Source organism: Homalodisca vitripennis, chromosome 1 (assembly GCF_021130785.1).
Source record: "Homalodisca vitripennis isolate AUS2020 chromosome 1, UT_GWSS_2.1, whole genome shotgun sequence".
NCBI classification, from domain to species: domain Eukaryota; kingdom Metazoa; phylum Arthropoda; class Insecta; order Hemiptera; family Cicadellidae; genus Homalodisca; species Homalodisca vitripennis.
Window position 1 is genome coordinate 56,603,203 of NC_060207.1, and position 110,515 is coordinate 56,713,717.

General features: G+C 34.4%; 1 protein-coding gene across 3 annotated transcripts; it reads left to right on the forward strand.

Annotated features, from left to right (window-relative positions):
- Nucleotides 1-541: 541 nt before the first annotated feature.
- Nucleotides 542-59,422, forward strand: LOC124361987 (LIM homeobox transcription factor 1-alpha). Of its 3 annotated transcripts, none has more exons than XM_046816119.1 (9): nucleotides 557-599; nucleotides 5,667-5,723; nucleotides 7,569-7,676; nucleotides 13,907-14,107; nucleotides 39,155-39,372; nucleotides 41,712-41,917; nucleotides 49,984-50,107; nucleotides 53,685-53,885; nucleotides 57,922-59,422. In XM_046816119.1, exons 4-9 carry the CDS (start codon nucleotides 13,911-13,913, stop codon nucleotides 58,098-58,100), a joined length of 1,125 nt encoding a protein of 374 aa, XP_046672075.1. In that variant the 5' UTR covers nucleotides 557-599; nucleotides 5,667-5,723; nucleotides 7,569-7,676; nucleotides 13,907-13,910; the 3' UTR covers nucleotides 58,101-59,422. The 3 variants fall into 3 exon arrangements, with proteins under 3 accessions (XP_046672065.1, XP_046672075.1, XP_046672083.1); XM_046816127.1 differs by having other exon boundaries at nucleotides 41,715-41,917; XM_046816109.1 differs by lacking the exon at nucleotides 5,667-5,723 and having other exon boundaries at nucleotides 542-599.
- Nucleotides 59,423-110,515: the final 51,093 nt, after the last annotated feature.

The following is a 110,515-nucleotide window of genomic DNA, read 5'->3' on the forward strand; positions in this document are numbered from 1 at the left end:
GAGAGCCTCTTGAGACGACATTAAAATTGAATATTCGTATTGGGTTAGCAAAATTTAAGACTACACAGATTAAACTAGTAATAATCATACTTATTCTATCCATACCGTGATGTTTACGTTTTTTTTTCTTGTGTGTTTTTGGATTATGAGCAAGATATGTAAATAACGTCAGTAATGATAAATGTCATGTGACTTACGTCTTGACTATATCCTGTGGCTATCATCGAATTACAGTCAACAAACACAAAAACCTGAATTGAAGAGGTGAAACCCATAATTTACAATTTGATAACTTTTAATCCTACCCCTTTTCGAAGTTCTGCGTGGATGAGATAACGGGAAGGAAAGTTATTGAGCAATGCATTAGTTATCTTTCGTCTCGGTTATCTCGAAGAATGTGAAGGGGATAGTGAACAACTGGCGGCGGGTGTTACGTCGGTTATCGGACTATTAGAGGTATTATTTCTTAGAAGGTGGATTATCTCTGAGCCCTCGGGCGATAAAAGCGTCGGTAGCAGTTCGAGCACTGATAATAGATTACAGCTGCCACAGTGTGCTCGGGATCTCACGATATGGCGGACTCTACTTTTCAATATCAGGTAAAATAATTGTCAATATTTTTAAAGTTTCACCTCTCCCTTGTTACTTTAACGAATTATCTAGAGTTTTAAATAAAAACGAAATCGGAAGAAATGAGATACACACTCTATAGTTTCATATGAACTTATTAAACTTCGTCATACAGGTTTTCACTACTGCAAAGTTCGATAATAGAAGGATACAAATTTTCAAATAATAACTTTTATAATTTCACTTTGTAAACGAGGTTACATGATGCCTGGTGTTGCAAACTGATTTACAGTATTTAAATGTCATCAAATTTAATAATAAAATGCTTTCAAAATTGTTATTAAGGATTTTCTGGAAAACTTTAAACAAAATCTCCTCAATCGTAATCAAGCCATAAAATAAGTTTATTATACAAATAAGCACTTTATTTGTAATCGTTACAAAAGTAATTTTTTGTGGAGAGTTAATATTACCCGTATAATACTTATGTAGGTTTAAAAAGTTAAAAAGTAATGTAGGCTATATTTAGACCTACTCGTACATAATTGAAGTCTAGACCATTGAAACTTAGAACCTTATAATTTAATTTTGCAAAAATAGTGGGATTATAGAATATTTTCGATCATAAACTTTTTAATTATTGTTTAGATAAATTACACCACTGATTGAAGGGTTGTTGAACAAGAATTCAAATGAATTGCATCATTGGGAAAGGTACCATGTGACTGACTAGATGGTAGTTGCAAGGTTAAGGCTGTCACAGAATTGCCATGTGGTTAAGAGATATGCGCTGTCATAGACAACAACCGTGATTAAGATAAGTCCTCTCTACAAGAATACAAGTACCGTCTGCCTATTGAGATAACAGTTGCGAAAAATACTACAGTGACGTTAGAATAATATTTTAGGATGGTAAATATTAATCGGAAAAAGATATTTTAACATTTCTGTCTTGAATTGTGAAAAATATACATGATAAATATTGTTCAATTTCGGTTGCTATTTGCTTCGTAACTATTTGGTTTTCGGTTTGAAGTGCCATGTTTCACATCATAATCAAAAGTGTAAAACAAAAAATTATATTTAAAATTTCAATCAGCACTTGCATACCATTTAAAACATTTTATTTTACGACAATGCATGGTAGTACGCATATAGACCTACCAATTCAGTGTACAAAATGTTAATAATAAAATTCAAAAATAATATATTAATTTAAAAATACACCTGCTTTAAAACGGGATGAAACATTTGAAAAGTTGAAATATGTAAGTTGGAAAATGCACTATACGATTGTAAGCTATTATAATGGTTTGATAATTATAAAATAATATAGTTTTGTAGTGCATCAACCACACCTATAAACGATGTTAGAAAAATAATTGTGTGACAAAACTGACATACATTTCACTTCATAAAGTACTCTGAATATAAAAATATCTTCCGAAGCAATTATTATATTTTAGCTTCTTTTACGTTAGTTTTTCTACCCCAAATTTGTTTTACTTACTTTTAAAATGAATATTTTATTAAAACTAATGACATGGACATGGAGAAACAATGAATAAATATGGATGAGAATTTTAGTATTATTTAAAAAGACTGTTTGCCAACCTCCAATATTAATATTGACAATAAAAACATTAAACAGATGAAACGATATTGGATCTATTATTATAGTTGTATTTCTGAATATTATATTTAATACACTACTCTTACCTAGGGACTACAGAGCTCTTCCCTTGGGATTACCTTTTATTAGAACAAAAATAATTCCTGCCTTGTCCATACGGACAAGGCAGGAATTATTTTTGTATTATTATTATTATTGTATTATTTTTGTATTATTATTATTATTTTGTATTTTTTATTATTATTTCAGTATTGAAATGTCGGAAATCACTAAAAGTAGGTTTGTACATGACGTATCACGCGACGTCTTCAATTAAACATGAGTAAAATACAACAATGTAACAATGTAAGTTAAAAATAAAATAATTGTTAAAATACTATACACAAGTTCAAAAAACATTATAGGTTTAAAATAAAAAATGTGTAGCCTACGTTTAACATGAACTCAACTACTATTAAACCTGAATACAACCTTTACTTGAATATAATCTAAATTAAAACTGCAGAACTTTTATATATTTTATTGACATAATTTTCATTTCTGTATTTGACTTGCCTTAAAATATTTATTTTATAGCTGTTTTTGTAATCTTAGTTTTAGTTTGTGTGTTGTAATGCATGTTATTGTTATTTAGTTGATAAGTAGTTATTAGGCATACACCATTTGACACAAGTTAATCTGAAAAACAGTTTATGTACTAAGAAACGCTTAAGAAATAAAGGCATTTTATTTATTTAATCCTGATAACGTTTGTTTTGTTTTCACGCGTAAACTACTAAACACTCTTACAGTTCCAAGGATGGATGTAAGCTTATTCTTATTTCGAAAATCTCTCTGGGCTACGCATCTCTGGTCTTTATAGTAGCGACAAACCCCACCTTGGATTCTAAAGTTCAATAATATAAATTGAATGAGCCTGTCAACATGTAATCAACTGTTATGTATAAACATCGTTTATTATTTTCAATTTGTTTACATTTATAGCGAGTACATTCCAATATAACTAATTTCTAATAATAGTGGGAATAACTATTATTTTTTAAAGACGTTGTAAATTTGCAACAAGGCAAACTTAACATTGGCGTCGGGAATATAATTTTATTCCACTCGAACCAGCAGTGGTTATTCACGTGCAACGCTTACTATATTGCGTGCAATGGACCGGGTAACTGCTAGCGGTGCAGATAAAAGAAACAGTGTCGTCTAACTTTTATTACTCATTTAATGACTATTATGAAACCTATCTAGATTGTCTTCTCAGAGATGTGTATGTATGTAAAATTTTCTTGATCGGGAGAGAGGTAAAATCGAAACAAAAAGATACTAAGACCGGAGTTAGTTAAAATTACCATAAATATACACTTTTAACATATTTTCTTGTTCGTTGGAAGAAGCTAAACTAAACATTGGCGTCTAAAATATAATTTTTCTAATTTCTAATTCAATTGACGCGTACCATAATTGCTCAGAGAGGTGCAAAAACGAAATTGCATGCAAAATCGCGGGAAATAAAATAAAATTTACAACAAAAATAAAGCGCAAATAAATCAGGAATAAGTGTTAGACAATAGTTGAATTAAATCGCAAATTATTGATAAAATTAAATATTTAAAAATATTATAGCATAGTTTGTTTTGTATTATGCACTTTCTAATAAAAAGGGGAAAAAAATCTTCTTTATTTTATTTACGAGAAACACTCTCGACTCTTTTACATCATACGAGTAATATGTAAAATGTAATATGTAAAAGTAATATGTAAAACATCATACGAGTCATACCTATGTAAACGATGGCTATTTTGTCAAAGCATGTGCAAGAACATACATTATTAATTCAAAATATTTTATATTTGCCGGATTATTTGTTCACCGAATTTGAAAGCAGAAGGCACGGCCATGATTTTATATTGCCCGAGTGGAAACAGAACCCTTATTGTTAGTTTTGGTTATGAAAGATGTCGATTACACTATTTAAATAATAAAGTACAATTTTAAATAATAAAGTACAATTTTAAATAATACAACTAATTTTAATTAGGACCAATTTCGTACATCATAGTTAGACATTACGTTTTTGAAAAAGGATGTCAAAATAAATATCAATGTAAGGTTGATCACGCTTGTCGCTTATCACAATTGGCTATTTATTGTCGCTTATCAGTAATCTTCTGCTAACCACCTCCACTCGCGTATCTGGCACGTGGGCAGAGTCACGCGCTATGCCGACACTGGTTGCTTCTGTATCCACAAGTATTAGTCTGGCTAATATAAGTATAACTTGTGCAGTCGGTTGGCTCAACTTTAAACATTTCATAGTGTCAGGTCTTATAGCTCACATTTACTATCAGCTGATTAAGACAAAAACGAGTTTTCAAGATCAGTTTCAAGACCAGCCCGGAGGGAATTTCGAAATATAAATATAACAAGGGACCCTAAGAACTTCCATGTACAATTTCAATCAGTGCAGTAATTTTACCTCTTTGAGTAACACACAAACACACAGAGATTCACTATTAGATGTGTATGTAATAGTATGGATTACCAATTCATTTTATGAAACAAAAGCTGAATAACTCAGTTTCAGTATTATACGACATATGAGTAAATACATTTTACACTAACTCAAGTTAATTAAAAAGAAAATATACCGCCAACAATTTTCCGCTATTTATTTATATGGTTTTAAGTGTGGGATGGATTTTATTTAGTAATTTCAACAGAACAGGATAACAGTGCTGTCGAGTAAAATACTAAGAGACCCTATAGGCAATTATTTCTAAGTTGCTTAATGATGTGTATATTGAAGAACACATATTGTAATTACAGTATCAATACATAAAAATTGAACCCTAAATTTTTTTGTAATATTGTAAATTTCATGCAAGTAATAGGGCTACTACTATTGGTTAATTAAAAATGATAATATAAACAAATATAGAAAACATTTTCCACTGAATACATCTGGACCAAAAGTAGTTGTAAATCATTTTTAATTTTACATATTTTATTCCTCCTTTACTTCTTATTATTATCTTCTTTGTATTATTGAATTAAATGAATGAATTGCGGTGAAAGGAAAACAAAAGGATGTGATACTTTCACACTAGTTCTGCGACTTTTTATTTTCATTTCACATAAGGATCTAAAAGTCTCAATTTATAGGAAATAAAATATTTTACTCACCTCACAGTTGTATTCTCATTTAACAGACGCAGTTTTAAATATTAGTTCTGTAAGTATGAGTACATCGTTGCTTGGTATTAGATTAGTTTGTAATTTTATTGTTAAAATCCTGTGATGTTATAGATATTTTATAGTAATATACGTAGCGATAATTTTTATTTTTAATTATTAATACGATTTATTCCATTATAACATTTTTGATGCTTAATTATATTTATATCATGTGTTTTTAATATTATTTTCGCAATTTTTATTTTATTTATTTTTATTTTAATACAGGTTGCAGTTTTAAACAGCTATTCAATCAAAATCAATGGTGAAGTAGGCCTGTTCGAGGTAAGTTAATAAAACGACACGAAAAAACTCCAAATTGGGTTTTGTTATAAATTTCAACCCATTGTTTATTTTTCATATCAATTTATAATTCTGAATTACAATTTTAATGTATATTATGTTCACAGTGTAAAATTATTTTTGCCCTTGAGTCAATAAATTGTTACGCATTATTGTTTGTAAATATTTGACCTTTTATTGTTATTATTACATTATTTATCATATTTAAAACCAAGGAAAAGCATTTCAAAATGTTCATTACAGGCCTACATCCCACATCTTTTCAGAGCATTGTAAAAGTTTCCGATTTATAGATGTTGAGCCAACCCAAAATCAGTTTTGTTTATTGAAATGTAACAATTTCTTTCTATAAATAAATTCGCCTGCAAAATGTTACCTGAGATTACGAGCTTACATTACGTAACAGAAACCACTGTGCAGCAAAGCCAATAATATTTATTAACACTGTAACTTTAGATCACGTACGTAATAATGTCATCATAGATTTAGATATCTCGAAGATATGTACACAAAATTTATTGTTAGTCATGTATTGTAACGGTTAATTTATAAAGAAATCGTGCACGCTAATAATAAAATATGTAGTATAACTAATGTAATTTTTCAATGTTCACATCAACGTTATTAACAATTAGGCAAAACTGATACATTTTTTGTATAGAGACTATTTATTATAATTGTGTGTAAATATATAATAAGTACAGGATCTATTTGTTCGTGCATTACTAGGTCATGTTGACATTCCAAAAAAGTAATTTCCAGAGCACACATTGTAAGTAATTTGGGCCTTGGGAGACTAAACTCAGAATTAAATTATTTATTAGCTTAATTAATAAAAGTAAAAAGGTAATTTAAAATTCTGTACAGAAATTCACGTTTGAGAATCATAGAATACTGAATCTAAGGAACAACATATTTTGTACAATATGACATATGTATTATCCCATATAATATACAAATATTGCTCAGTAATAAAACAAAAACTAAAGCATAAGTGAGTCGAAGAAAATGATACATAGAAATAAAAAATCAAAGAACCCAAAAACTTAAAATTATGGAAGGTGTTTTATTTTTATTCTTTTTTATGTAAAGACACAGTGGAGAAATGCCTAAGTAACTACGGTACGATTCAAATATGTGGGTCAGGGCAATTTAAATGTTAGAAATTCAAGTATACAAAAATGCCCACATATCCATAAGCTATGTAGCTGTATGTGTGCTTCATCTTTTGAGGACTTATATACTTGCAGATACCACAACATAACGTAGTTCTACAATAAAAACTTCAAAATTTGTAGTAATCCAATCAGTACAAAATGTTTATATTCATACAACATTATTTAAAGATGAGAAATAGAATGTATTTCAGCAAGTTGGATATTTCATTCATATACACATTTATTTGAAATAATAGGAGAAGACAAATTTTAATTCAAATTGTGAAAATTGGAAATTAGTGAATTCGACTCTAAAATTCGTCAGAAACGAAACGGGCGTACGACGAAATTCCAACAGCAAGTGACAAACGAACGAAATATGTTGCTTTTGTATTTGCTAACAAGTGAAGCTTTTTCTTATTTTCCTTTTGATTTAGACTTCATGGACTATGAACTAAAACTCCTTGAAAAGGCACCACAACGTTGTAATTAAATACGTGATTGGGCCGATAGCATACTGTACACAATTAGGAATATCTAGTAAAAAGGAAAGAAATATTGAAATTTGGAATGCTACAAAACATGTTTTTCACTAGAAGCTATTTTGAACTCACCAAAATAATGAACATGATTGTAGTACCAATGAGACCAACAGCAACTATGTTGACAGGGTGACACACTCCTCGGCCCCATCAGTCAGTTGGACTTCAACAAGCCAGTTGTCTGCCAAGTGTGACTTTGTATCTATGGTATACAGGACGTTCTTCCATAACATCTGGTGAGTCAGCTTTCTTCAGGTGCTTATGTATACGATTTATATATTGCCAGGAAGAGAAATGGACACAGACTTTTGATGTGTTATTTACCCAACTGGGAGGAATGTTTAAATTCATCCGATCGTCACACGTGAGATGATTAGTTCACCTTGATTTTATATTACCAGCAACAGAATGGACACAAACAAGAAAGGAATTGCGCCAGTACCCATAATACTGACTAACACCACACTCGGGATGTTTAGTTCATCAAAAGCTTAAACTTGGGATGTTCAATTCTCTCAGCTACCACACTTAATATGTTTAATTTGCCCAATTATCACACTCGGGATGTTCCATTCAGTAACGCCGGATCGTTCGGTGTACTACCTGACCCCACTAACCTCTCAAAGCTATAATCTTCTTTATCCTAGAGGCATTTAATAAACAGTTTTGGAGAATCCTACTTGTGGTTCTCTTAACTATTTAGATATTATATTTAAACTTGAAATATGAGTGGATTAGACAGCTTCATTTCACGTCGAGTGAACTTGACGAAGTGACTAGTGTCAACATTGTAGTCATAGAACTAACCAGCTCGGTAACTGATTATCATGATAGTCGGCTACCATTTCTGGGGGATTTAAAACCCAACTAATCTATATATATATATATATATATATATATATATATATATATATATATATGTATATATATATATATATATATATAGATATATATATATATATATATATATATAATCTATATATATATATATAAATGAATGTTTGTGTGTTTGTCCTTTATGGAATCGTGAACTATTTGACCGATCATTATGAAAATTTGTATGTATATGTATTTTTCGATGGAGAAGGTTTATATTCTATGCCCATTGGTGTAATTCGCCACCAGGCAGTGCTACAAAACATAAAAGTTTTCAAAGCGCCTGCAAGTTATGAACTGCAATCATGACACAGTTACGTATAATAAGTAGCCAAAAACTATTTGAAGGCGCTAAGATGGTGTATATTTGTCCAAATAATAATAATTCCAAATAAATTATTGATTGAACTTAAAACTTGAATAGAAGACCACTTTATAGTAAAGTACATGCAAGGATACAAATATAAAAACATACACTATTGACAGATTTTCATGATCGTGGCAACAAGGGCAAATGAAATCTACATCGGTGTTGTATACATAATTCGCTTGAACCAGAAGTTCTCAACCACGGGCAAAGCTTACGATAAGCGTGCGAAGCCGCGGGAAACAGCTAGTGAATGATAAACAATTCTACTCACATATAACAAGTAGTCGTCTTTTGTTATATCAGGCTTCCCTCGAGAGTACCGAGTACTTGGTCTTATCCCCAGTTCAGCTAACATTGGATACAGGTTCCCCACCATGTCGCTTACACGATCGTGACATAATTCGTATGTGTGATTTTGATTATTTTTTTTATTTCATAGTTGCATCCTTTTAAAGATCCTAAATAGAAAATAAATTTGTCTGATCTCTTTATAGGAATTTTTGGCCAGTTCTGTAACCAGGGTCAAATTAAAAACTGCTGAAGGTTTTACGGTTTGACTATGAATGAATTCTAAATGAAATGTTACTTTTAATCGGGATTGGACACGTAACGTACATATTTTTCCTTTGTGACATGTTAGAACAACTACACAAGTGCATCAAGAGCGTGGCTACAAATTCACCCACCTAACTCTTGAATGGTTGAGTATTATCAAATATCGTTTGGTATCCTCCTCAGGATGATTATTATTATGATTATATATTATATATTGAAGATTAATTTTTTAAGTTATTTATAGATGTTAAAATTACATCCTGCTCTCCATTAACGAAAATGAGGGCAACTTCTAAATGAAACGACCCGTCGGGTGCACAAAACTAACGACACCATAAAAGTCAATTTTTAACCAATCTGTCCAAAATTGGTAACAAATATGAAATCAGGCACTATGTTGGATTGAGTCAACTTAGAGACCTCTAACTTTATCTCCGTAATTTTTCTTTTATTAAGACCTTGGAAATGAGGTGTGAAGTGAGGTGGCACACGGTGAGGCGATGAGATTTAATATTCCAAATATTTTATGTATTTCTTACAAACCCATTATTTAATAGAGTAACAATTTTTAAGTGAAGATAAAAAGGCATAATTTTAAAGATGTTGATGGAAGAATTTGAAAGTTATCGGACTTGATCTAACATAGCTTTAGACAGAATGGTCAGATATTGGATTCCTTGATGTCGTTGGTATCGTCTCTTTGTAAGTCATCAATGTAGTTAGACACGTTTAATAGTGTATTATATATTACGGTTATAAAAATGCTCTATTTGAATAGGGTCTTAAAAGACAGCATTAGATTGAGGGTTTTAAGAGTTTCTTGAGATGATGTACTCCATTGTCCCACCCTCCCCAAGAACCCCCCCAGCGGATCTTCAGGACAGATCGACAGCTGAATCCCGGGATCCAAGTGTCGATGCCCTGGATCCCGGCATCGACACCTTTTCCGGCTGAGCCCCCCCATCCGTCAGATCCCCCCGGAGATTCACCAGAAGCCCGGCTGGAGATTGGCTGTATTCTCTCCATGTGTATGAGTGTATTTGGAGATAGAATCACATTTAGGAGCTGAAATCACAAGCTTAATTGGCATTATTGGTTTAAGTATTTCGCTATTATAATTGTCATTTTACATCGATGAAATTTGTAACATAGTTGAGAATTGAATGAATCATTTATTGTGCGTAGGAAGGGCTAGCTAGAGCGTGCAGCACCTGCTGTAGCCGTGACACTGCGCCTGCTGTAGTCGTGACTCTATACACCCAAACCCTTCCTCGGCGACTTTAATGCGATTTGTTAGCGTTTACAATAACCCGCTTATACCGCACTCATTAACTTGCCATTAAACTTTGTAGTCATTATACGGAATTAAATTTGGAATAGAAATCAAAAGCTTAGAGCGCCCCTGCAAGGGTGTACTCCCTACTAATCCTGACCCTGCTTGGCTAGGCCAGACCCGCCCGTTGTATTTGCATACATCCCCCGCCACACCCCACCCCCACCCCTTCTTGTGTCATTCATATCTCGGTTAACAAGTCAATAACGCCAGGAGTCGGGATGGAGGAACTTCGACTTGACAAGGAAATTGTACACGTTTTAATAATAATACGAAGATCGTACTTCCACTCTTTCACAGGTGTACGCCTATTCCGTCTCAACACCTCAGAGAGGGTATATTTAATCCTCGCATGAGAAGCTCATTTGGCTCATGCGAAAATATCTTGCTTCTCGGTTTTCGGCTTAAACCTATATTTACAAAAGTTTTCACGACATTCTCAAACTTACCTAAACAGATGTAAACTGTTTTCGTCCCATTAATGTACATGAAAGTATGTATTTCTTGTTTTAGATTAAAAGTGGCAAGGTATTCCGAATGGAAGTAGTAAATAAAGCCAAAATGGATTTGTATTTATGATTGTGAATATGGATTATGACAAATTGGAGACATGTTTAATGCTCAGCATGTGTGTGTGCTTTCTTACAATGAAACAACACTAAGTGCATGACAAATTTCATTTAGTTTCGTAATGCAATGTATTACATGTTTTTGGGGAAAAGGGGAGGGGAGTTGCAGATGAATATAGAAGAGTGCGGAGTAACCTCTAAGTGTGTATTTTTATGAAAATATAATGTAAAACAGAGTTTATTTGAAACTTTAAATGTTCATTACATTATGATTTTTATTTTTTTAGTAGCAAGGAGTATTCTTGGGAGGTCTGGGGAGCCTGTATGTCCTTTTTCTGGAAATGTCATACTTAGTAGTAGCTCAATTTTGAGTTTTCAGTTTTTATTGCTTTATTAATTATTTCGACTGCTTATAACCTCTTTTATAATCAACAAACAAAATAAACATCAACCTTTATTTTGTTTTGAAGAATGTTTTGTCAAAAAGATTTTGTCTCGGAATATGTATTTATAGATTTGTATACTAATCGCAATTTTATTACCATGGAACTACTAATTACTCATTTTTTCTTTTATAAAACTCATTAGTTAACCGTTTTCCTTACAGGATTTGTGATATTTAAAAACATGTAAGTCCACTTTGTAACAAATTCAACGAAGCATACGCCTAAGCATATTATTGCGTTTTAATATTGATGTAATACTGTAATGTGTCAATTCTACAACCCTTTATGTAATTATACGAGGGGTTTTCCCTCCAAACCATTTATGCGTCTGTACCTTAACATTCGATTTTAATTACGCAAAATGTGCAATATACTTTTGATTCTTATATTTTGTTGTATTGACTTTTATTGGTCATTAAAAAGGCATGAACTATGTTTATGCCTTTGATGTGGGGAAAATAAAATTGGAACGATCATTAAATACTGTACAGTAATTATTAAAAATTCAATAAATGCATAGGTCACGTGAACACAGATGTTAACATCAAACGAACATTTAACAGAGTTTACAGTGTGCTGAATTGATAAAAAGAGCCGGTAATTATTTACAACTTCCATTTTATTAATAATGAACTGATAAAGTGTCCAATAAAAGACAAAATTTCTGTATTTGGTTAAAACAGTATTGGTAAAACGTTAAAACGGTCTAATGAACACATATTGGTAATAATACTAACAGTAAAATGATGACTATGCGTGGAATTTTTCTAATTACACGAACATTTTTATTTATAGTTTTGTGTAAAAAAATGTACAAATTTAACACATACAAAATAAGTTTAAATTTAATTTAATATAATATAGCTTGTGAGTAAAATGGTCTCTTATTCTAATAAATTTACTAATTACTTTTGTTAAAAGTCATTCAACATTATACTTGCTTATCTCCAGTAATAAAACGTTTTCAACAAATTTCTGCATTTACAAAATATTCTAAATCCCTTACTTCTGACATATTAGTACGTATGTATGTGTTTTAAATTGATGGTTTCAAATTTCGTAAGCCAAAATACTTTTTTGAGGATGAATAGGATCTCTGACACGTGTTTGTAATTGATTGCAATTATTAATATTAGTACTCCTCATACAAGAGTAGAGGTAATCAAAATTATAAGATAATTTAAATTTTGTCAATCTGGAAACTGAACATTGTGGGTGATAAATCCACACGACATCGTAATATGTGAATTTAGGTAGTTTTAAAACGTTCATCACCAAAACTTGTATCCCCTCACAGTCATCACCTCAACTTGTATACCCTCATATTCATCACCAAAACTTGTACTTGCTCATAGTAATCACCACAACTTGTATCCCCTCATAGTCATCATCAAAACTTGTATTCCCTCATAGTAATCACCATAACTTGTATTCCCTCATAGTCATCACCACAACTCGTATCCCCTCATAATTGTGGTGATGCAACTACGAGGGGGTACAAGGTGTGCTGATGTAACTATGAGGGGATGCAAGTTGTGGTTATGAACGTCCATCTATCGTAACATATCCTCATTTTGCGCTTAGGAGTCAGGATGACGAGATGATATGGTTAAATATTTATATTTTCGAATACAGCAAACGTGATTAGTTCCTGAGTATAAAACTGAGGTAAATGTTTATTTAATACAAATAAAGCCCATTATATGCATATACAATGTACACGTGTTAGGTATTGCTTCGTTGGTTTATTACTTCTCATCAATGGCTTTATAAAAGAATACGTCAACCTACTTTTGTTAACTTAATTACTTTATTTTACTACAATACAAGTTGGTATTCTTTCAACGTACTTCCCTTAGAAAATACTTCCTGTTCTTGTACCTTATAGTTAACCTTGTACCCGTTTGTTTATTATGTCATTTCGCGAGAGATTCTGAATTGCATCATAATTTGTCCCTAAATAAGTGTTCGGTTTCGTTCTTTAACTCAACATAGGTGCTAAAATGAAGATAGATACTGATCGCTCGAAAATCACCTCAGGTTTCTGTGATAAATTGAACTGTTGTATTAATAAATAGTTTTTATTACTGATTTAGATGTGAAAATAAGAAGATAACCATGTTCTCTTGTACCTCAACACTGAGTTTTTATATATAACTTGGCTACACAATTATTGTAGAGCTAGGGTGCATAACTAGGCTTCATAACCTCTCTATCCGTAGGGTAAAAGTACATCTATTGTGTTTTCGACAAAGTCTTTCGTGTAGATCGTAGAACACACTTATATCGTATATCATGTTCTAACATGTCCTGACAGAGCGATGACGTCAGACATAAAGCCAGTGACGGGGCCGGTTTGCGGAGTCTGCTGCTGCACCATCTGTGACCGCTACGTGATGCGAGTCATGGACAACCTGTACCACGAGCGCTGCCTCATCTGCTGCGTCTGCGGAGTTAGGTTGGCCCACACTTGCTTCACCAGGGACGCCAAGCTTTACTGCCGGCTCGACTACGACAGGTAACATAGCCTAATGCCTGTTATTGGGAACTCTGTTAATTTACGTTAAATTTTGAAAAGTGCTAAGATTGCCAAAATTGTTAATTTTGAACATATTGAGCAAGTGGTTCACAAACAATATCAAGTTAAAATAATTTAAATAAAGATTACAATAAATGATTAAAATAAGATTACATACTTACTTAAACCAGGCCACATTGCAGTAGAATTCAAAAATACAAACCCGTTTTTGGATCGTGGCAGAAAAGCTGAATTAAAAAACACTTTGAATGGATGTAAAACTGGAATATATTATTTTTTACACGATACATTAAAATTAATTACGTGACTGTTAAATTTTCCAGGAGTAATGTTTACAGATATTATGGTCAAGGGACTTAATCCCCACGCTATTCATTAATTTTTAATCTTTAAAATAGTTCATATGTGTTTTATTGTAATTTTTTAAGAGGCCGATCCTTTTTAAATCTATTTTGCCCGTCCTCATGAGCCATAGGCCTGCGCGATGACCTTATTAAACAGTATAAGAGGAAGGAGTCGATACAGAGAAGGATTTGAACCTGCGCTATCTCTCAGACCCAATGACCACGCGGCCATCGCCACTCCCAAATGTATATTCCCGTTTTCTTTCTTGGATCGTACAAAATTTGTGTATTATAAAACCATGGATTCATAATAGAGGTTATTACTCAGATACAAGTATTTAAACAAGTTGTTTGGTATTATTCGAAAGTGAGTAATTTATTTATGAGCACAGGTAACAAAAGCTACTATTGGCTTGTTATTAAATCGCTCACTGTAACGACGTGTAAGTGCAGCAGACACACGCACGTGTATTGCAGCCACAATGTGCACGGTGACAGTACGACAGGCTGTAACAGCACTTGTCCAATATGCGACCTGTTAATCGCGTACATGTCCGACACATTGTCAATTGCAATTAGTAATCTCACCAATATACACCCCACCCTGCCCTGCCCTCCACCCACTCGTCACAGCATCATGTACAGCTGCGCGACCACTCATTGTACGGTTCATAACAGTAATAAACTGACACAACTGACGTAACGAAAATCTTACTAACCAGTCCAACAGAGTAATGTCGTCACACATCTAGTTACTGTCGCACAATATAATGTCATTATTGTACTAACTTTGATTACAGATTTATGTATTCCACAATTTTCGTTGCTGTTATATTTTAAACTGGTTACTCCAAAATCAATAACGTTTTCCCCAGTGCTTAATTTCTAAAATTTTAGGTGTGGGAACTCTTAAAGCGGGAAGCTCAGACCGGTGGGTATGGAATACACCCCAGGAAGGAGGCGGGGGGCCCTCACCAGGAAAACTTTTGAAAATTATAACTGTAAACCTTTGTTTTTTAGGCCACCCAGACATAATAATACATTCATTTTTATAAAATACCAAGTGGTATTTTAATGCTGTTTATTTTCTTTAAGGTGCTTGATTAGGATGTAAGAAAAATAAAAACATTGAATTTAAATTATTGAGTTTACTCTCTACTCTACTCTACTCCATTAACACCTTGTTGCCTACTTTAAATTTCCCAGAAATATTTGGTTTTGATTTCATTGACCATTTTGTTTGAATCAATGAAGCTCGCCAATATTAATTTTTTAATGACATGGTAAAATAAAAACAAATTGAGCCTTATTCACAGTTTTATTTATACACATTACAGTAGTAAAATAATAATACATATTAATATGTAGATGGATGTTTGTTAATATAACAGCTTTTTTTTACAAGTTTGCATATTTTACAAAAAAATTGCATACCTTATGGGTACAAAACAATATTGATACAGTCAAAATAAACCAAACTTCTTGGAAAGGAAAAGGAAGCGTTTAATTACACACAAAAATAAATGACACACAGAGTGGAGTAACACGGTTTCATTTTTTAAAATTTAGTGTAGTTTTAAAAAGTTAAGGTTGATTATTTTATTTGCTTATTAGTTATTATAACAAATATGTACGGATTTGTAGTATAATATTGTAAGGGCAATGCCAAGACTGTTGGTAAACTTAGTTTTAGTTGTTTGTTTAATATTTTAAAGTGAAAACTACAAAAGAAACAAAACAACAATACACAAAAACTAACTGTAAGTACAAAAAAGAACTCAGAAACTTGAGTTCAGAACACAACTATAAGTTAGGCATAGGCTAGTTATTTTAATGAAAACTTAATGTTCTGAAAATTCTAAAAGATATTTAAAAAAACAGATTTAGGAAAAAAGTTCCCACAATGCAATGCTGTCTTCATGGTAAGTTTTCTGCCCTCGTTGTTTTGACTTGGTGTCAAGTGCAGAATGGGTGTCCCTTCGCCAGCCAGGTTTTGACGTGTCGCTCGGGATTGTATCTAGCCACAGGAGGTCCTAGGAGCCTGATCCGCAATAAATCGCAAACAGTGCTAATGTAGAGTGAAGATCTAAGAGGAGACATAAATTAGATTCATTGCAGAAAACCCACGTTCACATTCAGCACTAGACACTTGCAATACTATTTATGATGGAAATCAGTTTCTTAAACGACGGCGGTTTGCTCTAGAATAGTAGGTTTCTCTCTCCACTTAACATAGGCTTCAGTCCCTGCTTGAAGTGTCTGAAGTCTAATTATATCCTGAGAGCTGCTAATCTTAAATCTATCGCAGATTCGCTGGATCTCACATTCTCCGTAGGTGATGGATAAGTCTTTTGGCCAATTACATGGGGTGGATCACTTTGATGTCATTCATGATTTTTGGTGTAGTGTTCAGCCGCATTTGAAGATGATGATAGCAACCTTGAAGTCAAGTTGTAGCGAGGCTCCGATAGAACTGTTTTTTCTGGAATACTGGGTATCTTGGATCTTACACAAAGTTTAACATCTTGAAACATCAAATCGTCAATAGCAATTTTAGCTTCCACTGAACGTCTACCCATGTTTTCAACTCGGTTTTCAAAACACTTTGATTAACAGTGTTACATCACTGTGGGCTTGGATAAGGTTGAGGCTTGATTTTTGAAGCTTGTAAGGACAAATCCGATAACTCTTCTAGAGCATCGAACATCAATGCCAGGTTGTGTACAAAAGTTGTAGAAGATAATGTACTACAAAGCCCTTTGTAAGTTGAACGTTGCTTCGAGTCCCTTTGTTTGTCTTCAGATGCTTCAATGAAATGATTGTACAAAGCTTTTAAAATCTGTCCAAACTGCTTTCACCGCCATTAAGCTGGAGGCTACCCAACGAGTATCTAAAACACGGCCGATTTTCAACATTTGCTCCTCTAGTCCTTTAGCAAATTCTGCCAACTCCCTGCTGTTTTTCGGTGAACAACTAAACATGTTTCTAATTTTATCCATGAATATCTTAAAATGATTGATTCCAGCTACTTCTTCTATGGAATCGTGCACGGCAAGCTCTAAACGATGGTTCAAACAATGCCAAATGAACAAGTTGGGGAACGTTTCAGTAAGCTGTATAGCAAGGCCAGATTTCTTGCCTAGTAGCACTGAAGCACCATCACAAGTTAGAGCAATCATATGGTCTTTCATGAATTCAAAGCTTAGACCTAATGCTTGTAACTGATTTAAAAGTTCTTGTAATATACCAGCTGATGTTGTGCTATTTAGCTCAAAAAGTGTTAAGAACACTGTCATAGGGTTTTGCATTCCCTTTAGAACAGTTCTGATATAAACCACCAAAGCATTTTTGTTTGAAACTGAAGTGGCTTCATCCAAAAGCAGGGAAAATTTAGAGTCTGACTTGGTTTAGGCCATTTATCAAGTCTGATTTCATTTCATCAGAAATATGATGAATTATATTGGAGCAAGCAACATTTGAATGTAGGATTCGCCCCATATCTAAGCCATTCATTATTTGAAGATCAATTTCAGTTTCAAACTCAAAAAATGGCCTATTTAGTTTAGCTTGCTTATAAGCCGTGCGGAAAAATGCGCTCAGTTACAATCTGCTGCTCTTTATGCATAGAAAGCAACAGCTTTTTTCATTGTATCTTTCTTAGCTTCAATGAGTATTTTTTCAGCTAAAGAATGAGCTGGAGACCCACGGTGTAAAAATTATCTTTTTCCTAAGAGAGGATTACTGGTCTTTTTTTATTGTTTCCGTAAGCGGTAAACAGTTCCTAAAACCACTCTTCGCTAATCTTTAGGCCCATCGTTTTCTCTGCACCTAGAGTACTCACACTACGGCAAACGTTGCAACCTAGTTCTCTGTTCACAATTAACCATGGATTTTTTAGCTTTTTAAATTCAACAATTTGTTCTTCAGACCAAACAAAACTGGCTGTTCACCCCTATTAACAAAATCATTATTTTCATTACTAACCTTAGCTTCGTCTGCATCAGATCCCAAACCCACCAACCTGGATACTATTTTTGACCGACGAGGAAGTCGAAGGGGGAATGGTAATCGCAATTATCCTCATTGATCCCGATTGCGTCTTCTTTTTTATCTTGATCAACAATTGAAGTTGTAGTCAATGCTTCCGAACTGCAGTTCTCATTATTCGCATAACCTTTTTGTTTCTTAGGGTTAGGTTTAAAGAAATCAACAATTTTTCTGGTAGTCATAGTCAATTAGGAAACTATTTAGCTGCACCAGCACTAATAAGCATAAACACGAAACACAATCAACGACCTGCACCTCAAAAACGAACTTAAAGCGTGATGGGATGCGATGCAACTTGTAACTTAAACGCGAAACACACCAAGGTCAAGTCAACTAGTCAACACACTTGTGATCACTGGGGCGGTGGCGCGGTGAAGGAATGGAGGGGGAAAGGAAGGGGGTGGGGGTGGGTATTGCTTTGTTATTGAGAGGCGCAGCCGCGCATGCGCGAACTAGGATGACTCGCCCGTCACCTTCCTCCTGCCTGATTCCGTGCAAGACTCATCACAGCACAGCTCACAACTGCTTTGTACGGGCGCTTACTATCTGCTTACGAGTCACTCGCAAACAAAGCATAGCATAATATTGATCCTACCTACAATTTTTTTTAACTAAAACTTGTACTCGTAGTTTTAAAAGTGTTCCCTTGCGTTCCGGCACTCTTGGGAGGTAAGGGAACGCCGTTCCCTTGCGTTCCCACTGAAATTAACACTGGTTTTCCCTTGAACCTTTGCATCAAGTTTCAAGCCTCAAGAACCTGCCTATCAAGAGTTATTGTTCAGACAGACATTGACGGATTTTAAGAAGGACCTGCCGTATCCTTACTAATGAAATTAAGCTCCATGGAATGCAACTAGGGGTATCAGTTTGTCTAGTCTTTAACAAATAGACTTGTAGATTTTGATCTTACTCGTAGACGGAGTAGAGGCACTTCAGTAGGCTATTTGTATTTTGCACTGGAATTCGTTCCTTTCAACAGGACATATCTTATAAGCAGTAAACTGGAAACTGTTATAGTTGTCTTCATAAACTGTCTTAGTAATGCTAATTATTGTCTTCGAGATTCTGGCTCACTATTGTGATAAATTGCAAGAGTACCAGAGGTCTTCTCAGTCAGAATTTGAACGCCATTGTTATTTCAATTTCAGCTATTACCAAAATCTGCCAACTCTTCCATAAATCAAGGGGTCGATATTATTTCAAATCTTTCTCGTACGGTCATGTGTAAAAGGCCCGAAGTCTTCTACAGTGTTATTTTTTCTGTTCGCATCTTTACACGTGAGAGGGTTTTATGAAGAGGAAACTGTCGGTTCATTAAAGATGGACAATAATGAGTTAAGACCACTGGAGATGGAGATAAAAGACTATAAATAAAGATAAAAATATAATTACATTCCATCCCATAATTTTTCAAAAATAATTTCATTTAAATTAATCGAAAATATGTTCTAAGAATGGTTCGAGAGAAATTTTAATAATTTAGTTCAAAAAAATTTATATTAAGGAAAATTCAAGAAAATTTACAAATTTAGCACACAAGGGGTGAGGGTTATTACTGTAAAACATTTTGCTTATTGGGGATTTTGCTAGTAATAATAACAATAATAATAATACAAATTCTAAAAACCAAATTGAGTAATCGCTAAAAAGTAACTAAATTTCCAAAGAAAACTAGTAATCAATAATATAACGACAACAGGAAAAATAAACGTGGATTATTAAATAATTTGTAGAGAAACTCGGTTAAACTATGATATCTAGTAAACGATAGGGCAGACTTGAGTATTTTTATGTAATAAGGCATGCTCCCGTTTATACCAACTCAATATCTGATCAAGATGGCAGGTGTGCATCTGATATTGTTTTATTTGCATGTAATTGTGAATTCTCTCTTTAAGAGGAACTTTTACCTCTTATTCTGAAAAAATACACTTATGCAGTTACTTATTGTTTCATTTTCATCATATGATCTCAAAACCAATAGCGTTATTCGTCGGTCCTTTGTACCAAGTTTTAAGTCGAAATTTATGTTCCTATGACACTGAACTATGGGAGTGTAAACAATAAATTAGTTTTTTATGTTTATTGTAAAGAGTTTAAAATACAAATTGTCTTTTATAACAATTAAGACAAAGGATTAAAAAACATAGGGGAAGGTTTGCCTATATTTGACAACTTTTTACATTTTAAATGTTTTCTTCAACAAGTTGAGTGACACGTTATAACATTAATTTTATTTTAATAGTATAGTTGCTGCTTTGTATTGTTCATATTTTTAAATGTTATTATACGTACATTTATCTCTAAAAATGAGTCTTTGTTAAAGCTTGCTACTAGTACTATTTAGGAATCTAGATTCCTAAGTCGTACCACCGATTTCCTTAGTCTTACCTATGCAAAAATATAAGATGATTTGTGGTTTTAAGGGAATGAAAACAGAAACAGAAACATGAACATGAAATGTGTAAATTTGTATTATCACTTCAAGAGCATGGAAACATTAGAGTAATAAAAAAGAATTAAGTAACATAATTGCACATTTCACCATCAGTTCATATACAGCACGTTGAAATGAATACACCTTGCTAACTGTAAAATTCACAAGAAATATAGGTTACTATTTACTCTTCACACGCATTTATTTAGTGAAATCTTTCAATCCCGTACATGCTTCGTGTACTCATAAACGACAAATTAAACATGGAACCATGTCTTCTATGATAGATTCCTCACAAAGAATACAATGCCAGTCTGAAATATGAACATGACGACTTCAGCATCAGTAGAACATCCAGGCAAGTTCAGTATAGTATCAACAGATTGAACACGTTCCGGAGCTTTCATTGTCACTTTGGCAACATCGGTGGAGCTTCTGAGGGAGTTTAATTTTTTGCTTACTCTTTTAGGCATATTAGTAGCTTCCTTCGGCAACTAGTTTTACATTTTTCTTTCCTTTCCCCTTTTTCGAGCTTTCTTTTTTTCTTCTTTAGCATTAATTTTATCCATTTTAAGTGTAAGGTTTAGACTTTTCTTGCGCTACCTGCAGGTTTTTTTGCTGTTCGCAAATTGTTTTTTTTTATTTTTTTTTTTTTGTAGGGGCTGCTTGCTCGTTATTAACATGGCTTTTTGGCTTTGAAATGGGGAAATGTTGTCAATTCCAACTGCAACCAATGTCAGGCAACTCTGGCCAACTTATTTCATAGGCACTATTTTCTGTAGCGTATCTGTCCGCAATAGAGCGAGTGGAATTGTTTGGCGTGACGCCATGTGGAATTTCTTGGGACACAGGGGCTTCCTTTTGGTTAAATTTTTCGGCGGCAGCGAAATCATAGTCTTTGAATAGCCTACACAACAGTCATCTGGCCATATTCCGGAAACACGATACCCTCCAATTACATTTTCAAGTGTAACTGCTCGGCCATAAGCTCGGTCAAAAGGCCAGCCACATGAAACTGTGCGACTTACATTCCGGGGTTTGTAAGTAGCAATTTCTCTCTCAAGGGACTGAAGAACGATCTGTCCGGCGGCTGAATACGGTGTTTAGCGAATCCCGCAAAATAGATCATTATTATTTTATTTCCTCTAGCGACTTCTAAAGCCTGGAATATTTTAGAGTGAGTCGTGTGACCGTCGAAAACAAGGAAATATGTTTTTCAACTGTTGGTTTTATCATATAAATAATGTGTTTCAACCACTTGAAGAACAATTCTTTTGTCAATATAACCAGATTTAGAAATGTCTAAACTCCCTGGCTGAGCACCAATCTTTAGTTCATTTGTAATGAGAAGTCGTTTGAAAATTAGCATAGACGGGACGAAATTGCCAGAGGCACTTGTGCAGCAAACTATTGTCTTGTTAACGCCTCTTTCTACACTTGAAATGGATCGCACTTGACGTTAGCCTTTTTGGGCTAAGACCTTTTGGCATCTGGAGTATACCGTGCTTATACCAAACTCGTTAACATTGAAAATGGACCTGGCGTCAAAATGATTTTCATCAACAGTTTTTGAAGTAGGCCTATGTTAAAAAAGCTTTTTTACTTTTTAGGAGTCACTCCTGATTCTATATTGAAGTTGTGTGAGGAGATATATTTTTTCTGCAATCTGGAATGCCAATCTTTTAACATCATTTAGTACTTTCATTTGCAGTAACGTTCTTTCCCTCAAGGTGGCGTTTAAGATTCGGCTTTGAAATGTAATATTGACGACAAACTTCCTTTAAATCCATGTCACCGCTATGGTAGGCTTACAAGGCTCTTTCCAAAACATTTTGTCCCCATATTCCATACTTCCTTTTTACCATCTAAAAAACAACAACAATGCGTAAGCTTAGAAAAAACAACTTAAGTATGGTACTTGGGAGGAAATACCATAAGTCACTAAGGAAACCGCGCGTGGTACAATATAGGAAAATCGTACTTCTTCTTAGGTAAACCTCATTCCTAACCTACAAATAGAGCAATGGTCTAAACTTTTGTATGTTCACACACTTAGTTAATTGTGTTATCACAATATATTAATGAAATCTATATCTACATACCACCTTACATGGAGATATATCCTTAGCTACTGGTAGTCAAAACTATATGTAAAAGGCACAAATTATATAACTGTTACAAAAACTAAACTGAGTGTAACAGTTGACTGAAACCTCACGCGAGGCTAGGCACCATAGTAGTTCCTCCAGTCGTCGCTAGGAGCTCCACTGGCTAATGCTTCTTGTAAAAACTACGGTGGTACGATTCAGGCGGCGGTATAGTACATGCAACCTTCCCCTGCATAAACTAGTCTGTCATGGACTTTATGTTACGAGGTTCTAGAATAAAGCGGGCCGATCCGAAAGTCTTGTCTGTGTATGTGTATATCCGCGTATGTTAGTCTGAACTCATCTCGAGAACAGATCTGACGTACAGCGGAGAGATGTAGCTGGACTGTTGTAAGGCACAGCCGGAAGTTATGACTCTTCTATATTCTTCAGACCGGACGTAGATTAGAATGACGGAAAATTGACATTATTTCACCGAAGCAGGCTCCTTAGACCTATTTCTCGTATATACTCAACTGTAGCACATAAATATAATTATTCAAACCAGAAGTGTTCCTCCAGTTCGCATAACCACGCAAAGTACTTTACGGAAAGAATGAGAGTCTGCTGGTAGTGTCTCAGATACACCGATAGTGACTGAAATATTCAGTGCGGCCAAAAGGTCACATTAAATATCGCTATAACAGTGTCCGGATATGCAGTCGGACAATACGGCTGGAGTCACCGTGTCACAGGCTGCTACACGACATCAAAGTGAGGCTGAGCTCCCCTCGCAGAGCTGCTGATCCCCATTCTTCTATTTCCAATAAAATAAACCACGGCAGTAGGGAGGGTGCGACATATTGCGGGCCGGCACCTGTATCGCACGTGACAGTCTCGACCCTCGCTCGCTGCGGACGTTTTGTCTTACCCCACACCCCACTGCCCACCCCGGCCTACTCACTGCTAGCGTTATGCTAATATGTTGCTTGGCGACATTAATATCAATCAAACGGTCATTACAACCCTTGTAGCGGGGTGTTAAAACAGCGATAGACCTGCGGACTACCGCGCCGCTGCCGCCGCTGCGGGGATATATATACGTGTTGCGGTTAACCGTGGTGGTCGGTGGTTACAACAAGGAACTTCTCACAGATGATCTATGTACTGTTAGACCTGTGATGTCTGTCCTCTTGATGCACATCCGCGTGTGGGTATACTACTGCTAGAACAAGTAATGTTTTCAAATTGAGCGTTACACAAAACAATTATTTAGATGACACCAGCCTTCAGAACAAGTTCAGCAGTCTGTTTTATACACGACGTTGGTCCATCGGTGGTTACAACAAGGAACTTCTCACAGATGATCTATGTACTATTAGACCTGTGATGTTTGTCTTCTTGATGCACATCCGCGTGTGGGTATACTACTGCTAGAACAAGTAATGTTTTCAAATTGAGCGTTACACAAAACAATTATTTAGATGACACCAGCCTTCAGAACAAGTTCAGCAGTCTGTTTTATACACGACGTTGGTCCATCGGTGGTTACAACAAGGAACTTCTCACAGATGATCTATGTACTATTAGACCTGTGATGTTTGTCTTCTTGATGCACATCCGCGTGTGGGTATACTACTGCTAGAACAAGTAATGTTTTCAAATTGAGCGTTACACAAAACAATTATTTAGATGACACCAGCCTTCAGAACAAGTTCAGCAGTCTGTTTTATACACGACGTTGGTCCATCGGTGGTTACAACAAGGAACTTCTCACAGATGATCTATGTACTATTAGACCTGTGATGTTTGTCTTCTTGATGCACATCCGCGTGTGGGTATACTACTGCTAGAACAAGTAATGTTTTCAAATTGAGCGTTACACAAAACAATTATTTAGATGACACCAGCCTTCAGAACAAGTTCAGCAGTCTGTTTTATACACGACGTTGGTCCATCGCTGGAATCACGATATCAGCAAAGTACTAACGTAATCCACATTAACTTGGATTGGCAAGTGATTGTAGTTAAAATTGCAAACATATCAATTGGTGTGCACCTATTGGAAGTTGTGTGGAAAAGAACAATTCTAAACACTTGTAAGTTATTTAAAAAATCAAAGAAAATGTTGTCTTGTTTGGTCTATGTAATATTCAGTTAATCATACCAGCTAACTAAAATCTCATTTTCCTTCGTTTACATTTTGATAGTTAAATGTTTGTCTAGCATTCTGAGTAATAATAATAAGTTTGATTCGCAAACTGTAGTAATCAGATATGTTTAGAAACTCTACGAGATTATCAAATCAAATTCTTTGTTGATAGCGCGTTACTTTTCTAACATTAAAAACAAGTGGTTGTATTTGTTTCGTTATAGTTGCTCTAAGTAAAACTTGTTTTTTTATTTTTTTATGGCTAACCAATTATTAGATAATCTATTACAATATTTAGTAAATACACGTTTATCAAAAAATAATGTTGCAAAAACAAAGTGAACTCATTTGCAGACGAAGAGTTTATATCTTACCGTATCAATGTAAGCGCATTTCGAGAATAATAATTTAGACAAGCATCAAAATGGTAAACATTGGGTGTGGAATTGTATGGACGCTCGAGTGAGAGTTAATCGTGATATAACAATACGTCACGATTGAATTAGAAAAAAAATAGAAAATTAGCTTAAGATCAATGGTTTCAGGGAGTGGCATGTTTTAACGATGGATAAATGTAAAAATGTAAATTTACATTCAGCCAAATCCTACAGAGTGACATGCATCACAGTCGAACTCAGTGCTCCTCATATAGAAATGAAGCTTCACGCAAAATTTTAAGGTCAGTTCGATTTTAGATATCTAGTGGACAGAAAGTTACATAGACAGACAGACATTAATGATTTTTCCAGTCCCAAAATTATAGGGAATGTTTTCATAAGATATTACTTTTATTATTATGTGAATCTGATTTCAAGATGTCCCCAATTTAGTACGTACAATTTCATGTGGTATAAAATAAACAACTTCTGTTTTACATGTCTTCAAAAAAGGTACGGTATCTTAAAGATTTTGGCCACAAAAATTGAAATAACTAACCAATCGAAAGTCGGTCATACCTTCTTAAGTTGTTTTGTAATATAAAAATGCATATTATGGTTTAACTATAAAAGGTAGGAAGGGCTGTTGGAGGTTTTTAGTACAGTGATGCTAACTTAATTTAATTTGTAATCACATTTTTAAAGGTTTCGATGAATAAAAGTTTCCTAAAACTATATGGGTCGATCATTTTCTGTGATTTGGTAGTTCCCACTGAGTGGCGTGCACAATAATCGAACTCAGTGGGTACAGTTCGACAAAGATTTGTCAAGAGCTTGTATTGAATATATGCACTTGTTCACTAAACCCTACCAAACACTCTTGTATCTAATCGACTCCGTCTCCATCACGCCCATGCCGCATGAACAGTGGAGAGAGAGCCACTAATTACAATCGGTAATAACTTGATAACATAATACTCAGATTTTCGGGTATGGTAGCATCTAGTCACAAAAAATGGCAATTTTGAACCAAACATTAATTAAAGACTATCCAAGCTTAGGCGTCTCGCTGAGGTAACTTAAGTGTTAAGTGTAGCTCTAGGTCATGTTAATTGATGGTACTCACTTGCCACAGGTTATAAATAAGATTTGTAATTGATATTCTGAAACACGACATTAATATTATGTTACTACACGGTGTAGAAAAATAAATACTGTATTTCAAATTATAATTAATATATAGGCATTACCTTTGATTCCTATTCTAAATTCAATTTTTAGATTTACTGTAAAATGTTAACTCGGAAATCAAACCAGATTTGTAGAAACAGATAAATAATTTATTCTTACTCATTTCCGACATACTTGGTATTGGTGGTGCACGTCGATTTTCTATTGAAATAATGTTTATTTTAATATTAGAGAAATGTGTAGTCATTGTCCTTTATGTTATTTCTATTAACATGTTTATTATAGAACAACATAGTGGTTCTCGTGAAAAACTGAATGTACGATCTAATTCAAAACTAGTTTGCTATTGCTTGCAGTTTTAATTAGTAATCAATTCACGAGCGCGTTGTTGAACCGATTGGAACTATATGAGACGGTTTTGTCCCAAATGTTAGATTCGTTGGAATTAACTGATCCATATATTCTCAAAACCTTTACAATTTTTATTTGATGGTTTGTGGGGGAGGGAATTCGTCCCAAACCAATACAACCCTAAATACGATACTGCACCACCAGTGACACGTGAGTTGTAGTTGTGTTACTATGTTGAGGCATTGAGTGTTTCTTATCAAAAGTATTGATAGGATTACCGGATTATTGATGTAGTACCGGATTCCCCCGGAAATTACCAGATCTTTACCGTAAAAATCCCCCCTTTTTAATATTCACCATAAAAAAAGTTATATAACGCAAATTTTTGTGTAGAAATCTGCAAAGTGAAATAATGTGAGATCCTAAACAAAATGGTAATAAAACTTAAAAATCAATAAAAACCAAGATCGGACTGCAATGGTAGATTTAGAATTAAGAATCCAACACAAGATGTAAGAAAGGTAACGGCGTTTAACGCTATAACATTTTAATGTTTAATACACTCAAGTTTAGATGATCAGTGTAAACTGAGTGTAATGAAATCCAGTTCAGATATGTACTCGTACATTCAAGTGTGGAGATTGGATTTGATTGGTGTCAATTACTGCGAAATGTTAGAGATGTCGGTGGTCATGTACCTATCCATCTTCTCGAGAGAGACATCACACTCCCTAACATCGTTCGACAATTAACTACAAGAGATACGAGTTAACCAACCCAATACACCGGAGTTACTTGTGACGTCAGTTATGTCAAACGTTGAGGAGTGAGTGATAGTAATGTTCGACAGTTAACTACAAGAGATACGAGTTAACCAACCCAATACACCGGAGTTACTTGTGACGTCAGTTATGTCAAAAGTAAAGTAAAGTAAAGAATGTCTTATTTTACCAGGCGAAGTTAGGGCTAAGAAGCCCTCTCTAACACTTAAACGTTGAGGAGTGAGTGATAGTAATGTTCGACAGTTAACTACAAGAGATACGAGTTAACCAACCCAATACACCGGAGTTACTTGTGACGTCAGTTATGTCAAACGTTGAGGAGTGAGTGATAGTAATGTTCGACAGTTAACTACAAGAGATACGAGTTAACCAACCCAATACACCGGAGTTACTTGTGACGTCAGTTATGTCAAACGTTGAGGAGTGAGTGATAGTAATGTTCGACAGTTAACTACAAGAGATACGAGTTAACCAACCCAATACACCGGAGTTACTTGTGACGTCAGTTATGTCAAACGTTGAGGAGTGAGTGATAATAATGTTCGACAGTTAACTACAAGAGATACGAGTTAACCAACCCAATACACCGGAGTTACTTGTGACGTCAGTTATGTCAAACGTTGAGGAGTGAGTGATAGTAATGTTCGACAGTTAACTACAAGAGATACGAGTTAACCAACCCAATACACCGGAGTTACTTGTGACGTCAGTTATGTCAAACGTTGAGGAGTGAGTGATAGTAATGTTCGACAGTTAACTACAAGAGATACGAGTTAACCAACCCAATACACCGGAGTTACTTGTGACGTCAGTTATGTCAAACGTTGAGGAGTGAGTGATAATAATGTTCGACAGTTAACTACAAGAGATACGAGTTAACCAACCCAATACACCGGAGTTACTTGTGACGTCAGTTATGTCAAACGTTGAGGAGTGAGTGATAGTAATGTTCGACAGTTAACTACAAGAGATACGAGTTAACCAACCCAATACACCGGAGTTACTTGTGACGTCAGTTATGTCAAACGTTGAGGAGTGAGTGATAGTAATGTTCGACAGTTAACTACAAGAGATACGAGTTAACCAACCCAATACACCGGAGTTACTTGTGACGTCAGTTATGTCAAACGTTGAGGAGTGAGTGATAGTAATGTTCGACAGTTAACTACAAGAGATACGAGTTAACCAACCCAATACACCGGAGTTACTTGTGACGTCAGTTATGTCAAACGTTGAGGAGTGAGTGATAGTAATGTTCGACAGTTAACTACAAGAGATACGAGTTAACCAACCCAATACAACGGAGTTACTTGTGACGTCAGTTATGTCAAACGTTGAGGAGTGAGTGATAGTAATGTTCGACAATTAACTACAAGAGATACGAGTTAACCAACCCAATACACCGGAGTTACTTGTGACGTCAGTTATGTCAAACGTTGAGGAGTGAGTGATAGTAATGTGAGTGAACGAGGTCGTAGCCAGGGGGTCCGGACCACTCCCCAAACATTTTCAATTTTGTTCAATAATTTTTTTAGCAAACGATATTATTATTATTTAAATAGTTCAGCATTACTGACGTACTGATGAAAGATCATTCTAATCAATGAAACGAGTCAAGGACTGTTTAAGGAACAAATGGAGAATGAACGTTTTACTGCACTTTTCTTGACTTATATCTACTACGAGAAAACATCGGTCGTCCTCACCCCCTTCCCCCCTCCCATCACAAAATTGTCTCCTGGCTACGTGCCTGTGAGCTAATATGGTCTATTACATTGACTACATATGTGAGCTGTTCTATCATTAGTATTGAAACAGTTACATAAAGAATGCATCTATATTTAAAAACCGCAATTTGGAGATCAAGCCGTCGACACTTTATACTTTTCAACGACAGCATTACCCATTTTCATCACAAAATAAATAAAAGAAATCAGGCGAAAAATAGACTATATGCAGTTGCCTACTCCGAGTTTAATTTTGTAGGAAATGGGTGGGTGTAATTAAAACAGTATGTGCTTGCTAGTGTATAGTAGCCTGTGTGTTAATTAATATTATCATTATGAAATATTAACATATAAAAAAACATTTTCTGATATTTACTCATTATTATTCTGTTCCTCAAATTTCAAAATTTCGTTATGGCATTCATCCCTTGTCCCCTCCTCAGTGTGACACTGATATATTATGTTGCCCACTTTACTGAAACTTGTGAATGATTCTATCCTTCACCCACAATTCTTTGAGCTCGAGTGTTTAATAAAATCAATTTGCAAAATAAGCCTAATATTTTCAAAAGACTTTAAAACGTATAAATACAATATTGAAACGATATTATTCCATTATATACGTAATTTAACATTCTCGTTGTGATTACCATATTAAAATGGTAATAATTCTGATAGTGAATTTATTATTTCATGTGGGGAACAAAAAATCCTTGGGTTATATTTGAAAATCAATATTACTTGGCTCAAACTGTGGCTATATATTGATGGTATCCTACATATATATATATATATATATATATATATATATATAGGATATATATGATATATTATATAATTTCAATAAACATTGAATCACAAAAAGTACTTGCTCCACCGGGAGTCGAAACCGGATCTCTCACTTGCCGGGTGAATGTGCTACCATTACACCACAGAGCGCTTACTTTTTCCGATTCAATTATTTTGTATTTGGCCGTATCTGTCACATATGCGTTTAAATAAGCAAACTAACATATGATCGGAAGACCAAATACCTGTAAAACGATTTTTATTTACATTAAATTGTATATATGGCAATAGCCTTATTTAATTTAAATAAACATTGAATCACAAAAAGTACTTGCTCCGCCGGGAGTCGAACCCGGATCTCTCACTTGCCGGGTGAATGTGCTACCATTACACCACAGAGCGCAAATTGGTTTCATACACATATTTTAACTCGTGAAACCCGCTACGTACAATATTCTATCATAAGTATTCATAAGTACAACGTCAATAACAAGTGCCAAAACCACGGACTGCTGTAATCAATTCTAGTACCAAAATGTTTATTTTAAAATTAGATAAGTTAAAATTATGTTCACTCTTAACTGATACCAGATTATTAACAAGTTACTGGGAAATTATTGAATATTTATCTATAATGAATACAATATTGCTTTAACTAGTTAATTCCAATTTACATGAATATCCCTTCCGGTTCAGACGGAAGAAAGGTAGGTTTTACATGTGGCCGTTATCTCTAAATGTCAAACTGAAAATGCATTATTAGTTTAGATGTTTAATTTGCACAACACTGATGCGATAGTAACTCTCAACGTTGGCATGTTAATGTAACACTTTCAAACATTTAGAAACCCCATAATTTTGAACCTCACAATGAAATTTTTAATAAGGTTTTAAATTTCTTTGCAAAAACGTGAATTTGGTTTAGGCATAATAAATCCAAATGTATGTTTGTAAACGTATTCACTTATGATGATTCAAGTGTATACATTTATTAATTTTAACAGCAAACATTTTAAAACCTTAAGTTCTATCGAAAATAGGTCAGAATCCATGTTCCTTGAAGTTGCTTAACAATTTTAAGAAAGGTATATTAATCTGTATTTATGTTATGAAATACCCGAGATACAAATTTTGCCCAAATTGGAATGACTACCATCTTGAATCGTTTTATTAGTTATGACTGGAAACAAACTCAACCAACCAACTTCTCTGCACCAGGTTTAGTCTGAATCTACTAAGTGATACGGTAGTTATCGTGTTCAGCATTATTCCTGCAATATATACTACTTCAAACTTTGTACGCTGCTATCTGGAAATCTTACGAGATATCATACACACGTAAGATTATTGTAAATAACTTGAGAAATCTAACACATCTTTTTCACTGTAATGCATAATAACTTACATATTATCATTCTCTTATCCAAATTTTGAATGTCTGCCATCTTGAAAACCAAGATACCAAACAAAATGGACAAATAAAAATTGTTTATATTGTATATCAAACATGTATAGTTTTGGGCCTCTATTGAAAATTAGTTAAATTAAAATCTTTGCCCAAATACGAATTGCTGCCGTGATAAGACTTTTTATTGGTTATAACTAGTTAGTTAACAAACTCATCCAAGCTATGTGCGAGTACTGTCTTTGTACAAAGTGTATTACATATTTTTAAATTACGGCAGTTATCGTGTTCACAAGCCCGTGTTATATTGCATAATCCTATACATACGAGTACATAGATAAGTGTATATATATTCGAATTATGGTAGTTTTGGATTCTGGGAGTTATGATCGGAGAAAATACAAATAAATTTCGTCATGGGGCGACTGTAATAGGCAGATTTGTATTAATGATTGTATGGTCTGTTTGGACAAACTGAAATCTCGATTTGGCACGTAAGCAAATTAAAAACCTTTGTTCTTGGTGTGAGATCGCTAAACAAACTCTGTTTGAACAGGAAAAATATAACACAGTAACACACGATGTCGGTTTATCATTTATAAGGTAGTCAATTAAATCTTTGTTTTGTCACTAAACCGAACATTTCGTGTGTAAATACAAATTTGAAATAAATATATTAGATAGCAGCCGACAGTCGGGATCACTGTAGGGTTGTACAAGTCAGAGAGGGTAACTGCCCACTGCCCGCTGCCCGCTGCCCATTGCCCACCGCTCTCTGCCCGATACCCCGATCAATGCCCAGCGTCTCTGTTGACTCTGAGCCAATATCTCGACGGGGCGCCGAGCTCCAATATCCCCGCGCCCCCGGCAAGCTGTTTCGTCCCTTTTATTCCACCCCTGTTTCTTCCGTCCAGACTCACTCCCGCTGCACTTTCCTGTTTCTTTTAATTAAAGGCGACAGGCCAACACGCTGAATACAAATGTCTCACTTAGACCTTCCTCTGGACCGATTGAATCTGCGACATCCTTGGAATCCGATATTATTGGGAGATCATTTCAACGTTGAAACGCGTTTAAACACATTACCAGCTCCATTACCGCCTCGGAAATTTATTATTTAGAAATATAAAGTACGTTATTGATGAGTTTAGGTACATGTTAACTAAATAACATTAAATTCAGATGGAATAGTTTGTCAGTACCATCATTTAACAAAATATTCATATCAATTTTAAATAAATTTTAATTTAACGCCTCATTAGTTTTTGTAAAAGTACAATTCTTAACAAATAGTTCTAAAACGTGTAGAAGGTAAATTGCTCTGACAGTGCCAGCGAGTGATGTTTAATATATAGTGTTAATCGACACAAGGCTACACATACGAGATAGCTATGGTAGGAAATGTTGATTCCTTACGAATGTTGAGTACACTTCCATTTCACCTTCCGCATAGTGCAGTGTCTAACAAAATTATAATAATTTTGAGATAATATTATTTGAGACAATGAGATGAGACAGTGAGACAATTGTGTGGTCTAGGTGTATCTGATGCCTTTTATGGACATAACTCACGGGAATTCGCCTCCGTGGCTGAGGCAGGCGAATTTGTCTCATTGGCAATTTGTGATTGTTCCGTAAAATCTTTATTTCAATTTATTATAATCGTTATTAATTAATTAATTATTTTTTATTAAATCTTCGTGGACTGGTTGTTTTATCAATAATGTCATCTGTCCGAGGGCTTTAACATAAAGGTGATGCTGAAAGTATTCTTCAAGCAGTTATACGTAATCCCACTAGAAGTCAGTGGAGAATATCTTTGCAACTAAATAGTGTAAAAACTCATGTGTTACAAACTATACACTTACAAGGTTGTATCCATGTCGTGTACAAAAAGTACACATCAGGAGATAATGCTACTCGTCTTTATTGCTGTGAATGGATTAAAACGCATCTTAACATTGTTTTATGAATACGTTTTACTGACGAAGCTAACATTTACTCGTGGTGAATTTCCATCAGTGCTCAGATAAAAATCTTCACGCTACAATGGACAATAGTTTTCAGCACAGATTTTCTGTCAATTTGTAGTGTGGTATTGTAGATGAGGAATTAATTGGCTCTTTCATATTAGAGAACCGACTTGTACCAGAAACATACATGGAATTTTTACGTAATGAATTGTTTACTTCTCTGGAAAATACACCACTTTTAACACGAATGAATATGTATTTTCAACATGACGGCGCTCCTCCGCATTCGCGTACTGCTCATCGAGTTAGATAATTTTTAAATGAACACTTTGCAGGTAAACTGATGAATGTTGGAGGAGTAACTGGCCACCAAGGTCTCCAGACCTTATTCCACTGGACTATTGAATATGGGGTTTGATGAAAAACGTAGTTTACAAAGTTAATATACGAGATGACCTGATTACTCGAATTTGTATGCTGCTGCCGTCATAAAGAGAAAAAAGATGTTCTTGCAACAGTGACAGAAAATATTCGGAAGCGTGCTAAGAAGTGTAAAGACTGTAATGGCGGAATTTACGAACCTTATTTATAATCTAATGAAATTAGCTATGTTTTATTTAGAAGGGTATTATGATGGTAAATTAAATTTGTGTAAGCTTAATTTGTTTTAAAATTTATGATGATAAAACAGTATTGTTAATTTAGGGGAGTAATATAAAAATTAAATTAAATTTGAATTGATTAATTTGGTATTTGTTTGGTATTGACTTTACTTACATACATTTTCTCAGAATCAAATTCTCTACTACTTTTGTTTATGGATTTTATGCATTTGTTAGACATTTAATGAAATTATAGCGCCTCAAACATAATAAACGTGTTTTATTACGTTAAGTTTTGTTTTGAAGCAATTTATTTTACAAACTAAGGGACTTACAATTCTCGGACCTAGTTTGTAACATTTTTGAGGTCAAAATTCATATAAAACGATCAAAACTTTGTCTCCATTTCTGTTCTAATGGTTTCAGTCCGATTCCATTTGACTTTTATTCACTTTTCAAGAATCCAAGACAATTATTTTATTAGACGATGTGCTCTGATTGAGATAAAATTATTTCCACTCATTTTTAGTATTACTTTTTAGCATTAATACGTGCACTATCAATTCTACAAAATTATTAATATATGTCATTATGGTACTTGATTTGATATCGAGTAAATTCTGAACTTGTTCTATTCCTGAAGGGCTCAGACAAGGCTGACAGAGGATGTCAGTGACGTGCCCGCCACCATCAATAGTGCTGACATACTACGTCACTATCTGTGCGGTTCGCCGCCGACCGCTAGGCGAAGGCACGAGCCTGCCACCATCAATAGTGCTGACATACTACGTCACTATCTGTGCGGTTCGCCGCCGACCGCTAGGCGAAGACACGTGTCCGCCACCATCAATAGTGACACTAACATTCTACGTCACTATGTGTGCGGTTCGCCGCCGACCGCTAGGCGAAGGCACGAGCCCGCCACCATCAATAGTGCTGACATACTACGTCACTATGTGTGCGGTTCGCCGCCGACCGCTAGGCGAAGGCACGAGCCGCCACCATCAATAGTGCTGACATACTACGTCACTATGTGTGCGGTTCGCCGTCGACCGCTAGGCGAAGACACGTGTCCGCCACCCGACCTGGCCCACGCTTTATTACGGCTATAATTCAATCTATTCACTCCCTCATTATGCTCTTAAATGTGTGACACACGTTGTTTCTGTGGCCTTTATTAGTTTATTATGCGCCGGATCAAATGACCGCGTTCACAGAGTAAATAGCCGACTGACGCTGACGTCGTGTGGGGATGCTAATAAAGATTTTAACCGACTCAAAGGGGGCGAGCGCACCCCGTATCTTTATTGATTATAAGAATTTTATATTATAAAAATTATTTTTAAATGTTGTTTCTGGTTTCACGTCACCCACAATCTACAGTACTGTGTTTATTTTTTAATCTTATTCTGTGTGGGTAGTGTTGTTGTTTTTACCATCTACATCCTGTTCTAACCTATGTTAAAGTACCACATTTTTCAAACCCCAGACTCTTTGTCATGATCCTAGTCACGCAGACATTGGTTACCCTTTTGGGATTCGTAACTCACACTTTACGTGTAGAGAGATCGATTACCCATTTTGATCCGTAACTCCGTGATTATCTGACAGTTTTTTCAGATTATTCTACATGTTCTCTTCGGACTTGTTATTGCGAGGGTCTCATCGAAAAGAATAAACGAATACAGCGGAGTACCTCAGGATCCGACGGAACGTAACGAACGTCCTTATCTATCTGACTGTATTTTTTCACCGGATTTGTTGTAACTTTCCCTGTAAGTTTGTTGTCCTTTGACCTTTTTTCTCCAAAATTTTTAGAGTTCTTCCTTAGATTAAGATAAATCTATGTACCAAGTTTTAGGTCTCTAGGAACTTTTTATCAAGCATTATCGCAAAGACGGATATACTTGCAACTACACGAATTTGGGAAGGACCTACCGGGTCATTATAAAGGTGGAGTGTTGGTGCATAACAAGTTAGATGGTACTGATGAAACTGTGCTTCAGGATTAGGACAGGGTTATGTAGCACACGAGGTATCCTTAACTGAGGCCCCTCGTCGAAATCTTAGATTTTGCGGCATTTTAATTTTATAATATTAAATTTGAAACTAAGCTTGCTTATTAAGAGTTGACATAGTTGTAATGTTTTTAATATTTGGGTATTTTAAAACTTTTACAACTAAGTTACAGCTTTGATTTAAGTGGAATGTTATTGAGTATTCATTATAGTACAACTTTTCTTTCTGGGTTTCCCGTATAGGAATTACAAAGCTGTATTTATCGCCATAACGTAATCGCAACGACTTTAGACGGATATAATAGTTAATCGAATTCTCTGTTCAGAACATACCATTCAATATTAACCAACATAATCGGCTACGAAAACCATTACTTTACTGACCTTTACAGTTTTACAACCTTCCTACGCTTATACGTATGCAAACCACGTGTTTTTTGAACATGTATGGAACATCACTATTAACAATCAAAACCTGTTCAGTTTACCTAACTACACGCGCTTGCAATTATTTGTCTCTTCAAATAGTTCCAAACTCATCTGAAAGCATTCTGGCAATTTGATTCTGGGTTATTTCGAAATGGAAAAATGCTGGTTTATAATCTTTTTCATCCTGGTGAATACGACTTATACGTGCTGTCATCAGATGAAGAATTTCTCCTAAATGATGAATATAATGAATACAGTATATAAGAATTCCTTTTTATATTAATGAAAATACATTTTTATTTTGAGCGTATCACAGTTACAAACTGTACTACGGACAAGCTCTCGTCATGCTAACACTAACTTATCCTAATTATAGTCAAGACAAAAATGCAAATCGGTTTCCTCTTCAATACGTCTGGACGTTTTATTTCAAACTACTAATACACTAGCAGAGTATTAATTCTTCCGGGAGGTCATCGTGTCTTTTTGGAAAACTTCTTTCTTCTAGGAGATTTTAAGTCTTTCATCAATAGAACCACAAAAGTAATAATAATTCATAAGATTTTCTTTGTATCTAACATCATAGTTTGAAGACAGGTTTAGTATAGGTTACTTGCTCGAACATTCTCTGATTGCTTTTATTGTGATAAGAGGAGAAAGAGGCAGTACTATAGTCAAAATCGATACTTTTCCCCATAAGATGTAAAAATGATAGAGTTTTATTTTTACCTTTAATATTTTGACCTTTTGATCCCAACATCAACCGAGTTTGTCTTTGGTCCCAGTTGAACCTAGTAGTTTAATGTAGTTTTGTAGTTTAATGTACCAAGTTTCAAGTCTGTGGAGTCTTTCTTTTAAGAGTTATCATACTGCCAGACAGCAACCACGCAATTGTAAATAGGCTCCGTTAGGTCCTTAATAAAGCAGGTATAATTTACGTGTATACATTACTTAAACACTGCAAGTTTTGCACATATTGAATGTAGCTGTGTCAAAAACAAATAAGAAATAATTTTCTTAGCATCAGTTTTGATGGATCCACTGATCTGTATCTCAGATCATAGTTGACGAAAATGCATGCACCACCTTTTGATTCCGTGCTGTGTCAAAGTTGTAGCTATTCAACTCCTGTAGTTATAGATGTCAACCGTTGGGGTTCCCACTATCCCTTGTAACCCCTGATCTAGTTGACTAATCCTGACCATAAACCGGTAGGTGGATACAGCTTAGGTGGAGGAGTGGAGTGCAGTAGTCTGTTATCGGTGTTATCAGGGACACCTGTTGTTATCATGGCACGCCATTGTTGACACAGCTATTGACGCCGGAGTGGCGCACACATTAAACACCGATTTGCTGATAACACATGCACCCTACTGTTGCCTCACACGCTTGTAACTGCCTCCTCGATATCTGTTCCGGAAATCCTCTACACTATATCAACTGTCAGTCGATGGCACGCACAGTGAGTGGCGCATAGCCGCCGCTAGCGCTGGTGGCGGTCAACAATATAGACGTATTAATACGTCTGTTACACTACCAGCACTCTAAAAATGTTATGAATAACAAGAGATAAGACAGATCGGCCAACAAGTGTCAAATTACAGTCTTATTCTTACTTAGGAAAGACAACAATAGAATATTGACGTGACTGCTTTATGTTCACTCCCTGTGCAGTTGATTGCCTATATTAAAGTTTAGTTAAACTCCTATAATAGTAATATAATACAAGCTTCGCAATTTTTGATGTTAGATTTGCCTACAATTTGTGCTTACTATTCTGTTCTTAATTTTAATATTTTTGTTGACAATAATAATAATAATGAAATTACTTGGTAATAGTCTATATGTTTACTTAAATGAAAAAAATTAAATCCAGTTCATGCATTCAAAGTTTTCTATTTAATATAATAAACATTTCAGTGACACATCATGAACTATTTTAATGCCCCCCCCCCCTATGAATATGTTGAATGATTTTGTTTTGAGCTGTTGATCCACACCTACCACCTGTAACATAGAATTGACGGCAAAGGATTACAGGAAGATTGGTAATGTACCGTCTAGATGTGGAGTTTACGTATATACATAATCCTGATCAGAAACAAACCAGAAGTAGACGCTTCACTGGGTTTAGCATTCAGCTCGTTAGCGTTGGCCTTCACAAGGTTAGGCCAAGTAACATAATTCGCTATCGTTTCTATACATCCAGTAAACGGTAGTGTGTACTGACACGCTGTGAACAGTGTTCCAGGGAAACCTCCCTATCTCCGTATATCTATAACATTATGTTATTCGGATTACATATTTGTTCACAGGATCTATGTGAAGAAGTGCCTGGGATGCTCAGAACGTATAGGGCCGGACGAGCTGGTGATGCGCGCCCTGGACTCGGTGTTCCACCTGCGCTGCTTCGTGTGTGTGGTGTGCGGAGTGCGTCTTCAGAAAGGGGACCAGTTCGTCATCAAGCAAGGCCAGCTGTTTTGCCGCCCAGACTACGAAAAGGAGGTCGAGATGTTGCAGGGATACAGTCAAGGTATGTGCTCGGTTTGTTCAGATTTGCCTATCAAAATATAGCCTACATCGGTGGTAATAATGTTTATGTTGGAAGTCCAACTTATGAAGGTATACAAATAAATGGAATGGTGATAAGTTGGTTTGACTGCTTTTATTGGGGAGGAGAATGTGTCAACGCCATAAGAAGAAAATGATTATGCAAAAATTTAGCAAAGTTGGGAAAGCCCGAGATCGGAGAAAGAAGTGATGACGGAATACAATTGCTTTTACAGAGGAACGATACAATATGATCACGTTAGTGATCACAGAATAATGATACCGAAATTTAGAAATGTTGGGAAAGCCCGATACCGGAGAAGAAAGTGAAGACGGAACAAAGTTTGTTTTTACAGACGATACAATTTGATCATGATAGTAATTACAGAATAATTTAATTTAAATTTAGATAATGCTCTTTTAAAAGTCTTGTAGTTTAATGTAAACTTTATGAAATAATACTTTTTAACGTACTTAATGCTTCGGCAGCATGCAGAAATAAGTGAGTAAAGCGAGCTGATGTTGGTCCACAGAACGGGCTAAGGTTTGCCTTAGTTATTATTAACGTACTACTCTGTGTACACACGACTACATTAAATCTCATATTACAACACAAATACACAGGTACGATATTACTGTTTGTTATATGCATTTACTTAATCTAAAACGTTTGGATTTATTAGTTTATACGTCTAACTGTATCACTAAATTGGATTTGTGTTATATTTAACATGTAACTGTTATTTATTTGTTGAACGCAAATATAGACGACATTAAGATTCTGCACAGTATAGTTCATTTTGTAAAAGTATTTCATTAAAACAGGATTACCCTGTTGTTTTTATAATTGTTTCTTAAATCATTAAAAAAAACAAAGTTAAATATAACCTTTACGAGCGTTCACGTGATCTGAACTTGTGAACTTTATAATAGTTACTATTCTTATAGTATTTCTTTACTCATTTCTAAATATAAATTGTATTTTACTTAGTGTGAAATGTACTTAATAATATACCATCCATCTACAATAACTAAATTCATTGACTTTAATGTAAAATTAAACAGTATTACATGATTGAAAAAAAGCTTACTAATCAAAACCTTTTTAGTCTTAGCACCTTGACTCGCAAAAATTCTAATTAAATATAACAAAAACAGTTTAGAGATCAAGTTTACTCGTCATGTAGAAGACGCAACTTGTCAAAATGAGAAATTCTTTGAAGGAGTGTAACTCATATTAAGTAGGAAACGATTTAAATGTCTCGAGTATTTTAGGAAAGCCCATCACAAACAAAGTAAATTGTTACATTTTAAGTGATTTGCTATAGAATCTCATGGCAATAGCTTTAATGAGAAATTCAAAATGATACCACAACTCTCTTTTCCTAACTACCATCACGAGGCGTGCACATGCCAAAGAACATGTTTAAAGTGGATATTACGTGGATCACTGAATACCTCATTATAATACCTCATACCTAATCGTGTTACTTGCTTGTCAATATGGTCATGGGGTTAGAGCCAATTTTGTAATTATATAACAGCAAAATATGTGTTTCGTGAGATCGGTAGAGAAATTTCCATTATGAAGAAAGGAATTGATCACTAGTCTCGATAGTTTTGGTACGGATCAAAATGGAAAGGTAGATAAAGTTATACAGTAAATACAAATGATAATTTTTGTTAGCCTTTTCAGCTGTAGCCTATATACTCAATAAAACGCGATAAATATAAATTATATTATACCCACAATACAGGTATAATTAGGTAAAAAAAATAGTATGAAAATCATCGTTCTCGGGCTTTTCGCCGTTTGGTTTTAATTGTGTCGATCTAAAACGTATGACCTGTGAAAAAATATAATTTTGTATGTTTATTCCTTTTGAAACCCTTCCATTTCGAGTCCCTCCATAGCAACGAGTACTTTCTTAGAGAAATATCTCCATTAAATTCATGAAAATCTATGTTGTGTTCTGATACAGTACAAAAAAAATAAAAAAATACAATTTCCCGTATTACGGCTTTATACCCCATTACAAGTTAGCTAGTCCTTGTGGATACCAGCCTGGTCTATATTAATAGGGTAATGAATGCCTACTTTCTTCATTCACCACGTAGTCTACCATTCACTGAAATGCATGCAATGTTAAGAAGAGATCAATTTTATAGTCTCACAGAAATATATGAGGATCACATTGTAAATTCAGGTTTGCGTATATTTTAGTCTCAAGGATGAGTTGTTTCTCTGATGTAGTATATTAGTAAAGCAGGTAAAATAGTTACAGAGATCGTCAAGTACAGTACTCACCTGTATATCTGTAGTAGCGATGGGCGAGTATCCCTGCGACGAGCTGGTGGCCACGGCCCGCAGTCACGACGGCCGCAGGGGACCCAAGCGACCGCGCACCATCCTGACCACGCAGCAGAGGAGAGCCTTCAAGGCCAGCTTCGAGGTCAGCCCCAAGCCTTGCCGTAAGGTTCGTGAAGGACTCGCTAAGGACACCGGCCTCAGCGTCAGAATAGTGCAGGTAAGTCAGCATGATGCAAACGACATCCCCTGACAAGACTCTAGGTGATATGTCCACCGGCCACAGACCGACACTTATCTCCCGTAACAGGGAACACCGTACCAGCGTCGTCGGATGACCGCATCAACCGGTGTACGTTGTAGTTTATATGTAGATTGTTTGTAGGTTTATCATGGAAATCTAGAACAATGTCCAACATAACGTTTGAATTTGTTCTACTGTATCAACTAACAAGATAAAATTCGAAATGCTGTATGAGTCATAAACTGAAAAAGAACATTATACCAGACATGTTTATCGATTCCGAGTACCACATTTCGTGTAATGTATATGGAACTGGTTTTTATCAACAAATATTTATTTTACAATTATTTTAAACCCTTTGAGGAATTTAAAGCAGTACAGTGCATAAATTCATTTTATATAAAGTTACAGTTAAAGAGGTCTGAAACAATTCCTTATAAGTATTGACTTTTAATCAAAATCAAAAATAAATAAACACACATATGGCTAAGGGAGATTAGAAAATAGGAAGCACTATGTTCATTTTGGCATATATATATATGTGTGTGTGTGTGTGTGTGTGTGTGTGTGTGTGTGTGTGTGTGTGTGTGTGTGTGTGTGTGTGTGTGTGTGTGTGTGTGTGTGTGTGTGTGTGTGTGTGTGTGTGTGTGTGTGTGTGTGTGTGTGTGTGTGTGTGTGTGTGTGTGTGTGTGCGTGTGTGTGTGTGTGTGTGTGTGTGTGTGTGTGTGTGTGTGTGTGTGTGTGTGTGTGTGTGTGTGTGTGTGTGTGTGTGTGTGTGTGTGTGTGTGTGTGTGTGTGTGTGTGTGTGTGTGTGTGTGTGTGTGTGTGTGTGTGTGTGTGTGTGTGTGTGTGTGTGTGTAACACTATTACACATTTCTGCAGTGCGTTTTTTAATCTCTCCGTACTATAAGCGAGTACAGAGAAAACAATATGGAAACTATTAGCAGTCCACTGAACAGAATATTTCATTCAGTTTACTGCATTCCTATTTCAACGCTACGAATTCCGTTGAAATTTGTCGATTAGGTTCGTTCCTTGATTAAAACTGTGTGTTAATTCAAATTCAAAATTTAATTGATCTTTATAACTTTTTAGCCGTGAAATTTATTGGGATTACACTGCTTATAGGCTACAAACGGGAAAATAAAAATTGAAATTGAACTCTTTCTAAAAAAAGTTTTTATTTATACCTTTACATCACTGTCCTACCGACATAACATTTTCATGGACACCAATGGTGATCATGATACATATCGAATCCGGTCGTCAAGGACACGTCATCTCTGAGTAAGGGCTTGAACCCTTCTTCTTCACGCAGATCCAGATCCAAGGACCAATATTACACATTTTGGCCAGTTCACAAAGGACCTAGCAGACTTCAAGATGCTCTACCAAACCACCACAATCCGCCATCAGATGGCATATCCCCTACTGGTATGCAGGAAGCAAAAATTTGTTGAAACACCCGGGGAGCACTAACGCAGAGACTCTCCTGAAATTGTAACTTGTGAGGCTACCACGTAACGAGAGCCAATTTTCACTTTAAAGATAAAACCTAGTTTTCATAAAATCGATAGTAAATTTTCACATAAGAAAGAAATGGTTTAGGGGTCCCGAAAAAGAAAAACAGCAAAAAGGCTAAACATAAACAATGATAAGAATGTTGAAAGATCATATTTTTACCTTTACATCTATTTAATTTAACGGCCCTTTGTAGCTGTTGTCCTCGGGAGAAACAACCCTCGAGCTTTCGAAGATCTACTAGCAGTTGATCTTGCTAGAAATAGTTAGGCCTGTGAACTGTCATCTTGACTCAGTAGCCGGTGAGTCATACTATTGGGCACTAAATATGAATAAATTATGTTTCCCAATGCACTGGCTAATGATGCATTTTATCCAGGATCTTTCATCTTGGCGTGGTACATTTTTAGCAATCTATTTATTGATCATTCTTATTTCTTATTAACAATATAAAATTATCATAAACTACATTCAATTATATTTATTATTTAAGGAAGGTACTGAAAACTATTACTAACGTATTTATTAGGTATACTTAATATTCCTGTTGTTTTCGTTGTTACATTATCTTTGATAGACAATTTTTATCGTGCATAGTATACTTAGTTGTTTATTTTATAAATGCTCGTACTTACTATCTATCTCGTTATACTTTCATATCAATGTAATAAATTGGTATGTTAAGAGGAATTGAGGATTGGTTCACACATATTACGAAAGCAACGCTTATTAAAGGTGGGTTAGAATTTCAAAACGCCACACCGTCATACTTGGGTCCGAACTAAGACAAAAATATGTAAGTGTCACCCAACTTAGTCTGGCAGCAGAAAACACTTCAACAACTCTATTCGTATTGTGTTCTGAATGCGAATAGAGGACTTTTTATAAAAAGTAGTCATCTTGTCGTATACTTCTATTCCAGATATCGTCAGCATTTGACATAGGCAATAGAAGAAATGTCTAATCAAGAGTCCTAGTGAGAAATTGAAAACGCAGGACCGAACAAAAAACATGAGTGATTAGAAAACAATATGTGGTACTGTGAGCTCGTAGTGTGAATTTGTAGACCAAACTGATCTTATATATAAGCATGAATCCTATTCAGAACAGAAGAAGCAGGATCAACACAAATAAGAGTAATTAGAGGGTGAGATCATAGGATAAATAGATCATATTCACAATCTTCATGTCCTCATGTATCATCTTATCTAAAGAAAGATAATGCCAACAGTCACGCCTAGCAACCGTAAAGGGCAACAGAATATTGAAATTAAATCGTCTTTTGAATTAATTAAAATTACATATAGATTAAACAAATGAAATGAATAAATAAAAATATTTATTTTAAGAATAGTTAACAGTGTTGTATACGATTTTATTCCACCGTATAACAATTTAAAAAAATACCATACAAAAATAAAAAATCTTCTAATGAAAAAAAAACATCACCTACATTTATTAACATTTTCTAATTTTGAGTTTTCTTCGAGTGTAAAATAGCCAAGTTGTAACGTTTTATGAATAAGGCACCATAAAATATTAATATTGAAACACAGGTATACTGCTCCGTGTATATGAAAAGATATATAAAAGTAGCGAAATTACACCGAACTCTCATTTTCTTGTGGGGAACGATACACTATGTCTCGCAGCCCAAGATGTAGCGTACAGCATAAGACTGGAGCGCATTTTTATCTGACAGACTTTATTAAAGTTGCGGACCGCGCAAACCAAAGTTGGACTTAATGAGGTTTGCAGGGCGCCGCAAAGAAAATTAAATTCCCCTTTTCAGGAACAATTAGGCTTCTGCCTGCGACAAATGCGACTTCTCTTTGTTTTTCTCCGCGAGGCGCATTGTGGAGCCGCTAATTAGTATGCGGCTAATACGGGTCGCCTGTTAACACCGGCTGTTTTTTGCGCCTTACATTGTTAATTCTGGCCCTTTGCCGGGTTTCTTTATAATCCTCTGAAATCCAGCCGGAATATTAAGTCGTGTCCTTTCTCCCCGTCAGAAACAAATGTCCTGCATACAGCGTTTTATGTGTGTGAAGTACAGCTTGTATATATAACTGTCCTCGAAGACCTTCAATACCACACCGTCGCCAACTTAAAAACACAAAACTATGGTATATTTGATTTTAATACTGAAAAGTAATTATTTAAATAAAATAACAATTACCTTAATACAGAAATGTGATCTACAATCTGACATAAACAATAATTACAACATTATAACTGTAGGTAGGCTTTGTTTGTATCATCTAATTACAAACAAACATAAACTGCATATATTTAAATGTTGTACTATCTGATTTAAGGTACATATTTTTAAATGTATAGTAAGTCTTAAAAAAATGAACACGGGATGATTAAATTAACATAAAAACATGCCTTGATTTAAATTGCTCTTTCCCACATACCTGAAAAATAAAATCACTACTTTAATCTATTCTGGTTAGATAAGAATAATAAGTATAATAATGTTCCTAACAATTTTGGAAATGTACTTCTTCCTCCTATATATTTCAATTATTACAACAATGTTTAAAACATTTAGAAACAGTTATAAAAATCTAAAACCTTTTCTAATAGAACTTTGTTTTTTTCTTGTTAATCAACTTTATTTTCGACTTAGAAGTAAAATGTACCAAAATAAATATTATTGATTTGTGGAAGGTTAGAAGGATGTTTGGTTTATTTTTCAAAAACACTTAACACTACAAACTCACAAAAACAGAAACTTTGAAAATAAATATATGAACTTTGTTCCAAACATTCTTTGTATCCTAAATCACTGTTATTTCCTGTTCGTGAGTTCCAAAAAAATGCTACCGAAATAAAATTTTCTAAAACCCTCTCTCTGAAAATATCTTGTTTAAATTGTTGACCGGCAAATGCATCTAAAGGACCTCAAAAAACCCCGAGGATTCCAGTAGTGGATGGAGATAAGGTCCTTTTTCAGGAGTTGATTTCATGTCCTGCCTCGTCTGTTAAACATAACGCGTTATTTGTCAATAACAAACAAATATTCAGTTTGTTTTATCTTGCTTCTTGGTCAGGATCACTTTACTAATGAAGAAATAAAAGAATAAGGCCGAAAATATCTTAAAGAAGTATTCTAGAATTTTATCGCCACAAATTGTGCAGTTTCTCTGATTACTGTATTCATAATTACGTAGCTCTTACAATCGTAAAGAAATTTTAGAAATGTTTGTATAGTGCTAATAATAAAACTTCATACTTTGTACAAATTGTGCAGTTTCGCTGATTTCTGTATTCATAATTACGTAGCTCTTACAATCGTAAAGAAATTTTAGAAATGTTTGTATAGTACTAATAATAAAACTTCATTCTTTGTACAAATTGTGCAGTTTCGCTGATTTCTGTATTCATAATTACGTAGCTCTTACAATCGTAAAGAAATTTTAGAAATGTTTGTATAGTACTAATAATAAAACTTCATTCTTTGTACAAATTGTGCAGTTTCGCTGATTTCTGTATTCATAATTACGTAGCTCTTACAATCGTAAAGAAATTTGAGAAATGTTTGTATAGTACTAATAATAAAACTTGTGCAGTTTCGCTGATTTCTGTATTCATAATTACGTAGCTCTTACAATCGTAAAGAAATTTGAGAAATGTTTGTATAGTACTAATAATAAAACTTGTGCAGTTTCGCTGATTTCTGTATTCATAATTACGTAGCTCTTACAATCGTAAAGAAATTTTAGAAATGTTTGTATAGTACTAATAATAAAACTTCATACTTTGCACAAATTGTGCAGTTTCGCTGATTTCTGTATTCATAATTACGTAGCTCTTACAATCGTAAAAATTATTAGAGATGTTTGTATAGTACTAATAATACAACTTCACACATTATAGCGGGGTTTAATTATTTTCATTATATATCGGTTTTACACATCTTAAAAACATTTAAAAAATGTATTGATTTTTGTAGTTTTTATTTTAAGTAATACATTATTAACATAAGTTTTATACATAGCAATACGAGTAAACTGATTTTTATTAATGTACAATCAGCGTTACATCACTATGTACATTAATTAACGCATTTTACACTATAACAATTTATAACCGTAACGTAACCGTAACGTGTTACGTTGCAAAGGTTGTTGACATAAGTCTTTAGAAAATATCCATTTACATACACTATATCTTGTTGCACATTGGTCATGTAGATCATTCTAAACGTTATTTACGCCATTCTTGGGATAGCGTGCAAATGTATGTGTGTTTCAAACCCAATCTATTGTACGTCAACCGGTCAAACAGCCATACCGTGTCATCCTGACCAGACATGGAAATTATATGAAACTACTAACGAGTAATAGTTGCATTTATTCACACTTTTTCAATATTCATCTCAGCTCGCACTGGTTTTTATTTCAAATTTCACTATCATTTCTCGGTTCGTATTATACATTTCTCATAATAAAACATTTTAAATATCCGTTCATATGTTTTGTTTATTTGTGTCTCTGTTTATTTTCTCTACTGAGCTATGCATATAACATAGCTAAGCTATGAAATGGCCAGGTAAGCTCTCCACTGTGAGCCATGCAGGCGAGTGTATGCACCGTACACCGTACACCCGTAAATATGCGGGATCGATGGCATGGCGCCGAGCAGTAGCGGTAGCGGTAGCGGTAGCGGCACGCTGAGCCGGGGTTAGGTCAAAGGGCCGCATTGCTCGCCAGCCCTAGCCCTGCCCCGGGGTCAGTCAGCCCTTTGTCAGGTCGGCTGCCAACCATACCCGGTCTCGCATAATACAACGTCCTAGAGTAAGTTTACTAGTAATACCGTCTATGTAGTGTTTACCAGGGATGACAAGTCATGTGCAGCGGTGAATATTGATGAGCTGCAATTCCCTATTCATTTGTTACAAATAATATTTTTTAAGTATCTTGAACAATGTAGAATTTAACAAGAATTTATTAAAATAAAAATATTTAGAAACTTGACTTTTATGCATCCCCAAGCATGAAATAACTTATATAAATGTTTTGTACTATATGAAAAATTAAGTCTTGTTGCAATTTTGTATTTTTATCATTAAAATTTAGTTACAATCGTTGGCAAAATCACCCAGCAGTAGAAATAGAGCAGAGCCGAGAGGATAGTTTTTTTAAAGGTTTAGTCAAATCTGTCTCTCTTCGGAATGCAACGGCCTCCACGATCGGCCAACGGTCATGTAAGTTACTTCTCCCATACAGTGACAGTGCTGATGATGAAACAGAAGTGAAATGAAGAAACAGTGAAGAAGTGAAGAAGAGTGAAGAAACAGAAACAGAATCATAAATTCACCTACTGTCTCTCCAGAATATATGGGTAAAAAATAATAAAGGTAACAAACCGATTGCTTTACACAAAACATCTTGTTTTCGACGTAACCCTGCGCAAAGAGGCGATGTAGAAAACAACGAACTGTGTATGTGGGATATCTATACTGAGGAAGGTGACGACACTGGAGTAGGAATGTCGTGAGGAGGAATTTCGTCTGGTTAAAACTGTAGAAGAGTTGCGAGCTTCCTATGTTCCGAGAGTCCGGGTTGTCCGCAGATACTGTCTTTGCACATCCTTACTTTGTGTTGATTTTCGACGGAAACTATGAGTAGCTTGAAAGACATATGTTTTTATTTATATTCACGCACGATAATAAAGTAAAGAATAAAATGTTACTATTTGGTAATAGTGTTAATATTTGTTTACGCTTACGGCCATGCCTATATCTGGGATGAGTAAAGACTAAAGTAATGGTTATACTTATACTGGGAAGTAAATAAATTATCCTTTCTTTGTTTACCACAGTGTTTTATAATTTTATGATCCATATCATAATGTAAAATATATCACTTCTTTCATTATCAACCTTACGTGGAATATCCAATTTGTAAGCAAACAATAAAACACTTAACGAAATATTTATCTAGAAGTTATGTTAAAGAACTACGACTTTAAAATTTATTAAAATCCCAAACAAGCTTTTGGATGCCAAAAAGGAACTGCTAGGCAACACAGATACAGATTAAATTTGCCTACTCGCTGTAGTACGGCGCAGACGAACTGGTTCTGTGGCGAGATCCGACATGTACTTTTCCATTTTATTTGTAGCTATTTTTGAGAATAAATAGCAAACATCGATTACGTGATATCGCTTACAAGAATAAAAGAAAATATATAAACATTAATATTGTGTATATATATTTATATGCCTCCCTACAATACCCAAATTGTGCTAAACTATTTATAACAGTGAATACCGATACAGATATTGTAACTAGTCTTATAAATAATTTTGTACTGGATGGGCTATAAATGTTATCAAAACTGCTAAATTACAAATATACTATTACAAAAATGAACCTTTGACGGTCACACGTAAACATTTCTGTCAGGATTTATACATTTTCTAAAGGTGGTTTACTCCAGTAGTATGTCTAGAATATTTTGTTTTAGATCTACTTCTACATTAATGTCGACAATATTATCTTTCGCAGGTTTGGTTTCAAAATCAGCGGGCGAAGATGAAGAAGATCCAGAAGAAGCAGCGGTTGGACAACAAGAACAACAAAGACGGCGATGACAAAGTCGACAAGATGAAAATGAAGGAAGAAGATCATAGTAAGTATCACTTTGCTTACGGCATAGTCTATAGGTTACAGTGATTATCGCAACGTGACCAAATCAGGCAACGTCGAGCGTGGTTGATCCTTGGATGGGTAACCACTGAGTGATCCTGTCATTGTAAAGCAGTGAAACTTATTTCTACAAAATATGAATCATTTTTAGTCTCCAGACTTTCGGTTATTTCCTACACCACATCACCTAACAACGTACTGCATACTCAAAGATTTTAAGAGGAAAAAATTTAATTTGCTTGCATACGACAAACCCGGGTGAGAAACTTTGCCAACGACTGTTGACAACTTTCCTCTTTCACTTAGCAATTTCCCGTGGCTAGCTCCTCTTCACAGAATGATTTTCTTTGATTGATCCCTTCTCTCTTAATCAATTTTGAAGGGAGTACCCCCATCCTCGAGAATTTTAATATTTTGATACGAAAACTCAAATACGTACATATTTAAATTCAACAAAAACTTCATTAAACCCATTATGTTCTGTAAAACTTCTCCTAAACATATAAGTTTGTTTCCGACCTTTAACTCTGTTTGAAATATATAATTTCCAAACTGTTGTTATAAAACAATAAAACAATTATAGCCTACACTACACAAATTTTCAACTTGGTTAATATTGTTCGGACATACAAAATGCAATAACTAAGATTGAATTCCATAAAATTTGAATTCAATATGAAGGCCAGAATTATTGAATGTTCAGAATATCACAATTCACTTTAGCAATTTTCTGAACTCTTCAAGATCAATACAGTTTCGTCTACACTGCTTGATTATATACATATAGACATACCTCAGTACATTTCTTAAGGCTGGTCCCTTACATTATTTTAGTATATATTAATCTCAAAAACATGTATACTTCCTGTCTTCCTGTAGGGAGTAATATTAGCCTAGGCTAAGTGCTGAAACATTTTTTTACCTACACTGTAGTGATTCTTTATTAATATCATTGTATTTTTACAAAGTGATAAATTTGATTTGCGAGCCATAATTCTATATTTTGAAACTTTCAGAATCATGCACAGAATGCACACAATGTGTATTATATATATTTAAATTTTCATCGTAATTGGGTACAAATTTATAAATGTTCTAAAGTCCTACAGATTGTACATTTAATGTATAAACAGCCAGAAAATAAAAATTCTTTAAATCTTTATTAATATAAAGTTTAGTACGCAGTAGGGAGCAAAATATTTCAGTCGGCTCCCAGTTGTGACTGAAGGATAAGAAATGTTGTAATCAAAGTTTACATTTTAAGCAGACAGGTTTAAGTAGGAAAGTAGGATAGTTACAAATCGTTTCTGGATATTCTTATGTCCATGCCGAAGTAAGATATAGAGGGAAATCTATAATTGGTAAAAATTTCAAACTCATATAATTTATTAATAATGGATTATTCGTACAGACTTCGAAAGGTGTAAATATCATTATCATCATCATTATTATCGTCATGATTAACACAGCTGATTTCGGTTGACTTGATTTTAAAATACGCTAAACGTGATATTTAAAATAGCATGGTCACACAGTATACAATATCTTTTTACCATGTAATTTTATAAGTAGACTGCGAATGCAACATTTCATGTTATTTACAAATACACACAAGTTCACATTTATTCTACTTTAATGTTTTATTTAACAAAATACCCCACGTGAGCAATAAACAAATGTTTTTGTTGTTAAAAATCACCAGCGTACATTGGGAAAGGTGGCGTATATATTTCGGGTGATATATATTTAGCAGATACGCGGGCTGGGTCGGGGTGACATGTATGTACAAACTGGGCAGGGAGTGCTTGGGGGAGGGGGCGTTGCCATGGCAACCCTCCCCCAGCGGACTCCAGGAAACAAACAGCGTCGAGCTAAGGTCGCGGCGGAAAACTAAGAAAATGGCGTCTGCGGCCAAGTCGCCCTATTGACTAACCCTAACCTGGAGAATAATTCTCAGATGTCGGTGTATTGAGAGAAAACGAGCTATTAAAGCTCATTTTTTGAAAAAGAAACAAAGTAATTGTGATTGAAAAATCTCAGACGGTAGTTCTAAATTCAAGGCATCGAAGAGATCTTTAACATTTTAAAATGTTCAATATTAAATTGAAAATTGGATATTTATCATTACTTGTTGAAGATAGTTAACATATATAGATGAAAAAATGTTTGGAACTCTAATCTTGTAAAAACTACTCAACCATTTGAGTTAAAACAGTTTAAGAGCTAAAATAACGGGGTTTACTATAGCAGGATTCTAAGTACTACCTAACCACAGAGTTGTCACTGAAGATGTAAATTAAAAATGAATGTAATACTTTGTTTAAAATGTTTTGTTGGCGATGAATGAGTTGAAAGTGTAGCAGGAGTTCTGTATGAACTCTCTGCGCTCTGTTTTTGTAATATAAACGATGGCAAATGTTCAAATCATCGTTTGTTCATCTGATGAGACAATGAGAACCTCTCTTCACGTGATTGCACTATTTTTTATAGTCTGGGTGTCTCTGATGTCGAAACATACATGTCTCTAATGTAGGGAGTTCATTTTGAGCTTCTTCGTCGCCGTCTTTTTTGGATTTATTCAGACGAACATGACTCCAGATTCCAGAAGTCAAATCTGTGATAGCGTCAGATTTCAGATGTTGCACAAATAGGAACGTGAAATGAAGCTGAACTAAATATTAAAATTGGTCACCATTCGCGTTGGATAGATGTGTAAAATCTAAACTACTGTTATAACTCGTGAAATGTTCCTCAGTCATTCAGGCTATCTTAGACAGGCCCGCTATGAAAGACAGGATACGATCTTCGAATTTAGAGCTTAGTCTAATATCCTTCAAAAGCCGATCCCAGAATAATACGTATTGTATTAACTGTATAAACATGTACGCATTTCCTCACAGACGCTCAGGAAAACTCCTGGTTTCTCACTAAGGAAAACTTAACCATTGACCATAGGGCAACGCACTGAACGCATAAGCAACTACTGAGTTCTGAAAAGTTACTCAATATACATCATACAATTTTGCAAAAATTCACACACGTAATATATGTTCACTAAGTAATGGCTTTGCTCTCTAGTGTTATTGATCCGTTTAACTGTCTTTAACATATACATTCAATTATTACAGGATCCGTAAATGATTCCAAATTCGGGAATATCTAATATTGACCGTCGTTTTCTCAGGAACTGTTGAGAAGTTTAGGTAATATCTATGGCGCCTCGTTAAATAGCAGGAATATACGTTGAATATTTTAAAAGCTCGGTTAACAACTTGAATGTGTCAGGCGTGATATATTGTGGTGATAATATTGTCAGAGTGAGATATCATCGGTAGAAAATTATATATTATTATGTAATATTATTCTGTCATCATATTTAATTGTTTAAGTTCGTGTTTCATTAACAAAAGGAAGAAACTGGGATGAATTTATATTCCGTAATTAATCTATGTAATATACTTAAAGCTTATGGAAAATTAAAATTTAAGCTCTACGTTGGGAAATAAAAAAAAAATAAAAAAAAAACTCATATCTATGCGATAATACTGCATTTATTTCAGGTCCAATGGGAGGAATGACGTTCATGAACGACAGCTGCAGCGACACGGAGTTGGGAATGGGGGGTGGAGGAAGTGTAGGAGACAGTTATCATCAGAGAGACAGAGAGTGTCTTCTACCGATCAAACGAGAAATGGAACAAGAGGATGTAGCGTTCTACAAGAGCATGCTGGCTGGCCCTCCACGAGAATTTCTCACAGCTGGTAAGTATTTGTAGAGGATTTCGTGTAGGAAGCATGGAATATTTAACCGTTACAGAAACAGAGAATGAGTTCTATGTGTTCTACCAATGAATATAGAAGTGGAACCAGAGGATGTGGTATTCCTGAAGTGTATGCTCTGGTCCTCAAATTTTTCTCAGATGATAAGTATGTGTAGAGAGTTAAGTGAGGAACCATTTAAGTGACAGAGAATGTGTTCTACCCACGAAAAGAGAAATATAACAAGAGGAACAAATGGAATTCAGTGAACCATTAGAGAGGCAGAGAATGTCTCCTTCCGAATAATGAGGATTTGAGGAGGTTGGTGTCCTCAAACATTCCTATTAGATGGTAAGGATTGCTAATATTGAAGGTTTCATAAGTCAGAGAAAAAGAGCGTACATTTGTCCTTCCTGTGAAGTGGAGGCTTTTCTTCCAGGATGCTCTTTAATATTAAAGGATCCGGCTTATTCCTCCAATGCGATGTCAATTAATGTTTGTGATAGTGTTTTTATTCAAACTGAAGCTCATCAGAAATGAAGAGACGATTAGTTAATCAGTCGCTCATATCAGAACACGGTAGTCCCCACGGTGGTCTTGTAGCCTGATAAGAAGTAGGTGTTAACTCGAGTGGGATGATTACCCTGTCGCATATCGATAGATGTCGTGGCTGCAGGGGCAATGGACACGTCAGATAGCACAACACTTGAACTGCTTACTGTACACTTCCGCAACGCCAGCTCTCTATCAACTGCGGGCCGTCTGCACACCACCACTTGACACTTAAATCCGACGGCTTCTAATTAAGAAATTGCATTGAGAGATTGTACACTCGAGTGTGTCTCAAGAACTCCCACCTGATTCTTAATAAGAAGTCTAACACTACAAAATTATTTTAACTTTTGAAATTGATAATTGAGAATTTTGAGTGTAAGCGAGCTCGAGGTGTTATTTTATAATTTAGAATAACTTTAAATGTACATTACAGCCCTATAGGCAGAGATTCCTAACTCGGTGAGACAAAACAACTACTTAATACATTAACACGTTCGATGAGACATGACTCATGTACCGACTATAGAACAGTTGGTCTAGTCGAGAGGTGCGCCCACCACAGTCAATGTGTTTAACTAAACAGTCTCTTTAGAACTTTGTTGAATCCATCCTAGGAATACAATATTATCATAATTTAGAAACTGTAAATCCCATCCTAATCCTATCGAATCTAACCCTACCTTGTTGAATGAAGTTCCATCCCCTGTGATCCATCACTCATCCCTAGGTCAACAACTCTCTTCTAAAGGTATTTGCCGGGGCTTTCGGACAAGAAGACTAAACTTAGCTAGCTTATACCATTCATTGACTTGTGGTAAGTCAACTATATATCTCAATCTGCACTATGTAAAATTAATATATACAAACCAAATATATATATATATATATATATATATATATATATATATATATATATATATATATATATATATATATTTGGTTTGTATATATTAATTTGCCATTAGTAATATTTTATTATATTATAATATATATATATATATAATATATATATATATATATATATATATATATTTATATGTAACTAAATACGGTGCAACATACTGCAACTTCCTACATAATGTTCAAAATTACGGAACTAAGAATACCCAAAGTAAAACCGTGTATTGAATATTAAATGCTTTGAGGTTTCTTCTGTAACATTAGGATTTATCCTAAAATGATCCACATTAATTCATCGCACGAGACGAATAGTTAAGCCTGAGACAAGGACGAGTCGCAGTGCAAGTTTGGCTCCAGCGTACAATTAATTCGTCTCCTTAGTCTCCATTGATTCTTGTTCTCCGCTACTGTCCATGCTGAAAACATCTCCCCGCCATCTCCAGCAAAACGGATACACTCTGTATTCATCACGAATAGTACCTCTCACTAACATTATGGAGGGTTTTAGGATTTTTGTAAATAAAGAAATGTGTATTACACAAGCTGTTACTCTCTGTGAACGTGTACCATTGTTCGTAGTTTAAAAGAAGAATGTCAAACTGTTTTCAAGAAATAAAGAACATCAATATATTACATGTAAAGTCATACAAATATTAGGGGAAATGTTTTTAAGTTAAATAATTACGAAGGAGAATACCTTGGACCAACAATACGTTTAAATGTTTAACTTTAAACATATTTGATCGACGCTTACTTTTATGATTTTGTTAAACAACACGTAAGGCATGCACGGAGATCTGTTCCATTAATATGATTATAAGAGTGCAGTTTCATATTTATTATATCTGATAGTATCATATTATGATGAATTCAATCACGAATTTGGTTACCAATCTAAAGTTAAATATCAAATATATGTCCACATTAAACATAAACGTATTTCATTTATAACAAAAAATGTATTCGTCTAGAACTAGGGTGTATAAATGAATGTATTGTAATTATTGTCGATAAATGACGGATCACACCCTCGCCTACCCTCCAATGAATAAGAAGCAGTAACCCCGCGTCACGCGTCGCCGATTTCCATTTTAAAGTCGTTCGCCATTAACCGGCCTTTGCCGTAAAGCCGAGCTGTAAGACATCGCCCCAGTCGGTTTGCTCCCCTCCCCCTCCCAATAAGCTTACGACCGACGTTACTTCGCGATTTGATTCGTCCCCGACCCGGCGACACTGGCGATAAACCGGGGTTAACTTTTTACACGTACCGGGCAGTAACATAACAATCAACGGTCCGTGTCAGGATTGGAGGGGGGCGGTGATTTGTCCAAACTCTCGTTTAATCGACTTGTTTTTGAACTTCGATGTGCAGTTTCGATTCTCTCTAAAACTATACAGGAATTTATTTCAAAACCTTATTAGCACCCCTTGGAATAAGCACCCCGGGGGCTCTGACGTCACGCCTAGGTGGGTGCTTATTTAGCACATGGACACGGTGTAGATTCTGAATTAGCAACCCCACCCAGCGTATTTTATTGCCTATGTTTAAATAAATAGCAGATTTCTGGAAATTTTCCTTCGCTAATGTTATAAAAATTGAACAATATTGGATTGGCATTTTCGTCAACAATGAACCATTGTTTCGTCCACCTAGTAAGACAAAGAGGTGCACGATGTCATGAACTTAAACAACTTTCCATTCAGTGTCGAAATTTTGGAATTAGATGCACCATTCCGAAACGAACTAAATATTAACAAAAATTGTTCATTATCTATGTCCATTTTATCTCTATATATTTGCATTTAAATTTAAGATGTTTATTTATGTTTAATAACTTTACAAGGTTATTGAAAGAATTAATTCTCATTGTAAAGGTGAAAACAAACGAGTGAATTAGCACTATAATTTTTAGATGCACAGATATTTTCAATATTGTAAAATTAGGTAGATATGACAAAAGTCCTTCTGATGTTTGCTAAAAATATTAGAACTGTATAATTATTTACCTCATGTTCATAAACATAACTTGTAGGATATAAAGTTCTTTTGACACACTAGATTTACATGTAAAATGTCATACTGCCTAAAATATACTATATATATTCTAAATATTTTATACATTAGATCTCCTGGCTATAAACGTATAATACATCAATACTAAATAAGATGTAACTATTTGTAAAATCAAGTTAATCATCTTGTTATCAGTACATCTACATCAAATTTCACAGATAATTCTGTGATTAACTATTGATAATTTTATTTGTTTTTTTTTTTTTTGGGAAATGACAATTTGTTATTTTACAGATAGCCTTTATAATGTCACATTATGTTTGTTTTATTTATGTTATGTTTAATGATAACGGGCAATTTTCATTCTGATGACTCACCATGAAAGTGTTTACGATATCAAGCATTGTGAAATGGTTGATGCCTATTGGGAATTACCTTTACTGGTAGTTATTTTCACTTAGTCCATTAAGATCTTCTTCTTCCCAAGATTTCACTTCTTGTGTACAAGACATTTGAAGGGAGGCATAAAATAAAAGAAGTGTTTCAAGTAAAGTTTATGATGGTTTCCAGATGGGGCAATTCATCCGGGAAAGCTGGAGCCAGGGTTCCTGGGGTTCCCTGCGAGCCAGCCTCCGGACTCACTGGGGTTCCTAGGTCACCAGTCAAACCTGCCCATGAACCCCATCGACCGGCTCTACTCGATGCAGACTTCCTACTTCTGTGGCGAGGACTCCGGCATCGAGCAATGACAGGAGCTCCCATAACAGCGTGTCTGTCGGCCCATCCCTCTGCTGGCCTCCCAACTTCCATCCCTGCCCCACTCACTCTCGCCCTTTCACCAACTGAACAACGACTAGTGCAACACCCAGTACTGTAACTTAGTTCATCTCAGATAATCCGATTATGCAAATTCACATTTAATCATTTTACGCAAAGGACATACATATAATGATAATCAACATTTTGGACCATTACTTTAAAAATAGAATTTTCCATAAATGATTAACGAAGTGTAAAAGCAAGCTCCAGATTCTCATAGTTGGTGAATTTGAGTACATTCATATAATTCTTACAGATATACTAAGATTCTTATACATTGGTCGAAAATAATTTTCAACTAGCCCGTTATTACAATAACATTTTAAAGAACATATTTAAATTTTTGGAGGAGCTCTTTGTGAAACTCCTCCCCACTGAATCTATATTAATTTGAAATGTGGATAGTAAGGACGAGAGGCACGTCGCCCCTCGCCTATCATCTTTGTACTAAAATAAACATTGCTCCAATTATCAGTTCTTTTTAAAAAATCATACTTTCTTACTTGTTTGAGTGTGCATTTTGTTCGCTAAAGCAATCCAAATTTCATTGTCTTGCTTTGTCTCTTCAACAAATTTAAATTTGCTTGAGATACGCTTACTTCATTTCTTTTCGGAATCTAACTCCTCACGTGTCATACCTTCGGTGAGAGTGTGCTGCTAACTTCAGGATATCTTTCAAAGGTATAATTTGAGTTAGTGGCCAAGCGTGAAATATACAATTAAGGAATTTGTTTAACTTATTGTCCACTTTAAAATTTGAAACTCTTCTTAATATATTTTGGATTTATTAAACCTAGAGGATCTTTGACTATAATATGTATTTGAAACTTACACATATTGCGTAAAAACATTTAGAGGAAAATAACTTATCCATTGAGAAAAGTATTATTCGTTTAAAATTTGAGCTAAAAAATTGTTTTGAGTATTCCGTAAAAATACAGAGAAGCATGTAAAGAATTGCAAACAAATTAATACCAACTCTAAAACACATTCTGTTATATTATTCGAACACAATGAAATAATGCTGCAACGATACATTTAGTATTCTACGGGTTAGAGGCAAGTTAAAAATAGTAACCAAACAATATTTTTACGATGTAATACTGACTGTCCATGAATGGTGTGAGGTTGGCGAGTAAGGTCTGATAGCGAGTAAGTTATAGTGATATTTCTTCGTTGATGTTGACTTTTGTATATCAGTGTTAGAGTATAATGCCTAGCGTCTCTAGTCCATGTAAATAAAAGCTGTTTACAATCACCTGCGTGTTTGTATATGTGCAAGCTCCTCATATCTTATCAAATCCTTATCCAGTATCGAACCTTCCATATATCAACATAGGTGGTTTGTTTAGCAGTATCTAGCCTCAGTTTGGCTATTGTCAATATTTGTCCAGTGGGCTTTCCTCCAACTGTGTCTTTGTGCTTTACTTCACAACGGGTATACTCGTGCAATACTTGTATACTATAAAATACTAAACTGTGTACGTTAATTTAGTTGCTCAAGAACAATACAATATCAGCCACCTAAAGTCAATTTTCCCATTAATTAATATAATCACTATGTGTATTATGAATAAATACGAAACTTTTAAACCAACAAAAGTATTACTTTTACAAAAAAGATACTTTTGTCTAACAAAAAATAACAACACTTTTTAAGTACACAACTAATGCTTAAGACATAGGAAACAGCGTTCTACCCATAAATTCTTCTCTATTGTGTTTATTCCAGTTCCCTTGTCGTTTCTGTTTCTGTTCCTGACTGTACCTAAAAAAGGGAATATTTACAATAACATTTTTGTATAAGTTACGCACTATCACGTAATTTTAAATGGGACCTTGCGCGCAATTTACGGTAGTTTTATTTGATTATAACCCTTACACTATTAACATGCCCTTAGGTCTATTATTTCTAAAAACAAGTTGTATTTAAAATGGGATTATCTTAAAATAATAATAGTAATTTTTGCATCGTAGCTGTGAAAATATTAAATTACACAACGATATTTTTAATAACATTATTTAAAACGGTATATATCTAGAAATTTATTTATTTTATATACATGTACATATCAATCTTTTTATAAGGAAGGGCCGATCCCCTTTTTAAGCCTTATTATTCGCGTCCTCACCATGGACCTCTAGCCTGTGCGAGGATCTTATTATACAGAATAAGGTGGAGAATCGATACCACAGACAACTTGAGGTTGATACAGTACGAGGCCGGTGGTACTGAGTGCGAAGGAGAGACACAAACCAGCGCTATCTCTCTCTCGGATCTAACGTGAGAGTTTTAAACCTGCGACCATCGGCTCTTCCACGTTATTTCATAATTCCTGATGCGAAGTAATTTTTTTATGTATCCTGATCATTAAATTCTTTGTTTATACAAATAAGGTTCGTATATGTGTCGTTGCTGAAATGTGTATATCTAGTAGTCGTACCCAAGTATTTAACAACAACCACACACATAAGACGATAATCATATCACGTTGGACGGATTGTCGTGCGTGGGTAGAGCTGTAAAACACAACGTTAGAAACGCCAAGAAGCAAATAACGGTAATACAAGTTTCGTGGAAAAGTTTGTGCCTCTTTGTCGTAGAGTTTCCCTGTTGTAAATAAGACAGGAGAGGTCTTTGGGGTTAGGAAGGAAAGGAGGAGGGAGGATGGTTGACGGAAATGGAGTCAGTGTCAGACATAAGGGTGCTACACTTGTAGGTTATTGATATACGGTACAGCCGCGGTGAAGGAAGGGAGGGGGGAGGACGACATGTGAGAAGAGCGGAGCTGGGCTGTGTCGGTATATTGGAACAGCAGGGAACATCCAGGTGAGTTATGGGACATGTGTGCTCGGCAGCACACAACACTGAGCCACATATATCGCAGGACTTGCACACACTTTCCAGAGGTCACAATGAAAATTATATAGAAAAATAACAAAACTACTTCTCACTTTGATTGTTAAACTATTATTTATGTGTTTTTTTTATGTAATCGACCATATTATATTTGTAGTCTGTGGTATTTACTCTCCTCCTTCTCCTGATTAAAAGATGTATGGTAATATATCCGTGTAAGTTTGTGACAAGTTACAGTACAATATTTCTAAGTATAAATGGAATCTTGTACTTCAAAATCCATAACTAAATGAAATTTCATTACTTTATCTTAATTTTTGTTTTATTTCTTTTGACAATAGTTTTTTCTGTGACATTAAATAATTATTACATGAGATACAAAAATAAGGTACTAAAATGTATTACAAGATACATGTGCTTTCCGATCTTTGGACGCTTTATTGCCAATTTACTTGGTTCCGTTTGGGAATTATACCAGTGTTTATATACCAATGGTAGTTTCGTATACCTCCCTCAACACTACATTCATTGCCTCATCCCTCGCGATTTTCTTAGTTCTCAGAAAAGTAAACTTCGCATCTGGAAATTGCTTCGTGATTCCATTTAATATTGTCACGAGTTCGCTACTCTACCTTGTTTCCTCAATTGTAGTCCCCGAGGGATGGCCCGCTGATTCAAGTCAGTACAGTAGATCCCAGCAGGCTACCGTAGTGCTCGGTCCCACTGTTCGTACCCCTGCAGCTACTGTAAACACTCCGTACCACAATATCAGAAGAACCCGATTCCACTTACTTTAAATGCACATATTTACTATTTTAATTAAATTTAAATCTATAGTAATGTACGCATAGAATATACTGAATGAATTCGTCACTATAGATACTATTGTCATAGCTGTGAACTACCTCACGAGTATTTATAAGTTGAATACAATGCTGTAACCGCAAACTAAATACAATATACTCGTATTTCCACAATCTATTTGTTGAAATTCCAAACAATAAAAAGCTCAATAATGATATAATTCGTACATACTCATAATGTCTATCTTTCTTATTAAAAGCGTTATTATACTTTGTTTTATATCAAATTAATAACAAACAGAAGAATGTTAATTTATACAACCATTTTGCTCCTTCGTTATTCAAGAGTTATTTACGGTTAATACTTGTTTCGTAAGCTTTCGACTTGAATTTGTGTTGTGCTTAAATTTTGATTGAACTTGAACTACTTGAACTTCGATTGATCTAAACCTATGAACAGCAACTTTGTATAGCTTTACTTTAACATTCACAACTAAATGAAATATCTTAACATGTTGGTGGTCACACAATATATTTTTTGAGGTATAAAAAACGTTATAAATCGACAGAATTTCGTTTACTTGCGAACATTACATTAGGAGAGTTCATGTATATTTATACTCTGCAGGAAAATCCTTATATCAAAAACTAAATGGCATCTTATCACGCACACACAATATAAGTAAGTAAGTATGGAAAAAGTGCAAAGAATGGAATGGGAAGAATAGAAATTTAAGCCCATTTTGTGGGGTCAATCGTCCAACAGTTCCAAATTTATTGAGGTTAACTTTATTTACTTTGGGAATCTACTAAGTTATAAACGATATGCCTACAGAACAAAAACACACTTCAAGTAAATGGAGAATAGCAGTGGTTTTAGGCGTTTTATAGAGTTTATACGTGCAAAACTAAGTATAAGTATATTCAAAACATCAAGATCCATATACGTTATTGTTACTTTAGTAGCAATAAGGTGACAATGTCGTAAAACAATATCGTACTGAAAGCTATACAAGTAACATCCGTCAAGTAAAGGTCATCAAATAATGACGGAACAAATTGATAATTGTATTAATTTGTATGTAAACAAAATACAGCGTTAAAATGTCTACTTTTAGTTTAAATTAAAAACTTTGTAGTTACCAAATAGTCATCTTGCAGCCACAATAAGGAATATAATAATAATAATAAAATAAGTTTTGCAATAATAAAATATCGTGGTTAACAATTGAGGACACAATAGCAGTAAATCATCTAGTAATTACATCTTTGAAATGCAATTCTGGAGCTGTGAACGTGATTTCAGTTTTATTCAAAAACGTTAGCTAATGGTTGTGAAACAAAGATGATTTCTCCCCATATGTTTGGTGAATTACACAGGTTCATTTGACTCGCTCAATGAAATAGACCAGGGTTTAGACACGTAGCCTGGGGTCGCTATAGTGAGGGTAGTGAGAAGGAATAGTTGGGCAGGCCGACATACCGGGCGGGCCCGACAATCCTGCGACATTCCTCCCGACATTCCCCCGTGTCTCGCGGCACGATCCGCTGCCATAGCTATACCCCGTGCTCACTGCAGTAACACTATAGCAAGCAGTCGCCAGAGCGTGTTCATTCATGAGAGTGTCCTTGAAACTAAAACAGATTGGGGGGGGATATATGTAATCAGTGGCTAGCCTTACATTAACATTTATTTATCTCACTTATACAGTATATAGAGTATGCAGATATAGTGCCAACAGATTATAAGAGAAGGTTCCCACAAGTGCGAGAACCGAGTCCATCTTCACTCGTGTTTGCAATCACAATATGATTCATATACAGTATTCGGTTTAGAACAAAATTAAAGTATGGTTGAAGTAAGTAAGTAAGTAAATATGTTAAAGTAAGTAAACTAATAATAACTAATAATACTCCCCTTGGGTGCGTACTAACTAAATCGAAGCAGAATAAAAGGTCATCTTATTTTGCTACAACGATCTAAAACACAAAACTCACAATAACACACTTATACTAATAACTTATTTGTATATTGTAAGAGAAAATTTAAAATGAAATATTAACAACTGATACTCAAACGTTAATTTAGCATGGAACATGCAGTGTATAAAAAGTCTACATAAATAAATTATAAAATTAGTAACTGTTAAATTGATCTCTTTATTGACTGTATGTTCACAAATTACAAATGAAAAATATTCCAATCTTCTGAACCATAACCGAATAGTTGGACTTGGAAGTTAGGAGAGTAGTGATTCGAGGCTTTCAATTAAGATGGTGAAACAAGTTTTATAAATAGTATACCAATCAAATACGAAATGAAAATTCCCTGCATTTCATGTATTTAATTAAATAGTGCCAATGGTTGTAAAAATACTGAACCATTTTAAACCAGTATGGATAAATTCTAAAGTCCGTAACGTGTTTTGGTGAAATTACTTATGATATAATATGATGGAATCCTACGATATTTTAAGTAGGATGAGTCCTATGATTTATGAAATAGAAGTGTAAGTACATCAAGTACACATTTTTTAGTTCAATTAAATTTAATTATAAATATGTTGTAAATGACAAACTAAGTATAAATACATTCTTTCAATTTCAGCCCTGTGAATAAATGCGTAGCTGATGAACACAAAACACTACGTTTTGGTTAATTATATAAAACAGAGCAAGCTTTACTTCCTGAAATCCCTATTTATTAACTACAAGAGGGACTTTTGAAAACTGAATTAAAATAATGAAATAATACACTATTCAGTAAGTTAACAAATTATAAATTGTTTCTAGTAATTTTAAACTACAACAAAATAATATGAAAGAGCAAAATAAACGTGAACTTTCAATAAACATCCTATTCAGTTTTTTGCTTAAGCGAAATTACGAGTGGTTCTTATTTCAGGTTTTTCGCTTGTAGGAACACTTCTGTTTCCAATTAGTTATATTTTCGACGACAAATTTGAGTTTCCTATTTCGTCGCGATAAACAATATACAGAGTGTTCACAAAAGGGTGTCACAAACTTCTATTACTTATAGTACTCATCATTTCAAACAAAATATGTTATACAAACATAGGTCGAGAAATGTATTGTTTAGCCGCTAGCCACCATTTCGTATTTTTCAAAACAAACTTTTACGTATGAAATTCGTTAAGCTAGAGAAACCAAATTTAGCATATATATTTGAATAGATAAAAAGAAAATAAAAAATAATAGTATTATTTTTTTGAATATTAATAAAATGGCGCCTGTTGAAAATCTTTAAAGTCAAATAACAAAAAGACTAGTATAGTTATACAAAATACATTACATACAAACTATTTAGTACTTTTTACAAAAAATATAACAGTATCTTTGGCAACAAATCCGTCAACGGGTAGGCGAGCAAGATTACTTTGTAGGTACGCTTAGACAAGCAGGGAGGTGCAAACGTTTCGTCTCTTGACAGGCAGGCATATGCTGTTTCAAGTTTGTTATAACAATTTAAAACGTACTAACGGGTAGGCGAGCAAGATTACTTTGTAGGTACGCTTAGACAAGCAGGGAGGTGCAAACGTTTCGTCTTTTGACAGGCAGGCATATGCTGTTTCAAGTTTGTTATAACAATTTAAAACGTACTAACGGGTAGGCGAGCAAGATTACTTTGTAGGTACGCTTAGACAAGCAGGGAGGTGCAAACGTTTCGTCTCTTGACAGGCAGGCATATGCTGTTTCAAGTTTGTTATAACAATTTAAAACGTACTAACGGGTAGGCGAGCAAGATTACTTTGTAGGTACGCTTAGACAAGCAGGGAGGTGCAAACGTTTCGTCTCTTGACAGGCAGGCATATGCTGTTTCAAGTTTGTTATAACAATTTAAAACGTACTAACGGGTAGGCGAGCAAGATTACTTTGTAGGTACGCTTAGACAAGCAGGGAGGTGCAAACGTTTCGTCTCTTGACAGGCAGGCATATGCTGTTTCAAGTTTGTTATAACAATTTAAAACGTACTAACGGGTAGGCGAGCAAGATTACTTTGTAGGTACGCTTAGACAAGCAGGGAGGTGCAAACGTTTCGTCTCTTGACAGGCAGGCATATGCTGTTTCAAGTTTGTTATAACAATTTAAAACGTACTAACGGGTAGGCGAGCAAGATTACTTTGTAGGTACGCTTAGACAAGCAGGGAGGTGCAAACGTTTCGTCTCTTGACAGGCAGGCATATGCTGTTTCAAGTTTGTTATAACAATTTAAAACGTACTAACGGGTAGGCGAGCAAGATTACTTTGTAGGTACGCTTAGACAAGCAGGGAGGTGCAAACGTTTCGTCTCTTGACAGGCAGGCATATGCTGTTTCAAGTTTGTTATAACAATTTAAAACGTACTAACGGGTAGGCGAGCAAGATTACTTTGTAGGTACGCTTAGACAAGCAGGGAGGTGCAAACGTTTCGTCTCTTGACAGGCAGGCATATGCTGTTTCAAGTTTGTTATAACAATTTAAAACGTACTAACGGGTAGGCGAGCAAGATTACTTTGTAGGTACGCTTAGACAAGCAGGGAGGTGCAAACGTTTCGTCTCTTGACAGGCAGGCATATGCTGTTTCAAGTTTGTTATAACAATTTAAAACGTACTAACGGGTAGGCGAGCAAGATTACTTTGTAGGTACGCTTAGACAAGCAGGGAGGTGCAAACGTTTCGTCTCTTGACAGGCAGGCATATGCTGTTTCAAGTTTGTTATAACAATTTAAAACGTACTAACGGGTAGGCGAGCAAGATTACTTTGTAGGTACGCTTAGACAAGCAGGGAGGTGCAAACGTTTCGTCTCTTGACAGGCAGGCATATGCTGTTTCAAGTTTGTTATAACAATTTAAAACGTACTAACTATTTTGAAATTTGAGCACAACCTCTTAAAAACACGTTTGCACAAGCCGGGAGCAACAATCAACTGATATCACTCAGCTGCGACTTCTTAGGAGCTCATTTGGAGCTGTATTAATACGTTTTAAACTATGACGACTCCAGGTGGATAATCCTCGCTTTTAATGTTTATTGGCACCGACACCAGAAGATGACTTATTAAAAGTCGAAACTATAGTAGTGTTATGACTACAGTTTGAACTGTTTGACGAAGGCACATTGTTATTGTTAGAATTAGATTGTATTCCATTTCGAGTATAAGGGGTAGAATTAAATTAGTTTTTAATTCTACCTTGGCTCAAATCCGGCTGAGTCATATACTTTAATATATCTACATTGGTGCTAAAAGTCTTCACTGTACATCAAACGGTTGTGTTGAAACCATTATCAAACCCATGCTGGTTGAGATTAGATTTCACTTCATTCAAATGATTCACTCTGTATGATACTTATTTTGTACAAGTGTAGTTAGAAGCTGACTTTGACCATTCAAATATGTGATGAACTAATAACACAAAGAACGACTTTTACTAACCTTAGACAGGTATACTTGTATAACCAAAAACCTTGTTCTTTGGATCTTCCACTCATCTTTGCCAGTTCACATCATTTTAAAACGGGCTTTTTAAATCAAAATAATGTAAATATACATGTAGGACACTCTCATGATATTGAAATCAAAGTCGTGATTTAAAGTTTACTAGAATACATATAAGTTGAACGTAGAAATTCTTCTACAAATGTAGCAATTAAAATGTAAATGAGTTATTTTACATTTTTTCATCTTTTTCTATATTTATCTATGTTTATGTTATCTAAATAACAAGACTTATTGATAGATCTCAAAACCTTTAGGCTTAAAATCACCGAAGTAGTTTCCTGCCGAAAAGAATGACTTTTGCTTAATGTATTGTTTTTATGTGCAGCGTCTCTGTTTTCATGTATACAGTAAATGTATGCTCACCACCATGTTAAGAATAAAAAACTATTCAATAAAATGTACTAAGTTAGGCGTAGAAATGTTTTTTTCTTCTGTAGTTAATAGTTAAGAAAATAAATTGTTTCTTTAATACCTGTCCCCTACACAATTGTCAATTACCAAATCAACTCAAATTATTCTAAAATATCATAATTACTTAACCATTTAATTTCAAACTTATAGCTTTTTCTTTTTGATCTCAGGCCTCCACTCTAAGTCTATTTAAAGAACCAAATGTAATTTTAGGAAATTCTTATCCAAATGTCATGAACCTTTGCACAGATACTCATATCTGACCTGAGGGTTCGTGCCTTACTCCTTAAAGTATTTACCAGCAACTTAGAAACTCATATTACTTTTCAGTGCTTTTTTAAGAAATGTTGTGTATTCCTATTTCAGAGCTCTGTTCTAATGAACAGAGCTCTGAAATACATACATTTAATAATGTACTCATTCACATTTATAATTGGTTCCAAAGACAAGAATATATTTCAATAAAATTAACTGTTATCTCAGGAATGTTTGTAATGTTGTGACAAAGGAATGGCCTCTTGTGACGTCATGCAGTGTGGAGCCGCAGGTAACAGCTAGTTAGGTTTATAATGATTGTCTCAATCAGCAATGATTTTCTTCCCACCCACCGTAGATGACAGCGTTTTATAAGGTAATGCGGGAATATTGCTTTAAACTTTAAAGATATGTTATACAGATACATGCTTATCTACATAGATAAGCATGTATCTGTATAATATGTATGTACAAGACAACTATAACTTTTAATTTAACAATATAAAATACACAGTAATAGTAAAAGAATAATTCAAAATTAAATAAATCCTACTTATATTACCACCAAGCAACCAGGTGTATAGACTGCAGGCGGCCGTACAGTCGGTCTGTATATATGGCTGGTTGACGACGCTGATTTAACATTTATTTACGTACCTGTCGGTTGGATTTGAGTGTATCAGGCTAAGAACATTATGATTTGTTGAAAATTGTTCTTTTTAACGCTTTCGATTCCCTCCTATTTCGACCTCCACCACAATTAGCACGACTGATGATCAATTTCCTTTTTTAGACAAAATATGAGCACTTGTCTCTCGGCTCCTGGGCTGTGGTGTGTGTGCATGATCTTGGAAGCATTGTTAGAGCAGATATGTTGTGCTTTAATCCTGATGAACCAATAGAAACAATGTTACTGCAGTATTTGTTGCTATGTACAGTTTATTTTGGTTTTATACAATTGTATCATTTCAAAGTAAATATTTTATTAACAATATGTAATGTTACAGATTTATATGATACCTTTTTACGCAAATAGAATTTTTAACCAAGAAACAGTATTTAAGGCTTGAACAAGATTAGGAAATACTCCCAGACTCCTGAAAAGTTGACCGTGATGGTGATGCGTCCATCATCTCTCGCGATAATACTTAGCACATACAAAATTTCTATACTAAAGGGTCTGATCAGGAAGGCCTGAAAGAGATAACAACTTGTTGTTATTACTTCCCTGAAAAAAATTAAAGCTTCCTAGAAAATATGAGAGGAACGGTTCTATTATCACAATGTAATACGATAAATAAACCATTTCCTCTCTTTAGAAGAATTTCAATCCTTTCAAAATGTACAGGTGTTATGATAAGAAATGTATATAAACGTTATTTAAGTCGAAAAGAAAAATAATTTTGCGGTTAAATTTGACTTTTCTCTTCACCGGAATGAGAAAAAGTTTTCTTTTCAAAAATGAATATTATATAAAGGTTCGTTTAATATACCACTGAAGACTAAACTCGCTATCTGACGGAACGGGAGACTGTTGATGTATGCAACCCCTCGCTGGAAAGAAACGCAGTAAAATGAAACCGAGCCTCGAGAGTGTAACAGGGGTATGATAACCCCAGGTTGCTGATAATGATACCTGAGCTGTAAGCCGTTTCTTATAGCGACATGAAGCACAGCCTGGGCCCGCATAACCTGGCCTGGCAGCGGCTTTACTGTCGACATCAAACCCGACATAACCTCGAGCTGCCGCGCCGCGGCGTTAAAACTACGTAAAAAGAACATATTCCCATACATAAACGTATTGCTTCTCCTGAATAATTGTTCATCAAAAAGTTTTTGTGAGAATGCAACGTTTTTAGAGGTTACATGGACCGCAGAGTTTTATAGAACAGTTTCTTCATTATGAACTTCTATAAAATACAAGTAAGTTTAGCCTAACCAAGATAAAAGCTTACTGTAGCCTAAACCTACACATATTTAGTACTATTTAATGAGTACCTTACAGGAACTAGGGAGAAGTCAGATGGATTATACTTATTGTCCATAATATAAATACATTTGTAAAATTTTTGTAAAGTTATAAAAACCGTTTGAAATTTAAGAAAGGGATGAAAGTATACCTAGGAAAGATTGAAAGATGTGAACAAAATACCAAGATTCTAAAACTATATATAACTAAAACATAACTAAAACTATAACTATATATATAACTATATAATAACTAAAACATTCTAAATTCATTCTAGTTTTAGAAAATCTATAGAATTTTATGTTTCACTTATTATTACATAAATAAAAATACTACATGAAAGCCATAACTTTTACTGTTTATACTTGCATTGTAGCATATAAAGTTATAGCATAGACACACCACTTCTTACCACAACATGCTCTTGAGCACTCATTGGCTGAGCGTTAACAAAACCTATCACTCGAGATGCTGTAAACATTTAATTTCTAACTCCCTACCTAACTGACTTAAATCTTACATGAAACTTCTTTTATACATATTATACGAGAATGAGTTCTATGATGGCGCATGTCAAACCATGAAATCATTCAGTACGCTGACACAATTTCTTTTTTTTCTGCCTAGGGATGCAAAAACTCCTTTCCTGTACGATTGTTTGTCTGTCTCTCTGTCCGCAAGAGAAAATAATGAGCTATAGATTTGAAATTTTGCAAGCAAGCAACCTCTGCAAAGCCTGTTACGCGACACGTGATGTGGCGTACTCCCGCCTTGTTATAACAGTACCAACAAAGATAAATCACTAAACACGATAGGCCTACATCTGTAACAAAATATCTTCGTAAACAAGACCAAGTGCTACCTTACATAGAACGAGTGAGCGAACGAACTGATCGTCACTGGTTTACGGCGACTCCCCTAATGTCACAAAATTAACATAAAGGATAAGTTAAACCTCACGTTTTTTACTTTTTCATTATATTTCCAGTGTATGTAAATAATATGTAATAGTGTAATAACAGCGAACGATGCAAATCGACGAATATTCCGTTATCACCGTTCAAGGCGAGTTGAATGACAATTTAAACCAGATATTAGACAAGCCTCCTGATGATTTCAACGCTATTTACAATTAGTAACCGGATATTATTATGAAATCCTGATTTGGGTGTCTTCAAACACAGTTCTTGTACATCGTACAGTTACATCGTAAGTAAAACTATTACAGTTCTAGTACTGTCTTGGTAGGTAAACCTCGCGCCGCGAGGTTGGTACGTGATAATCAACAATTACAATTTTGGACGGATAATGCTAAAATTTCTTTACAAAGTACTGCACGAAAGGCAGTTGGGAATTGTATTAAATTAAAAAGACTTCACCAAGTTAGAAAAAAGATAACAACATTATTATCCATATACATCAAAATCGCATTTATATTGTAACTTAGTGTAGTAGTTGCTGAAATAGCGGTTTTCAATTTACTGTTACACAAAAGTGAACAATTTTACAGATTATATTCACAGTTTATTTTTATTTTCTATAATGTTTTAGTTGTACAAAAACGAACATTTTTTTATTTAAATTGAAAGTATAAAATACACTACTTGTTTCAGTACAGTTTGACGAAAAATAAAAAAAGAAAGTCTGAACATTTCTTAATATATTACTTTCTTCAGAATCTTCGCTGTCAAGAATGACTTATTGTACCAAATGGAAAAACACATGGGGTTGGATATCTCTGAGATCGTGGTAATAAATACTCAATATTGCAAATTTTATTTATACGTTTAATTATGGAAAATAAAAACCTACAGGAACAACTTTTAGATGCTAAAAGTTTCTTTGGAATTCAGCCTATGTACTTAATCAAACTTTAAAATTGACTTCTCTTTACTTTAATGACGACTCACATACCGCGGCGTCTGCATCTTGGCGTGACACTGCGGTAGTCGCAAAAAGGAACATTGAATCAAAGTAGTTCTCAAAGAAGAATCACTCTGGGACTCAAGAACTCGCCGAAAACTAAATCTCGATGAGTTTCGCCATTTATCGAGACTAATTATAATTGCGACAACGCGGTCTCGTCAGAAGGACATCATCAACTCATTTATATGTATTTATCTGGATGTAAAGTGTATAATGGTAAGTTACTTTACTATTTACAAATTTACTTTATAATACATTCAAAATAGATGTCTTGCGTAAAAGGGTGAATTTATAATACGAAAAATGTAAATTTTACTTCCGGACAAGGCGCTCGGTGAGCTGTAGAACGGCTACAAAGTTCAAGAGATAGAAAATTACTACGCGAGTCAATTAGTTTATTATTCCGCCAAAAATTTAGTTCTAAGAACATTGGAGAAAGATAATACTAACCAATAACGAGTAACAGGGTTGTGTGTATGCACATACAATACAACTAATAACGGTACAGTATATTGGATACAATTTTTGTCATAAATGTGATTTCTGCACGTAGTCTAATGAAGTAAGTAAGGTTGATGTGGTACAAGGGTGTATTTTAGGAACTGCTGGAAACCCGTCGAGTTGGATGCCTTGCCGTGGAAAACGCATACCTCTGTCCCTTTTAGAAATAAGAATTACCGACACAAATTACACTTTTAAATCAGAGATTTATTAAACATCTTGTTATAAAAATAGCAGTAACGACGTAGTATTATGGCAATCAACTAGCGAGAGTGCTGTCAGTCGTGCTGATAACGTAGCTGTCGTTTATTGCATCAGCAGTTACCGGCCTCAGCAGGGCAGGAAGGCGTCACATAACTCCTCTCTTTACTGTTGCTGTTAGCTCTCCGGTGATATACGAGATGAGTTTAGTTCTTATTGCTTACTAGTAAACCCGGTCAGTACCTGCACCTCTGGGAGTTGCAACCCTCTAAACTCTTACAATCACTGCGGTTCTTAGAATATCTTTTCTGGAAGAGATTTTGTGGTTTCTCGGAACCACTGGTAGTCTCTTACCACGAGTAGTTACAGGAATATTGAAAGGTTAACGTGCCAATGGTAAAATTATGTAGTGAAAAGTATGAGAATTCTAAGAGACATAGTCGAAAACAAATTGAGCCGTAGTGTAGTTTTAATTTTGAAGCATCATAGTCTTATGAAGGTTGTAAGATTCCTCTGTCGCCAAATTGATTTATCTGACATTCATTTAATAATTGAAACACGTAGGAGGGTCAATGTCCTTTGGAAACCTGGTGGCTTTCCCACAAGAGCTACCTAAAAGATTGAATGTATATTTTGTTGATTTAATGGGCTTTGTGTTATAAGTTAAAACATACATAAATTTGCTTAAAAATACTTAATAAAATACAGTACATCCTATACATAAATACGAAGGTATATGTATAACTTCCACCTCTTGCTGAAACTACACTTTACGGGAAAATACATCTCAAATGAGCGTGATTTGAATAAGATTAAAAACGGTTAATATGGTTGGAAGAATAGAGGATTTTTTTTAATACGCGGTACCAAAATGGGTTGAAAAACAAGGTGAATTTTCAAAATTAGTCATACCTTTTTTATATTTTTTACTTCAAAAATAAGTAGTGAAATTTACTTGTGAGACTTCACTTGTAGGCTATAGCCGTACAAATATGTAATAAAACTTTTGATTGCAATTTCAGAGCAAGGTCTATTTTAAAAAATAAGCTCATTTTGAGTGAGTTATTGAGTCGGGTTGATCTAGTCTGCTTTTTTACCACTGTAAAAAACTATGGAACTATTCTTATTGGCATCTCTTTTGAATAATAGGTTTGACTAATGTATTTATCCAGTCCTAATGTTAAGAGAATGTTCTCCCCAAGATCGTAAAACCAACAAAAGCCTCGCTCCCTGTACCAAATGACAGCCACCCACCCCGAGAGGGACACTGTCTCTCCCCGTCACCTGCTACGGATCATCCTGTTATCCACCTGGTACTACAGCCGCTATTGTTTCTTCACTCCTCTCTATATAATCGGATCTCACGGCTCGACGACTCTTAAACAATACGTGTTGTGGTTCCCTTTGCTCCCTTCCCCCGTCCAGCCCGCTGCTGGAAAATTAGATTCCTCCGATACAAAGCCGAGTCGAGGCTCCACGGCCACCCGTCTCGGTCTTGCCGGCTCCTCCGTGGATTCCTCGTGTTTTGGGGTTGATTGCTCGATGTGCTTTGAACACTGAATGCGTGTGTTTGACAAAGGGATCATTCCTTTGTGCTCAGATTGAAATTGGGTTTAGATGATAATAATAGAGTAGTGAACTTTCTTGGTTTGATGAGATGCCCCAATATTGTGATTATGTTCAATTAATTGTGGTTTCTGCTGTGAGGTTAAAATGTTGTAGACCATACAGTACTATTTTGTTGTTTCATTTATAACAGTATGCTATATAATAAACTGACATATTCATAATCTAAATATTGAGACTAGTTGGGATGGAACCGGAACATTAAATAACTTAATTAAACGGATATATGTGATTTGTAGATTAACTAAACTTGTATCTTTTGACTAAACTTAAATCGAGGTTTTACTTTTCATTACTCAGTATCCATTTATTTTTGTTCGGAGTTCCAGCTGCCTTAATGTTCTCAATATTCCAATCTAAATAAGTCATGTTTCATACAAAAAATTTTATTTTTGAAATTAGTGGCCTTTGCTAGTCTTACTCCAAATTCTTTCTATAATCATATTGTTTGCAAAAAGATTCCCTAATCCTAACAATATTATAAATGTGATAGTACCTTTGTTTGTTTGTTTCAAACTGATGTACTAAAATTTTATTAGGGTACTTGGGATGAATATAGGCCAATTCTTAGTTCAAAACCTTCCGGGCTACACCCCACTGGTCTCTAAAACAGTAAAAAAAGACCATCAGTAAAGGGTTAGACCATCTTGGTCTCTAAAGTTGCGAAATACTAATTGAAAGAGCCTATTAAGTATAATAAACTATCCTGTGTAAAGATTGTATTATGACAGCTGAACATGTTTCTAATACTGGGACTTATTAGTTGAGATGGAACTGGAAAAGTAAGTAATTAAATAGATACATCTGATCTGAATATAAACAAATTTTGTATCTTTACTGCATTATGTCTACTTTATGGATGAAAATTGTCATAATGTATCATTGATGTTGATTTTAGTATTTAATTTTCAATAACAATATCTATATCCATACAATTTAAAAAACTGTACTGTTTTGAATCCGAACTCATTACAAAACCATTTATATATAATTGAATCATTATATATACATATATATGGTTTTGAATATACAGGGTGTAAATTAAGTCCTGATTCGCCTGGATATGTTCCAAACGGATTATATTCCCCCCTCTCCTTTTCAAATTGGGTAGAAGGGAGTAATTTTAAATTTTAAAGTTGCAAACCTCTATCTTGTGTCACTTCTACTATGTTGTGTCATTTTATAGGTAACTAGAAACACAATGACATTAATAAAACATATCTACGACGTTTGTATCAAAACTTATTGCCATTGTGTTTCTCTTGAATAGACCTTTAAAATAAGATGTCACAAGACAAGGGTTGCGATTTAAAGATTTAAAGTAACCCCATTCTACTCGCCTTTGGAAATGGGGAGAGGAGAATTTTTTAATGCTCCAAAAATCCACAAAAGTATTTGAATCATTGTGGTGAATGTTGTATATTGATATATCAATCTATTTGGAATATATCCAGGCGTATCAGGACTTAATTTACACCCTGTATATAATAATATACTCGTATATAAACTGCATACTAAAATGCATTCTTTAACTACTAGAATACTTAAAATCTTAAAAAATTAATGAGCTTCTTTAATTTCTTTCTATATCAAGTAAAACACCACCAACCAACGTTACTTTACAACGGCTGCAAGATGCCTTCTTAAAAAATACGAATAAATCAAATTTGAAGATTTGTGTTCAAAATTAATACCAAATGTTAAATCAAACCAAATTCCTATTTAAATATCCTGGCTTTTAAACAAGAGGTCGAAATTATCATTAAGAAATAAGTTGTTAGCATACAAGGTGATTTTGAAACCTGTTTGGACTTATGGTATACAGCTTTGGGGTACAGCTAGTAACTCCAACATCGAAATTCTCCAACGTTTTCAGTCTAAAGTCCTTCGGAACATCCTGGAAGCTCCGTGGTATATAACTAATCAATTAAGACACCAAAATTCCCACAGTAAAAGAGGAAATAACTCGCTACAGCAAGAAGTACCAAGACAAGCTGTATTCTCATCCGAACTACCTTGCGATGAACCTGTTGGATAATAGTGCGTCAGTTACACGTCTGAAGAGACACTCAATCCTGGATTTACCTCTTAGGTTCTAATTTCAAACTTTCTTGTTTATTTGTGTTAGCTCTATCGCTGGATAATTTATTATTTTATCTAATTTACTTATTGTTCTAAGAATGTCTGAACAGATTGTAAATAAAATTGTCAAAAAAAATTCCCATTGTTAACATTTTAGATTACATGTGTTTAGAAAGATTAAATATCAATAATTTTGAATATCTCGTGTTTTTAATTAACTCCTTTCTAACATTAAATATTGGTTATATTTATAATAAAATATTGAATACAGAGATTTATTCGCATACAATTACTATACCGGCTTGGAAATTTCAGTCAGTGACTGAAATAAAATAAATACACTATCACGAACATTGGAATATTTATAGTTACTGATATTGTAGTAGGTTGTTGAGAACACTGTTTGTACATGTTAATATGATAGTGGTGATAGTATGACAGGTAAATTTAAGTGCATGATGAGGGAATTTCTGCGAGAATTGTTGTATTTTCACTGATCATCACCCCCAGAGCTGAAATCACCATAATTTGGTGATACGATTTATATATTGTCGCTAGCTCCTACAAAATCAAATCACTCCAACAATCAGAAAATAAAATCATCTACTAATTTTAAATTTTATTGTAGATGTGTTCAGCCTTCTCGGTAGACTTGGCATATACATATACAAATTGGTCAGTGTATTGTTATAACTTACAACTTGCTTAAGTACTCACATCACAAAGATATGCTTTACATAACTTAACTATGGTTGTGTGTGTGTGTGTGTGTGTGTGTGTGTGTGTGTGTGTGTGTGTGTGTGTGTGTGTGTGTGTGTGTGTGTGTGTGTGTGTGTGTGTGTGTGTGTGTGTGTGTGTGTGTGTGTGTGTGTGTGTGTGTGTGTGTGTGTGTGTGTGTGTGTGTGTGTGTGTGTGTGTGTGTGTGTGTGTGTGTGTGTGTGTGTGTGTGTGTGTGTGTGTGTGTATTGTAAGTTATAAATTACTCTTCGGCCTTCACAGGACAAGCCTGCATATTTTCCAATATATTGTCTACATAGCATACGCGACTCCCAAAGGGAGTAACTAAAGAATTAAGCTGTTTCTGGTTGTAATGTAAATTACATTTTCGTCCATACGAAGAATCTGTTCAGGTACAATGTAGGCTACGCTATCTACGAACTCACACTAATGCCAATGATGATACAAAATAAACTGCAACGACTTTGACAGCTGTTATGAATGAAGAAGTTATACGTATGGTTAAAATTTTTAGAAAATAACTGTAATTACATTAATATTTATAAAAACAAAAAAATTCTAGAAACTGAAGAAAGTCGTAACAATTTGATGTTAAAGAAGAATTGAATATTTATTTCAATTATGCTCCAGACCATCAAAACATGGTACAAATCTGAAATAAAAATAAAATGAAACCAATTTATGAAAAAATAAAACGATAAACAAAAATCAAAATTACAAATGTTGTACTGAAATTGAACATACATGTAAGATGATTCATAGTTATTTTATATATATATATATATATATATATATATATATATATATATATATATTTGTTTATTTATTTTATAAGAAGTTATTTTGTATAGTGTGAAAAACCCACGTGTGTAAGACAAAACCATGTGTCGCGTAAAATATATTTGTCTTAATAGTTAAATTGATAGCTCTAAATTATGAACTTTAATGAACAGGTTTAACATCAATACCAAATGATATGTAGCAAATAAATCAACAGAGGATGTTTCCTGTTAAATACATGAACTTGACATTGCAAAAAATCGTTGGTATTTGTATCATTATACACATTTCTGTGTAATGATTACTCTTTGGTCTTTATGAAATAGAAGACAACGTCATTATCAACCAGTGCCTACAATGCTACTTTAAAAAAATACTAAGCAGGGGGTTCCTCTAAATATAGCTTTTGACAGACAGGATGCCATTTTTTCTTTTCGAACAAAACCTCATCAAACTCTGTCCAGAATATTTATATTGAAATCAAACTCTAAAAAAACATTCTGACAATATGATTGTTTTTGAATGCGGTAAAATGAAGAAAACTACTCATTTTGGTCTGGTGAAAAAAATCTTCTTATAAATAAAAATGAATCACCAAATACGTTGCTAAGCGCTAATCTCAAGAGCGGCTGGACCAGTTCGGCTAATTCGTAGGATTCCGAGACTGAAATAATTTATGCATTTTCTTGGTAAAAGATACAATGCAAACTCGGCCGTTTCATAGGAAATATAACTTAGACTATTTCAAACAACACTGCTCCTACACGCATAAATCCTAATTTAAGAGTCCATTACATTATAACAACAGAAATAATAAGTACCTGACGTACGACTACTTACGTTTAAAAAGATCATAGGACTCCATAATATTACGTCATAAATGGTTTCACTAAAAAATCTACGCATTTTAATTTTTTTAATTGCGTGTGAAGCAGTGGGTAATAAATAGGTAGTAGTGAATATTATACAATGTATGTGATAATTATTACCACAAATATTCCATTATTTCCATCCTAATATAACACCTAGTATAGGAAACGTACGATAACTTTTCGTTGATCTTGTAAAATCATTATGAGTAAAATTTGATAATTTGTGGATGCAACACACCGTAATGATTTACTACGGGTTATGACGTAAGCTCGCTCACCTGCGTAGTTGCTCACCTTGACAGTCGCATACAGTCCGGCCAGGTCTGATGATAGTGAATGATGACAGTTGAACGATGTCCTAGCTCCGGTAACGGTAACGGTAGGGTGAGGCCTGTAATGTTAACGCCGACGCGACGCTCGGGTCACACACTCGCTACACAAAGCCTCTGCACTAATGAATGTTTTCACGATTTATTCACAAAGGCCGGTGTTTGCACTGTACCCATCTTTAATTGCACCACACTACACGCTGCTGTATTGCCCGCTTTGATATCTTACACACGTGACGCCCTGTGGCGACCACGCGCTAAAATACATACCGCTTTTTGGCCACCAAACCGAAACCGACAGGTCTCCGGACACGGGACACGGTTTCATTAAGCGTCGAGTTCGGCCGCTTCTCGCTGTTTGGTTCATTACACGCTAACTGTTTGACGTCATCTGTTGACTGTCCATTACAGGAGTACAATCCATGTCAGTATGATACTGCTCAACCTGCTGCTCTTCAAAATCATGATTTATATCAAAGATGAAAAATTAATTCGATAATTCATGAAGAGCTTAGAAGACAAGATAACCTTTCCATGGAAACCACTGCCAAACACCCAAATCTGGGAGGGAAAGCACATGAACCCGAAGAATTTTTGATGTGGTTAGTCAAACAAAAATTGAGAAAAAGGTCTGTTCTCCTAGATGGCTGGGAAAATGATCGATTTGTGTAGGGAACATCGTCTTAAAAAATTTTAAATATAAAATGGACTATTATTTTTACTGTGGGAATGGCTTGCATATTAGTATATATTTTAAACATTTACATATGTATATACGTATATAGAACCACGGTTTGTGAAAACCGTTGGACAAGAAGGGAGTGGCCCAATTGGGAGCAACTAGTTGTTGGTGAAAACATTATTGTACGTGAGCCTTTAGTTTTAATTTTTTTGCATATGAAGTTAGGTATGATGAAACAGTTCGTGAAGGCGCTCGATCAAATAGCTCCTGCTTTGTGTATATATGCCAGAAGAGCCAGCACTTAATACTTAGAAACACAAAGCTGGAATTTTTTATGGTTTTTGGATAGACAACTAAGGACCGGCCTTCTTTTTGGGGGTTAACAGTCGATGAGTGAAATGGAAAAACGTGTGAGTCGTCATCATCTCGTTATGGAAGGTTTTCTGGAAAATGACAAAACTGAAAATTATGTACATTTTGTGCACAATGTGCTTAACAATTTCAACCACTTAGGATGTAATATGAGCCCTTTTAAGCTGTACCACCTACACAACCATTTGGACCGATTCCTGAAAACCTAGGCAATCGGTGAAGAACAGGGAGAAAGATTCCATCAAGATGTAGAAACGATGGAAGATCGGTACCAAGAAATAGGGGATTCCCTTATGATGGCAGACTATTGCTGGAACTTGCAAGATAAGAAGATAATGCCCAAACAAAGTTCAGTAAAGATCGGTGAAGAGAAGGAGCTTTCATAGTTTTATAGTATATAATAATAAATTTTAAGTACTTTCGTAATATTTTTTAAATTTTTTAGTGGACTAACAGTATTTTAGGGAGTAAATGACCCTGTATACATAAGCTAAAATAATGTGACAGACATAAATTGGAAAAGTTACTCTGTGTTCATTTTATCGCCATATCATTAAAGTTTACAATCTTATTAATCACAACCAAATCGTTAGATATCTTTAAAACAAAAGCTTTGTAGGTAACAACTAATGTCGGACTTGACCTCAGCACATTAAATTCACATAAAAACAGCTCTAAAATTGCTAAACGATGTGTTGGTCAGTGTAATAAATAACTATCCTCACGGAATCTTGGGATCACATTTAAAAACAGGTTGCCTTAAACATCCTGCGAGTAATGATGACCAACTATAAATTCGAGCGAACCCATGGGGAACATTTAGTACCCCTGATATATTTGAAAAAATTCTCCAATTAAGTCAATAATTTCAATTTGGAAGTTAAATTACCCTATTTTACTTTTTTACTTTCTTAATTGAAAAGTATTGCCAACATAGTTGATATAATTTAAGTCAATTAATCATTCTTTATATTCAAAATTGCAAATAGTTTTTGAAAAAAAATATCTATGCTAAAATCACGAATAATGTAAATTTAAGAAACCCAATGCTAATTGTTCAACTTTTGACAAACACATTTGCTCATAAATTAACTAAATTTAATTACAATCAAGTTTTAGTCGTAAAGTTGGAGTAAAGTTCATCACGAAAACAAAGAAGACAGACAACCCTACATCAGTACACAGTCTCGGCGTAGGTGGAGAGACAGGGATTTGGGTTTCAGATGACAATATTGCTCCTGGGACCTCGCCTGATATGTAGAGGCTTACAAATATACTTCAACCTGGATTTTGAGAAATCTTTATATTATTCAGATTTTCTGTTTTCCCACAGCACTCCTGTCAGCAAAGCAAGCGAGGAAATCTCTTAATATTTTTGTATTATGTTTCTCTGCCATATTTTTACGAAATGCAGTTTACCTTCGTCTATTTGAACATATCTAGACTAATCTAAAATGTATTGATACATTTGTTTATAGTGATCAATCTACTTTTAAAAATGGTTTATTACTGTGAATCAACTATAGCGTACATAACTAAGATAGTACTTAAAATATTATTATTGTAGTGAAGAAAATCAAATAAATATTTTTTTTTTTAGTTTTACTCGATACTTTAAAACATTCCAAAGGTATAAATACGTCCCCGGTAGTACTAATTATCTATACAGAGGCACATTTCGAGAGATTACTATTCAGTTCCTCATTGACGGAAGTGACGTAAGTATGGGAACTGAAAACGTGAGTGAGAGGAGAGATAGTTGATGTTAGAAAGTGTTTAACTTTCGGCCTCCTATCAGATAACTATTAACTCTACGTTACACTTTAAATTGAAAAGCAATTCTCATAACAAATCCACCCACGCAGATTACAGTAGAAGATTTTAACATCAGAATATGGGTGTTCACTTAGCCGTTTGAACATCTAAGTTTTAAACCCGCTGTTTCATATATGATTATTTTTTTTAAGGTGACGACAGTTCTACTCAGTAACGGATGTTGACCGAACAGTTGGAACAAAATAACCAAGGACGACTGTCTAAACAGTATTACCTCAACTGAGCATGCGCATTAGCTGCTTATTTCTCTGCGCATCTCCACACCAATGTCCTTACTCGCCGCACTGCCACTAACTTCTAACAGAAAGTGAAGTAAGTTTTGTAAAAGTATATATGTACAGATATAATAGTAATTAAACTTTAACAGGTAGTTGCATAAAATTACTATCCATTTGTGGAAAGGTCGGATCAATTATGTACTTGCAATAATTCCTACATATTAATAGACGGTTTAAACGTAAAGTTTTCGGTGACTAAAGAACCAATCCTCAAGAATTTATATGTAAAATTAAAGTAATAGTGTGTCGGTTTTTCATCAGGTTTTAGGGCTACACTCCACAGCCATCAAAAGGGTAAGTTAATAATAATTGTTATGGTCAATCAAATTCACCTTCGATTGTTTGCCAGTTTTTCACAGTCAGCTGTGAGACACTTCATTATATGTATTTATAGCCACAATTTAAATATACGGTATAATAATGTTTGAGAGTCTGTATTATAACAGATTAGAGATTGTGAGTACTACTGTATATTTTGAACTATACCCTCAAACGATTTGTCTCTTTTTCATAGGAAAGTTTAAGGAGAAACTGTGATTAACGATTTTGGAGTTCTTTGGTACTGTCCGAAAGCCACTATTTTTGGAAGAGGTTTTCTTACTGGGGACATAAACTTTACGACCGCTACCGTGATCTGAGCTTGAATATGGGTACTATCTCGAGGGATGTTTTTCTTTCTTCGTCAGAAGTACGGAATGGCGCCGAAGGAGCCACAAAGCCCGTACTTTTCGGACCTCACATTATTTCCCAGATCGTCTAACTTTTCCAACGTCTAATGTTGTCTAATGTTGAATTACGTAGGGTTACTATCCAACATTTATTGCAAATTAAAAGACTGTTATAAAACCCGTCTTAGTTGTCTTTTGACAGAAGTAGGCTTCTCATACCTGTGTATGTATTCAGTATATACTTCCTTGATCGAAGACACAAGGCAAAATGAACTATGGAGAAAGTACTAGGGCCGGATTAAAAATACAATGGCCATATATATATATATATATATATATATATATATATATATATATATATATATATATAAACGTTTTGATATATTATTATTCACTCGAACCAGAAATGCTCATACAAGTCCGAAGCCTACGAAATTGTATGCAGACCCGCGGGTAACTGCTAGTATATTATATTTATAAATTATATTAGGCCACATAATTTATTTATATTTCTCTTCCAAACCATACTGCTAAATTAGATGAGCGGTAACCAGATGGAAATGCCCAATCCAATATCGTAGAATCTTCCAACCCTTCAATGCCAATTAAAACCATCGCGGTTGAAAATTATTTAAAGTTGCATTTCTTATTCAATAATAACGTTCATTAAATGCAAATACTGCCCAAGCAATCCCGCCCCAGACCAGGAGGCTGCTCGGTATTTATACAGAAGGAATTTTTAATTGATGTAAATATTTCTCTAGAATGTATAAAATCTTTAATAACACAGAAGAGTCGAGTCGTTTATGAATATGCGAGTGGAGATTTATTAACCCGGCCAGCGATAATTATCTCGCGATGGCGTCGAAATTAAAATTCTAAAAAATATAAGAGGGAATGTTTTCATGCTTTCATTATCGCTTCGCAAAGTTAATGCTTCGTCTTGAGACCAGTGGGGTTGAAAATACGCTGTTACGAAGCTGTCGGGCGTTGCTTGCCCACTTATTTATTATTGTTGGAGGATTTTAATATAGTTTACAACTCTGTCACAAGTATAATATCATAACAGTTGAATACCTGTTACTCGGAACAGCCCAGCATTACCTACCAGCTTCTTTATCACGGTTGAAGAATTTAAGTTTGATATACAACTATATTACAGGTATACCAAAACAGTTGAATACGTGTAACTCAGAACAGCCTGATGTTGCTTGCCCACTTATTTACAACGATTGTAGGGTTTTTGATTGGTTTAAAATACTGTCACAGGTATACCAACATAACAGCTGAATACTTGTTACTCGGAGCAGCCCGGCGTTGACTTCCTTCAACACCCGACGTTATAAATCCTTCATTGTTATCGCATGCAGAGGTTGGAATTCCTTTCCATATAGTATTGAAGACTTTTTTGGCTTGGATGTAATAAAGAGCCATGTGGCCAACAAAAAATGCGCAAACAAAGAAATCGTGACTATTATGACTTACCCGATACTTTGTCATTGTTGAAGGATTTTTATTTTGTGTACAAATATGTCACAGGTATACAAACATTACAGTTAATTACTTGTAACTCGGAGTATTTCTTACCCACTTTTTTATTATGTGTAACAGATATTAATTTGGTTTACAACCCTTTCACAGATATATCATTATAATAGTTGAATACCTGATACTTCGTATATAAATTAATCTTTATGCTAAATTGCAAGTCTATAGGGCAGTTCATTTTCGAGATATCGTGCGGACAGACAGACAGAATAAAAAAATTCCAGTCCCACAAGTGATAGGCTTCACTAAATATCAGCCAATTATGGTTGGATGATTTTAGTTTAGTTTAAAACTCTGTCACAGGTTGTTGTGAAATCATAATATCAATCGAATATCGGAGGAGTCTCAGTCATTGATCACCCTCTTATTTATCATAGTTTGGGGTTTTATTTTGGTTTACAACTCGTTCCCAGGAGTGCAGTCACAGCAGTTGAATTCAAAAATCGTAAATTCAATACGAAACTCAGTAGCCTATATTAATCTGAACGAATATAAAGTAAATCAAACTATAACCCACATTTTATATATATTACAATATGTTTAATTTATTTCTAATATTATACCAGTCGTTTTAAAGGGGAGAAGATACACATTTGCAAATTTGTTATGGCGAACCCGTAACCGATCAAAAAGACGCAACCTTGCAGCTACAGTATGGTGAAGGACTTCATAAATTATTTCTACCACGAACTTGGTGAACAATTTCTCATAACCGAACAAGATATTAGAAAATTATTCATACGTATAACTATATAAATTATATTGAATTATTATACGGGTATTATATAATGTTCTGGTAAAGTCATACTGAACTCTTTGATAATCTTAATACTTGTTTGGGTTAAACATCCACTTCCGGTATAAGTGTGGTGGTAATTGATATCCGTTGGACAAATTGGCCTGCCTCAGCCACGAAGACTTCCACGAACTCTGTCCGTAAGTATTAGTTTTGCGTGTAATAATAGTTCATATGTCGAGAACATAAAATTTAATCTTAATAAATATTAAAGTAAACATTAAAAGTAATTAAGTTCATCCGTTTTTGTTGTTGATTATTAAAACAAGTAGATAAGATGCACGTGCCCAACTCCTCTGGTGAAGCAGTTGAAATTGTATTAATTATTGCTTGGATATTATAAATTTATTAGTTTGGGATTGTTTATAGGCGTCGTCAAGTTTCGTGGTGGCAACATCATCTCGTGGTTATCAGCTTTCGTGGTCATCATACTCCGTGGAACCAAGATTCGTGATCCAATTAAAATAACAGTATTTTTACGTGGAATATTATCAAAATGTATGCAAAGTTTAAAATGAGTGTATTGATTATGTGTTCTAAATAAAGCTATGCCATTGAAAACGTCAGTCACCAACATTCGTCTTTGACAGAATGTCAGCTATAAATTATTATCAACCCTGAAAAACTAAGGGTTCTGATAACAATCTAAAACTAAAATATATTTATTAGTGTACACCCCCTGTACTACGGGATAAAACAATGCTTATGCTGTAGAAAGGTTTCCTACCTAATATGTTATTTCTTTTTTAAATAATCCCACCCCCCCCACCACACACACACATTTATAAATTTATTTTGTCCAGCTTAAATATTTTACAGATCAAAATATGTAGTAGACCATGTATTATGTAATATCAACTTAGGATATGAGATGATTTTGAGAAGTCTGTGGGTTATGATTGAATGATTGATTAAGAATTGGAGAAAGTTCTTTGTGCAGACATGTGAGTGATAGCGATTGAATTATTGTGGGATATATACAACAGTTGACTGTCAACGTGATGTAGATGCTTTGAACTGCAAAAATATTATTAGAGAGCAGTTTGAACTTAAATCTCTTTACTAACTAATATTTTAATAACGTACTTTAATGTTTCATCTGCATATATGAATTTATGTTGTGTTGATCATAAGTAATACATATATCGTTAATAAAAAAAGTATAACTCTGTTAGTTAAATAAATTATTTTACTAATACAGAGGAGAGATGTAAATCAGGACCTATTCCTGGAATGTGCTGATCTAATAATGATAGTGCCCACGTGATCCAACTATTAATTCCTCATCTGGAATATCAGTTTTGACTTACTTTCAACTGTAAGTTATCATTTAATTTCTAGGCTCACACATTGCCTTGTCGGTATATTACGATTAACGAACCGATAGCGAGGGGGTGCGTTGTTGGTTATTATTTATGTAACAATCAGCCATATCTTATGTCCCACTTTTTTGTTTTGAATTTAACAAGAGTATTTTCGATTAAAATTCATGATTGCATATTTTCATTACAATTTGAATAATATTATACATCTGTATGAATGTATAAAAATGTCTTTTGTTAGATTAAAAAAAACTTGTCAGACATATGTTTATTTAATTTCATCGCTATGAGTTTTCATAACATTTTTTCCCTGTGATTTTTAGATAAATTTAGTAAGTAATAATAAAACGGCCGTCATTTTGAATCTTAAAAACTTATTAAAATTTGCCTACCTGATATTAACAACAATCATGAACGCTTTCGGTCTGCGGATTTCAGAAAATCGATCAGGAGGTATGTTTTATTTGGTGTGATATAATTAATTTAATTAGGCATACTAATTAGCCTTAATTTACAGCCTACAATGTTGCGTTCAATATACCAACGTAACAAAACACTTCGTTGGGTGTGTTTGGTTCCTGTGTAGTACCAGCGGTCTGGTAATCTATAATATACCTGTGTGTAGGAAGCGACAAAAAGTACTAATTTTCTTGTGTTCTCTTAATATTACGAGATCGTAGAAAGGTTTTCTTTACTTAAAGTAGATCAAGGAAATAAGGCTAACTGGGAGATCTAGATAAACATGTTTGCGCCAGTGCAATGTCGTGGAGGAAGCAGCGGGACTGCACATTTCAATCCCCCACCCTCCACTTCTACCCCCTACAACCACCCCCTCCCCTAGGCTGGGGGCTATTGACGTGCCGCTCCGAGTTTTAATAAAACTCTTGTCTGTTTGGGCCCTGATAGATGACTAGGCCTAAGTCAGATATTAAACCCGGCGCGCTCTGGGTAGAGGGGACAGGAAGGTCACCCTATCCTCTCCAACACTTTCCCCTTTAATTGTCTTTTCCTTTCTCTCTAGTTTACTGGGTAGATTCAATACTGTTAGAGAGTCCTGTAAACACAGAGTGCGGCTTCTTCGGAAAATTATAATCTTCATTTCTGGAGTATGAACACAAATTTCAAAATTGAGAATAAAAACCCTTCTCTTTTCTTGGAATGGAAAATTATAACGATCCTATTTTTGACCATGTTGATGACACTGATAAACCTAACACGTTAATTAGCTACATTTACTTTTATTATTTAAATTGTATATAGTGATAATTCAAAACTTCCCCAAAACGATATATATTATAGAAATCTGATAGTACTGTTTTTGTCACTAAACAAATGTTTATTCAGGTAAATATTTTCAGGTAAATTAATGAAAAAAATGGTTTATGGCGTAGAAAAGTTTTGCCCCTAACATACTCGTAACAGCCTACAATTATTTACAAGGTAAGAGTGCGCCTTGAGATGTCCTGCACCCAGACAGGCAATCAGGCAGGAAAAAACATTTAAAATTCCCAGGCAGACAGAAGACACAATCTGCCAGTCTACTGCGTGACTTCAGTGGTGCTCAGTGGAATCTCAAGGGTAGACATGCACCTTCAACGATGTCATTATTTTCAATGTAGAAATGAAGTTTGTTGCAAAATGTAAAATATACGTATGAAATAGTTCTTGAAATATTCTGTGGATATTAATTATGCTACGTAAATGTTCAGATAAAATTCCACAGCAGGGCATGTTAATTACAAAAAATGACGTTAACTAAGGAAAACTAACGTTAAATTGAAAGTTCTTCATTCAATTTCATAGGCTACATGTTGTAATATGTCACATGTTATAATCTGAAATGATTGTACTCGGTTTCTTCAAAAATTGATTTTAACGATGTAAAGATATTCGCTAATGCTCAGCTAATCTCCCATGGTGTAGCATGCGTAACCATCGAACTCAGTGTTGCTAAGATAAAACGAAGCTTCATGCAATCTTTCAAGTCTATAGGTTAGTTTGTTTTGAGATATCGAAAACTGACAGAAACGAAAAAGGAAATTTCTCCAGTCCCTTGAGTTATTTTACTAACACTCAGCCAGTTCGATTACGCGTTAGAATGATGACTCAGTTAGATTTTTGCGTAATTCTAAATTAACTGGTTTCATGGTAACGCAAGGTAGAAGTACGCCACACCACATGTCGCGTAACGGGCTCGCTAAGGCTACATGCAAAATCTCAAGCTCATTTCATGGCCCGCGGTCAGATACATCATATAGACAAAATACATCCAGCATGAGTAAAAAAGATATTGTGTCACCATACTGAGTTTTTCAATGAAAAATGTAAGGACTGCAAGTGATATTTATCAAAATACGCGTATCTTGCCACATTAAAATTTGTGTTCGCTGAGTTAGGTTTTATAGCAATGTTTAAATAATTAAAAGAATTGTTTTAATTTTCAACCGCTGGAACAAAATTTAAATATAATACTTTTGATATTCTAAATGGCTGTGGACACAAGGATGTGTTAATTCAGTGGCCACAAAAGTACCTGTGACAATGAGTGTCACTGTTACTTGCCTGTGTCACTGTTACACGTCAATACTGACAGCTGATACAGCGCCAATTACACGTCTGTCTGTATGTCCGTCCTATGTCACGTCACTTCGACCCAGCTACATGTAGGACTAGATGTAATTAATTTGGATCAGTCCTACAGCTTTGCTCACGTTTCTAAAGTATAAATTTACTATACAATCGCTTAATACCAAGTCAAGTCCTATGTTAAAATTAACAGAATTGTAATTAAATCTTTTTTATTAATCTGATATTTATGACATTTTTCAGTCCAATGTGCGAATGTTGGATAATTTATTAGAAGTACAATCATGTGTTATTCATAATTTGCCTTCAATATGGAACATTTTAGTTCAAGTTCGTTGTGTAGGCTGTGTAGTACTGGTAGAATTTCATAAATATATTTATTTCATTTAATGGTAGGATGATATATTACTTATCTTCGGATGGGATATCTTTGATTGCATGTAAAAAATACAAAAATTTCGCAATTAATAACAACATATTTTAACAACACCTGATAAGACAACGGAAACAAAATGACTTAAGTTAACAAATGTTCAATTTTTTATCACATGCCAGTATAACAAAACACCAAGGCGATACGATAAAATAGCAATGATGTGAACTTATAAATAACATGTTAGAGCTTATTTCAACTTCGATAACTCACGATTCCACTGATTCACCAAGGACAGTCACATCTTAGAGGGAAACTTTTTATATAAAGCATTTATTTAACAAATCTCTGAAAAATATAATTAATATATAAAAAATAGCACAATTTAACTATTTATATAAATTTAGTTTATTAAAATAAACTTTCCCCTATTATTTTAAGACTATATTATTTATGTCGATTTACTAAACCATTTATTTTTCTAGCTTCAAAGTTATCGCAGAGATAGAGAGAGGATAACTCTTTTGATCAGTGGAAGTGTGTCACTCTGATTATTCTATCTGGTCATCCGTTGTCCTACAAACAGATTTTACAACAGCGACAAAAAAGGCCCCAGCTGATATCGTAGTAGGTATCAAGCGTAACGCCGGCGGCAGTGCAGGTTGTCACGCGGCAGGCACGCGGTCGACAGCTAAGTGAATCCGATCTTAATATACCCCTGGGCCAATTTAAATATCGGCTAATCCATCGAACGCATCAATAGTCGAGCACAAAGGCGCGTCGTGTGCGGACCTACCGCGTCGTGACGCCGCCGCCGCTCAGCGCCGCGTGACGCGCTAATACCTCCATTGTTACTCTTATTAAACGCGCTCCCTCCTTGCTATATTGCCCGTTCAAGATCCCGCCTCCTAGGAGGCTTATTAAGGACCGATGTTTACCTCTCGCTGCAATACGCCTCTACCTGCAGACGTATTGTTGTATAAGCTGTGTATTGTTGCTGTATTGTCAAGCTTCGTCAGTGATGACGGCGAGAATCCGAGAAGCTTATTGGAAAACTTAAGCTTTTCTCTGTTGAACATTTTAAGGCGAAGAGTAACTTTTTAATCGCCAGTTATAAAATAATATTTTTGAGAGCTTAAGCATGCATGTGCCTTTCAACCGCAAGACTCGTACTGGGGAAGACACAATTCAGAAATCAACGAAGACCTATTTGGTTCGGTTTTATTCATTATATTTTCTTTATATTACTCTTTCTTCACTGTTTGGGTTTATGCAACACTTCCAAAATATTTGGAATCTAATACGTTATATTAGGGTGATAAAATTCTTTTTAGCAATTCTGTAGTAACTATCACAACATAAAACTGTACAACCTCTTGGTGATCTCTACAGACTCTAATTGACTCTTGGTATTTTATATGTATAACGTTCATAAAATATTGAATTAGCAAATCTGTTATTTATTCAATCACCAAGCTCTGATACTACTCGTAGTTGTAATATGGTTCTTACTTAGTGTTGTTTTATACACGGCAAGAGTTGTATGAAATCCAGAAACTGTAAATTACCCTGAACTTATTTAGATTTTAAAGTTCGAGGACAGCGACAAATTTATGAGCGGTGACGTTGAGAATTGGTGCAGGGTTTTCCACAATCATATTGACATGCCAGATTATTTTAATTAAAATTTAAAAATACTACCATAAATTATCGCCATATAACTGTTTATTTCACAGTTTTCTTTTAGAATTAAAGTGAACCTTTTTCGATGTGTTGGATGCTATTATATCAGATAAAGTTTCAAAATCCATATAGAGAACTCTTTAAGATTGCATAGTCTTAAAACAAATCTTTAGGTTGAGTAGACGTCCCTACTGATGTATCGAGGGTAATAAGGCTTCTGTTTACCTTATTTCTCAACTTTAGGCAATACTTAGACTATTAGCAATCGTCGTACAGTCGTCAAGTCGATAAGTAGAGTCAAGTCCATCAAATTGACATTAATCTTATACGTCTACTGTCGATACTGTCCAAATTGTTTGTAAAAAGTTTTCTCTGTCTCCAAACCTTTCAGTTCCTTATTAGTTTCAACAAGATAAATTTTGACGTGACAACGTCTTAAATTAGGTTGCGGCTCGGAGTCACTCATGAAAAAGTGTAACGCCCGGTAACGTTACGATGCCCGTCCAGTGGGTCCGCCGCACGGGATCCGCACGGGATAAAGCAGATAACCGTGGGTCCGCCGCACGGGATAAAGCAGATAACTATGTTTATTCGTGAAAATGTGGAGTGCTTAGATTCGTCATTTACAACAACTACAACAATAAAGGTAAATAATTGTACACTGATATTTCATTATCGTAAACTATGATTGATTGATTAATTGTTAGATTGACACAAAAGTTGAGAAACTGAGTTTATAGGTTATGTCATACTATTGACAAATGTTGATAGTGTTAAGTAAATTATTAGTTTAAATCACTCTGCAATTAATCGTAATTCAGTCGATTGAGAAGAAACAGCGCGTATTGCTAGTCAAACATTTAAAATAACAAATTATAACCTCTAACCTGTCATAACAGTGCGACCAAACAAACGAACTAAACCGACCAATCACCACGCGCGGAGTTAGAATTTAACTGTGTTTAGCAAGAATTTCAAATTCCAATTTTAGTAAATGTTTTATTCAACTTTACCATTTACAATAACAAATTTTAATTAATTTCAAATTATGTACAATGTTTTAGTAAACAAAATATATTTCTATAGTTAAAATTTGTGCAATTCTTATTTTCATTCAATTCCTTGTTCCTATTGTGCAATTTAATAATATTCATATCAATAAATATTCTACCGAGAAAAAGACGTTGTCACGTAAAATCTTCGCCCGTAAAACCGACTTTACAGGCAACCATAATTTTTTAATTCAGATTCAGAAACGATTCATCTACAACAGTTACACTTTTTTTAATTCTTACTAGAAATACTCTGTCTGAAAGGAATCTTATTTTTACTTCTTCCTATGAGAAAAATTATAATGATAAATCAGGACTTAACGTTACATACATAGCGATGTTAAGAAATCCTTATCGTGTTTTGAAACTAACAAGGGTGTATTGGAACACCCAATTTATTATTAAAAATGGTCTAAACATGTCTCTATGCGTTGTATGGTTGCAATTAATAAGGAATGTTCACAACTATGTAATACATATTATTCTTGAAAAAACACACCAACCAAGCTTTTTTAAGCAAATTACTACATTTCCATACTTAGACACCGAATTTTTAACGTAGAGTAATCAAAGCAACACTCAAATCTATTATGTCTTGTCCAAAAGCCAATGACCAATATTCATAGAAAGCTGGACAATTTATGAAATTACACTGATTATAACCAAAGCCGACTAAATCAAATCCCGCTTTTCAGTCAATTATCTATTAACCAATCAATGTGGTTATCATGGAAGCTTTTCAAGCCGAGGGATTGGCTGATAAGGGTTTCATCGGTCTCAGCATTCTACAGCTAAGGAGTAATGCCATCAAATCATATAGAATGTGATATTAGAAGGACAAATATAGTCTACTGCTCTAACATCACGTTTACAGAAGGAATTTCTTTCTCAACATTAAGCACAAATCTTACAGTTCAGATAATACATTGTGTACATATCCCTTAGAACCGTGTGTATTTCTATTGCCTCTACATACCTGCGTGAGAGGTAGCGAGAGAATATTACTTGCTGGATCTTCTCGGTCGGAGCCGAAAATACAATATTCTGAATCCTCTCTGCCACGCCTTAAGACAAAACACCCAGGAACTTCTCTATTTCACAAGAAACTTTATATGTTACCTCTAACTATCCCCTCCCTCTACAACATATTTGAAACCAGCTTTATGATGGAAATGGAAAACGTTCCTTACACTCACTGCAACAGCAGTTCCGAGCGCAAACCAACGGCCAGACCTACATTGCTAATATTGACAGGGCCTAACGCAACTCTAGCGAACTCTGTTGACTGGTCCTAATGACCACAGACGTCTACGGTTTGATCGTCTTGGACGCGAATATGCGAATAATGACAGCAAGAGATATATCTCCTTCAGAAAATGCTAAAATAATTCAAATTTATAAACAAACCATATTATTCTCTCTCCTGAATTGAGGATACTAAGAAAATACCGCAACGGTTTAATTAATGAAGACGGACAAGACAACACACTCAATATTTTAAACATATATGTCGTTAAAATGGTATTATAGATTAAAAATCACCAAATATTACTGCTTCTTTTAGGAATAATATAACTTAAATATAATTGTGAAAATTTAATAAATGTGTCGAGTTATAAAATAAAGTAACATTTACATGCAGCTTTCCCAGCAATTCCTTTGCATTGTATTGTATCTGACATCCTTGTATTTGAATGCGTAGTTTCAACGATTTCAGTAACACTGGAACTATTTTAGACAATGTGAAACTCGCAAAGTCGAGTTCTTAGCTTTCTTAGTGAAAGCATTTATGATGTAATACAATGGGTCATTCGACGATTTTATGTAATTCAAAAATTGCATTTAGTGTCTAGTGTAGAGGTTTGTAATTTCCACCCACGGCTTCACACACAATTTCGTAGGCTTTGGACGTGTTTGAGCACTTCTGACAAATCAATTCTGACAAGTGCTAGTGATAATACACTCAAAAGTGTATTCTCAATGCCAATGTTGAGTTTTTTTGTTGCCACGATCAAGAAAACCTCTTAATCTCTTAAAAAGTGTTTATTTATGGGCATTGTAATTTACCCCAGTCTTAATATTGTTCTTTCCATAGTTGGTTTGCCTTGGTTCCTGTTCAAGAAAATAGATATACCAACACGCTTATTAAAATGGGTTTTATAATAATCTTTAAATTTATAGTAAAGATAGATAGTAACTTTGTCTTTTACACCTGTACTACACAACTGACCAAAGCAATGCATACTTAATGTTTGCTAAAATTTAGAGTTAAAATTATAACTTTTACTTTTCTTATCTGGATATTTTTTAACACTGTGCTCAAGAGCAACTGCAGAAAAGATTAAAAAAAAGTTTTGTTACTACCTACCTTACTCTGTGCTTTCACATTATAAATATAAACGAATTGAAAATAGTGATTAAATAAACGAAAACCTAAGGTGTGATGTCATAATACAATGGTTACACAAACAGTTTATTACATTAACAGGCTATTTAAATTAATATTTCGCAACTGTAAAGATCAAGGTGGGATTTTTGCTAACTTTCAGACCAGTAGGGCGTAAGCCTGAAGGGATTTTAACAATAAGAATAAGGCCTGTACTCATACCAGGAACCCTGAGAATGCCCATGTAAATTTTCAGTACAATCGGTTAAATAGTGTTCGCGTGAAAACAAAACAAACAAAGGCACTTTTGCATGTATAACATTATTAGGATACAGTATGACAAGTATAAACTTTAGGCATACTTCGACAAACTGAAATAAACATATAGAAGCTGGTAATAGAACAATACTTAATAATATAAAAATACCTAATAACTGTTTCATAAATTTTTCGGTTAAATTAAATCATTTTTTAAGGAGACATATTTACATAATAAGAATTTACAGTCTGTTTATGACCTCTCCACTAGTATTTTAGGAATTTGTTTGTCGTATAAAGAAAAAAAATGTATTATAAACATGGTAAGAAATGCTTAAGTTTATTGTCTTTTTATATATGTGATTTTATATTTTATTAAAGTATTCTATTAAAGTTAAAAGTTCCATTAAAGTATAAGTGTTAACTTAATACCGTAAAAGCTAATAGGGTTATAACATCATTAAGGCTAGTAAAAGTTTTAAATTTAAATACAAAAACTGTTTCATACCTATATCACAATAATCGGCCGATAAATAATGTAGGATGTAAGATTGTAGCTATTGCAATGCGCATTTTATGATGCCGTCCATTACAACAGTAAAAAGTTTATATCTGCATCACTTAGTGACCAATTTTGATGTTTTAGAGGTACACATTTTAAATTAAATTTATCAACTTTTATTACTGTTTTCATATTTTTATAATATTGTCTGCTCTTGTACTTTCACTTACCAAAACTTTAGATTTAGTCGATCATCTTATACTTTACAAAACGTAAATTCCGGAGGGTTGTAGTAAAATAGTTTTATGTCTATCTTCTTTCATGAAAACAGTGTATAGATACGAGGATATCGACTGATTGAAGGAAACGCGCTAGTATCGTGTTGTGCAAGTTTTTATACATTCATGACTTGTGCATTTATAACGAACGTTTAGTTATAACTACAAGTTAAAATCGTAGTGCTATTTCCACAGGGACCAAATCTATGGATTTAACCTATAAATATAGATGTTTATAAATATATAATAAATTCAAATGTCTGTCCATCTGCAAACACTTTGACATTACATATGTCTGCTGCAAACTGAGAAAACATATTGGAAAACATTTTATTAATCATTATATTCTATTGCTAATACACTTTTATTAAATCACAACCTTATTGAAAAGCGCGCGCGCGGGCGCGCGTGTGTGCGTACGTGCGTACGTGCGTGTGTGTGTGTGTGTGTGTGTGTGTGTGTGTGTGTGTTTTAAATTTTCATATTAAATAAGTAAGTTACTATTTTTATGACGACACTAGATTGTAAGAAGGGACGTTCTTTATCCCCGAAAAAAAAACAAAAAGAGCTTAGAACACATTAATTTTGTCTAAATCTATTGTTCTATTATTTAGAAAATGGTATTTTATCGGTGACCTTGGGTCAGTTGCTCTACGAATGCGTGATGACGAGAACTAATAAAGCAAGTAAAATGTATTCACCATCAATGTTGGCCAGACATACTCGTATGGCATAAACCACAGCAGTACTTGGTTGAGGCCGCTCTGGAAGTAACTGGTGAGATTACTGGCCAACGTTCACAATACATTAATTAACCTTCACCTCGCCAGTAAAAATAAATATTGTAATGAACGCTATGTCACGTGACTATCTCGTATCCAGACTAATAACAACGTATACTAACTCTGTAATCAGATCAGTTTTATATAAAATTACAATAATACCCAATTAAAAGAGTGGCATTGCTGGGTCGGCGGATGGAGAGATATTTGAGCGGGCGATATGAGAGTGTAAGCCCGGGTGAGACCAGAGCTACCGAGATATTGCCGGTCCACAATGGCACTTGTGTACCGCTCTCTTTGTACACAACATCCACACACTCACTCCACCGCGATATTGGACCTGTCAACCCCGCTTGGCCGACATATATGGAGTCACATAGCGTGGAATGGGCTAGTTTTCATTACACACATATACAGAAACGCCGCCTTTCACAATCAACAGAGAAGTAACTCGCTGTCACTGTTAAAACGGACACAATTTACAGGCACTGTTGTTGTACGTTTTCACAATTATTGACCTAAGTGCCATCGTTAAATATTATTAAAACCTGTCCAAAATATTTTTCTTTCTTTGACTCAACTTCTGATGATCTGAACGTTTCTTATACCTTATTGTAATGACAATTGTCAATACTAAATCAGTTCCAACTATTCAAAAATGAAGTGGGGAGGGGAGGGGGTACTAAGAAAAGTATGGAAAGTAAATAAGTTACCGGCATGGGTGTAAACTTTCAAATCTGTTAAAAATTAATGTCATGAGAGGCACTGTACATTTTCTAAAGAGTGTTTAAAAACGTATCACAATTTTGTTTCGAGTGCATCAATCTTCAGAGATAATCACTCTCCACATTCAAAATTCGTATTCATATAAATCCAAATTAAACTAAGAATAGACTGTATTTATTCCGTCCGTAAATGAACGCGAAAAGCCAGGTGAAATAACAACAAAAATTAAACATTTGTATTTACTTAATTTGTTTTGTTCAGATTTTAATGAACATGGTGGCAACATCAGAAATAAAATCATTTGTATCAGTTTTATTATTTTTATATTGTTATACTATATTTGAGTTTGTGGTATATTCCAATATTGTTAATTTCTTAATTGGTAGTTATGAGATATGTTACAGTTTTGTTACTTTATTTTCAATGTTTTAAATTTATGAGTCCGAAATAAACTTCTATTTTATTCATATATGTCAGTCTGTAAAATTATAGTACATAATTATTAATTGCTATGTGTATTTTTTATTAAACGGCAGCTTTAAATCAATAAATATATTTTACCAGAAACTGCTATATTGTAAATTACATTTAATAAACCTACCAATAATTAATCTGGGTCAGCAAATTAAAAGTAACAGAATGTTATTTAATACATATACAAGCAAAGTTATCACTTATTTAATTTAATATAAATATTACGTAGTAATAATTGTAATAAAACGTGTACTACGTACAGTATGTACACAGTACAGTACAGGCATAGAATGTACGGTATGTACAATATACCTGTAAAGAAAATAATGTTTAATATGAATCGTTAAAGAAATGTAGTACTAGAATGTAATAAAAATTAATTTAAATGAGAAGGTTATTTCCTTTAAATTTCAGTTACGGAGATGAACATCACTATTGTTTGTTTTTATCCAGCCAAACAACGTGGCTATAATTGAATGAGCTTTAGATTACAATTTCTTAATCAACTATATCCCTCCAATGGTTCTCCAATAGATTACATAAATGGAATCTTTCATTGTCTCTCATACTAGTCTCTCTAGTAGTTCTATGACAAAGTTTATGTAACATAAAGTAATACATATGATAATATAATACATATAAAGTAATACATGTAATTTGTGTGCGTCTGGTGTACATATACAATTATGGTATGATTAATCAATCCTATCAAGACTGAGCTCTGAGTTCATACTAAATATTACAGTATTCATGAAGACATATATACATGTTTATATATATATATATATATATATATATATATATATACACACAGGTATAAACATAAATAAATAAATATATATGTATAGATTATATCCGCTTCTTTATTGTTTTATACTTCTTATTTGCTGTTATTATTTATATTTTATTTGTTTTTTTTATGCCATAAGAGGCTGCTATGTAAGTATCGTTCTTACAAAATATGATTTTAGGCTACCTGTTTTAAAGTTCAGGGAGAGCCTGACCACTTAGGGCACTGATTGTAGCGGTATAACAGGTGATTATATAGTAACTCCGTTTTAACTGAACCCCACTTATTTGGTGAGTGAAGAATTCTATAAAATTATTTCGAACCACCCAGGGAGTGGGTGTTGTTATAGAGAGATTTTCAAATGTAAAGGTGGGGTGTGTGGTGCTACATTTAAAAGATATTTTGATACAAATTATTAAAAAAGATAAATTTATCTTGCTTTAATGTACAGGGTGCTAAACATCTAAAAACCAGCTTTCATAGGTTGTATACGTAGTAAACAAAACACTTGTATTTTAATTGTGGCTTTATCTCAAGTTGAAGAAGGCAACAACTGAAAGCATTGCAAAGCAAATAAAGAAAAAATTTGAATAAAAAAACACTAACAAAATTAAACAGGTTATCCTCCCTGCACAAACTTAATAATTGTTATTGCAATTAATTTCAACTCAGCCGGTTTGTACACGAAAAATCAATATACAAATATCATGTAACCATTCTCTCTCTGCAAGGGGCTATTTATGTATTGTTCAAGTAATCTATTGATAGTTTATTTATAAATATTGTTGTACGAGACACGGACATATTAACATGTTTATCGTTGGCCATCACATCCGCCCAAAGTTGCAGCAGGACTATGCCATGTCATGTGTTATACTACCCCAGTTGGTACCCCCGGGCGCTGTACACTTGTAGCGTGGGAAGGCGGTGTACTTGTCGGTGGCTCGCCAGGGGGGCGCAGCCCGAACACTAATATCCTCCCCGTAGAGAGATAAGCCTACTCACACCGGATCGATGTTTTATCCCTGTTTGTTTCCCGGATAATTCCCTGCCTAAAAGGGTTCCTGAGTGTACATCGCCGGTCACAAAACTACTATAAAACCTGTAGAGTTGAACACTCGAGTGTCCTTGTCCACATCGGCAATGTGGCAGTGACATCTACAGTGGTGGTACCTCAGACCATCAAGCCAGCTACTAAAATTACATTGTTTGCTAGTGTTAAAGAATACTTTTAAAATATAGATGATTTATCCTACGTATGTTTTTTGTTTGTTTTTATTTTATTCTTAACTAGGAATGGATTCGCACGCAATTTCATTTTCAAAAAAGAGTAATGGGCAATCATTTTATAAATGGCATTCAAAACAATTGTGAGATAAGTGATAGTCACTGAAATATATTCTAACTTTTTTGATTTATTTTGGATTTAAATTTAAAGGGCAATCTTCGGGACTATTAAGAGTGAAACAGTTTTTAAAATTAAATGTAAAACAACTTGAATTTCTCTTCAATACTTTATGACTTTTTGTTCAATGGCTCTAACAAGCTCAACAAAAATTGAACTATTTTAGCCCAGAGCAGAATAAAATCCTAAAGTTGAAATCCTTAGATTTTCAGTAATGATGTAAGAAACGGTGGAGCTCTATGTAATTTTGAAACGGTAGGGACATATTTTAAATTAGAATTCAAATTATTTAGTTCTGAATAGATAAATAGTTTACATGTATATCTTATACGTCAACTATAAAACTATGATACAAGCTAATTATCTTTCCTAATACAATTCAAACAGCTAGTGCTTAGTACAAAATAAAACTACGTGGCGTTTAAAAATTCATTCAAATTCATTTTAAATTATTTACCTTGGCATGTTTGTACTTCAGAAGGTAACATATTAGAGAACAATAATGCCGCAATGCTAATGGTTAAGAGCTCCAGATGTTAAGCAAAATTCCGTATGGTTTTTAGTTTAGGTTAACGCGTGTATGAGCACTTTTTGTTCTATTGAATTATATTTCCCATGCCAAGATTGAGTTTTCCTTGTTGCCCCAATCAAGAAAATGTATTGTGCATTACATCGTGTACATACCTAAAAAGCCCCAGGGGCGGCTCCAGGAATTTTATTTTGAGGGGGCCCATGTATATATATATATATATATATATATATATTTATTTATTTATTTATTAAATTTGTATAAGTGGTAATAGCCTAATTTAATTTCAATAAACATTGAATCACAGAAAGTACTTGCTCCGCCGGGACTCGAATCCGGATCTCTCACTGGCCGGGTGCATGTGCTACCATTACACCACAGAGCCCTTACTTTTTACGATTCAATATTATATTGTATTTGGCCGTATCTGTCACATATGCGTTTAAATAAACAAACTAACATATGATTGAAAGACCAAAATACTTTTTGTGATTCAATGTTTATTGAAATTAAATTAGGTTATTGCCACAATGCAATGTTTTGACTTCCGCAAAATATAATGCTTCTAATAACTGACATAAGGATGTCTCAATTTTTTTTCTTTGGCGAGTTGATAGTTAATTTTTGTAGTCTTTTTGGAAGATTTCTATCCATGGTATTTATATACACATGCTTTGTGGATATTGGAACTTTCATGTCTTGTCACCACACTTCCTAAACGTTCCCAATCTTTGTAACCAGTTTCAACTGACATATCTTCAAGTAATTGGCCCTGTCTAGAAAGATGACTACAGACAAAGCAAAAACCCGAATAATTATTTAATTGAATATTCTATCCAAGGGCATCTTTCGTGCCACGATCTCTGAAATGAGCTTTGTTTCCAACTAATGTTGCTGCGTGGAAACGTTACTACTGGACTGTTTGGGCCCATTGTCACAACTTAAACTCAACTCAAGAAAGACACCATGACTATCTACTATTTGTGTTTTAGAGGCAGATCCAATTTAATTCTTTTACTTTTTTGTTGCTCAAATTTTTCAGGAATGCTAATCAGTTTAGGCCTGCTATCGTCAGATTCTATGTCTAGAGGATTTTTTTCTTTTACGCAAATATTTATCCATATTAATTGGTTGTGGCACATAAATAAATAAATTCTACAATTCTGACTTCCTAAAAGTGTCCACTTTCACTAACACTAGTTGTAAGTTCTCAATGATCTTTCATTTTATATTATTTACAATTTAGGCTCTTTCTAACAATAACACTTTTAAGTTTAGTTTATCTTTAGCCACAATGAAAACTTAGCAGTTCACAAGATGCTTATAACATAAAATAAATGTTTAACCTATATAGGTTATAACTTTTTTCTCGAGTTGCTCTGAATATAAACAAAACAAAACCCATTTTTCGAGAATACTTCCTGTTGAATACGTAATGTTATTCAAATTCTGGATGGGCCCGGGCCCACTCGGCCCACCCGGTAAAGCCGCCACTGAAAAGCCCACATTGGTCATAAAACGTCTATTTTCGACTAATTGTAATTTTCTTCCGGTCTAAGGTAATTCTCATTCCATAGTAAAGTTTACTTTGTTACCGCGATCAGGAAAATAGTTTTAAGGACCCTACTTCTATAAAATAACAACTAATATTTGTTTATAAAATATCTTCATTGCACTATTGATCAAGCACTGCATATTTAATATTTGATCAAATTTACAGTTGAAAGTGTATTATTAATCTAACTTCCAGTTTTATTATCTGCATAAACTCTGTTATCAACAATGTGATCAACAATTGCTACAAAAAAATGTTGCAACAAAAAGTGTTACTTTTTAGCTTACTTTATGTTTTCAAGCTAGAAACTTTAAAAATTAAAATGAGAGAAATTGAACTAATTACACACATGACTATGTTGTCACATTATTATGTTTACAAAGAACAGTTGATAACAAAAACTCACTTACTTTCAGCTGATTAAGCCCAAAAGCGAATATTCAAGAAAAGCCAGGAGGGATTTTTGAAATAGGAATAGGTATGTATATTAACCAGGGACCCTAAGACCGTCCATGTAATATTTCAATACATCGGTAGTTTGGAAGTGATTGAGTAGCACACACACGAACACCCAGACAGACAGACATTAATATATCTTTATATAATATACTAGATAATACATACCAGTGAACAATATAGATATTCGTTATACATCTGGTTTTTTAAACTTGTACCTTTATTCACAAAAATGTAAAAGAGGTAAAAGGTTTGTAGCAAACATTCACTCTCATAGGGGGATATTGCTTACATCCCCCTAGAAACAACCCTTCCTTTTCTTTCACTGGAGAGAAGTAAACCCTCATCTCTTGTCCCATCAAAAATTCAAAAAATTTAAATAATAAATTAACCCATGTTACATATCAAGTTAAAGGGAATCGGAAGAACAAATTGTTAGGAACAAAACCTTATCCGTAAAACCTGTTTTCAAGATATGACCATATAAACCAAAGAACTAGAGGAATTTACACCGACTACTTTTTGGAGGTTCCTGCTGGCCCAATATTGGAACTATGGGCACATATGCATTAAGGCACAAGGTTTAAAATCCCAAATAAATTATAGAAAATATTATGTAGATATATTATGTTGTATTTAATTGAAAACTAAGCCTATTCCACATGTTATCTCAATATTTGTGAAACAAAAGGTATAATATAAAATGTATTTGGTATAATTCAACACTCGCACTTGTGGAGAAATAAACGAGCGCACTGTGCAGATGGACGGACAGGCCGCAGCACAGCGTGTCGGCCGCAACAGCTGGACATTTAAAATCATGTGGAATGTTTGTGTCAGCTGATTACCACCACAGCCGCCCCACGGTTGGCCGACACTAGATAAAATAATTAATGTGGCGGCTCGTATTGCGGCCATATTACGACCAGGAATCCACGTTATAATCCGCTCATTGTTCACCTGAGGTCGCTGAACAAGGTATGTCATTTGAAACTGAGTTTCAGAGTTCGGTTACTATGTGCGGTCATGTGGAAACTAGAATTTTGGTTATGGAAAGAAAGTATTTAATATGCATTGTCCTTTTGTTTCAGAACCAAAACATTTTTGTGTGTAACCATGGTTTGATCTGGCAACGCGTAAGAATATATGCACAATTTATAGAATCAACTTGATGTCTTTCAAGTTACCACAGTAATCATCTACAATAACTGTACCAACTTCAATTTTTTATTATTAAATTATATTGAAAAGTGAACGTCTTAAAAACACTGAGACGATTATAGGTGTCGGAAAGAGGAAATAAACTAAATATAGTATATCATAATTATCAAATAAGCAAACATAGTAATTCTCTAAAGGTAAATAACCTTAGCTCGTTTATTAATCGAGGGCAATGCACATCGAGGTCAGAGCTCTTACGTGATCCAAATTTAGGTACTATATACTGGGTTGTAGCCAAGGCACTCCCTGATGGCCAAAGGCATACGAGAGCGGTACTCTGACGTACAAAATCATCTGACGCAATCCGAACACGGGAAAGTACCGATCAAAAATCACTTTGATCTCCGGTCAGATATGCCTTCGGCGCCACAGTGCTTTTATGACAGAAAACTAAAATTCCTCGAGATAATGCCTAAAAATCAAGCTAAGATCACGTAATAACCTCAACCCGTCTTCAGGTGAAGCGGCGCGGCTCCTGCGGACTATACACCTTCTTAACGCTGCCTGCAAATCTGTTTATCTTTCCTTATTCAGTCAACATTCCTTTACATCAGTAACAACACGTTTAAAGCAATAAAAACTCACAATGGATTAGTTTCAAACCACATATTTAAAATAATACATAAAGACAGAATATTAAATTGTATTTTTCATTTATTTTGTGTTTACGATACTTAATTTTCATTTTTTAGTATATGTGAAAAGTACACAATCCTCGAAACTTCGTTTTATTGTTTGTATCATATAACGATGGCTTGATGACCCCCACCAGACAGACCACCATCTCTACTCACTCTCTGGGGCAACACTCTGAGCGGGGGGGAGGTCACCTGAGCGGAACACCGCTGTTCACTGATCCGATCTCGCTCAGCCGGAAGAGTTTCATTAATAGATTGTTTATTGATAGTTGATAAGGCAAGGCCGGGGGGTAGGAGTGAGGGGTGAAATCGTTTCACAAGCGACTAAACACACTTTGATGTCTCGGTCCCACGGTCCGGTCACGTGGCGGCGATCTGCGCAAACCGAGAAACTGTCGCAAGCCCCCGGTCAATTTGTAAATACCCGACACGCGTGCGGCACGCGGCACGGCACGGCGCTCTGCACCCCCCGCCGGTAAACAGTCCCCGGGGCCAAGCCTCCCTTACTGCCAACCGGTCAGTTCAAAACACTTCACAGTTATTGAGTTTTCGCACAGTTTTTGTCCCACGAACCTTCCTTGGACCCAACCAGGACTATTTGTGACAATGTCCTTCAGATCTAGTGGGGCATAGGTTTGAAAATCAAGAATGTTCATGGAAATAAGGGTTATACGAACAGGGCCGTACTTAGCTTTGGCGAGCCCTGTCATATACCGCCACCCGCCCCCGTGCAAATGTGGCGAGGCTGGCACGAGCCCCCTGGAATGTCTGAAAAATGCGATTTGAGCACGGGCCTGCGTTAAAAATAACATACACTTTTGTAATATTCAAACAAAAAGTAAATTTGTCATACACTCTTTCCTTTTTTCGTTTAATTCGTCGAGTTTTAAACTCATATTCTATTTTTAGAGCATAGTTAATTGCATAATGTTAGTTACTTAAAATCTGTTGTGACATTTAAAAAACGTATGTACTCGTGTATATAAGAAACTAAGATCTTAAAATGTATCTTCTTATTTTCAGAGTTGTTCATTTTTCAAGTTCCTTACACTCTGCCTTAATTCGTTTATAGTGGTTTAGTTTTACTCTGAATGATAAACAAGAGTTTATTATTTTTGGAACAACATTCAACACATAGAACCAGATTTACTTCATGATAAAAAAAAATAATAGTCCTAATCGAAAGATTTTTACTGGAATAAACTAATTCGGTAGGAATCAGAACTTATTATGTATTATGTACAGAAAATAGCCTTGTACATTCAGTTTTACTCGTATAACAAATGTGTAGATAAATTACGTACAATCATTACATTCAGACGTTTATGAACAAATTACTAAAAAATGCATAGGCAACTTTTCAAAATATTTTCAATAGAAAAAACAAATGACCAAATCAAACACAATAAGCCATCCGAAGGACTTTAATATGGTGATATCACTTCACCCACCTGTGCCTTACCCTTGTCATTCAACCCCTGTTGTCGATAAATAGGCAAACGTTTAATACAACACTCCACTCTGATAGGCCCTATTGTCTGTCTGTCTGTCTGACTGTCTCTCTCCGCTTTATTAATTCAAGTACCGTTTGTTACCCCTCCCTCCCACTTCACTCGCTTCTCAAATAAAATATATTAGCTTCTTGTTGTATCGCGTCTCCAGTTTCAATATGGACGCCGAGCCGTGCCGTGACGTCTGCTTTGATCCGGCCTTGCCGCTCTTCGGTCTCTTTTTTCTCAAACGATTCTCGCAGAATGACACAAAATCAGCGCTCTGTCGCGACTCTGTTGATGGAAAAGCAATTCGCCGACCGGCTGGGCCCATTATAACGTTGTATATTACATTCTTCCTTGCTGCGAGCGCTCCGACTCATTATGTGACAAAGCGCTTGATAAGAACGGGCTTTTTAATTTCTTCCCATTTTTTGCGACAGAGCCGCGTTAATACTCGGTGTAAAAAGAACATGACTCCCGCTTCTCGCTCCATTATTCAGTGTGCTTCTGTCTCGTTTTATAAAACTGTTCTTCCTCCATTATTTTGTTTGTTACGAAATGTACGGCTAAAGTAGGATTTTAATTGTAATACAGTTTATCTACCCCTACAATGAATTATAGTTTTAATCCAGACAACTGTAAAATTATAAGCTTTACTATTCATTCAAAAAACTTGTGCTTGGAACATAGTTCATTCAAAAATTGTTATCTGCAATACAATATTGTTCAAAAGTGTAATAATGTACACATTAGAATGTACACTGAGTTAACATTAGAAATGTGAGTTTTCTTCTATTTCTACAGTGTACCACTGAAATATTGTTCAGCGGAGTAGCACCTCCTATTAAAAAATCTTAATTTCTCTTTAAAGTACTTGAATGTCTGACAATTTCAACGAGAAAAGAGTACGGATGTTGTTTTCAATTAAAAAATTATATTTTAAAACGCATAATACCTTTTTTGTGTAGACTTAAACGAAATACTTTATCAATCATTCACACATTTCAAAGCAGGCACTAAATTCAAACATGAAACATAGGTCTCACTCGCATGAATACAAAAATATTCTTTGACGTAAGGCTGAAGAGAAAGATGAACTCGCCTACTGAGAAAGAGCATGAGTGTTAGACTAGAGTCGTACAATTGACGTATTGAATGATTCTCCCACCTAGCAAATCAAGGCTGTCTAATGCCTAAATAGAATAGATACCTGAGCATATTTTGTTGCATTTCAATTCTACTCGAAAACTTACTCTGGTCTACACAACCTGACTTCTGCCATTAAGGTAAGAGAGTAGCCAACGCATACCTCAGCCTGATCAGCAGTAGTAATTTTATAGAATTTCAGTAAAGTATTATGGATCCAAGAAATAAAGCAAACTCATACAAATCCCCTATCTGACTATTAGCCTACTACGAGTATGTTCTGTATTATAGGTACGGCTGGAAGTAGAGAGGTTAGGTGTAGATGTCTAATTATGAGAATACAAGTAGAAAAAGTAACAGAAATGGAACATTAATAGACCCTCGTCATAAAATATCTCCCTGAATCTTGTCGTTACTTCAATCCAAAAAATAATCGCATAGCCAAATGCGATATACTAATATACAAATAGTAAATGTTTGTCTTAAAAAAGTAGCACCTGTAACAGTATATCAAAAAAGTATTCAATAAGTAGTAAAAGTAATAAACTATTTTGTTTCATTTATTAAGTGGAATTATGTTACTAAGTCTTTAGCAGTCCAAGACTTAATTATTGTTATACAATTATATCAACTGCATTTGGGGTTAATGTTGGGGTCAGCAAACAGAACTATGTTCATACGTTTATGTATCATCAAGTATTGCACAGCTACATCCAAGAGGTTTCTTTGTTGGCTGAATTGATAGTATTAGTTTTCTTCCGAAGTATGAAATAGGAATTATATCTTAACTACTCAATTAAATGATCAAGATTAGAATGGTAATGTGACCCAACACTTATTTGTGCTGTAAGCATATTCAATATGTGCTTGTATTCGCGACTTGACTTATTAATAGAGACAAGAAAAATAATTAGGCCCAAAATAGAACCTTTAGGAACACCTCGATAGTAAAATAAATGTTAAGAGAACGTTGGAAATATAAATGAAGAGTGATTTAATAATAAACACATTGTTTTGACAAAAAGGTCGACAGTAATTAATTTATATATTTATGGGCCAGGTATTGTTCAAAGCAAAGAAACTTATTCTAAAATCTATATATATAAAAATGAAACTGTTCGTGTGTAACAGCATCACTCAGAAACGGCTGGACGGATTCGCCTAATTTTTTTTTTTTAATTTGTTCGTCTTGATCTGTAGAAGGTTATAGGATACTTTTTATCCCTTTCCCGATTCAGGATTCCGCCCCACTGGTTACAGAAATACCCGTAAGAAATGCATTGCAGCAAACATATGTTATTAAGTGAAAGAGTCTTTTCAAATTTTTAATCAGCTGTTCTTTGTAAACATATATAATGCGACAAAAAATTGTTGTTATTTTTGACAGTAACTAAGTAAACATAAATATTTTTGACGTTTTCTATGTAAACAAACATTTTTTGACATTTACAACGTGTCACAAATGTCAAATTTTTGATAAACGTGATTTGATATCTTTTTTACAATTTCCAAGAACAGTGTTATTTTCCATCAGTAAAAGGTTTAAAAAAAATAGGCAAGTATTTTTGTTTTCTCATGTAAATATTCTTTGAAGAATGTTTTTCTCAACATTTTTTTTTACAGAATTCCTTTGAGCAGTTTTGATCAATAATAATATATAAAAATGAATGTTTGTGTGTTTGTCCTTTATAGACTCAGAAACTATTGGACCGATCACTATGAAAATTTGTATTTATTTGTATTTTTCTATGTAGAAGGTTTATATGCAATGCCCATTGATGTAACTCACCACCAAGCTGTACTGTAAGATATAAAAGTTATCAAAGCGCCTTCACATTATAAACTGCAATTAAGACACAGTTACGTATATTAAATAGCCAAACACTATTTGAAGGCAAAGAAATATACGGGCAAAGCTTAAGAGACGCGTGCGAAGCCGCGGGAAATAGCTAGTACACTATAAAATTATAATTCTGTTTTTGTGAATTACACTAATAATACAAAACGTGTTTGACATAATAAAGTATTTTAAATACCTGGTATAAAAAAATTCAAACAATAAAATTATGTTTGGTTTTTTTTAAATATAACATTATTACTTATACAGTATATAGAGAATACTCATACTACCTATATGTAACCGTAAATGTTACATATCGTTCGTAATGAAATGTTATCATTTCATCGCATAATTGCTTGTTAATTTATATTTTAAACAGTTTTGAAGTGAGTTATATCTATGGTAGAGCAGAGGCATTAAATCAACTACACCATACTCATAAAGGAAAACAGTCCATAACTTTTTATAGATTTGTATTGACCTCCCCGGGCATCAAACTTGTGACCTTTCGGTTAGAGGGCGGTAGCCTTATTCCTATGATAAGGTGAATATTTTTTATATATATATATACTTTCTTATTATTCATACAAATTTTAAATTTCAATATCAGTTTCAAGAAAAATAAATCTTGAAAAAGAAATTAGCAATCAAAAGTCTATTCGGGAACACATTCCATAAAACACAGCTCGCACAAAAGGGTCTCGTCGTTGCAAAGTGACGTGAGGACCCCCCCCCTCTTCCATCCCCCTTGTACTGCCTGATTAATGGCGAAACTTAATTAAAAGTAAAATTAGGGTAACATTTTGTAGGATTGTCGCTACTTGGACAAATCTTGTGTCAGTGACATGCTCCGCATGCCGCGACACCCCTCCCCTCACACCCTCCTACATACATCTTTATAATCGACTGTCAAATTATAAGGCTGTTCCAAGATTTTGCTGATATGGACAAACGTTTTACACAACGTGTATAGTATACCTAATCCTAACACTGTGGTTGTGAATAGTATTGCTGGGCTGTTTTAACAAACGTTAGATCTTTTACATGAACATAAAGAAATAACGTATTCTTTATACTTTTTTATTGTTTAACCACTTTGTAAAACATAATTAACCAAAGAATAACTAGTTTTAGACACATCAATATCTAATTGTAACATTATACAATTAATTAATAAAACGGATACATTCATAACTCTCCCCGAACAAGACAAGACGTTGTACATTATTCAAACTCATCAAAAGGTTTTCGATATTGCTAAAATTATACAAATTTCATTTCCTCGTGTCGATGTTATCAAATTAAGATCAAATAATATCTAATTAATATTATATACAATGTAACTATCTTTACATGGTAGAAACTTTTAATTTAAATGTCTGAAATGTTTTGAAGTGGTTCACATGAACAGGTGTACGACACACATTTTGTTTAATTCTTCTTGAATCTATATATTAAAATTCAACTTGTTTAATACAATAATACGTGAAGTCTTTTATACAGTTTATCTTAAATATAATCGGTTGTGCAACCAATTTTGACTGGAAGATATGATAAATTCGTAGCTCATTAAGATAACGTCCTTGAATACAGAAACAGTTGAAAACACATTTTTGTCAATGCGAGTAAAGTTACAGCCATTTATTTAAAACATAAAAATGTAACATTTGTACAATATGTACATAAGATATAGTTTCAGGGCGTCACATATATTTCATTAATTACTAGTGTAATATTAGACTTAAATAAATTATATTTGTTGGATAAACAATTACTTCTTTATGAATATTATTTTCATTGCAATTTCTATAAATAA

Excerpts from the sequence above, each read along its gene's own strand:
- LOC124361987 (XM_046816109.1), top strand. The coding sequence starts at position 13,911 with ATGACGTCAGACATAAAGCCAGTGACGGGGCCGGTTTGCGGAGTCTGC. Across the intron at positions 41,918-49,983 it reads TCAGCGTCAGAATAGTGCAG|GTTTGGTTTCAAAATCAGCG; the intron begins GTAAGTCAGCAT and ends TATCTTTCGCAG. Across the intron at positions 53,886-57,921 it reads ACGAGAATTTCTCACAGCTG|ATGGGGCAATTCATCCGGGA; the intron begins GTAAGTATTTGT and ends GATGGTTTCCAG.